The sequence below is a fragment of the Syzygium oleosum genome, unplaced genomic scaffold, assembly GCF_021117445.2.
Source record: "Syzygium oleosum isolate NSW1041296 unplaced genomic scaffold, Sole_v2.1 Sole_v2.61, whole genome shotgun sequence".
Lineage (NCBI taxonomy): Eukaryota > Viridiplantae > Streptophyta > Magnoliopsida > Myrtales > Myrtaceae > Syzygium > Syzygium oleosum.
The window spans coordinates 486,933-613,702 of record NW_026607545.1 but is presented as its reverse complement, the minus strand read 5'-3'; the positions used below and the strand labels follow the sequence as shown (position 1 = coordinate 613,702).

Below are 126,770 nucleotides of genomic sequence, written 5' to 3'. Positions count from 1 at the left end.
TATAGAAGTGCAAATTTCAGGCTTTCTATGACTTTTGGCCAAGTCAAAACGAATGGTTGATGTTTACTGTATCTCCTTAAAAAGGTGCAAAATTTGTAGTCCAAAAAAGCTAAAAGGAGAAAAAGTGAAAACAACCTACTCCATCCAATTGCATGCTTATTTTTACCTACCCCCTTATATGGGGTAGACATTCTTTACTGATCTCTCAGTTTGGTCAATGAATTATCACTATTCCCATTTTGTTTTTACTAGATATCCAACCAACAATCCAAATCATCTAAATGTACATCAAGATATCTCCAACAGATATAAAGCACTTATTGGAAGTCAAGAAAAGGGGATACGCTTACCTTCCCAATTAGGCATTTGATTTGCTGATTACCAGTTATCAATATCGCCTACATACAAACTTATCGAAACGTTAATGTGCGCGATGACCATATTCGTAATCCACCGACCAAAAACTAGTTGGAGGACAGCAAAGCGATATGGTCCGATAAAAAAAAATACGTATCCTTTTCCTTCTTCTTTGCATTGCATAGTGGGTCTAACGAAAGGAAACAAAGACAAAAGGATGGCCTTGTGCATTGTTTCCCGCTCAAGAACTCTCTCGGGAAAGAAGAATCAGAATATTTTAGCACTGAAAGCGCAAGCAAAACCTTATCGCAGAATCATAAAATTCCACTCCCCCACCATTACAGCTTGGGAATCCAATTCCCTCGTGTATGTCTGCACAGCCCCTCGCATATAAAAGGAGATTCCAAGACGAAAACCATATTGTAATGTAATGTAATGTAATGAACATCTGCAAATCTAAAGACCTCTCAGGATAAATCCTTCCGTAACGACACCGCTCGGGACAATTCAGAGGTAATATAAATCACCATCGCATTCACATGAAGACCCGGTCTTTACTCGCTCTCTCGCTGCTGCACCGTGACTTGCCGTTCACGGGGTCGACTACGCTTTTCGAAGTCAGCAGCAGGACCAGCTCATCACCATCATCACCATCTGTCTCTCTCTTTCCCTTTCTCTGCATGTGTGTGGGGGTTGATTATGGTGTTAATGTGGGATTAAATTAAAGAGGGGAGCACGTGCGAGGAGGAGGAGATTAGGGCCCCTTTTTGGACTGGAGATGGGCGATGGCTTTTGTAATTATTGGGGTGATAAAGGCGGTGTTGGTAAAGTGACCTTTAAGCAAATGAGGAGTGAGTGGTGGTGATAAAAGATGATTCCTTTCTTTTGTTCTTCTTGAAAGGCAAAAAGTAAAGATGAGAGGGGAGGGTGGGGAACTTGATGTCCCATTGTTTTGGCTTAGAAAAGAACGATAGTATTGTTTTTGATGTCCAATGTAGTCCTAAGTCTTTTAAAAATGTTCAATATAGTCCATCCGGTCAATTTATATTGGAAATCGTTGAGGGTCGGTCCAGTCATCGCCGGCCATCCTATTTGGCAAGGCCGGCGATTTGACTTGTCTGATTCTGGTCAAAATAATGCCGTTTTGCAATTTTTTTTGAATATTTCCTATTTATCCTTTTCTTTTTTTATTTTTTTCCTTTTCCTTCACTATTCATGTTCCTGGAAAAAGCCAGCGAGGGTCGCAATGCCTCGCTTGTGGCTAGCGAGGGCGTGCAGGCCCTCGCCCTTGCCGACCACCACCAAGGCCTAAGCGGCCCTCACTGACTCTTTCTGGGAAGATGAACAGTGAAGGAAAAGAAAAAATAAAATAAAAGGAAAGGAAAGGAAAAATTCAGAAAAATTGCAAAACAACGTTGTTTCATTTAAGATTCTCCACGTCAGCCGCCTGCCATACCATATAAGACGGCCGAAGATGACTGAACTGCCAAGTTAGCGATTTCCAGCATAAATTAGCCGAATGGACTATATTAGAAAATCTTCAGAAGGTTTAGGACTACATTAGCAAAATTGAAAATTTTAAAACTAAATTGATGGCCGCTAAATAGGTTTAGGACTTTTTAGATAATTTTCCCCAAATATGGTATACAAAAAAATCAATGAAGTTACTTATAATAACCAAATTTTACTATGCAAGAATTTTCATTTTCCTTTCGAAAAATAATTTGCTAAAAATGAGGTCTACTTTACTTGTGATGAATACGAGTTACCACAAGTAAAAGATGAGGTCGTTCGACTATAGAAGCTCCCGCGAAGTAGCTAGTTAACACCCAAAAAAAAAATACGGCGGGTTAAATAGAAACTATGAGATTAATTACAAAAAGAAGTACTTTACCAAACATGAACAGTAAGATTAATTACAAGAACCATGAAATCTAAGGATTGGCGTAATTGGTTTGAGCATTAAGAACATCCAATTCAAGAATTGAAGGCCGTCTATTCAAATCTCGCCGCTATGTGAAAATTGGTTTGGGTCGTGGCCACCTACTCAAATTAAAGAACCTCATTGGTAACAAGAAGTTCAATGAATCTCAAGATAGTTGGGTCTTTGCACTCGTCCATACGAAAACCTGTTTGATAATCTTGTCTTTGGAACTCTCCCTACACAATTCTTTGATGAGTTCCATCGTGGTATCTCTTGGAAGAAACTCCCAGAATTTGCATGGAAGGGATAATTTGTCCGGGCTTAAGCACCAATATCAATCATGCTTCATTCTAAAACTTTACGTAACTCAAGTGGATGATAGGGAAGGGTTCACGAAAGCGACTCCAAGAATTGTCTTTTTGTTGTTCTCAATGATTACGCCTTAAGACCCTTCGAGTATCGCTAATGTATGTTGTCCTCCTTAACTATAATCATAACTATAATATGCCAATCTGCATGGATCTCAAGTTTCTCGATTACTGATTGACCTAAAATCGATCTTGAAATGTCAGTTCCCGGTCTCAACAGCAACCTTTTGTAAGAAACTCCAGCTTCAACTTCAATTATTTAAGAAGATCATTGGCTTCACTTGGCCAATTTGGACCCCTCAATGTTAGATGCATATCTTTAAATACCCACGAAAGTATTGTCCGGATACCCGAAACAAATACTAGTAAGGTGTACGATGCCAAATTCGATTGATTCCTTCATCAACATCTTAAAACCTTCACGATGCTTGTTCTGCTAAATCCAAAACCCACATAACATGCAAAGAATCCTGAAATTCCAATGTGATGTTGTTGTTCTAGGACCACTTCGATTCCCAAATGATGTCGACGTCGAAGGTGGGGGATTCAAGTCGTACCCCATGTCCGTCTGATGAAGAACCCTAGTTTCAATTACGTACCCATCACAGAAATGCATGAACCTAACCATATTTTTCCAAGCCCTATATATAACCTAACAAGTAACTGAAAAACATACATTATTCAAAATCGTCGCATCATCAATTTAAGAGCAGCGACCCTTAGGCTGCCAAGTTCTGGCTGTACTGTTGAGATGTACCCATCCTTCTGATAAACTATTGCAGCAGAAAAAAAATTTCCTCTCTGCAAGTGTTGTTTTATATTTTGTGCTTTGCTCGTCAAAGCGAAAAACAAAGAAGAGTCGCATTCAAGAACAAGGTTCTGACTTTGCGTACCCGAAATGGAGGGTGAACCGATCCATTCACTTGGGAGTGCAATTGAATGACGTAGTTCACTGTCGGTCAGGAATGGGTAAAAATTGAGGACATGATACGTAACGACGATGTTGCTAAAAAATTATTGTCCTGCAAGACAGATTCTGTCGCCTTAGTTACCAGAAATCAGGACACATAGGAATGGGTAAGTCAAATTTTACTTCGTTTTGTCGGAACACCGTATTGTATGACTCTGAGAGAAGTTGCTATTTCAAAGTATCACGTCTCGCTTGTCCACGAGGTCTATATGTCCTCTATATACATATAGTCTTCATTTTCTATGAACTTAAGATTTTGGGTTGATCATTCTAATACGGTGTCAGATCCAGGTTTTACCCCAATTTATTTTATGTGCGCAGCTATCTATTCGTTAAATTCCATGTGTCGTTTTTAATTGACTTACACGTGAATTGGTGCTAAAGTGTCTCACATCGCTTGTTTATGTGATTTATACTCTATTCATATACACGTGGTTTCTCTCAATCAATAAATTTAAACTTTTAGGTTGATATTCTAATATGCTACGATATTAAAAGGGTTAGTGTGAATATTATATATTGCGCGCACACAAATAGATTATACACAGGAGGAAATGTCAACCCCACATAAAAAAAAATGGATTCTAATTTAGCATAGGGAGCTCCTACAAGAAGCATATTAAAGTGACTATAGATATCCAACTAGGCTATTATCTATGGTTGACTCTTCAACCATCTATAATGAAAAGAGCTCAGAGTCACTAAGAGATTTTTTTTAATTTTTATTTTGAGCATAGAGGCAGCTACATTATTTAACCTATTTTGGCGTCCTAGCTCTCCATAGTACATAGATATAACGGACGAGTGAGGTGTGAAGTTGGTTGGAGTTAATCCCAATTATTGAGCTTAATGCAGTGATTAATATGTTTAATAACCTAGTTATGTTTAGTTGCTGGTAATTAGGTATTTCGATCTAACCTAACTTTGATTCCTATATGGATATACCACGGACGAGTGAGGTGTGAAGTTAGTTGAAATTAACCTACTTGGATTGAGTAAGTATTGAATGCAATGATTAATATGTTTAGATCGCTAGGTACATATCATGTTATGAGATATTGTACTTTTTTCATGTTCTCAACAAGTGGTATTCGAGGAAAAGTACCATAAAAGTCATAAACATGTTACATTGGTACCAATTCAGTACCAAAACTATTAATTGGGCCAATTTAATCTTAAACTTTTTAACATTGGTACCAATTCAGTTCATTCGGCCAATTTAGGCCGGAAATCGTTAATGTGGACATCAGTCGTCCTATGTAATATAGTAGGCACTAACGTGGATAATTTTTTATTAATATTTAAAAAATGTATTGAAGTTTTTTTTTCCCTTTTTTTGTTCCCTTTTCTTGTTGCCAATGGCCATCACAGGCCAAGGTTAGCGACGGCTGGCCTAACATGAGTGAGTATCAAAAGGTTTAAAACTGAATTGATTAACGTACAATAGGTTCATGACTTTTTGAATAATGTCCCCTATGATATCTTGTTAAGTCTACACACGGTTGACGCCTGTAACTTGTAAGCAATCATTCAGAGGCATTGTTAGAGAAATTCGTCCAATCTGGATGAAGACAAAACATAGCCAAAGATAATAATTCAAGAGTGTTTGGGTCATAAAGTTCCTCGTGGAGGGTAAAAAGTTAAAGGGCTTAGTAGAAAAACGAATGCTCAAGATTCTTATGGGCGTCGATGTCAAATTGTCAAATGCTCATGTATCGCCATGAAAAACGGCCTGCCTGTGTACTGATTGGCTCGCGAAGGAAGTTGACAAAGAGCTTTCCAAAAGCGACGCCTTTTCCTCTCCTCTCTTCGATTTTGTCTTGGGAAAACATGCCAAGTGCTAGCTTCCACCTCCACCCGCTCCTTTCATCAGCTTTTTCACCCCATAAAAGAAAGAAAAAGCAGAACGCTTTGGATCTATTCCTTTTGGCAATCTTTTTCAACTATCTTTGCATGGAGTAAGAAACCTCATTTTCTAGACCCAGAGAGTAAATCACAAAAGGGACTTTCGTAGCTAAAGAGGGTCATTAAGGCAATCATGCAATTTGCTGATCTTGATTATGCATCTAAAGGTGATGGTCCACCATGCAAAGGAAAAGGCGCAATGCTAAGTATACTAAGAAAGATTTACCAAAACAGTGACGACTTTAGATTGTGATGGATTTTGCTTCTCTTCTTGGGGTCTTGGATTCAAATCTAGTTTGGAGCACTTAGATACGCCATGTTAATACGGAGGAATGCATCTATTAGAATATTTAAATATTAAATCACGTCTTAATCTAACAGTTTAAGATTTTAGAATAGTTGACAGTGGTATCACAAAATTTGATATGGTATCGGAGCAAAAGATCCCGAGTTCAAATATTTCCATGCCCCATTTGCCAAGACCAGACTAAGCGTGAGGAAGAGTATTAGAATAGCTAAATATCAAACCACGTCTTGGGGGCTTACCCGGTGACATTGGTCTTGTACCCCACCACCCCGAAGAATAGTCCATTGCACGTGGGATACCTCGGTTATCAAAAAAAAAACCACGTTTTCATATAACTGATTAAGCTTTTAGAACGATTGACAGTGATCCCACAAAAGTTGGCAACGTGGTTAAAAATCGCTTGAGAAGGTAAACCGGTTAAGTATGTGAAAGTTGGCTTGGACACCACCTTACCACTTAGAACCAACAAAAAAAAAGATCTGCAAACCCGGTGTACAAAGTAATGCGGCAGACTTTTACTGATCTTGAATAGTATCCCCTAGCTTAAGTGTCCACATGCATAAACTTTCACATTGAATAGAAGGTATAGCAATATTGCAGATCAGCCTTTTTTTAATATGGCTAAGATTGGTCCAAACGGGAACAGATTAGTCATTGCAACCATTTATTGGATTACAAATTAGTTTATTTGTAATGTTTGGCCGCTCTTCATATAGAAGCTACTTAACTCGTGCCAGAGTCGTGATTGGTTTGTCTTAATAAGGAAGGTACACGATTCAGTCATGACATGAAGGTTGATGAATCTATGAAAAACAAAAATTTGCCACTTAAAAGAAGATTCACCTATCGTTTGCCTGGATATGAGTCAAATATTATCTTTTCATGTATATGGAGTTTGGTAAAGCAGTCTAGTTTCAGTTTTGTCCTAGCAAATATGAAATTGTTTCTCTTTTTAAGAGATTATTAGGCTCTATTAAAACATCAAGTGACCGTCCACCCAATTAGTCACTGGCACCAAATGTCATTAACTTCTTTATTTTTCCTTAAACTGCTAGTCCGATTAGATGATGCTTCAAAAGTACCTAATAATTATTTACGGCATCCAAAAGGCTGCTAAATTTGGAAAGGACGGAACCGAAAAAAATAGAAAGAAGCACATCCCCTGTATCTATTAAAAGAATGATGGAACCATTGCGATGGTTGGTTGAGGGTTCAGATCCAGAACTTGGTTTGCAAGTCGAAGGTCACAGGTTCAATTCCCGAATCTATCCTCAATCTCTGGGAAACTTTGGTCAGTCTACAAAGATTAGTTTGGGCTTAGGTGTCCGGCCTTGAGCTCCCGGCTAGCATCGTGGTCAGACATGGATGATAAGCTCATGCAGTGAACAGTAGTGTGAGGATTCGGCGCACAATTACAACGAAATAAAGAGTAAAAGCAAGAAAATAAAGGTTTTTTTATCTTGATTCACCCTTAAATTAGGGCTACGTCCAACAAATAATTCCACTATAATTAGCACCTCACACCTCTCTGTTACATCTCTCAATTACAAGAGAAAGATAATATATATATGCAACAATAGTTATTCATGAGCGCAAGCTCAAACTACTAACAAAATACAAACATAAACTATAAAAGCCCTTCGATGGCTCAAGGGCGCTGGCCCCGCGACCCCCCGAACCCTCGTCGCTCACCGGGGAGTGGGACTTCCGTGCCTTCCTGTAGATGGGGAGTATGAATCACACCCCAACAAGTGGCACTCGAGCAAAATGTGCGGCTTTAAAATTTACTTTCTCTCACGACTAATTTATAACTTGTCGACATTGTTCACCCTCTTCTCCCATTAAAGGATTAAGAGGATGGTGCTGATATCTCATCACACCCCCCATGTCTTCTAGGCAGAGAAGTAATCAGTTCTTTATCTACAGCTGTATTGAGATTTCCATAGAAAGGAGAAATTGAGAGCTACGAATGTTTGGTGGTCACTCTCATTTTGGAAGGCCACACCATGTCTATCTACTCTTTAGGCTAAGGACAAGTTGCAGGAGGGTAATAGCGTAGTCAACGAAGGAAATAAAATGAGTTGTTTCTGGCTTAGCATTTATAGACTCTGGGTCCTCAATAAATACAGCCTAAGGGCAAAAGACACTAGTTCTTTGGTGGTTAGTTGAGTTGGTAATGTTTCCCCCCACATAATGCATTTGAGAGTCAAAATAATGCCCTTTAGCATTTATAGCGTGGGTGTTGTTAACGGACTTGTTAAACATGCTTGATGAGAAAAGATTCGGTATTAAATGTATGACCGTGCATATCACGAGTACAATCGATCCAATCAAAGATGCGGTATTTATTCATGCAGTTGCCTAACAAGTACCCCAAAATAGGTTTCAATAAGATCCTCATCATAAATAAGAATTTTTATTGTCAAGACATAAGATTTACCGAAAATACAATATATATATTTATATTTATATTTATATGAGACTTTTGCCCGAGAAATGTATTTAACAAGAGAACCTTTTATTTCCAATGACTTTTGCAATAAAAATAAACGTTTAAGATTATAACTTTTGAAATCTCAATCAAAATATAAGTATCTTTTTTTTATATGTAGTTAAATCGACAAGGCCTACTAGTTATGTGGTGAAAAATTATGTTGGAATATCTAAACCTATGATGATTCATAATGTATACACTGTGAAATCACCTTAGCTATTCATATAGTACCTACTATATTTCTAACAAGTTGAATATATATGCAAGAACAGAACATTAGTTTTTGTTGCTTCTTTTTTTTTTGGTCAAGAGTTTTTGTAGTTAAAGAACGTTTTAGCAATCTTTTCAGGGAAATCCCATCTGAAGTATGGGTAAGAGGACCAATCAAATCTAGTATATTATACTAAAAGTGACTTTGCATATTAAATGCATTATAATTTAACAAAGGAGTCTTTTCTTTTTCAAATAAAATATAAGGAGTTTTTGCCGAGAAAAAGTGAAAGTGCAAAGGAAAATATCTTGATAATGAAAAGTAGAATTAAAATTTTGAAACTGAGAAAATATATTTAAAAAATTAAAATATTTTTCAAATATTTCATCATAGTTATAGGCATTGCATTTATTAGGAATATCAGTGGTAATAAGCAGTAAAATTAACTCTATAAAAATGAAAAACTAATTATGGCTATAATTTCACGAAAAATTGTTGCCACTATGCATGGCGTGTGATTTGGATATATATATCTAGAAAAAAAATTCCTTTGATCTAATTTTAAAGTTATAAGGAAATTTGACTTTGTCGCTTGTAAGATAATGCGTGATAAATAATAAATTTATTTCGTTTCCATCCATATATAGCGACATATAATAGTATAATTGATGTTTCGTAAAGGATAATTATACTTAAAAGAAATGACCAAACAATCTAGTCGAATTGAACAGGAACATCCATGATCAATTGAGTTTAATGGAATAGAAACAGTCCGTGATCAATTCAATTTTCATAAAATATAATGTAAGAGATGTTTGGCCAGTTTAAGCTACTAGCTTTTTATCCAAATGACATACATTGTTTTCAAGCGATATTTTTTTTTCGCTTGTACAATTTCATGATTATTGTCACCGGTGTGACTCTAAAAAATATTTTATTTTCATGTACAGGTTAAATGTGCAATAATAGAGAAGCAGTTTAAATAAGCATAAGTTTTCAAAAAATTCTGAATGCGCATGGGCAAGTATACTAGTTTAACATATATAAATCACTTGATTTGACAATAAAATATTTATTGTAGACTCAGTTAATATTTTTTTGCTTTTACGGTATGCGTACCATTAATTTTCTTTTTTTTGGGGGGGAGCCTTGGTATGCCAATCAGACTGGGGACGTTCTTATCATGAATAGTGTAAACAGATAATTCGTGAGAATGTCGGATGACTCTTTTGACGGATAAAAGGTCGATGCATTCGTCATTTTCATCGCATGCCAAAAAAAAAAAAGAGTAAGTCTTTTCACATTATTATTTAAAGTTAAATATCACGAAAAATCCCAAACTAATACACATATAATAATTTTACCCAAAATTAATTTTTTAACCATGAAAAATCTCAAACTGGTACACATATGATAAATTTACCCCAAACTAATTTTTTGACCACAAAAAATCCCGAACTGGTACATTTGTTACAAATTTACCATCCATTAGTTTCCATTAAATTGAATTAATACCACAAAAAAATCATAAATTGGTACGTCTGTGACAAATGAAGGGTAAAATATAAAATTGGTATATCCGTCAATTGCCGCGTATCATTTAATAAAGTAATTTGATAGTAAAATTTAACGGAAATAAACTGAGGGTAAATTAGTCACAGGTGTACCAATTTAGGATTTTTGATTGTCAAAAAATTAGTTTGAGGTAAAATTATCACAGACGTATCAGTTTAAAGTTTTTCACTGTATTAACCTTATTATTTGTTAGACATAAAATAAAGAAGTACTAAATAATCCTGAAGACGGCCCCCGACTCTTTTATCCTCAGATTTGAAAATCTTGACATGTAAGAAAATTGTCAGTGTACTTCTCTATCATCATGGACCATTCCAAATGCAAAATTTACCTCTCAGGTTTCAGACAGCAATAAATGAATACCATCATTTTTGTAATTAAGGCTCCGTATTTTTTAGTAATTAAGGCTTCATTTATTTTATGAAAAATAAATAATTAAAAAATACTTTTTTAAAAATAATCATGTATATTTCTTACCTCTCAACTTAAGTTTCAGATAGCAATAAATGAATACTATCATTTTTGTAATTAAGACTCCGTTTATTATGCGAAAAATAAATAATTTAAAAAATATTTTTCTAAATATAATCGCTTATATTTCTTACAAAAATGAATAACGAACAATAGTTTCATCAATCACAACAAAATTTAAATATAAATTATTGTTGATAATAAAAATATTTTTCATTAATTAATTATTTCATGCGATACAAGTAATTATTTTCAAGATAATGATTACCAAAATACTTATTTTTCGCGAAAACAAACGAAGCCTAAATAAATAAATATTATAATTTATAATGTATCGACTATTTTCATGACATGCACAACCAATGCTTCCAAAATTGAATATTTTCTCCGTGAAGTCACTCAATAACCGAACAATATGGTTTTGAATTAAATTTGGTTTCGCGGACCCGAACTAAAAAGGGAAAAATTTAGATTTGAAATCCCTTGGAAATTGGGACCCCATTGCAATAATTCTGCCACCAGAGAGAGAACATCCTCATTCATACGGTCACTCAAATTTTCTCGAGCACCTCCTCATTCAACATGACCACCAACATGCCAAAACACTTGCTCGAATGTCTCCGATCCCCTATTTCTCTTTACATACCTCAATTAAGATCAAACGGAATCCAATCTAATCTAATCTAATCAACTCAGATCATTAAATCTTTTTTGTCCCTTAAATTAACTGGCGAGAACGCTTTCCAACTATATGACCAGATCACACCGTGCTTAAAATTAAAATCAAATCCCCCAGATCATGGTACTACAGCACGTATAATTTAATCCAATGCAGGCGCAGCATGTTACTGCAAAAAAACGAACTTGATTCGGTGTTTGTCAAATCTGAGTTAATGGGCAATTTATAAAAGTCGATCTAAACGCGAGGGGGACCTGCCACACTACCTTAACCCTATCTTCATGTCCTTTACCCAAGATGCTATTCCTCTCTCTCTCTCTCTCTCTCTCTCTCTCTCTTCTCTCTCGCCGTGCTTCTTAAATGGGAGCTCGATGCGAAGCCATGACAACAGTGCAGTGTGCAACCATTACAGAGTACAGTCGCACCTGGCGGTGAGTGCATTAATCATGTCCATCGTCCCCGAGCATTTCTTTACTTCATTCCCTTCCTTCACGTAACTATATTTAATTCACAGAGAGAGAGAGAACAGAGAGAGAGAGAAGAGAGTTTGGTTTGGTGAGCTGTGTGGTTTCTGACCCCAGTATTCATTTCCATCTTTTTAAGGCCAAAAGAACCCCCTTCACATGGCTTCTTCTGATGCACCACCATAAGTGTCTCTGCTCGCTCGAGCGATGCGGCATGATTGTGAGGGAACTGGACGACCATCATCATCGTCGTCATCACCATCGTCATGAGGAAGAAGAAGACGAGTTCTTCATGTTGGGCAGCTCTCGCTCTGGGGCTCGCGCTCATCGATGGGCTCCTCGCGCCGCGCGCGCGGGGCCTCAGCATGGACGGGGTGCTCCTGCTCTCCTTCAAGTACTCCATCACCAGCGATCCGCTCGGGGCGCTCGCCGGCTGGAGCTACGGCGACGACACGCCGTGCTCGTGGCCCGGCGTCACGTGCGGCGCCCCCGGTAACGGCACCGTCGCCTTCCGCGTAGTCGGCCTCTCCCTCCGGGGCTCGCGACTCGCCGGCTCGATCCCTTCCGACATGGGCATGCTCAGGTACCTGCGCACCCTCGACCTTTCCAACAACTCCCTCAACGGCACCCTCCCCGACACCATCTTCGGTGCCACCGACCTCCGCGTCCTGGATCTCTCCGATAACCGGATCGAGGGCCCGATCCCCGCGGCCATCGGACTGCTCGGGAACCTCCAGCTCCTCAACCTCTCCTACAACGCCTTGACGGGAAGCCTGCCGGCCAACCTCACTGCGCTCCCGAACCTGACCGTCGTGTCGCTCAAGAACAATTACATCACCGGGTACCTCCCCGGCGGGTTCGACTACGTGGAGATCCTTGATCTGTCATCGAACCTGATCAACGGGTCGCTGCCGGAGGATTTCGGCGGCGAGGGCCTCCAGTACCTGAATGTCTCCCACAACCAGCTCTCCGGGGAGATCCCTAGGGGCTTCGCCGCCAGTATCCCGGGCAACGCCACCCTCGACTTCTCCTACAACGAGCTCGCCGGCGAGATTCCGGAGTCTGTAGTGTTGACGAACCAGGACGAGCGGTCGTTCGGCGGGAACCCGGACCTCTGTGGGATCCCAACAAGGAACCCGTGCCCGATCCCTTCTTCCCCATCGTCTTCGCCGCCGAACGTGTCGGCTCCGACCTCGCCTCCGGCGTTCGCAGCTTTCCCAAAGACGGTCACCCCCGAGACGACGAATGCGACAGCGAGCAAGTCCAAGAGACAAACGGGGCTTCGGCCGGTGACCATAATCGGCATTGTGGTCGGTGACATTGCGGGCATTGCCATAGTGGCTGCGATTTTCGTGTGCGTTTGCCGGATCAAGAAGAGGAAGAGGTGCCTCGACACGGCACCGGTCAAGAAGGAATCCAGTGCGGCAGGGGATGCATGGTCGTCAACCTCCTCGGAGTCGCGTGGGTTCACGCGATGGTCATGCTTGCGGAAGCGAGGCGACAACGACGGAGTGAGCTCGGAGACCACCGCCTCCGACACCGACGACAACGACGACGTGAAGAGCTACGACAACGCTCAGCGGCACGAGAAGCAGGAGCCCTACAAGCAAGGGATGCTCGTGACCATCGATAACAGCGGCGGCGGGGACAAGGTGGCGGCGCTCGAGCTGGAGACGTTGCTGAAGGCGTCGGCGTACATACTAGGGGCGACTGGGTCGAGCATCATGTACAAGGCGGTGCTGGAGGACGGGACGACGCTGGCGGTCCGGCGGATAGGGGAGAGCGGCGTCGAGCGGTTCAAGGACTTCGAGGCCCAGGTCCGAGCCGTGGGCAAGCTGGTCCACCCGAACCTGGTCCGGGTCCGCGGGTTCTACTGGGGCGTCGACGAGAAGCTCATCATCTACGATTTCGTCCCCAACGGCAGCCTCGCCAATGCACGCTACAGTAAGCAATCCGTCATCATCCATCTCTTTCCCTTTCAAATCACAAAAGTCTCACTTACAAAATTAAATTAATTCATCAAATTAAAAATCATCCATAGCCATTGAAGCAAATTGGTCTTCTCACGTCCTCCGCCGGGAGCTCTGTTTTTTTTCGAGAGGTTTGGTTTTCGAAATATTTTTGCATGGCGGTATAGGAAATGGGAACCCGACCACCGGCCCGACCGCCGGCGCACTTTGGCACGGGGGTCGCGGGGACCCGGTATCGTGCGCCGGCGGGAATCCGGCTGTGGAGTAGGTGTAACTGAACCTTTGTTTTTAATGGGATGGGGAAGTCAACCGCCTGCAAGTCTGGTTGCATTTGTTAGCCCGCGAAGACCGAAAGGGACGCGTGAGCGAGTGCGGCTTACTCTCGCGGTCCGCGAGACACGTCATCGCTTACCTTGGGCGAACGACTATTGCATCCTTTCTAGTTTCTACTGGTAGTAGGAGGAAAATAGATTTTTTATATTGAATATTTTTCATATATTTTTGGGCTTTGCGATTGTAGGGAAGGTGGGCTCGTCCCCTTGCCATCTGCCGTGGGAGGCCCGGCTCAGGATCGCGAAAGGAGTGGCCCGCGGGCTCGCGTACCTGCACGAGAAGAGGCACGTCCACGGGAACCTGAAGCCCAGCAACATCCTGCTGGGCGGCGACATGGAGCCCAAGGTAGGCGATTTCGGGCTCGAGCGCCTCGTCACCGGCGACACGAGCTACAAGGCCGGGGGCTCGGCCAGGAACTTCGGGAGCAAGCGGTCGACCGCCTCCCGCGACAGCTTCCAAGACCTCGGCCCAAGCCTGGGGCCGAGCCCCAGCCCCAGCCCGAGCTCGATCGGCGGGTTCTCGCCCTACCACGCGCCCGAGTCGCTGAGGAGCCTCAAGCCCAGCCCGAAGTGGGACGTGTTCTCGTTCGGGGTCATACTGCTGGAGCTGCTGTCGGGGAAGGTGGTGGTGGTGGACGAGCTGGGCCAGGCCAACGGGGTCGTGGTCGACGACCAGGCCCGGGCAATGAGGATGGCCGACGCGGCGATCCGTGGCGACCTGGAGGGCAAGGAGGACGCCCTGCTGGCTTGCTTCAGATTAGGGCTCAGCTGTGCATCTCCCATGCCCCAAAAGAGACCCTCGATGAAGGAGGCCCTACATGTTCTTGAAAAGATCCCATTTTCCTCAACCTCTTTGCACTATTATGGCCACTTGTAATGAATAGGTTCAACTGTTTGTAGAGAGCGATGTATCTAATCTATGATTGACTGACGAATTTGTCAAATTTGTTTGTGGTTGGATCATGAAATAGAGAGTTAGATAGAGATTTTTCTTTCATTATGGGACCCTAATCAAGTCTTGCTTTTCACCAATCAGGGTCTAATCTAATCCATGCCGATTTTTTTTTTTAATCCTTGGAAACTAGGCTCGAATTTTATATATTGGTTTCGCGACTAGTCGTCATCTCCTTGCTTTATTATTGGTTGGGGATTAAACATTGTATTGGTTGGACGATGGGCATATCTGAAAAATTATAAACTGTACTTGACTGAGCAGAACGACGATTGCATTAGGTGGGTTTGGTTTCGTGCTACAGTATGTATGTGGTTAAATATGTAATTTCTGAGGATTTTTGGTTTGGCCCTAGGGTTCATGCCAATTTCTTTTTTGGCCCCACTTTTGATGCTATACTGTAAAGTGTATTTCATTTAGTCACGACTCTATTACAATAATTCTCTTTTTTCCTTATATATTTCATATTATAAGCCTTTTTGTGGAACCTTCTCTTGCTTGATTATGTTGTTCCTTTCGAATAACTATGGTCAAATAAATAATGAAAATGAAGCAGATTGTGTTTAATTATTCTGGTTGGATGTCGTTAAAACTTCATATGTTTAATGGTTTATCAATTTTACATGTCGACCCTTTGATTTCCTTAGAAACTTATATGGCGTGTACATGTTTTGGCATAAAAGAAAATAAGAATACAGTAGTTCATGGGACTGAATCAAACCTCACACCGTGCTTCTTAGTTTACCTATCGGTGCGAAGATGCTTTGCCATAGTTCTCGACTGCGATTGACCGATGGCTAGCTTCATTTAACAGGTAAAATCAATAGTCTATAATACAATTCCATCTTACATGGATTTTATATTTCAATTTGGTTCGAGTAGATTTCATTTTTAAAATGTATGTTTGTGCGATTTGGTTTGATGTAGATGTCAAATCAAATCATATTGCATCATGCTCGATCCTAGAGGTGAGATTTTGATTGACCGTAATTGGTCAAAGAAAGAGTAAGCTAACAATAAATCAAGTGATTTGTCGAGTTTCTGATCAATTCGAAGCATTTACATATATTAATAGTACATGATGTTAATATTTTAAGGTGAATCGGATGATGACACAACACGGTAGCATTTCATGTAACTTACATGCTGTACAAGGGACATAATTAAACAATTTGTGTATCAACGAATATGGGCATTTTGAACATTTTATTGGCGATCCTTTGCTATTTATAGCTTCAAATCAAACAAAATACTAGCCATTTCGTTACTTTTAAATCAAATGGCGTCGTAATTATCCAACTTCCTTTTATTACCGCAACGACAACTGTTCAGCGTTCACCATTTTAAACCAATCTTCGAAAGGATTAACGTGAAAGTTTCACGAAAAATCCTCCGACGGCATCTTTCGCCTTTGGTGGGGCCCGCCACATTTAAAAAAAAAATTTTGTTTTCACTTTTAGGCTCCGTTCGTTTGGCGAAAAATATTCTCATTTTGGAAAATATTTTCTCGGAAGTCATTTTCCTTGAAAATGTTTTTCCGGTGTTCGGCGACCAATATGAAAAAGTTTCGGAAAATATTTTTTGCCGGCGGTGGCGCGGCGGCGCGTGGCCGGCGGCGGCGGGCTACCGGCGCGGCGGCGCGGCGTCCCGCGACCGGCGGCGGCGGCGGCGACCGCGGCGGCGGCGCGCGCGGCACCGGCGGCCGGGCGGCGGGGGCCGGGCGGCTCGGCGGGCGGAGGGGCGGCCGGCGACCGGCGGCGGAGGGGCGGCTCGGCGACCGTTAGCGTGGCGGCGGGCGGCGCACACGGCCAGGCCGGCGGCGGCGGCCGCCGGCGATCGGCGCGGCGGCGGTGGCTGGCCGACGGAGGCGGTGGTGGCGCGACCTTAGTGAAGAAAAAGAAGAAGAAGCTCCGGAAAATGATTTCCACTTTTGAAGAAGCGGAAGTCATTTTCCATAGACTTAGGCTATTTTGTGAAGGGGGGAAGGAAAATATTTTTCCACGGAAAACGTTTTCCGCCCCCCGAACACCGGAAAACCCGGAAAATATTTTCCGGAAGAATATTTTCCGCCAAACGAACGGAGCCTTAGTGGGGGGTTTTTCTCCCCGCCTTTTTTTTTTTTTTCCTACCCAGCGGCGGAATTAAAAAATCGCGTGGTGGGGCCCACCGGTATGATTTTCGTGGGCCTGTAATACGATGGGCCTCCTCTCAATAACCATCGTGTTCATATAATAACCCCTCGATCCGACGCGACGTTTCGGTCGGACCCTGACGCCTCTTTCTCTCTCTCTCTCACCTCATTTTTTGAATTCCTCGGAGTCCCGCTCCTCCCTCTCTCTCTCTCTAGTCTCTGCGCGAACAAGAGGAAGGAAGAAGACGACGGAAGGGAGGGAGAATCCAGCGATGGCGACGAACATCGGGATGATGGACTCGGCTTACTTCGTCGGGAGATCTGAGATCCTCGCCTGGATCAACTCCACCCTCCACCTCAATCTCTCCAAAGTCGAAGAGGTTCTCTTTTCTTCTTCTTTTTTTTTTGTGTGGGTTTCGAAAACCCTAAGGCTTCGAGCTTGGAGGATGATGCTCATCTTCGTTTTCCCCCCTTCCCTCGCAGGCGTGTTCCGGCGCCGTCCAGTGCCAGCTCATGGACGCGGTCCACCCCGGGATGGTGCCGATGCACAAGGTCAATTTCGACGCCAAGAGCGAGTACGAGATGATCCAGAACTACAAGGTTCTTCAGGACGTCTTCAACAAGCTCAAGATCACTAAGGTCGGTCTGTTCGTGCAAGATGGAATGGGTTATTGCGCTGAATGTGTCGGATTGGTTGTTTTTTTTTTTTTTCCTCTGTTCTTTGGATTTTGATTTGGTGTGGTTGGATGGATGTTGTTTAGCATATGGAGGTGAACAAGCTCGTGAAAGGCAGGCCGCTTGATAATCTGGAATTCATGCAGTGGATGAAGCGGTACTGTGATTCTGTCAATGGAGGAGCTATTCACAGGTAAGTTTGAATAAGCTGTCTAACTGCTAGACTTGGTGCTGGTACGGTTCATAGATATAGATTGGTCTTTTGCTCTTCGTGCTCTGGGTAGTTGCGTTGATTTTGATAGGAGTGGATCACTTCCGTTCCTCCTTTTGATTTTAGTCATTATCTTAGCTATCTATTACCAGGTTAAGTGAGAGTTACTGTGATCATTTTTTAAGTAAGAATTTGGATTCTATTGATGGGGATCTTGTAGGTCGTCTGTAATCAGAAAAGACAGCAAGAGGTCAAAAGGTAAATGGGCCTGAAACAATGTCTTGAACCAAGGGCTCGCGATTGTGCTATTTGATCAAATGTCCAATTCTAATGATCATTTAGCTGATCACTTTAGATCGATAAGATAATTGCTACCGAATTTCCAATTTTCACAATTATAAAGGTTCTTATAACTCTTCAGTATGCTAAACAGTAAATATTACATGTTGGGTTTAATCTATTATGACCATGGTTGTCTTACTTAACAACGAGATTATGTTTCTTTTATAATATGCTTCCGCGGTTTTCTTCACGCATAAAAACTTACATTAATACTGTTCATTTTGTAAGATCTTGTGCTTCTGGAAGTCAACTATACGAGGCATTGTTTGATAAGACTTCTGCAAATGCTAGCTTTTGATGTTGTATTTCTAAATCCCTTGTAGCTATAATGCGCTGGAAAGGAGAGAGGCTTCCAAGGGGGGTAAAGAAGCCACCAAGAAAGGCACACAGTCACAACCTTCCAAGGGTTCGGGACCTGCTCCCAGAGTTCAGTCCAACAATAATGCTCGACGTCATGTCGATCCTTCTGCAAGCTTGACTAATCAGTCAGCCAAGACCTCCAGAGCAGTTCCTTTTGCAAGTTCAGCATATGATGAACAGGTACTTTAAGTGAGAAGTTGTTGAGCAAGTTGTTAAAGTTCTGGCAATGATAACGAAAATATGCTGCAGATAACAGAGTTGAAGCTATCAGTGGATAGTCTTGAGAAGGAGAGAGATTTCTACTTTTCAAAACTCAGAGATATTGAGATCTTGTGCCAGTCTCCTGAAATACAAGACCTTCCTGTACTGTTTCTATCGACCGTTTGTTTCAGGCATACTTGTTTTGTTCATTTCCTTTGTTGTCCAAATGCTGATTATTTATTTACTTCTTACTTTGGCAGATTGTGGGAGCAATACAAAAGATACTTTATGCAGCAGATGATGATGCATCGGTTGTTGCAGAAGCTCAAGCCATGTTGTCGCGGCACCAGAAAGAAGCAGAGTTGCTGAGTCCCATTGTTGAGGTTCCTGAAGAAAGAACAAGCTTAGACAGTCAGAAAAGGAAAAGCATAATTAACCCAGAAGTTGATGCTGCTGCTAGTACTTTGTCCTCTCCGAGGCAAAGGATTTTGGACGCTTCCGATGTGCGTTCTAGTGGGTCATCTCTCATGACTTACTGATTGCCCCCTTTTTGGGATGCATTCCTTGTTCCATAAGCCTGAAAACTGCTTTTGTTGTGCTTTCCTTCAATAGATGTTGAGACAACTCTACCTGTGCAAAAGCCCATATAGTTATAAAGGGTTCTAACGATAGTGGACATGGCATTTCATAGCCTATATTCATTCGGAGTTTTTGTTACTCCTTTGAGCTCCAGTTGGCTAATTTGATCATGCAGTTTTTACAGATATCTACAGTGACTTCACATCCTTCACAAACTCCGTGGTGTTATGTAGTACCACATTGATGATGGCATATTTGAACATGTTTCACAGGAAAGACTGGCGTGTTGGTGTCATGGTCCATGTATAGCTTCTGCGTGGTTTGGTTTGTGATAAGGCAATTCGTGCATAATTCTGAAGTGTTTGATCAGGTTCTGTTCTGGTGGGTGCATCTTTATGAGTTCTCCATTGATGGGTTGATTTGTTATTCCGAATGGATCCTTTCAATTTGCTGGTCGAGAGTTCTGAAACTTGGTTTACTTGATTTGAGCTAATTTTTGTGCATATCATTGGTGGGTGTCAATTAGATTTGTGATTGTCTGAAGACACCCTTCTTCTCCATTGACTGGACCTCCTCCGAATTCACATACATCGTCAGAGTGAGGGGCAACCTTAATTATCTTAGCATCATCTTTACGACTTTGAGTTCTTTAGTTTACACTTATTTTTGGCGGCGACATCTACAGGCATACGAAGTAAGCTGGTGAAGTCTAATTGGGTCTTTTCATTATGATTTTTTTTTGGGGCAGTGAAAGTGAAGCCACCCGATTCTGGCATGTCATTTGCTCCTTTTTAGGTAGAGGGACGAGGACATCTATTAGCATGCGCCCACATGCTTATAAGTTGCTCTCGTTCATCCCCGATTGTTTAGCCACTTGAAATATCATTGAAAAATTCCTTCTTAAGTTTATCTTCTTGGTAACTTGCTAAGGCGCATGCCCCTACCTTTGGAAGACTAGAATTAATCGTCAGTTTCGCGGATGTGACTAATGATGTATTTGAACTTGAGCAATAACGTACTTTTATTCTTATGATCAAATTGGACGATAACAAGCTGTGGTCACCGAAGGCAATTAATCCATCGAGAAGGATTCTTGATCACGCTCAGAGACAAATGGCTCACTATTGATTATTGCTCATAAAATGATCCTTAAATCTGCATTACCGAGCTTCCTCTCAAGACCAAAATATATAGTTAATGGGAGTCAAGACCCACGAGTTATTCAAAGTAGAGCATCGACCTACTTGAATTTTATGCTTATAATTAATTATGATGACACAAGATGTGGGTTTGTGAAGACAATCATCAGCAAGAGGCTCTAAGCTCCTTTACAGACAGGACGCTTTTTTTTCCCCAACCAAATGGTCACAAACATCAAACATGCACCGGTACAACCTTATTCAAAGTAGAGCATCGGGTCTTCGTTTGTTTTCTTTTTATGCCTCTTGGCCTCATGCGAGGCAAAACATATTCTGTTGCGGTTAACTTGATCGCAAAACATTATGACTAAGAGTGCATTTGTATCACAAAAAACTCAAGATTTGGAAAATATTTTTCGAAAATTGATGAGTTATATCGCTTAAAAAAATTAGTTAATTGAAACTATTTTCATTGTCAACATCAATTCATACCTAACAATTTTTGTAGATAATGCAAATATTTTTCATTAATTCATTTTTTTGAGCAATATAACCAATCATTTTTTGGAAAATATTTTTTAAATCTGGAATTTTCCGTAAAACAAACTAAAATATTTCCTTTTGTATGTATTGAGCCACTTTCGCTTTTGGAAACCCGACAAACTAAAATATTTCCTTTTGTATGTTAACCGCATACTTTAGGTGCAGTAAGTTTCAAAATACACTCGGACTCAACTAAGTAGAACTTCATTTCAATCTTGAAATATTCACACTTTTGTGTCCATGTCAGTTTAAATGATAATTAATTCTATATCACTATATACACTTGCCATTTGAACATATCAAATGCAAAATTCAACCAAAAATAACAACAAATACTGAAGAAAAACAAAATCCTTCATCAAAAAGTCACGACCAATCACAGTTGATCGATGAAACTGAACTACCGCAATTCTAATGCAAAAGATTTGTGACTTTTCTGACACTTTTCCAGCCAAAAACATATGTTGCCATGCACTCTGAAGCACCAACGCTGGATGAGGACGTACTTTATGAGTTCGTTCCGCTTGTAAGTATGCACGACCGCATTCCACCTCTCTGTCAATGTATATGAAAATTTTTTGCTCATGTAATTCCACTTCTTGAGTTGCAACCCATGAGAAACTTCAAGACACAGCTCAACGAGGGAAACCTTAATGCCCTCCTTCTTGTCTAGATCAAGAACTCTTCTTCACTCACGAAATCTTCCCTTATATGCTTCTTGGGTATGGAGAGCCTACTTTGGCCCCGGCTCATATATGTGGTAGTGTCTTCTCCACCATGAGCGTCCCAAAGCACGACCCTGGCTCCCCAGTCGATGAGCTCGTGTGACTCACGTGCGAATCACGTGCAACTCATGTGCGAATCAAGTGCAACTCACGTGCAGTTTTAGGTAATTTTGACCCAGTTGCTCATGAGTAGCACGTGCAAGATTTAGGGCATCTATTGATATCTACTCTATATAAAGATAAAAAGAAAAACTATGAAAAGATGAACCATGTTAAGGACCTGTGATGGATATGTGAAATTGGATGAGTCAAACCGTCAAATAGAGTTTTCTTGATCGATTTTCATTTTTCCTTAACTGAGTCAAAGCAAAGCTAAAATTAAAGGAGTTGTACATTAACCATTAATCAATCAACCTAGTCATTAGGAGTGGGAGGTAATCGAAATGTATGGAAAGCATAGGCCAATCTGAGGCCAATCCATTGATTGATTTCGATGAACTTTATTGCTTGATTGTTTTGAATGGTGGCACGTGATTGCATGGATGAAATGTGAACGGATGAAAACCGATACCATGGACGATGGCCAAGCGAGGCAATCCCAGGAGGAGATGGTTCAAGCTCTTGAAGACGGTGGCAAAACATCGATGTCCAATCTGATCTCAACCGCTTGTAATAATAAGATTAGCTTAGGCTTTAATAAAAATTGGTTAGTTGAAAGATTACTAAAAAGTCTAAAAAAGAACCAATTGTAGTCTTTAGCATAGTTTAAGTCACACGTCCAATAATGAATAAGGAAAATGTGGACCATTTATTGGCTTTAAGGCTACTCGGTAGTGAATTAACGACGCACTTTATCCAATATTTGGAATTGATAACTCGATTTTGGATAAGTGAAAAGATAGGGCTCCCTTTGGCATTGAGCATGAATAAGACCTATTTCCTTGCGTAGGATAGGTTTAGACTTCAAGGTTCATTTTGAGCTTCACAACAAGTCCTTGAGGATTTTGAAGATGGCGATGATGTCCAATCCGGTCTCATTTTATACCAATTCATGTCACTCGATCATGTCTCGGGTTTTGAATTTATGTTGTAATAAATACCCGACGAATTGCGGGTTTTTTTTCTTCGTGCTTAGATTAGTTCGCCTTTCAATTTCATTGAGCGTTTACTTTACGATTGGTCTTTTTAATATATTGCTTGTTAATTTTCTATTTTCTTAGGATTAATTTAGAATTCTAAAGGAAAAAACACAAAAATAAGATGCATGGACACTTAGTGAATTAAGACTTTGGCATGAAAATGATAAAAACAAATGCATGATCATGTTAGATAACAACCAAACAAGTTAGCGGTACCAAGAATGCATTAGTGGAAACATTAACGTAACCTAGTCGCCGTACCTAGATATCTTTGGTTTCGTAAGAAATCGAAACGAAATTCTCGCGTTTCGATTGGTTATTCTAGTCGATCCCCGACAAAGGCTAGTGTCGACTCCTAAATTGATAAAAAAAATATTAATAAATGATCTCGTGTCGCGCGAGGTATAGATTAAGGGACAATAAGCGTTCATGATTAATGGACCTTATAAATGAACAAAAGAATGACGCTTCTTAAGCTGTCTTTTGGAATATCCCATTTTGAACGTTTCCATGTCAATTACCTCTAAATCTACACCACGAGGGCCGCCTCGGGGGTAGGTTGCGACAACTGGGAACTAGACTAGTGCCCTTAGGAACTGCCCAGAACCGGTCGGTTCAATTTGGTCCGGGCACTTCTCGATCCAAGTGGATTCTTTTGCTTACACCTAATATGCACCGGTTGGGGATGTAAACCCTTCGTGGGATTTCGACCCCAACAAAAAAAAAAACCTTCACGGGACCAGGGGAGCCCATTCCAACATTCAAGCGAGGTTGTGTACATTTTTTCCCTTTCGACCCGCATTAAAGATTTTACAAATAAATTAGCTCAAAAAAATATTGGGAAAATTCAAAATAAGGCCCGAGTAAACTTTATCTCAAATAAGGACCTGAAGTGCACTTATTTTCTTAAATAATGACTTGAAGTGATTATATCAGTCTCAAGGAAGGGTCTGAACTTTCTAGTTGAAGGGCATTTTTGTCCTTTACTTTTTTTTTTCTTTTTTCCTTTTTTGTTTTTTTCCTTTTCTTTTTTCTTCTTCCCTCCACTGTACTTGAGGGCTATCCTCGCCGGCGTCGGGTTAGGGTTGCCCTGGGCTGGGCTCCCTTGTTAGCCCAAGCTAGGGCGTCCCTCCCCCGACGCCGGTAAGGGCAACCCTCGCCCTCATCGGATCTACTGAGGAACACCCTCGCCTGAGTCCGGCTACCTCCGCTGGCCATTGGAGGTGATGGCCGAGGGAGGGAAGAGGAAAAAAGGAAAAAGAAAAGGAAAAGAAAAAAAAGTAAAAAAATATATACTTAATCTTTTTTGACTAAAATACTCTTGCCGGAATAGTTACATGTTAGCCGGTCGGGCAAAAGTCCTTATTTGAGATGATTTGGCCACTTTAAGCCCTTATTTGAAAAAAATGAAGCCATTTTAGGCCATTATATGGAATTTTCTAAAAAAAAAAATTTTGGGTCAAATTGGCTCAAATTGGGTAAGCTGTTTTTGTTGCTGTTCAGCCCAGAGTCCAGGCCAATTTTGGCCCAGATCTGCTCCACCGTTGGGCCCACGTAAGAACAAAGAAAAAGAAAAAAGAAAAAGAAAAAGAAAAAGAAAATTTCGACTATTCCGTCAAATGAAAAAGAAAATCAAAAAGGAAAAAGAAAACACGAAGAACTGCTCCGTTTCTTCAATTTCACCGGCCTTCATTTCCCCTCCTCTCTCTTTAGGATCTCTCTGTCACTTGAGCATTCCTTCGATTGTTCTTCGGATGCTCTTCCGAATCTGACGAACTGATCTTCCAGGTAAATTCCTGCAACTCCTCTTCAATCGAAGTACTCCATTACTGCTAGATCTCTCTCCCTGTGCGCGCAAACGCCTGCTTATGGATCGGAGCCCACGCTTGTCGTAGTTCATATCCTACTTCTTGCGGTATAGCCATCTCCGAGCAGGGGCATCGAGTGATTCGGCTGTGAAATTGAGGTTGATGTCGTGGACGATCATGTCGTGGATGTTACTGCGCATCCGCGTCATCTCTTTTTTTATTTTATTTATTATGATCGACACTTGAGGATGGGAATCGCAATTTCAGGTGGATGGATATGGAGTGGTCGACGGTGCAGCATCTGGATCTGAGGCACATAGGAAGAGGCCTCAAGCCCTTGCAGCCTCACGCCGCGGCGTTCCATCCCCATCAGGCGATTGTGGCCGCGGCGATTGGGACCCATGTAGTCGGTAAACCTCGATTTCGCGATTTTCTTATCTCTGCTTTGACGGCTTGTTTTGCGTTATGTTGTTGGAAGTGCTGAACAGCGCATTGTGAGTTGTGTTGAAGTAGTTTGGGAGTCATTTAATCGCAGTATTAGTCAGCTTTGTTGCGATTGGTTGTGATCAAACTACTCGGTGTGATTGGTTTTGTGAGTCTTTTGTTTGGTTTTCTGACTTAAAATGGCCGAGTCGGACTTCGCATGTGGTGCAGAGTGATTTAGTTGAGTTCTGGTTATTAGTTTATGCCTTCTTTCCTTTTTTTTTCCTTCCCCTTTAATCTCTTTATTCAATTCTGCCTATTGCCATCATCTAAGAGGGGCACGTCCACCTTTCTTTAGTGTGGTTTAACTTTTGTACACTTAAGAACATGGCTACAAATGTCAGCTTAAAATCGTTTTGCAAGTGTGGTGTACCTGAAAAATCGATGGTATATTTGAAAGATGACCTTTATTGAAAACTGTTAGATCGACTAGGTATATCCATCATTAAATGAGGTAAAGGTTAAAGTTGGAGTTGGAGTTGGACTAGGGTCTGAAGCAGAGGAAATGCAATGAAAAGTTCCATACCTACCCACTACCCTTTAGAATTCGCTTAATGAGAGAGGTAAGTTTTCATGTTATCTTGCTAAATAGAAGACTAGGCAGGAGTTACCAATGAGTTTATGAAGTACTTCACTATCTCAACCAGATCGAGGAAGATGAAGTTTCTCAATTTTTCTCGAAGAGTTTCTTGGGTGGATTTCTTATCTAGTGCAATACAAGTTCAGATGTGTACTAGTGATATCCCCGTGCCTTTGGCACGATGAGAATATAGCGACACTTAAAATAATTTTAGCCAGATTTTCTTTAAGATCAAGAGTTATATCATTAATAATATTTTAATATACATCAAGAGGGAGAAAATGATAGATATATAATGAATTCAAATTCTTATGGTTTCTTTTTTTGACCAACAAATTTTTTTTATGGTTTTTCACGCACACATGTTTAGTAATTTGTGAAAACCTATCATAAAAATGTTTGACTTCTTGTCTCTATTAGCGAGATGAGTGGATATACGTCGAGTATATAATCGTTTTCTTTAATCTTTTGAGCGAAAATTTTCTAATATGTGAGACATTGAAAAAGAAGTTCAAAGCACCACTTTTTTAAGATGATAATATACATATGGGAGTAGATAGCTAATGACCTACTTGTCATAGAATTTTTTTTTTTTAAAACGTTATAAGCTTGGAAGCACGTAGATGACTTGAAAGAGCCCGAATGAACATAAGATTAGCATAAATGATTTTGATACCCATACAATCATCGTGGAACAAATTTTGTTTATTACGTGTCAAGAAATTGACACAAATTAAGTGAGAAATATATACCAACTCTAGTAACGTGAATCCAAATTTGTTATTTTTGTGTTGAAATTGAGTTGTAGTTTCATACATCTTGAACTGCAACAGAATGTGGTTGTACTGTATTTTATCATGCCAATTATTGCCAGGTACATCGAAAATAAGTTTTTTAGACAATATAAAAGAGGTTTCTCTTTCCTAAAAAAGCTTGAAAGTGGGAGTAGTTGGAGTTGAGAGTAGCATTCGCCCTCATGTGTGGTCAAGAAAAAGTCAACTTACCAATTTTAATGTATTAAGATGGGCCACAATCTAGATTGATTACCTATTGCTTCCTATTAACATATAGAATGCTGATAGTTTGTATTTTTCAAATAGGTCGATAGCCTAGCTTTATGACTTTGGTAGTTTGTTTGGTACTAGAAATATGCAAGCTTGGCCATGTCCATTTTAACCATTAAATTAAGTTTTTCCACTAAGTTTGTTTTGATGGTGCTGGCTGAGCATGATCTCAACTTTACCTTCTCCTTTTATTGGTTTGGTTGACTAGAACTGTTTCCTTTTTTTGGAAGTTTGAATTTGGTTGAATTATTCTTTGTTCCATCGGGGCTTAAATGAATAGATCTGTTTTCCTTGGATCTTTATACTTTCTTGTGGATCATGGTCCTAGTACTTTTCACAATTTTTGGGTACAATTTTGTAATGGATACCCAATTTTTGGCAATCCTATTGACCCACCTCCTGTTCTTGCAATTAAAAGATATAACATAAGTGTTATGTTGCCAACTTACTGTGGAACAAAATATTGTGCAATGCTTACTTTAATTCAGCTTCTTTGAGTGATAGTTAAATTGGACAAGTGATGATATCACTTTACGTTAGAAAGTTGAATTCAAAAGCTTAAGCAGATAGGTGGGGGATACTACATGTATAAAGGCCCATTGAAACCCTATAAACAAGCGATGTGGGATATTTTAACACTTTAGATGATTATGGTGTAGTCAATGTCTAATGTTGGCTGTAACTTTGAAACCGAGCTACCGAATGATTCCTAGATTACTTTGTGGATGCCCCTGAATGATTTATTAAAACCATGCTGTAATTCGTAGCAAATAATACCACATTCTTGACAAGTTTTGCACATTGGGCTCATTTAAAGAAATTAGTGAGTACAAGTTACAATGTTTCTGAACTCCCTCGATGCTGGAAGAAGTGGCAAAACTTCCATTGACCAGACAAAGACATCAGTTAACTTTATGAGGCCTGCCATGTCACTAATTTTCTACATGCATTTTTCACTTTTTTGACCAAGAAGTTTTTACACTTCATATTACTTTCCCTTTGCCCAGTACAGGAAAATGTATGTATTTTCTAATATCTTTTCTCTGCATGTTGTTTCCCAGTGGTGAATATGATCTTTAAAATGTTTTGTGTCAACCAGAATTTGATGCACTTACTGGAAGTAAGATCTCTTCAATTGACATCGGTTCTCCCGTCGTTCGGATGCAGTATAGTCCTACTAGTGGGCATGCTGTAGTTGCTATCCTTGAGGTCAGTTTCCTGATGGCTTTCTGCATCTAGGATATTTAAGTTGCTAAATGAAGATGATGATATATTCCTGGGATGTTTTGGCATGGCTGTCTTTACATGGTCTATTTGATGTGTGAGACTGGTGGTATGATAACTTGAGCATATAGGTATAGGATCCTTTCTTTTTTGGTCGATACGTATCATTTTACAATTGTACACGTCACATAAACATATGCTTGGATGCAGATGCACACATTTGTAAAGTTCACATGATAAATAGGAGTGCGTGATTGTAGTAGTAAGGAAATTTTTTCAGTAAATCACCAATTTTCCAGCTGGATGGAAGGGAGTGATACTTTTGTGACCTTATTGAGGGACACAATTTGATGACCAGTGCTTTGACTATCATCTCTAGAATCTAGATTTGCTGTGTTCCTTATTATTGAAAACTAAATCCAATAGAATGATCTAAAAGTGCTCATCTGTTTCAGTTTTCATGAAGGAAACAAGTACTTAGCTATTGACATTTACTATATGCCAAATGTATCTGCTTTACTGATTTTTTTCCTTTCCTTTTTACTCATGGATGAGCATGAGTTACTGAGAGGAGACCCTGCCTCTTCACTTTCAGTGCTTATCGAGTTAGTCACTGTAAATTTCTCGTACTCTTAGTTACCTTCCATCTCTAAGTCATGCTGCAGTCTTATTTGTTTGATTATTTTCCTAAGCACTTCACCTTTAAGTGCTGTTTGTAGGAGATACCTATTTGAAGCAGTTTTCCTTTTTTAGTTTCTGGTTTTTGTTTCATTTGTGCTCCTTTTCCTCTCATTGCTTGTATTCATTCATTTCACAGGACTGCACAATTCGATCTTGTGATTTTGACTCCGAACAGACCTGTGTGTTACATTCACCTGAAAAGAGGATGGAGCAGATATCCTCTGACACAGAAGTCCATCTTGCTTTGACCCCTCTGCAACCTGTTGTGTTTTTTGGTTTTCACCGAAGGATGAGTGTGACAGGTTAGTTGATCTCTTTGTTTTCTTTAGTTATTGATCCATTGTGAAATGTTAATTTTTTCATCTTATGCTTTTCCTCCTATGCAGTTGTTCTGTTCTCTCTCTCTCTCTCTCCTTACACACACACACATGTATACTATATAACGCACACACTTATATAGAGTATATTTTTTCATTAGAAGGTCAAGGAGTCATTGTTGAGGAACCAAGGGATGTAAATCCATATACAAAAGAAACTCAGAGCTAGAAAAGGAACTGAGAGTCTATCGTATTTATTTAAGCATTTTAATACAAACAGAACTCAAGGCTTGGAGAAACTCAGAGATCTTACAATATTCCAAGAGCACAAAGTTATCATCCACCTATCTGTTAATGTCTTACAGGGAACTCTTTCCTCTCAAGAGCCATGGCCTAAATTATGAAGAAAGCTACAAGAAAGTCGAACTGTCTTATGAGAGGGGTCTCTTATACCCTGCCACGATCCAATTCATATTGTAGAAGCATAAAAATCTGACCAGATCTTAGCTATAAAACACTAATGAATGTTTACGCTTCAGTTTGTGAGGGATTATGGAAGGCTTTAAGTCTATTGGTAGGTTTTATCCCTGTCATGATGGTTTGATGGGTATAGGTAGCAAGTAGAGAATAAAGAGGCCGGCGTCGAAAGTTGGAAGAGACAAATATTCTGAAAGATAAGCAAGGATGAGCTGAAGAAATAAAAGAAGGACCTTGTTAGGCATGCATTATGCATATCTCCAAAACAGTAAAGTAATGCATCATGCATTATACTTGAGTGGGCCTCTGCCAATAAGCACACTTACACCTCTGTCCTCTCTCATCTGCACTTTACTTATCAAAAAAAGAAAATGTTCTTAGTCCAATGGTATTAAGAGATGGAAGGAACACAGTTGTGGGCATCAAGCCATGAGCTGATGTTGATAGAAAAAAAGACTAAAAATGAGTATATCTGATTAAACTGATAACTAGGAATCTCTACTACATTTAGAATTACTGCAGAAAAATTTGACATTTTGCAATCACTTAGTTAAATTCAATATGGTTGAAAAGCCTACATTACTTGAGTTGAGATGCTACTACTTAGATTGGATGGTTAGTTCAGTAGATGCTGTCTTGTAGCTCTATTGTGTGGGTATTTTATAATGCTCCGATGTGGAAATTTGTTTCCCAGAACTGGAAAACAAATAGTTTTTGGTTGGTTTTTAATGTGGAAGTTCATTTGCTGTATTCTTATCTGGGATATAATGTGCAAGACAAGTGACGGCAGAAGTCCTTAGCAAGATTTCAGCCGTGCTGCATGGATATATTGTTGCATATGTTTTTGAGCTGTTGTATAAGGATCATCTTGGTCTTTTTGTTCTTTAGTAGAAAGGGTTCGAGGGAACAGTTCTGAAGTTGTGATCCTGGAGAAAGGTGTCACCAATTGGGTTCTAATAGCTTTATTTCAACTATTCTGGAAAAAGATTCCAAAAAAAACAACAAAAGAAAGATAAAGCACAAATGCTATTTAAACAGTCATCTGCTGGGTTCACTTCTGAGCTACTTTCTTATTGAGCTTTATAATCTCCAGATTGTAGCTACAGAACTGTCATTCCATGCACAGAGCCTTAGACTTACTCTTTAATAACATGATTCTGACAGAGCGGATAAATCTTTGTGGTGGCCTTACTGATGAATCTAGATAATAAGGTTGTTTTTTTCTGGCACATGCTTGTAGTTGTTGGAACTGTTGAAGGAGGTAGGGCACCAACAAAAATAAAGACAGATTTGAAGAAACCTATTGTCAATCTTGCTTGCCATCCTCGCCTTCCTGTCCTGGTAACATATTGTTTTCCTTTTTTCTCTTTATTTTCACTTAAAAGATCTTTCTGTCCTTTTCCTTCGCGGGTACTGCTGATGCTAAATGCTTACTGTTTTCTTTTCCAACTTCAGTATGTAGCTTATGCAGATGGATTGATTCGAGCTTACAACATCCATACATATGCTGTCCATTACACATTACAACGTGAGTGCCATTTCACTATGCGTCCTTTTGACAATTTAAAGTGTGGCTTTAACTGGCTTTGCTTTCATTGCAGTTGATAATACTATCAAGCTCCTTGGAGCCGGTGCCTTCGCTTTTCATCCGACTTTAGAATGGGTTTTCGTTGGTGATAGACGGGGTACACTATTGGCATGGGATGTCTCCACCGAAAGACCTATTATGGTTGGAATGTAAGTTCTAACTTGTGGTGCATTGGGGTCATTTGCTATGCGTAGGGGGCTTCATCTTTTCAATGGCACGTTTATATTATCATAAATATGTGAAAAGTAGGAGAGACTGAATTTTAGGGGTTTTTAAGAAAAGTTCAGAGGCTTGAAAACATGAACCAACCTGGTCATACCGGCTCGGAAATTTTGGTTGTGTTTTAGACCAGTTTGGTTATTTGGGCTGGTTCATTGGGTAGTCAACTTGTCTACTTGCTCCTTGGTAGTTGGTGTAGCTTCATTGAAGCATGCTGCTACGGAAATAGGACGTTCTGAGTGCATCTCCTTTCTCCATCGCCATCGCCATTGTCATCATCATAGTCAAAGTTGTCTATTGCATCCAAATTAGAGTTGTTTGTGGTTGGGTTAAGTTCAATTCGTTTGGGGGTATATTATATCTCTTTCCTTAATGACATCTCTTCTTTTTACTTGTTGCCCTTTAATGACATATTTGGGTTCAAATATTTCAACCAAACCCAAAGCACAACTAAAATCGCCTAACCAGTTATTCTAGTTTGTTATTTTGATGAATTAATTGCTAAAGTACTAGAAAGTCAGAATCTCTGTTGATTTCCAATAATGGAGGTTAAGTTTCCCGTGAAACTGTGTAGAACGATACGCCCTGCAAGTTAAACAAAGAAACCATGTTGACAAGGACTATGAGTTAACTTGCATCAACAGCATGTAAATACATTATAGGATTATATTGAGGAGGAGAATACCTAGGATAAATAGGTGGTAGTTGGGGTTTCAAATAATGATCAATGAGCTTGGATTGTCCGTTCTGCCCTCCAAAGAGTGGGTTTTCGGGGGGGGGGGGGGAGGGAAGGGGGTTTTTACTACTACATTTTATAGGGACTAATCAAGTGTAGGAAAGTTTGATTTCATACTCCCTATGCATGGGTACCTGTTTCGTTTGGATAATTAATTTGGAAATTCAATGAAGGAGACGCATCCTATGAGTCCATAGAAAAGTAACCAATGGATGAACCCATGCTGTCTATTTAATTTGTGTTGTAGGAGATCAATTTTTTTGAGCACCTCTAGTCTAAATCAAAACAACATTGTTTTCAATCTTGTCAACCACAAAGGTGAATTACTAATGTTATAATCATCCTTGGTCTACCTTTAACTTCTGATTCTTTTCCATTTATTGATTTTTACATCTTTTTACCTCTGTGGCGCATCATTGAGTGAAGCAGGTCTTGATTCCAGTCAATCGAGTGTAATTTCAGGTCTTTGCATATACTGAAGTTGGCATGTCTGAAGCATGATCACATACTTGGAAGCTAAAGCCTATTGCAATGTGTGTGGTGAACATGCATGATCTACATTATGTACAATGACTCATCTTTCGTTTATAATATCTCAAAACTAGCTAAATCTGCATGTTTCAAGCTTTAGAAGTGGGGAAGCAGTAATGGTCTAGTTACTTTAATATACAATCCGAATATTTAATATGTGAGTTATATTTTTGCTCATAGCTATTGGTTTACAGTACAATTTGTTACCATGAAGTTATTAAAGCTCTATCCATTGATATTTTAAAATTCTGTCGTTAGATATGACATCAATGTAGTTCTTTTATATGGGTAAATTGATGAAGCAGGAGATCCACCTATGTACAGAAGATCAATCACAATAGAAGGGAGACATTTCCTTAAATTATAGCTTTCGGAAAGATTGAAGATTTTGATATTTGGAGCATTTAATAGGGGTAAAAATATCCTGGATAATATGCTAAGTGGAATTTTTTGGAATTTGGATGAGAAAGTCATGGTGCATTTAGTGTCTCTAGGCAATTGCTTTATAATGCTTCACGACTTGTTATTATGATCTGGAATATAGAATATATCATTTTTAAATGGTGGGGTCCTCCAGGCTCAAACTAAAAAAAAGATGCTGGGGTCATCCATGATATTATAACAGATTTTCAGTACATTTTTCTAATTTATTCATGTTTGTGTGGTACATTCTGGATTAGTGGTGACACAAATCTTACTGTGATCATAACATTTTGTTAAGAAATTTATCGCCTCAGTAACAATTTCTGACCATGGATGCGTTATTTCAATTACGTGCAACCAGTACGCAGGTGGGTTCTCAACCAATTATTTCAATTGCTTGGCTTTCAATGCCGCGGCTGCTAGTCACACTTTCAAAGGATGGGAACCTTCAAGTCTGGAAAACACGGGTGAACCTTAATCCAAACAGACCACCCATGCAAGCAAATTTTTTTGAACCTGCAGGTATTCCAGATTTATGGGTTCTTCATGCATTTCACATCACCATAGCGGAATATGCTGATTTTTCCTGTCATATTTTTTTTGTGAAACCTTCATTTGATACTCAAGGAAGTGCAAAGTGTTTTGATCTTTAAAGTAAAAAATTGTTAAGTTCTTTCTGGATGCTGTAGTGGCAACTCTGATTTCTCCTTTATTTGAAATTCTTATTTTAGACCAACTTGTTCAAATGCTGGCAATGATTCCGACTTTACATATGAGATTATGCAACAGAACTTAAATATTGAAACCATGTGATGATTTGGGTTGAAAATTCAGTTTGCATTTGTTGCATATCGTGGGAGTCTGGTGGAAGGTGCTTGTTATGTTGTGGATTGAACTTTATGTTTTGTTACTTGGTAGATAAGAATTGCACCGGCTTTTTTGGCAGCTAGCTCCATAAGTATTCTAGGTATTCTTGTTTTCCCTGCATCATGTCGATTAGCTTTTGATATTGAAATTTGTGAAGAGGCTTTTTCTCGTGGATATAATGGGTTCTTGACCCCCTGTTGTTAAAATATGTTCCATTCTGTGGGTGAAGCTGCTTGGTTTTGGATTGTAAGTCTTCCAGCTGTTAACCCAAATACCAAATTCGCATCGATAAGAAGTCAGCTTGAGTGTGTTTTGCTTCTTTATGTGAAAGGAGTGCTTATCTGAAGCATGATAGGACAATTCAGTATCGATCTATAAATTATGCAGTTGGACGAGGAAAGTATAGCAATAATCTCGACCACATACAGTCTAATTTGTAGGAGTCATAGGTAAAAGCTCCATAATCTACGTTTCATTTTTTACAGTTAACAAATATTGTGCCCAAAATATTATTTTTAGTGTTCCAGAGTCCAGACTGCCAATGTACTTTTAAACAGAATCTGTGTTCCAAAGATGTTTTTTGATGTTCTTCATGAGTTCTTGACTTCTGCCACTTTGTTGCTGTTGTCAACTGTTGTAGTGCTGGAGCTGAAATAACTGATGCTCTATCTTCCCCTCTGACTTGCATCTACTTGCATATGTTGATTCTGATCTACATTGGCTCATGGTCTTCTTGATTTTGGCTGCAGCAATTGAATCAATCGATATCCCTAACATTTTATCTCAACAAGGGGGAGAAACGGTGTATCCGTTACCACGGATTAGAGCATTAGAAGTGCACCCCAAATTGAATTTAGCCACTCTTCTCTTTGCAGTTATGTGCAGCCATCAACTTATTTACTACTGGTGTTTTGTGATTGGACTTGTGAAATGAATCTCGTTTTCTCATTGACAGAGTATGGCTAGCGTTGACAACCAGAAAAGTAGGGCTGCATACACTCGGGAGGGAAGGAAGCAACTCTTTGCAGTTCTCCAAAGTGCTAGGGGGTCTTCAGGTGATATATTATTTAACCTTGACATTTGACCTATTTTCTTGTTATTCCATACATTGAGATTCTCTTGCTTATAATTTTCTTGCAACTGCTGAATACGCTCATCTATGTATAAGTTGATTTATCCTTCTCTCAATTTATTGTTGCATCTTCGGATTATTCTATAGTGTTGATGCTTTACAAGCATTGTTAGTCAATTTAGTTGTCAAGAGCTATATTTATTGACAACGTGCTTCCTTGGTGAATGTTTGGTCTAACTTATAGACAGCCTTTGAATGTTTGAATTCCTTATTTGAGGAAACAAGTGTGATTTTACCAAGAAAAGGAGTTGCTTACTTGGCAATTACCGTGGACCTCTAGGCATTAGATTTAGGTTCAAGTTTCATGACCCTTCTTCCACCCTGTGATATGATTGGACGTATCTTCCATCCGTTTGAATTCCGTCTCCCTTTCTTGTTAAGTTTTATTTCCAATTGTTATACAATTTTCCTCTGTGGGATTAGTGAACTTATCTTCAATCCATGCATTCTGAAATATTTAGTTTTGGATGTTTTAGTAAAATTTTAAACCATTGTCAGCAACTTTCCTGAAATCCTTAAAGTGCATCCTGAAAACACATCTGATCATTTATCATCTTTTTACTGCCATCACGTAAAATCTTCATTGGTAATGGCTAACATCTTTTTTCTACCTTTCAATAGATGAACTAATAATTCGTAATTGATGTGCAGCATCTGTATTGAAAGAGAAACTTTCCTCCTTGGGTTCCTCTGGAATCTTGGCCGAGCATCAACTTCAAGCACAATTGCAAGAGCATCACTTGAAAGGGTGAGTCCAGAAATTCTCACACCATGCACTTTTTATTATACCCTGTTACATGAGCTTATCTGTTCATGGAAATCTCTCATTCTTTTCTGTATCTTTGTTGAATGATTAATTTCTTTTTGATCTTTCTTCCAGTCAAAGTCACCTTACAATTTCAGACATTGCAAGGAAGGCATTTCTTTATAGCGTATGTTACTTCTTGGCTTTAATTTGTTGTGGACTGATGTTGATTATTTCTCTGCTCTGTGTGCTTTTCCACACATATATATCTAATGGTTTTTTACCTCAGCTAACTAACTTAGCAGTGTGTGTCTGAATGTTGGAGTCTTCTCCCTTGGCCTTTGTTTTTCTTCTCCAGTCCTTTTTATAATTAATGAAATTTATAGAAAAAATCGTTCACTACATGAGGAATATATAAGAGCATTAGAGCAAAAAGAAGAGCATGCTAAAAAAATACAAGACTGATTCAAAGTTATTGAATATACAATCTCCAAGTTACACAGTATGATAAAAAGAAGTATCGGCCGAGACATGAGTCCTTTTCTGCTTTCCAGATTTTTGAACCATGGTTGGGCTGTATAACATAGTCTTATGTGGTTGTGTAATCACTCTTTACATGTAAGGGTATGAGTTGTGGAGGTTTTAAATATATAAATCTGCTTGCATCCAAAATACACTATGACATTATATATACCATTCTGTATGTAGGAGTGTTGCTCTACATTCTTGTACTTCATGGATAACTAGCCGCCATGGGGCAATTACCCAAATGAAAGTTCAATGACCTCTAGCTCATAGTTTAGTTGGACATCATGGTTGCAAATTACTGGTTTCTCATGTGAATTGGGGGAAGAATATAATTACTAGTAATTGTATCCTTATTTAGGCTCTGCATGCTCCATAGTTCCAGGATGAACACCTGCCAAATGTATAATGTATTTGCAAACTCAGCCAAACCCTGTGTTGGTTATTACCTTCTCCATTAATGGTGTGTCTCAGGTAAGTGGATTCAAAATGCTCGCTTTTGTCACTGTGCTCACTGCCCCTTCCAAGGGTTAAATTTACCTCAACTTCCAAACTTTGAATAACTCTTCTCACGAGTTTTATCCATTCTTCTGATCTATATAGTTGAGCACCAATGTATCTTTACCTTGTAGTGTAAATCCATCCAGTGCCTGGATTAAGACTTGTGCTTTTTTGAGTCTACTGATGACGAGTATTCCAACTTTCAATGTGAAAAAGGGCACCTTGCTTATTTACTGTCTCTGTTCGGAAATGCTTATTGCGGGTGCGATCATGTACCTGACTAATGAAATTCTTTTCTTCCAGTTATTTGTATGTCATGTTATGTCCTTGAAAATGATGGTAAATGCATGTGGTAGTAATTATTGGCTGCTGCTTGTCGTCTCTGTGTTTCCCATTTCGTTATTTGACCACACTCAGAGTTATAGACATAGATCAAAGATCCTACTCTCTCTAAGATTTGCCAAAGCACAAAATCAACTAAGTTGGTTTATCTGAGTGCTGCTTTTTGTGTTATTGCACTTTGAATCGAGATGTAGTGTCTCCTAGCATGAATGAGACTATGTACTTAATTTGTCTTTGATCAATGGAGCATAATTAAATTAGATTTCAGTTCAGAAGTCAGTTGGCTGCATTGTCTGTGATAAATAGCCAAAAACTTGAACCTTATAAGACCTTTCATTCAGTGTAGCCCATGCAAGTATGTTTTCATCTTTGAGTAGGCCTGGATTGGGATTGTTTGAAAGCCCAAAGAAATCTGCTCTAAATCTGTGTTTACTTTTAACATATTGAAATGCTTATCAGGTCTGGGTTGGTTAAAATGCTTTAAACTTGTATTGACAAAACCCTTGAACATCAATTTTCTTTGAATTTTATTGGGAAATGATGACATTTTTACCTTTGCCAATAAGTGGTTCTAACCGTTTTTATTATTTTTCATGCTGGAAAAGATTTCAGATTTGCGGGTGATATTTGATGTTCATATGAAAAGCATGGTGTTTTAGTTTGTCATATCTAATTGTTGTTCACACTACTTATTGGTATGTTGTTGCAGCATTTCATGGAAGGTCATGCAAAATGTGCTCCTATATCTCGATTACCTCTTATTACCGTCTCCAATGCTAAACATCCTCTGAAAGATATTCCTGTTTGCCAGGTAACTTTTGAGTCTATGATACTTCATCTCTATTTATTCATTCTATCTTTGTCTGAAGCCATTTTCATTTGGCAGCCATTCCATTTGGAGATGAATTTCTTTAATAAAGAGAGTCGAGTCCTTCACTATCCTGTCCGAGCTTTTTATGTAGATGACCTAAACCTCATGGCTTACAATCTTTGTTCTGGGACAGATTCTATCTACAAGAAACTTCAAAAATCGGTAAGAAGCAATGCAAACCCCTGGCATCAGGAATAATCTTTTGAATAGTTGATAATCTTAGGCTAATGTCTCCGAGAAACTTGTCATCTTATGATTGATACAATATGTAATTTTAATTGCAGATCCCTGGGAGTGCAGATTACTATCCAACTCGCATAATCTACAGCATAAAGCAGCATCTTTTTCTCATTGTTTATGAGTACAGAGGTGCCGCAAATGAAATTTTCCTTTACTGGGAAAATACTAATATTCAGGCTGCTAACAGTAAGGGTGGCTCGGTCAAAGGTTTGTCTTCCAATTTCCAAAGAAAATTGACTTTTACTTCATGTACATTGATATAAAAGCCATAGACTGACGTAGAAAATTTATTTCTGAATTTTTCAGGTCTAGATGCTGCATTTGTTGGTCCGAATGAGAATCAATTTGCAGTACTTGACGGCGACAAATCTGGACTCTCTTTATTTGTACTACCAGGGGGAACTTTGCTAGAAGCTGATAATCAGAAGAAGGAAGCTTCTAGTGCTGAGCAAAACCAATCTGCAGATACTAATGTTGGTTCTGTTCAAGGCCCTCTTCCATTCATGTTTGAAACTGAGGTTGATAGAATTTTTACGACTCCTATAGGTACCTGACGAGTGGAATTTGCTTTTTTCATTCATATAGCTTGTTAGATGCTTTTACATGATCTGGATTGATGTGCAGAGTCAACTTTGATGTTTGCTTCGCATGGGAACACCATCGGTTTGGCGAAGCTGGTCCAAGGATCCCGCCTTTCAACTACAAATGGCCATTACATATCGACAAAAGCAGAAGGGAAGAAGTCAATTAATCTGAAAGTAAATGAGATTGTTCTCCAGGTAATGTTAACTAGGACTGTTCTAGGCCTTCTGGACTCTTTATCCCATAATTGATGTTGCAAATGGGTTGGTATCCCTTTGTGTCACTCGAATGAAGTAATGTGCCTTATAAGAAAAGGGCTATCTTCTACCTTTTACTAATTTTTGTCCAGGCAACCTGCAGTCCTGACAAATGATATAAGAAAATGTCCATGAGGATTTCTTTTTTTCTGTGTTACACAAGCATAAAGATACCCCTTGTCGAGCAGAGATCTGAGCAATTTTTGTCATTATTGTTAATTTTATCCTTTGTCCTGCTTTTTTGGGTCTGTTAGAATGTCTGTTATAGCATGGGATCTGTAAACTCTTGGTTCCTGCATGAGTTTGTGATTTTTTCGCTTTTTGGACACATGTAGTTTGCAGTGTGATTTAGGAAACCTTTTTCTTAATACTAGTCTTGAGTGAACTTTACCGAATTTGACCAGCTATAGAATTATTATTAACTTTTCATTGAGGGCTAATATAGGCCTTAGATTGTTCAGGAGCATCTGAGAATTGTGTGCACTTGGAAGACAAATCTGGGCTCTGTAGATAGTGGATCTGGATGAACATTGTTGAATTCCATTTGAGGAATATGTGTTGAGGTGCTGCTGATAGGAATAACACTGCATGTGCACGTATTATAGCATGTATATTTAGTAACTTTCGGTAGGAAATGAGAAAATCTCAATGAGAAAATTGATCATTTCCCCGTCTGTGAACTAATTTCCAAAAATGAAGAGATGTAAAAGCTCTATTGTTTCACTTCAGAATCTGCAAGTGCATTGTCAGAGAAATGTGGTTTGTTTTTCTTTTAGTTTCAATTCCAAATGATGCACTCTAGTTTTGTGGAGGATTCATGTCCTCTCGTCTGACTTCTTTTGCCATCTTGGTGCTGGTTTACACAACACAGCTGTCACCTCTCGGTGTGATCCTATCTGCTGTTATGTGATTAATTGAACTCATCTAAATCATACTGGCTTGATGTCCTGATCGCTACGTTTTGTTGTTTAATGTTGATAATCCCATTGACATGTGCTAGCATCCTTTTTCTTTGTAAATTTATGTATGACATTGAATAAATGCGTTTGCCAATTCCAATGTTGATGTCGGTCCAACTTCGGCAGGTGCATTGGCAGGAAACTCTTAGAGGCTTTGTTGCGGGAATACTTACTACCCATAGGGTTCTTATAGCATCTGCAGATCTTGATGTGCTGGCAACCAGTTCTACCAGATTTGACAAAGGAATGCCTGCAATATCCTAATTTAGAGGCTTTTCAATTAGCTGTTTGCCCTTGGCTACATGTGCAGTAGAGTTCATGCTTTTCATGTTTACTGATTATGAAAATTTTGTTATTGATGTGATGAAAACATTGTACGTTCTTAACTTCGCCATACTTTAGATCTATTTTATGGGTTGGGCCTGCACTTCTCTTTTCCACAGCCAGTTCAGTTAGCGTGCTTGGCTGGGATGGGAAAGCAAGGACCATTCTCTCTATCAGTATGCCTTATGCAGGTGCTGAGTTTGTATTTTTAGCATTTTTTAATATTTCCAGTGTTTTTTAAATTTATATTTCAGCTTTTGATTGTTACTCTGTCATTGTACTTCTGACGCCAGGATGATCTTCCTTTCCAGTTTTGGTAGGTGCTTTGAATGATAGGCTGTTGCTGGCTACTGCTACTGAAATAAATCCTAGACAGAAGAAAGGAGTTGAAATTAGGAGCTGTCTTGTTGGACTTCTTGAACCTCTTCTCATTGGATTTGCCACAATGCAACAACACTTTGAGCAAAAAGTCGACCTTTCTGAGATACTATATCAAATAACGTCAAGGTACTCAACCCTGATGGTACAGTGTCTGGAGTGGAAATGCACATGGTGTTGCTAAATGAATTTTTATGAGGATTCTAATGATGCCTGATGTGTAATTTCTTTTTTGGGTACAAAGGTTTGACAGCTTGCGTATAACTCCACGATCACTCGACATCCTCGCAAGAGGTCCTCCTGTTTGTGGGGATTTAGCTGTATCACTCTCCCAATCAGGTCCACAATTCACACAGGTTCGCTAAAGATGGTGTTCGACTTACTTTATCATAACTAATCATCTTAGGAGCTATCCTGTTTATTTACTGTTTTTGCTGTCTAGGTCTTGAGGGGTATATATGCAATTAAAGCTCTCCGATTTTCTACGGCTCTATCAGTCTTGAAGGATGAGTTTTTGCGTTCCAGAGACTATCCCAAATGCCCTCCAACTTCTCATTTGTTCCATCGTTTTCGACAATTGGGATATGCCTGTATCAAGTGAGTAGACATAAGCACCTAGTTGGGAACTTAATTTCTCTCGAAAATGTTCTGTGCGATTACAAGTCATTCCCAATAATTTGTTTCAATTTCTACTACTCTCTTCAAGTCCACCTGTACTGTTTGTTTCCATTTCTGCTTTTAATTATCTTGATCCGACATCAGCTCCTATATACACCAGATCAATAATTATTAATATAGTAATGTATAAGGGATTTCCTGTTGAAATCTACTGTTTTCTTGGTTTATTCTTTGGTCTACACGCTTAGATTTGTAATTACTATCGGTATGAATAAGGTCGTTACTTGAAATGTGTGAAATGTTTGTTTGGGCTGTGACGACAATTTGGTGTTGGAAGAACTGGCTTGTTGAGCTTGACTGCCAATAGTGTGACAAGTGAGACATCGGATGGCTTTTATTCTGGACTGGTTTTGAGTTGGAGAAGTTTTTGCTAATTCCTCTTTAGTTATATTACATATAGCATGGTGATAAACATATCATACATGTGCATCTTATGATACTTATACTGTGGAACAAATAGATGCATGTAATTCAATTTCTACATGATCTTGCTGCTTCTGTTTAACATTCCGAGGTGATACATTTTATTCTTCAAGTATATCTCTGAGAATATATCCGAAACGCTGTTTGAAGCTTTGATGTATTGTGGAAGCCTTATTTATCAACGAACATTTGCCAAGTCTTTTATTAACTTGAATATTGACTTGGGCAACCGTAGATATTGATTATTGTCAAGCTTATAAGTAGTATTGATTGGATCACATGCTTGAATTCCATGGTATATTTATTTAAGTTGGCGATACTAGCCTCTTCCAAGTATCCGTAATCTTGTCCAATTCATTGCTTTAGCATATGGGTCCCATATATAATATTTGCTGACACTTGACCTCAAGTGTATACTGAATGGTGTATTGAAGAGATGATTTTGTACTACGGGTCCATCTATTTGTGCCTACCTTCAGTTGCTAATAGAGAATTGACATGCAGGTATGGTCAATTTGACTATGCAAAAGAGATTTTTGAAGTCATATCTGACTATGAAAGTATGCTGGATCTCTTTATATGCCACTTGAACCCCAGTGCCATGCGACGTCTTGCTCAGAAATTGGAGGAAGATGGTGGCGATTCAGAAATCAGGCGATATTGTGAACGAATTTTGAGAGTCCGGTCTACAGGATGGACACAAGGAATTTTTGCTAATTTTGCTGCTGAGAGCATGGTCCCTAAAGGACCTGAATGGGGAGGTGGAAACTGGGAAATTAAGACCCCTACTAATCTGAAGGACATACCTCAGTGGGAGCTTGCGGCAGAAGTTATGCCGTATATGAAAACAGATGATGGTGCTATTCCATCTATAATTGCAGATCATATTGGTGTGTATTTGGGTTCAATCAAAGGAAGGGGCAATATTGTGGCAGTGAGGGAAGACAGCTTGGTTAAAGTTCTCACTCCTGCTAGAAGTGACAGTAAGCCAAATGGAATACAAACTTCTTTGGTGAAATCAACGTCTAATAAGTCCAAAGGCGTTGCGGAGGGTGACACCAAGGCTGAATCCTTGATGGGTCTGGAAACCCTTACAAAGCAATATAGTGCTACTGCTGCAGACGAACAAGCCAAAGCTGAAGAAGAATTTAAGAAAACAATGTATGGTGCTGCCGATGAGGGTAGCAGCAGTGATGAGGAAGGTGTGTCCAAAACAAAGAGACTGCAAATAAGAATTAGAGATAAGCCTGTTGCCTCTCCCGTGGACATTAACAAGATCAAAGAGGCGACCAGGCAATTCAAGCTAGGTGAGGGTTTAGTTCCATCCATTAGTAGGACGAAGTCGTTGGATATTGGGCAGAGCTTGTCACAACCTTCTGCTCCTTCAACTGGTGGAATGGTTACTGGCCCTACAGGTTTTAGTCCGGTTTCTGCTCCTGCAGATATTTTTGGTACCGATGTGTTATTACAACCTGCACCTGGGGCACAGCCTGGTCCTGCAGTTACAGGAATGGGGGTCACAGCTGGACCCATTCCTGAGGACTTCTTCCAGAATACCGTATCATCCGTGCAGGTTGCAGCTCAATTGCTTCCTCCTGGGACTTATCTCTCGAAAATGGGTGAAGCTGGTCGAGGTGTTGAAACTGGAAAAGCAACAGCTAGTCAGGTCAATACATCTGTATCTGATATAGGGCTTGCTGATGGTGGTGTTCCCCCTCAAGCCTCTCAACAACCTGCTGTCTCACTTGATTCAATTGGACTTCCTGATGGTGGCATTCCACCACAATCTGCTGCTCACACTGTAGTAGTACCGCAGCCCCAGGCTCAGGTCCCCATCTCAACCCGACCTCTTGATCTTAGCGTTCTTGGGGTATCAGCTTCCATGGATTCTGGAAAACCTGTCCATCCTGCTTCTCCACCAGCATCCGTGCGGCCTGGACAGGTGAACATAAATTATCTACATAAATGTACAGCGAATTGCCCAATTGCCCTATGGATTTCTTCTTTTTGAGTATCGAGAAGCTTTTCCACGTATTTGGGTCCCATGAAGAGTCTAGTTTTGGTGCTTCTAAGTCCTAGACTGGTGTAATGGGCTAGTCTTTGCTTCTCTCCTTTTGCTATAGTATGAAAGTTGTGTTAGACTGCACAAATGCTTATGGCTTGATGATACTGCTGCAGTAGCATGAAACAGGGAGCTAGATTCTGGAACTATATTATATGAATTAAAATACTTTAACACCTTGATTAATTGAGTTTTTAAAATTTCGTGAAGAACTTCATTCTATCTCTCCCTCGTTACGAACAACAAAGTGGGGCTGCACCCTGCTCCATTGTTCATATTGCAATGATGTTGCAATCTTATTGTTGTTAAAGTTTTGCTTGATATATGATTAGATTATCGTACATTGACGTTATGCATTAGTTGACTGGTGGCCGCATTGAATATACCCTCCCCTTCTGCTTCTACAACTGATTGTTGGATTCCTCATATGGGATGCATGTTAATTTTATGTTGTTGGTATATACAGGTTCCACGCGGGGCTGCTGCATCAGTATGTTTTAAAACAGGTCTTGCACACCTTGAGCAGAATCAGCTAGCTGATGCATTATCTTGCTTTGATGAAGCCTTCCTGGCACTCGCGAAGGATCAGTCACGTGGGGCTGATATTAAGGCACAAGGCACGATTTGTGCTCAGTACAAAATTGCAGTTACTCTTCTACAGGTGTGTGGGTAATTTTTATATCAGTTGCAGTAAATTAAGGAAATGCTCATCTTGATTTTTAAGCCAAGTCGGTTCAAGTCTGGAAAAGCTCTTTCTGTTCATTTTGTCAGTGTTGTTGAACATGCGAATGTCGTGACTTATTCTTATAGGTGAACTATATGTTCTCTAGAAATCCATGATTTGGCCATATTATTATGCCTAAACTTGCATCATTACATCTTTTATATTAACACAGCAGCTCTGAACACCTTCAGCACATTTTACAAATGAATATATTGTGGAGACACGGTCTAATCTTATACAGTTTTTGACGTATGACCACCACTTTTAAGAATGCTGGCATTCATTTTAGTTGAGTAGCCATGTCCTGCATATCGGAGAATTTGACTTCTGAAAGACCAACTCATGGAACCTCATCCAAGAACTTTATACAGCCAGAGTAAAATTTCATTATGCCATTCTGCAAGCAGTTCGCAGAATGTGATTACTTTATGAAGTTGCACAATGTTCTTTAATGCCCATTTGTCTATAACATTGTCAGTGCCACCACTGTAATACGAAATTTGTGTTGATATAAATAATGCACAACATATGGGAGGATTTGGTGCTAGAATAAAGTAGTCATAATTAATAAGGAGTCCTTTTAATTGTTTTCCCTATTATTTGAGTTTCTTCAGACTACATCTAGCTCTATTGACTTTGATTCCAGGAAATTGGACGCCTGCAAAAAGTCCAAGGTGCCAGTGCGATTAGTGCTAAAGATGAGATGGCCAGACTATCCCGACATTTGGGTTCTTTACCACTACTTGCAAAACACCGAATAAATTGCATTCGAACCGCCATCAAACGAAACATGGATGTTCAAAACTTTGCTTATGCCAAGCAGATGCTCGATCTCCTCTTGTCGAAAGCACCTCCAAGCAAACAGGACGAGCTAAGGAGCCTCATTGACATGTGTGTTCAGAGGGGTTTGTCCAACAAATCGATCGATCCTTTGGAAGATCCCTCTCAGTTCTGTGCTGCCACTCTCAGTCGTCTGTCAACTATTGGGTACGATGTCTGTGATCTCTGTGGAGCGAAGTTCTCAGCTTTATCAGCTCCTGGATGCATCATATGTGGGATGGGAAGCATCAAAAGATCGGATGCTCTTGCAGGTCCTGGTCCCGTACCTTCACCATTCGGTTAAGTCCTGTAAATGGACGATTTCGGTTTCAGACATACTCATTTATGCACAGATATGAAAGTTTTGAGTTCTCGATCTTCTGGGCTTCATGTTGCTTACTCAGTGATTCAAGGCGCTGCTAGATGAAAAACTTCTGTAGGATGTTGAAGCTGCTTATTGGAGAGTTTGAATAGAGCTTGTGCCCTTTAGGTATATACTATATCTCTGTATTCTTTTGTAGGAGCTTGTTGTATGCTTCAAATTTTTCCCCTCGTTTTTTGTTCATTGTATATGTCGAGCCATTTTTGTCGTGGCCACGCATTCATGTCACTGGTGTGTATATGTAACGTACATATTCTACTAGTTGAAGCGGTCCTCATTGATTATTGTCCATCGATCTGTCTCCATTGGATCTATTCCCAGGAGTACCCTAAAAAAAAAAAAGGAACCTTTCCTCTCCCCAGCCATTTCGGGTCAAGAAGATGTGAAAGCGTCTTTCTCTCTGTAATAAGGGTGCGTTCCGAGGTGTGAAGTGGGAGAGAGGGGATTTCAGAATTGGGGTTTTGAATAAAACGACGGTTTCCTTTTTTTTTCTTTTTCAATGTATATGAAAAAGTAGTAATAAGAATGAGAGGTGTTAAGCTTTTGATCATCCTGGCGTTGAGCCATTTTTCAATGTTCTCTCTAGAAATTGCACTTTTGTTCTTGTCAACTGATCATGCAAAGAGCAACACCAGATATATACTAAGATCAGCATAAAAATTCGCATTATGGAGTGATCCAACAAAACTGCAAAGGAAAATACATTAGGAGCTCTAGTGTGCGAAGGATTATTGGCGGCTGATGTAGGCTGCATTTGGTTCGGCTTTGCAAATGGGTTTTGGGGAAATGCATATGCCTTTGGCCTAAAGCCCTATGGGGAAATATAAATTGTGTTTGGTAAAATGTTCTTTGTATAACTACTTTAACCTAAGTTGTGATTAGAAAATATTTTTTGCAAAGGGCTTTTGGGTTTAATTTTTCTTTTTTTAAAAAAAAAATCAAACCCTACGTCGGCTCCAACGAGCCAGATTGGCGACCCGGCTCTCATAGTGTAAGTTAGTTTCCCATATTGGATGTGTCAGTCTAAAGCGTGTATCATCATGTGGAGTGCCGTACTATATATTATCTCTGAGATAGAAATGCGTTCATCCCGACAAATAGGACCATTCGACCTTATGCTACCCTCAAGTGCCGAATATGGTCTGTCTTCAGCGATTACATAGAATCTGCAATCGACTTTTTGCTAAGAATATTGGTGATAAAATCAATATGATTGAATCATATGCTTCTGTTTTTCGTGATGGTTGAAAGCCTGCAAAGAGTTGCCTTCCTCCATGATGACAAGACGATGGAATAATTTACGATCGTCAAACGCCACCTCGCAAGAGGTTTATTTGCGTCCGCTTTGTAATTTGTTAAACTCCCTCGAGTTCACCTCCGGAGGGTCATGACATTTTGTCCAAGAAGATTGTCGGCAACTGACTGGGTCCGATTAGAGCCGCAAGATCTTTCATCTTAGTTTTCCCGGGTTTCTTCCTACCCGTTTCTCGGGTTTCGGTGGAACTGAACGCGTGACTGCCTCTTGCAGTTCTTGACAACCCGTCTTCTTGCTTGTTCGTTTTTACAACAATGGCAACTTGATCAGAATTCAAGTGCTGGGCGTGGAATGTCAGCCCTTGCAGTTGCAGCGATTCGTTCATCCTAAGGGTCCCTCCAACACCAATAGACTCAGAAGTGGTGGTCGCGACCGTCACCTTCTTCTCGCCATCACGAGCTATGGAAGGAGTCAGACTGAGCTTTCCCTCGGAGACCAATGAAGCCGTGTCCGCCGGGAGATGAAGAGACGAGAAATCGACTTCCATCTTTCCGTTCTCCCACTGAAAGACGATTTGCAAAGTGACACCAGACCCCCCCTATCAGCAATTTGGCTGTTAGGGTTTATGTTGATGGCAAATGTGTCAAAGTTAGAGATTGCCCGTGTGTGAGTTGTGATGGAAACTTGCGTGTGAAGAACCAAGTTCTATATAAGATTAAGTTGTAGGCATAAGCAGATCCATCCTAACCAAAATATATTTAATTTTAGAGTATCGGTTGCGTCGTTCCTCTTTTCATTCAATGTGACCAATTGAAAAACATGTGAAATTGGATTCTTCCTCTTACAATAACATTGTCGACCTCGTTCTAACATTTTAGTTTGGTTGGATGTCCAACCTACGTCCCACTCTCTTTCCAAAGTTAGAAACTGAAGGTGGGAAATTAACTATACGACTCGATACAAAATTTACGGAATAAATTACTGAGGAAATCAAATAACAAACGTAAGGACTGAACTGAAAGAATGCGAAATGTTGCTTCCATTCTCTCACGTTCAGCGATTTTGGCCAAAAGTTGTGTACCTCTAAATTCGAAAGAACGCATTTCTAAATCCAAGGAACAATATATAGTAGGGCACTCCACGTGATGATACATGCTTTGGACCGACACATCCAATATGGGAAACTAACTTACACTATGAGAGCCGGAGAATTCGATCCTTGGGGGAGTTCCAAACTCGCATAAACCAGGTCACTCAGCTACCCGAGCTTCAATTGATCGACTTGAAATTGCAAAATATATGTGCAATCTCGAGTTCGATTTATTTGGAAGCTTCGAATTTCCTTTATCTTTTATTCATCCTTCTTTTAATATCTGTAGTAGTTTCCATGCTGTTGCCGTGTGAAGAGAGAATTCTGCATACGTTACGAGGCCAGAGGAGCTAAGCTCCAAAAAGGAAAGTATAAACAAAGGCTTCAATTGGTCAAAGTCGTTCCAGCCGGTCAAACATAACTTTACTACCTGCTCTCTGCTCTGCGGAAGAACAGATGTACGTCAATCTGCTGTAGATAAGGCACGCCGTCCTTTTTTGGTGGTGGAGGAAAGTCTTGGTAAGGCCAAAAGGAATATATAAGATACATTTAGCTGGTCGAAGAAATATAAATGTAACATGACTACCATTCATTTAGAAAAAACTCAAACTGAATGTCATTTCAAAGTGATCTATTAATTTGCTAATAAGTTTTTTAATGATAGTTTCATCTATTACTTTATTGTGAAAGACTAGATTGATTCGTTCCGCCAAGTGGGATTTGACAATAAATTTGGGTCAATGATTGGAAAACTTTCTTTTCTCGATTTTAATTCACATAGAAATTCAGGAACCAGGATCCTTGTTGAACTGAAGCGACCCGAATTCACACTGGTGTCATATAATTACTTAATTTAGATACCGCATTATTAGGTACCAAATGAGCGTAATGTCCAATGACTCACTTGAAGACGTTACGAACCGATACATGTTCACTCGTTTATTACAAAAATGAAAGTCTTTCAAATATTTTGATAACGACAACATTATAAGAAATAAAGAGGACGAAATGTACATTGTAACTCTCGGCTCTTTGGCATCCCAATTGAGACATATGCTAAGCTCTAATGGTGCAAATATTAATTATCCCCCTTACTCCATAGTCATTTGTGCCTCTAGGTTATCGAAAGGTTGAGATCCTGGGGGAGAAGAAAGAAGAGATAACATGCAACGTGGTCCCTGAATTTTTAATTTGTTCGATGTTGTCCCTAAACTTTAACCTAATGTTTAATGTGATCCCTGAACTTTTAATTTGTTCAATATCGTCTTTGAATTTTTAGTACATGTTCAATGTACTCCATGAATTATATGAAAATGTTCAAAGTAGTCTCTGAACTTAAATTAATAGAATGACTACATTGAACATTTTTATATAATTCATGAGTTATATTGAATATGTTTAAAAGGTTCAGGGACGATATTGAACAAATTAAAAGTTCAGAGACCACACTGTACATTAATAAAAGTTCAGGGATCACATTAAATACATCAAAAATTTAGGGATCACATTACTTATTGGATCAAAGTTCATGAATTGTTTGTCATTTTCTCAAGAAAGAATAACGTGGAAAAGAGAGAAGAAGCGAGAAGAAGAAGAAGAAGAGTACACATTTGAAATTCTTGCGTGTTGAAGCGTTTTCTCATGGCTCGACCAAACATGGAAAGGAGCAGAGCTCGGCGCATAGAAACAGAGAGGCAGCAAACAAGACACAGAACAGAGAGCAAAAGGGCGTGCGTAGAGATCAAAAGTTGAAGGGAGGCGGGGGCGTCGGCGGCGGAGGTATCCTGAGGTACTCGGCGGACGGGACAAAACAGAGAGGAGAAGACATTCAACGATGTCCTTCTCGTGCATTGCGGATCCCATTCTTGATCACTTCTCCTCTTCATCCACGTCCACGCCATCCTCAATCTTCACCAACCCACAGACCGCATCTTCATCTTCTTCTTCTTCTTCATCAATCATCATCTGCAAATTTCGATGGATTCGCCAATGTCAGACACCGCCTACCACCACAATGAGGTTCCATTGTCGTCACCGCCGCTTTCCATGCCGTGCGGTAATCCATCCCTCGCGGCGTTCGCTGCCCAGTGCACCTACCACTTGTCTCCAGACCGGCCACCCCGGCCTTGGTGATGGTCACGACCCTGTTGCCGCAGAATCCTGTAGTTCGTTTAGGTTCAAACCCATTAGTGGTCGCCGTCGCATCTACGCTCGTTTGGAGGATTTGGACTATAATCAATAAGCTAAGTCGAGCAGGGCCTTTTCTGTTAGATCATGTGCGATTTCGCTTTGTATTCGATTTTCTGCACAAGTGTTTCTGTTCTTTAATGTTTCTTGTCCAGATTAAGCTCGTCGCTAACCTTCTCAACTGTTGGCCTGGAGTGGCGCCGTAGCCGAGTCGAGTTTAATCGCTGCCCAGACCAGTCCGAAAAAACCACGGTCTGCTGTCCTCGTGTTTGGTCGTCTCTTGCTGTTTCCCTTCAGCAGTGAAAGAAACGAGGACGAGAGTTATCTGTTTCACTGCTTCCACGGAGGCCGCTCGCCGGTGTTGCTCCTTGTCGACATTTCGTTCCGACCCGTGATCAGTCTCCCACACCGAGTGCAAAGGCCATCTCGTGTCTTTTGAATCCGTTCGATTGGAAACAAGAGTCAAGGGTCCAAGAATTGGATGACAAAACAATGGGAGCAGACACTCCAAGATAGGAAGTTGTGCCTTCCGTGCAAGGAATTATCGATTTCTATGCCAGACGGTGGAGTGGATCACAAACACAATCGGGTCTCTGACGAGCCATTGGATGAGTGCTTCTGACCATGTTTTGTTCTCATTGTTTACTCTCCCCTTTGTTATAAGTACTCTGGATCTCTTAACCCAGTTAGATTATTGCTTTATATATTGGTCAAGGCGAGCGCGATTTCTCGATCCAAGTATCTCAAGGCGCGAGGGTTCTCAATCTACCACAACTCCGTGTCCTGAAGCTAAAGGTAATCTCTCTCTCTCTCTCTCTCTCTCTCTCTCTCTCTCTCAGTTTGGATTGCCAGTGAAAGATTCGGCGATTGATAATGGCTCTCTTTCTCTTGAACGTTTTGCGAATTTAGATCTTTTCCTATGATTACTCGACTGATAAGTTCAGCTTATGGATTGGCATTTGTCTATTTGATCGGCAATCATTGTTTAGCTCGTCTTTCTAGGACGATTTCGTCTACGTATACGTTACTTCGAGATTGGACGTGTTTGTATATCGTCTATGGATTGCGAAGTGCCAGCTGCTCTTTTGGCGGTTTCGGATTAGTATTTTACAAGTCCGGTGTTATGTTTTACTTGTAGGAGAGGGGGACTTTCAGTCATTATCTCTCGAATGCCAAAGATCGTTCTAATGTTGCTGATGTTGGATCATGTTACTATTGAGTAGGGCCGGCAACCCATTTTGTGACCCAGATTTAATGAGCCTAATTCGATATGTAACTCTCTTTTTTTTTAAATGGGCTAAAATGGGTTGAGAAAAACTAAAGCCCAAAACCAAAAAACAAGTCAAAAATGGGTCATTTAGGGCCTGTTTGGTAACTTACCAAATAGTAAAAATTTCTGTTCTTTTGTTCTCAGAATCAATTTTGAAGCAGAAATCCATTTGTTAAGTTTTTTGTGCCCGGGCACAATTTTGCAAAAAATTGTTTCCAGAATCAGTTTTGGAACAGAATCAAGAAGCAAAAAAAAGTAGCTTCTTGACTCTAAAACAATTTTTCTACTTCTTATTCTTCTTCATTTTCTTCTTTTTTTTTGGTTTGTTGTTGTTCTTAGGCATGTCGCCCGCCACCTACCGGCGACCGGCCGCAGGCTAGGGCCGGCGAGGGCATCGCGGCCCTCTCGCCCAGGCGGCGAGGGCCGCGACGCCCTTGCCGGTCCTGGCCTATGGCCAATCGCCGGCGCCGGCGACCGCCTTGGCCAAGGAAGAGAAGGGAAAGAAAGAAAAAAAAGAAAGAAATATTAAAAAATTCAAAATATTATTAAAGTATTATTAATAAAATGAAATTTTGTGTAATTACCAAACACATTTATATTCTTTTTCTATTCTAAGAATAGAAATTTTGGGCAGTTACCAAACGCCTTCAAATGTTTAGAAATTATTTCCGGGTACAGAATAAAAAAAAATCATTTCTGAGCAGAATCTGTTTCAGAGCACAGAATGATTGCCACGCGTAGCCTTAGTGACCCATACTTTAATCCATTTTTTCAAAACACACACCTACGACCCACTACACACCCGAAGCCATTGTAGACTTTGCTTCCTTTCGCTTCACTTCGTCTCTGTTTCCTTCTTCTTCACCGAGAGTGACGTACATAGAGAGGAAGAATTGATTATGCCAGCCATGACTTCAATCAGTGACTTCACTTTGTCTCAGTTTCTCTTCGCTGTGACCGAAAGCTTCAACAGCTTGAACTCAATTGAAGATCCGAAGTGCTCAGATCTCTCTTGATCTACTTCTACCAGCTATGACTTCAACTAGCGACTTCATAGAAGCCTCTAGTTACCGGTTGTTGCTTCTTCTTGCTCTATTGACCAGGTAACCTCAGCCCCTTTGTTATACCTTATTTTGAGTTTGATATCCACAAATAAACATATGAGAAAATAACTTGGAATCGTAGCATATGATATAGGCCATTTTTGTTGTTGATGTATAGATTTCAGATGAGAACTTCCATGTCTACCTTGTTCTTGTAGTGCACATAATCTGTTCGACAAAAGGTTTTAAGACGTTTTCTTGGTGAAATAGGCCCTTTTTTTGTTGGATTTGAACATATGTGCTGATAATCTTTAAACGATTTATTTCATGTCGTTAACCATTGGATTAGGTGAGTCGTGGTTATTGAAGTTTGCCTCAGTAAAGTGATCTGCTTGAATGTCCCTATTGTTGTTTCTATTGCCAGTGAAGTGATCCAGTTCATAGATATTAGAACAATTTTCAGATAACACCCAATTCATGGGTGATTGTGATTTACTGAATTTGAGCATGTTGCCGACTAGCAAAATTGGTAAGAAAAGACTATCTTGTGGCTACTTGTTGGAGGTACGCGGTGGGTTTTCGTAATTGTTCTTGCTCTTGCTCTTATTTTGTTTCGTGTCAGATAATTTGGTAGCTCTTTAAACTTATATGACTTGAAAAAGGTTATACATGATTTGTGCTTTTTCACTGAGTTTCGGCAAGTGTTTGATTTAATGTTTGATAGAAATATAGTACGTTATCTTTTCTTTAAGTGTTTACAACTTGTTCTAATTCACGTTTTCTCTAAATAATTAGGGCCTGTTTAGCAACTTGCCAAATAATGATTGATGTTGTTCTTTTGTTCCCAGAATCAGTTTGGGAACAGAAATCTGTTTGTTAAATTTTTTGCCGGCCCAAATTGTGCCTGGAATCGCTTTGGAATAGAATCAAGAATAAAAAAAAAAAAGTAGCTTCTTAATTATGGAACAATTTTTTCAGAACTGATTCTTCTTGGTTTTTTTTCTTTTTTTTGGTTGTTATTGTTCTTCGGCCCCGCCGCCCGCCGGCCATCGCCGCCGACGATCGGCCACAGGCCAGGCCGGCGAGGGCAGCTCATGGCCTCGCCCAGCCAAGGCGAGGCCGACCTCGCCGTCGCCACCCAGGTCCGTCGCCAGGGTGGCGACGGACTTGGGTGGCGACAGTGAGGTCGGCCTCGCTCAGCCAGGGCGAGGCTGACCTCACCGTTGCCACTGGCGAGGGCGGCGGCGCCCTCGCCGGCCATGGCCAAGAAAGGAAGGGGAAAGAAAGAAAGAAAAAGAAATAAATATTAAAAAATTTAAAATATTATTAATAAAAAGAAATTTTGTGTAGTTATCAAACGCATTTCTGTTCTTTTTCTATTCTAAGAACAAAAATTTTGGGCAGTTACCAAACGCCTTCAAATGCTTAGAAATTGTTTCCGGGCACAGAATGGTTGCCATGCGCAGCCTTAGTCGACATGTCAAGATCTAACAAGGATCAAGAAGGATATTCAACTACAAAATGATCCAAGTTATGTAGAGTTGCATCCTTAGATCATGAAGATTAGGAAAATAACTCTATTTGCTCTAAACCATCGAATAGATGTATGGTATAAATTCGAAAAATTCATGAATAAGGATTGCAAGAAAAAGGCCAAGTGTAAGTGGTGTGAACTAACTTACATGGCTAGCCATGGGACAAAAAATTTGTTGTGGCATTCAAGTACTTGTCCGAATTAAGAGGCCAATGTTGATGATTCCATCAAATGATTTGATCAAGCCATGTTTAGAGGTAAGATAGCAAAAGCAATAATCAAACACAATTACACCTACTCTTTTGTAGAGCATGAGGCTACTAGGGAGTTGCTTAGTTACCTCAACCCCGATGTGAAGCACATATTAAGAAATACAGCAAGAAGTAAGGTAAAAGTTTATGAGAAAGATAGAAGGAATTTGAAATGAAACGCAGTGTCACTTTCGAGTAGAATGTTTGACTTCTGATTTGTGGATTTCTATTACAATTGATCATTATATGATTGTCACTACACATTACATTATGAGAATTGGGAATTACATGCAAAGGTTTTGTGATTCTCCTATGTGTCACCTCCATAAAGTGGTGTCATGGCCCCATTCTTGTTGAGAGAGTGGGGCATTGAGGGGAAGATTTTTAGTATTACATTAAATAATGCATCATACAATGATTGATATTTGGAAAATTACACTTTCTATGAGATCCTCTTTGTTATGTGATGGACAGTTTTTATGTGCATTGTGGTGCGCATATTTTGAATTTCATTGTACAAGAAAGTTTAAAGATGATTGATGCATCATTACAAAATATTAGAGAATTTGCCAAATATGTGAGAGTTGCAGAAGGGAAGAGAGTACAATTTGCTGAATGTATATCACAATCATGCTTGAAGACGAGTAAAAAGGTACGTCAAGATGTAGCTACTAGATGGAACTCTATGTACCTAATGCTTGAAGATTCTTTGGTCTTTGAACATGCATTTTCCCATTTGAAGTTAATTGATTGTAACTTTCTTGCATGTCCATCACCCGAGAATTGGGTCAAAGCTAAGAAAAGTGCATTTTTGTTACAACATTTTTATGATATTTCTACTCTCTTCCCTGGAGCTAGATATCTCATGTCGAATTAATATTTCTATGGAGTATGGCAAATCCAATTTCGTTTGATAAAGCCGAGGAATAGTGAGGATGTACCTATTAGTTCTGTGGCTATGGCAATGCTAAAGAAGTTTAAAAAATATTGGAAATGTTATAGTGTTGTCTTATCTTTTGCTGCTATATTAGATTCTCGCTATAAGTTACACTTTTAGAGTTTTGCTATTCGAAATTGGATATGGATGATCATGTGAAATTTGTATGGAGCATTTGAGAAAGGCACTTTTTGATGAATATGTAACCTCTATGTCGAGAGATGATTAATATTACCTCAACTAGTTGAAGATATAAAGTGATCATCTCTCGACATAGTGGCCACAAATTCATCAAAAAGCATATAAAGCCTTTCTTGAATACTATGTACAACATGATCATCATTGTCCATTCGAATAGCAAAACTCTAGTAAGTGTAGCTTAAATCGAGGATCTAATGTAGCAGCAAAAAATAAGATAAACACTATAACACTTCCAATATTTTTAAACTTTCTTTAGCATTGCCATAGCCATAGAATTAATAGCTACATTCTCAATATTCCTCGCCTTTATCAGACGAAACTGGATGTGCCATACTCCATAGAAATATAAATTCGCCGTGGGATATCTAACTCTAGAAAAAAGAGGAGAAATATCATAAACAGGTGGTAACAAGAATGCAATTTTCTTACCTCTACTCCAATCCTCTAGTGATGGATAGATATGTGAGGAAGTTACAATCAATTAACTTCAAATGAGAAAATGCATGCTCAAAGACCAAAGCATCTTCAAGCATTAGGTATGTAGAATTCCATCTAGTAGTCACATCTTTTTACCCGTCTTTAAGCATGATTGTGATATACATTTAGCAAATTTTACTCTTCTCCCTGGTGCAGCTTTCACATATTTGATAGATATTCTAATATTTTGTAATGATCCATCAATCACCTTTAGACCTTCTTGTACAATGAGATTCAATTATGCACACCACAGTGCACATGAAAAAACTGCTTATCACATAACAAAGAGTATCCCATAGAAGGTGTATATTTACAAATATCAACCATAATGTCATTATATGATGTTATCTAATGTAATACTGAAAATCTTCCTCTCAATGCCCACTCTCTTAACAAAATCAGTAATTTTTCCGATAGAATGGTGCCACTATATGGACGTGGCACAAAAGGGCAATGATAGTCATATAATGATCAGTTGTAAAAGAAGTCCACAGATGAGAAGTCAAACATATTATGCTTGAAAGTGAAACTACATTTGATTTCAAATATCTCTTATCTTTCTCATGAACTTTTACCACACTTCTTGCTATATTTCTTGATATGTGCTTCACATTGGGTTGAGGTAACTAAGCAACTCGCTAGTAGCCTCATGCTTTACAAAAGAGTAGGTGTAATTGTGTTTGATTATCGCTTTTGCTAGTTTGCCTCTAAACACGACTTGATCAAATCGTTCCATGGAATCATCAATATTGGCCTCTCGATTGTGATAAGTACTTAAATGATGTGGCAAATTTTTTAGCCCATGGCTAGCCATGTGAGTTATTTCGCACCACTTACACTTGGTCTTTTTTCTTGCCATCCTCATCTGTGAATTTTTTGAATTCAAACCATACAACAGAAGTGTATCTTTTCAATGGTTTAGGGCAAATAGAGTTATTATCCTCGTTCTCATGAACTAAGGATGCAACTCTACATCTCTCAGATCGTTTTGTAGTTGAATATTCTTCTTGATACTCATTATATCTTGACATGTTGACTAATTAGTTAGAGAAAATGTGAATTAGAACAAGTTGTAAACATTGAAAAAGAAGAAGAAGATAAACATGTTATATTTTTATCAAACATTAAATAAAATACTTGCTAAATATTAGTGGACAAGCACAAATTAGTCATATAGGTTTAAAGAGTTGCAAAAATTGTCTGACCAAAATGGAAATAAGAGCAAGAGCAAAGACAATTAGGAAAGCCCACCGTGTACAACAAGATACTCTTTTCTTATCAATTCTACTAGCTGACAATATGCTCAAATTCAGTAAATCTCAATCACCCATGAACTAGGTGTCATCCGAAAATTATTCTAATGCCTATGAACCGGATCACTTCACTGGCGGTAGAAGGTAAGGGACATTCAAGCAGATCACTTCACCGAGGAAAATTTCAGTAACCACGATTCACCTCATCCAATAGATAATGACACGAAATCTAATCGTTTAATGATTATCAGCACATGAATTCAAATCCAAAAAACACAAAAGCTATTTCACCAAGAAAATGTCTTGGAAACCTTTTATCGAACAGATTATGTGCACTACAAGAACAAAGGTAAACACGGAAGTAATGCGATTTTCTCATCCAAAATCTATATATCAACAACAAAAATGGCTTGAATCACCATATATTGGCTACGTTTCCAATTTATTTTCTCATATGCTTATTTGTGGATCTCGAACATAGAACAAGGTATAACAAAGGGGCTGAGGTAGCCTGGTCAATAGAGCAAGACGAAGCAACAATTGGTAATTGGACCAATGACCAAGGCTTTTATGAAGTCGCTGATTGAAGTTACGGCTGGCAGAAGAGAAGGAAACGGATACAAAGTGAAGCGAAAGGAAGCGAAGCCTACGATGGCTTCGGGTGTGTAGTGGGTCGTGGGTGTGGGTTTTGAAAAAATGGGTTAAAAAGTGACCTGTTTTTCTCAACACATTTTAGCCCATTTTAGAAAGAAAAAAAACGAGTTGCCCATACCGAATTGGACTCATTAAATCTGAGTGCCAGCCCTAGTCACAATGTAGAAATTGCATAAGAATTTGTGTCATTTGGTGGAATTCAGTTTGGGTACCACAAATTCTTGAAATTCAATTGGCTTGATCTTGCGCTTTCAAGTAAAGAGAAAATCGACATTCTAGCATTGCGAGACATATCTCTTCATAACAACTGATGCCTTGAGTACCAAACTTCATGGGTCTTAAATGAGTTAGTTATCTAATAAGTTTAATAAGTTTAAGTGAGTCATAGACAGACAAGTCATTTTTTTTAGTTTTTTTAATTTTTCTGATATTTCACAATTTTTAATTTTTTTCTTTCTTTTCTTTTTTTTTCTAGGAAATCCGGCTTGCTGGCCGATCGCCATTCAACCGCCGATCGTCGGCCGGTTGGAGGTCACCGATCACAAGTCACAGCAGGCCTGTGCCGATCATCGGTTGCCGTTGGTCACCGCCGTCATTGGTCATTGATTACCAAACATAGAAGAAAAAAAAGAAAAGAAAGAAAGAAAAAGAAAAAAATCAGAATATTTTTAAAAATTATAAAAATTGTCCACTTTGTTTTAGCAATATTTTTTTAAAAAAAATTTATAATAAATAATTTCTTCTAAATTGGATTTAATATTAAAGTCTTTTAGCAATATGGGTTGAGTCGGACATGGGTCGCTGGAATTGTATTGTATGGAAATTGGTCAAAATAAGTTAAATTGGTCAATATGTGTCGGACTATTTTCTACCTGACCCGATCCACTTATTTAACTGGTCTAGCTAGGGGCGTGATGAATAAATTTCTTACTAAAAAGTGCATCACAGAATATGACAATGTAATAAATCGAATTTAAAATAAATTTAACTACAGCACGTTTCATTACGTGGACAATTCCATTTACTAAAAACATTATTTGATGTTCTAGTTAAATAAATATGAATTTTGAAAATAGAGAAGAGATAAGCACTTGAGTTTGATTACTTTTTTTTTTTTGGGGGGGGGGGGGGGGGTCGGAAAGTTTGATTGCTTTAATACCAGCAATTTGATTCAGCAAATAAAAAAGTTTCACGGAGTAAGAAAACTCAATTAATTAAAGTTGAAGTAATTAAGAATCAAAAAGAACAAAAAGATAATCTATAAATTATACATAAGTTGAGTAGCCATATTTCCTATATTTTCAAATTCGATTAACACAAATAAGCAATGAAATTGAAAAAGTCTGTTCAAAATGTTGAAAAAAAATAGGACTTGCTGGAACAGTATCTTCTTTATATATCGTATTTTTTTATTTCATTCAATTTAAAATAGATGTGTTCCATCAAGCAAATCTATGAGTAAAAAGGCACTGTACATATCCACTTAAATCAAAATTTTCATATAATATAGGGATATATGTGGACACTTCAAATTTTGATCCAGGAAAAAGTCAAAAGTCAACAATCAGTCGACTTTACCTTTATGGGTCGACTCTGGGCTAGATTTATTTTCTCTATTATAAATATTTTAGTTATTTAGTGGCATTATTTCTGGTAATTTTAAGAAAAACTATGCTGTAGGAAACAAAGTTGTAATAAAAGACCTTTCTCATGTTACTTTTAATTTGGCCAGATTGCGGGAGCATGCAGCAGATGATGATGCGCCCGTTGTAGGAGAAGCACGGGCAATCGCGCGCCGTCACTCCAGAAAAGAAGCGGGGCCACCAAGTCCCAGTGCCGAGGTTGCCCAAAAAAGAACAAGATTGGATACTCGGAAAAGGAAAAGCATCATAAACCCGGAAGTTGATGCTGCTGCTAGTAAGTCATGAATCATCTTGTGAGATTTTGCTGCTGCTAGTAAGTCATAAATCGTCTTGTGAGATTTTATAGACCCACTGTCTACTGTTCTAAAAGTTTAAGCTATTAGATGAAGGTAGTTTAATATTTAATTATATAAACGCTCCCCGCACGCTTACTCTGGTCTTTTTGCCTAGTACTAAGCGTGGATATATTTAATTGGGGAGACAAATAGGGTCTGGAAAGATTTGAACTCGGGACCTCCAGCTCTGATACTATGTGAGATTTTGTGAACCCACTGCTTACTATTCTAAAAGCTTAAGCTATTAAATAAAGGCGTGATTTAATATTTAATTATTCTAACACATCTCTCCGGACTTACTGATCTCTATGTTCATAGGGGTGCATAAGTTCTTTGTTCCATAAGCTTGGGAACTGCTTTTGTTTGTACTTCCTTCTCCACAAATATTCGGAAAACTCTACAGTTTGTCCGAAATCTGTAGTTTTGAAGGGTTCTAGCAAATAGTTGGCTGGAATTTGATAGCCTATATGCAGTAGGGGTGATCGGTTCCAGGGTGGGTTGGATCTAGACCTGGAACCTGAAACCAACCCTGTTATAATCGGTTCCCAATTTTTGGAACCTGAAACCGACCCTGTTTTCCCTGGACCCTGTTTTGGAACCGACCCTGTTTTTCTATCCGATTTCAGGGTCTACCCGAGAACCTGTTTTTTTTTTCTTTTTTCTGGTTTCATTTTTTTCTAGCAAAATAATATATGTTCTTGTCTACGATGCGAAACTGATATGTGACGAATTATTCCCTTCCTATTCATAAATTACAAGCAGCAAGCATAAAATGTTAGCGATCTGCATGCTAACAAGCACGAGTTCTTTTCTTTTCTATATTGGATAAAAGGGCGAAATTTCTTTTTAGTGAATTTAAGTTCTTCATCTAAACCAAAAGAATGACAAGAATGAACAATGGGGGACTCCTGATGAACATATCAGGTTAACTCAAGGGGGTTTTCAACTTAAATACGCAAAAATCACTGATCTTTAATGAGCTTGCAACATATAGAGTTTTGAGTTGAGGCCAACCACTAAAATCAGGTATGCAACCAACGCTTATATTCTACCATTAAACAAACTCAGAAGTCCAAGAAGCAAGAGATAAAAGTTTCAAAAAAAAAAAAAACTCGCACAAGCCGGATTCCGCAAGATCGGATGGCGTCTCTTCCCTTAAGTCCTCCACTAATCATCAAAATTCAGAGAATCTTCTACACCAACCCAAGCCCGCGGCGAAAAACCCCTAAAACTTGAACGCAAAACCTCAAACTCGAACTCGAACATTTCCCCAACACGAGAACAGATTTGGAGCTTGAGCTCGAAACCATCTGACCTTGCAACAAAGACGAAGAAGAGAGACTACATTATCTTAAAACCGGTTCTAAAACCGGTCCGGGTCGATTTTTACTTGGAACTAGAAACCGGACTGGTTCTAACCGGTTCCAAAAAATGGAACCGGTTCCCGAACCGGTTCTAACAAGAACCGTACCCGACCTGTTTTTCGAGTGGGCCGGTCCGGTTTCCGGGTAAACCCGGTCCGGTTGCACACCCCTAATATGCAGCCCGAGCTTTTGTAAGCTCTCCCTCCTATTGAGCTCCAGTGAGCTAAACAAATCATGAAAGTTCATGAAGAAATCTGCCATAACTTTATCGCGTAACGTCCGTCTTATCTTATATACCCATCTTTGGCCAACTTTCTTCGTGCGTTGCTGTAGGAAGTGAGCAGAACCATGAAATTTTCATGCACTCTTACGCATTTTAGTTGTCAGTCTCTTTCAAGCCATCCAAAGCCCAGTTAAATCGTTCTCTCGGTCTCGCCTTATGCGTCCACTTAAACTCGATCAAATTCTTCGTTGAGACAAATGGCTCGCTACTGATCATTGCTTATGAGATGAGCTTTGAATATGCATTAATAAGCTTTCTCCCGAAACCAGAATATATAGTTGATGGGAGACAACACCCACAAGTTATTCAGGGTGGAGCATCAACATACTTGAATTTATTCTTATAATTAGTTTTGATGAAAATAAGACGTGGGCTTGTGAAGACAATCATCAGCAAGAGGTAAAACATATTATGTATAAACAGAATGCTTGTTTTTTACACCAAAAAGATGGCCTAATGCGTGGTAGATCATATTACGAATTGTAATAAATTGGGATAACGATACAAACAGTCCATGAAGTTTGGTTTAACATGCAATGTGGTCCCTGAACTTTTAATTTGTTTAATGTAGTTCATGAACTTTTGCCTAATGTTTAATATAATCCCTGAACTATTAATTTGTTCAATGTGGTCCCTGGACTTTTGGTACATGTTCAATGTAGTCCCTGAACTTGAATTAATGGAAGGACTACATTGAACATTTTCATATAGTTTAGAGACTAAATTGAACATGTACTAAAAGTTCAAGGACGATATTAAACAAATTAAAAGTTAAGGGACCACGTGGCACATTGGGTTAAAGTTCATGGATTATATTACATGTTGAGCCAAAATTTAGAGACTGTTTGTGTCATTTTCCCTAAAAAATTATGACTAAATAATTTCTTTTGTGACTCGTGGGCTACTTTCGCTTTTGGAAAACAGACAAATGTGGAAGTTCACTGCACACATTGGGTGTAGGAAGTTCCTAAGTACACTTATGGACTCAATTCATTGGAACTTAGTGTCTATGTACTATATACACTTGTCATCTGGACATATCTAATGCATAATTCAACAAAAAAATAACAAAGAAAAAAACTACAAGAGCGGCAAAATCCTCGGTCAAAAAGTCAAGGAGAACCACAATTGATCCAAGAAATTAAGGGTCTATTTTGTAACGTTTCTGTTCTTAGAAATAATTTCTATTCAGAAATAGTTTTTTCTATTTCTATTCTCTAGATAAATTTCTGAGCAAAAAAACGCGTTTAGTAACTGCACTAAATTTCTATTCCTGGAGTAGAAAAAGAACATAAATGCGTTTAGTCGGACACTAAAAATTTCTACTCCCAATTTTTTCATTTAATTATAAAATTGTTGGTGGAAACGTAACAATTCATGTTTGGATAAAATTGGACTAGAAATAGAATAAGAATATATTTTGATATAGAATCAGATGACTTTAATACAATCATAAAGAAAGTTACTCCTTATAGACAAAACATATACCGGGTGGTGGTCGAGGAAATTGCCGTTTAGGGTGTAGGATTTTAGGATTTGGGGTTAGGGGTCAGGGTTCAAGGATATCGATTTTGAGGTTTAGGGTTTTGGGTTTTGGATTTTAGGATTTAGAGTTTGGGGTTTAGGTTTTAGAGTTTTGAGTTTGGGGTTTAAGGGTTTGGTATTTAGTGGTTTAGAGTTTAGGGTTTTGGTTATTGGGGTTTCGGATTTAGGGTATGGGGTTTATGGTTTAGAATTCGGGTTTTTGCGGTTTAGTGTTTTAGGATTTAGGGTTTGGAATTAAAATTTTAGGGTTTAGGTTTTAGGTTTTAGGGTTTCGGGTTTTAGGTTCGGGATTTGGGGTTTACAAGGTTTAGGGATTTGGGTTTTGGGTTTTGGGGTTTTAGGGTTTAGGGTTTAAGATTTTTTGTTTTAGTGTTATAGGTTTTAGGGTTTGGGTATTGAGGTTTAAGGTTTTGGGGTTTAGGATTTAAGGGTTAAGGTTTTGGGTTTTGGGGTTTAGGGTTTAGTACGAGAATATCTTGTGAAAGAAAGAGAGCTGATCTTGTTTTTCTATTGTTTCTCTTTTTGTTCCAAAAACAGAAAAGTAATTTTTTTTTACTTCTTATTTCTATTCTAAATCTATTCTCTAACCACTTTTCTGTTCCGGATAACAAAAATACTAACTGACGTTACTAAACGGATTTCTGTTCTTTTTCTGTTCCGGAGAACAAAAGAACAAAAAAACAGAGGAACATAAATGTTACTAAACAGACTCTTAGACTTCCACAACTTCCTATCTTCCTCGAGACTCCAACAGCTATCCCTTAATAGTAAAAAATATGAAATTATCTATACACAAATTTTAAAGAATGTAAAAAAAGAAGGCAAAAGGACATCGCAAGTACCATAACATTCATACGACATTCACTTGAGTATTATAACTTTTCAATCAATCACTTTGAGTCCGTGACTTTCAAAAATCGTTCATTTAAGTGCTCTAAACTTTTCCATCGATTACTTGAGTGCGATAACATTTTTAAAAAAAAGTTCATCACAAGTGCTATTTCACGTCAGATTTCTAGCACCTATAGTGAATGTTTTCAAAAAGTCGTGATATTTAAGTAATCGATTAAAAAATTATGACACTTTAGTGAATTATATAAAAGTTATGACATTCAAATGATCGATTAGAAAGTTATGGCATTTCAGTAAGCGTCATGTGAAAGTAATGCCACTTATAGTGTTCGTATCCCACAAAAATAATATGAATTTAACTAGATGTGCAAAGTTACTTTAACTCAAAGAAATTTAATTGAATTCCTTCACAAATAAGAATGACTATCACTCATGAGTAGCTATATTTTCCACTGCCCGGTGTTTTAACCTTCATGAGGCAAAAGCAAAGGTTGCCATCCACTCTAAAGGACCAAAGCTGGATGCGGACATCCTCTATGAGTTCGTTCCGCTCGTATGGATGCGCGACCGCATTCCACCTCTCGGTCAACATATAAGAAAAATTTTTGCTCATGTAATTCCACTTCTTGAGTTGCAACCCGTGAGATATTTCAAGACACGGCTCAATGAGGGAAACCTTAATGCCCTCCTTCCTCTCTAGGTTTCGGATCTCTTCTTCGCTCAAGAATTTTTCCCTTATCTGCGACTTGGGTATAGAGAGCCTACTTTGGCCCCGGCTCATGTCGGTGGCAGTAAGTGTCTTCTCCACCACGAGCGTCACATCCCGACCATACATCTTCCGTATTTTGTCCATGTAGTCCATTGGCAATTCGCTTGGTCCGATTAGAGCCGCGACGCCTATCTTCTTAGTTTTCTTGGGTATCCTACCTGTTTCTTGGGTTTCGGTGGAAGGAGTCAGACTGAGCTTTCCCTCGGACACCAAAGCAGCCGTGTCCGCCAAGAGACAAAGAGATGAGAGATCGAGTTCCATCTTTCTCTCCCCCATCGAAAGACAATTCGTGAACCGAAAACGGACCATCACCGTCGAAATACTTCGATTCCTCGACTCAGTGCTTCTTTCTGCGACTCTCAGCAATTTGGGTGTTAGGGTTTATGATGATCGTGGGTTTTCAGAGAGCGAAAGCGAGGGAAAGAACGAAGCCGTGGGGGATTTCAACATATACGTTGCTATGAGAGTGAGAGAGAGAGAGGAGTGACCCGACGTGGTGATAAACAAAGGATAAACAAGCGGGAAATTCTTGGGATCACTTGCAAATATGCAAAGTTAGAGATTGCCCGGGTGGGAGTTGTCATGGATACTTGTGTGTGAAGACACCAAGTTATATTCGGATCACGCCTGTAGGGATAATAAGCAGATCAATCCTAATTAGGAAACATTAAGTTAATCCTGATAAAACTCGGTGTTACTGTTATTAATCTTGTCATTTGATCCAAGAACGCAGTTACTACAATGACAATTGTGTACATCATGACCGATCTAATTGCTTCTTATATTGGATGATATCTATTTGAAGATTTCTTGGATTTCATTATCCATGACTATGGTTATTTTATCGTTGATAATGAGATAAGGACGTGAATTAGCTTTGCGACCTGCTTGTAGATATAATGTGATCAAAACTTTTTTCTAATAATAAAATCTTTCAATTTATTATTATAGTGCGTTAAGGGAATAGCTTAAAGTATTAATGAGCAGAAGCATATGAAAATCAACTCAAACATTATGTTTCGACCAAAAAAAAAAAACTCAAACATTATGTGATCACACTACATAAAAGTAATTCTTTTGGAACTGTATAACCTCTCTGCATATTAAAACGAAACCCATAATTTATTTTCAAACTTTTTCCATGAGACTTCCCAAAGCGCTTGTGGTGTCAACAATAAGATAGGAGAATTTCAAATTAGGTAATATTTGTGCAACTAGCAAATATGTGCTAAGTGCTTACACCGCCAAACTTAATCTCCAAATTTCTCTCTCTTCCCTCCAAACTTTAATTTTCATGTTTGTCGGATTAAGTTTAATGGTATTCTCTTAAATCCTACCTTATACGTATTGACAATTCTATTGGATTATTTCTCTCTTTTTTGTAATTTTTCAATGGCAATCTATGTTGTTTTCATAAGATTTTCATTATGACAAATACTATTAAACTATTATGAAGCATTATTAATTGACTATTCTAGTTGAAAGTTCTCGGTAAAACATAAATTTTAAAATTTTGTATAATTATAATCAAGAGCCATCAAGAAAAAAAATTTCTCTTGTCCAAATACTTATTTAGGTTCACATGACCCATTCAAGAACAAAATTTACTAAATTTTAAATTGAACTATATTTTTTAAACTTATTAACTACTATACATTAAACAATGTGCAGGTTTGTTCCAGATTACCATGTTAAGATTTTTTTGACTCCGTATTTCGTTAATGATTTTCGCCTCCCTCCCTCCATCACCTTCAGCTCCCGGCTCCATCATTGGTTAAGCTCTAATCATGATCGGAAGTGTTATAATCAATTCAATTTATATTATTAATTGCTATCGTTATACTTTTATCTATACGTACAATTTACCATGCTGCTATAATTAACTCAATTTAATTTCTTGAATACATTTTATTTTTTGTGAATTACTATCTGGTTGTAAAGTATCGTGATTTGATGATTTCTAATATTAATCAATTGTACCAATCGAAAATGGGATTATATAAATTTCATAATAAGGAGAATTATAATTAGTAATACTAGTTCATTGTAAACATAGTTTATTAATAAAATCCGTAGGTCGTTGTTGAAGTATGATATGGAAGATGTTCCCGGTTGCATTAGGAATAGCTATTCCCGTTGACTTAAACCAAGAGTGCTAAAAAAAATTAAATGTTTAACAGCTTGCAATTATCTTACTTGATGTGAGAAGAAGAGAGAAGAGAAGTTAAAATTTTCAAGATGGAAGTAAGAGAATAGGGCCGGGCATATGGGGGAACATAGTTTGATGTTGTTGCCATCCGACCTTACTCAATAGGAGATTCTGGATGTCATTTTTAAACCCTACAGTGTTGGGGATATTTGATTGCTAATGAAAATAGAGCAATAGTTATAAATCCGTGATACTTTGATGCGTGATGACGATCATTGTTCTTGAGGTATTATTTACCCTTACTATTGTTGTTGTCGGGTTTAAAACAAATATACCTCCATAATATACATTAAAACCACAGAGAAACGAGTTGAGCAATTACTCATTTTATCTTTTCGAATTTCACCTTGAATGTGTTGTCAAATTTATGTGTGAAAAGAGAAGAAGAGAGAATGTTGTAAGGAAAAGAGAGTTGTTGTCGTAATGCTCATATTTTTTTAATAATTTTCTCCACATAGTGGCCTTGACTTAAAGCATGACCACCACTGTGTTTGATCACTTTAACACCTAAAATTGTATCAACTACTCCCGTATTTTTATTTTAAACTGAGAAGATAGATACTTTTTAGTTTCATTTGCGCCATGCATATTTGTACCAACAATCAATGTATCATCTTCATATAAGTAGATTTTAACTCCGCACTCTTTGATAAAATTTGAATAAACACACTAATTAGCATTGTTATGTTTAAATCCATATGATAGTACTACCGAATATGTCATTGTTTCGGTGCTTGCTTCAAACCATTTAATGATAAGTTTACTTCTTATTTTATTTGTCTCTACTCATGTTGCCATTCTCAACATATTGCACATTGTTGGCGACTTCTATCACAAAATTAGCCTGACGATTCTAAGAACGTTCCTCAATTTGAATGTGTTTTATCAAATCATCCACGATCAGGTTCTTGGACGTGTGGAGAAGTTTCTTTCAATAATCATTCCAAGTTGAAGGCAATTTTGAAATAATTATAACAACTTGAAGAGGTTCAGAAACTTCAATCATAAGATCTTTGAGTTTGGCAACATATATTTGTTCTCCACTTGCTTAGAGACAGATTTTCCATAAATCATAGTAAATTCAAAATATTTTCCAATAGAAAATCTATATGTACCCTGTTTGTCAGTATTAATTTAGTCTCCAATGCATTTCGAATGCCTCTGGGATTTGTATAAGATTGAAAATTTTCATATAAACGATTTGTTAGGGCATTGAGAATCCTTCTTCAGCTCCTCCTTTCATCGTCAATTGCTTCTTTCAAATTGATGCATCTCTAGATGCAATTGCATCACTGAATGTTCTTGAATCTTCATCCAAGTGAAATAACATGGGTAATTTTCACAACATTTCCCTATCTCCTTCTACCAGTAGAGTTATAAAATCATATTTGAAATCTTTCATTTTCATCCCTTTTTGACTTCTCCTCGGCTCACTTGGAGAATCAAACAATTTTATTTTACTTAATGAAGGATTGCTTGTATCAATTAGTGTTTGTGAATATGTTGAGGTATTACTTGAATCTTTAAGAAATTTGTGTTCAAGAAATTTAACATCGCTTATTCCACAATAATATTAGATTCAAAATCTAATAATCAATAAGCTTTTGAATTTTCAACATATCTAACAAATACGCTTCTTAATGCCCGTAGTTCTAATTTGGTTCGCTTAGGATCAAGAATTCTATAATACACGAACCATCCTCATAACTTAAAATATTGGATATCCGGTACCCTTCCTTTCCATAATCATATGGAGATATCTTAAATTTCTTTGAAGGAATTTTGTTGTAAAAATGACATGCAGCAAGAAGTACTTCTCCCCACAAATTGATTGGCAATTTTGCTTGTAAGATCATGGAATTAACCACATTTAACAAAATCCAATTCTTTCTTTCTACCAATCTATTTTGTTGTGGTGTATAAGGTGCATTTACTTGATCCACAATACCATTTTCTTACAAATAACATAATGCACTAGTACAAGTACTTTAGTGAAACTTTCTACCTTTGAGAATGATTTCTTTGTCATCTTTTATTGTAAACATATTTCACAATTCTTCTTATCCAGACAATCACTTGATATCATTCTCAAAGTGTTGTAGCAACATGAGATAATCTATCATGCCACAAGGAAGACGACTCAAGCATATAAACAGAAATAAAAGTTTTATAAATACTTATCTTTCAAGATTGCGAGCACTTGATACCTCCGCTATCTCCACCTCCGTGATCATAGTAGATTAATATTGTTTTTTTTTTTTTTTTTTTTTTTTTTTTTTTTTTTTATTTTTTTTTTTTGATTGCTGATGAAGATAAAGCAGTAGTTATAGATATTTGATGCTTCAATGCATGATGACGAACACTATCCTTGAGGTATTATTTACCCCCACTAGTGTTGCTCTTGGGTTTGGAACAAATATACCTCCAAGATAGACACCAAAACCATAGAAAAACAAGTTAATCAATTACTTAATTTCTCTCTTGGAATTTCACCTTGAATGTGTTATCAAACTTGTGTGTGAGAAGAGAAGAAGATGGAATGTTGTGAAAAAGAGAGAGTTGTTGTTGTTATGAACAGTTGTGATGACCAATATATGATTTGGTTATATTTACAGACAACCAATAATCAACACATCTCTTGAGAATAGGTACATTATATCAACCATCACTGCTTTTAATGATGAACCATCACTTCTATTCATATCAGTAAATACTTCTTTCATATCCAACAATCACCTCTTTTCATGTCCAACAATCATTTATTTTCATGATAACAAACTGTTTCAAAAATTTCCCTGTTGAAATTTCATCTTGAATGTGTAATCAAGTTTTTGTGTGAAAAGAGAAGAAAAAAAGAATGTTGTGAAAAAGAGAGAGTTTTTGCTATTATGAACAATTGTGATTAAAGTGTATGATTTAGTCTTATTTACAAACAACCAATCAATACATCTATTGGGAGTAGGTACCTTATCCCTACCACCACCACTTTTCTTGATCAATCATCACTTCTCTTCGTGTCAACAGTCACTTCTTTTCATTTCATGTCCAACAATCACTTTTTTTTCATGATAACAAACTATTTCAACACATAGCATTTGAGGCAATCTTGGAAACCCAAAACTCAAATTTGATGAACAATGTTACTACGATTAACATCTTTTTTCTCTTTTAAAGAGTATATGATCGCTTATGTTATTTATATACGGGGGGGGGTGGGGGTGGGGGTTGGGGTTGTTGGAGATGTCGTTGCTAAATATAGATGTGTAGTGGTGCGGCAAAGGTCGCCGACGACAGTAGTGGCATGGAGGTGGTTGGAACGATAGGGCAATTCATCAGAGGGGGGAGAGCGGGGAAAAGGGTTTAGGGTTTGGGTTTGCACGAGGGCTACATTATTTTTTTTTTTTTGGCTTAAGAGTGTTTTGACTGGACATGCAAAGTGTACATTTCAAAAGTTGAAGATGTCAGCCGTTATTGGTGAAAAAGCTAGGGATTAACATCCTATAATTTTCATTTCGATGAAAGATCGGATAAATAAAGGGTTATGTGACAAATGTGGCTGAATCCATTCTCGCCACGCCCCACATGTGGGATAGCGCGATCTCATCTCTACCCTAAAATTCACGGATGATAGATTTTACCTCCGGTGATCGGGCCGTGTCATCTTAACTGGGAGAAGTCCAAATAGTCGTCCCTAAACCTACCAAGCTAAAGGAAAATTGAAAAACAAAACCAAAAAAATCAAATTTCGAACATTGTACCATGCTGTGAAATTAATTGTTGAACCATTTTTCAGAACATGACACTAGTAGGTGAAACCTAATGGCAAATGGGGTCCATAAGAGAGCTCTTCATTGTTCGAGCCGAACACTGCTGCTTGCCTGCTGCAGAACATGATGAGACCTCCCCAATGTACAATTCAGACACTCGCACATGTTAAAAAAGAAGTGCTGCACCAATAGATTCAAAGACACCTGTACTCGTTGTCCCCTTCCAATGTATTTGGCCCATTGACCACATCAGGCTTTTGCCTTTCTTGGTTTTCATATTTTAGCATTTCCCTCTGATTGAGGGAATGCCGGAGATTTCCCAGGAAATTTCACCCACTGGCCATAGCTATACCATTTTTGGTTCGACCCTGTTTCAGATTCAGCAAATGAGAAAGAACGGTTTTGAGTTTTGACATTTTCTCCAGGATGGTATAGGAAACAAGCCTGCCCCAGCTGCTTTCGACCATCTCTTCTACTCCGCTAGTTTCATAAGTTTAGTTTTGTTGGCACATCTGCCTGTTTTACGTCACAGTCACGGCTGTGGAAACGGACGTCGTGATTCTCACGAGGTGTTTGACAATCACCTCACAACCGCAGCACCCTCGAAACTGTAGTAATTTATTACAATTTTCAGGGCATTGTCTCAGTTTTGAGGTTCTACAACTTTGAAGCATGTATTACCAAATATGTAACTTGCAACGCTCACAACACAATCACATGACAGCAATAATTATCTCAAAGTGATACTTGGGTTCGTTGTCGTTGTCGTCATCATCATCATCATACTTGGTTCCAGGACAAAGATAGAAACAGATATAATCATCTCAAGTTAGAGTTGATTGACTCATTCCTTTTAAACATTATGCATGAACTAAAATGGATATGAACCACTCGTGTACTTCCGGGTAAAAGAGTTTTGTTCAAAAATCGAAAATTGATCTTAATCCATTCATGTGCTTTTTCGGATAAAATGGTACTTTCGGAAAAATCTAAATTTGATCGGCTTTTTGAGAGGATCGTCATCTTGCTTTTCATCCAATATCAATCTCTTTTCTGGATTTATTACTAAAGGCGCATGTTTGCCCAAAGAACATGTTTGACGAAAGCCCAAATTAGTAATGTCTCAATCGTACATTAGCACCAAAGTACCACCAATGAGAAAACACTCCTTATGTGTTCACAAATGCGATGTTCATTCGCAATATTGAGAGAACAAGGATACCGTATATGTACGAATTGAGCCACTTATTAGGCCTCATGACACAGCACTCTAAAGTGCCTTAGAAAACTCAATCGATCTAATCACGTTGGGTTCAAAACGGCCGTGCGAGGTAAAAACTCTGTACTGGGAATAACTCAGCTGGTACAAATTAGTTGGTCATTCCATCTCTTCATCGACGACTCTCGAAAGAGTAATGCAAGGTTTGACAATATGAAATTTTGATGCCCTTGACGAGGAAGTTCAATTGAAAAACATCGGTAAGATTACCGTCTTGGACACTATCGCTCTAACCTTTGAAATTCACTAGAACCGAAGTTTGAGGTATCTATTCCCATCCCAAAGGGTAGGACCATTCAACACATTCAACCTTATGCTACACTCAGGTGCCAAATATGATGATCATTAGCGATTCCACAGAGAATCAGCAAGCGGCTTCTTTGATGAGAACATTGGTGATGAAATAGGATCGAATCATATACTTCTGCTTTTCACACTGGATGAAGGCCTGAAAAGAGTTGCCTTTCCTCTGTGGAGGCAAGTCGATGGAACGATTTATCACCATCAAACTTCTTGCCGAGATTTTGTCTACTCCCGCTTTCAAAAGATTGAGAAAGGGAGAAAGGAGCGGCCTTCACCTCGAGCAATGACAGTTCAAAAATTGCTCGCTGTGCCCTCACCATAAACCTTTGCTTATTTCCACATCTCCTCCTACAGAGGAACTATGGTCAATGGCTTCTGATACGATGAAGGTACAGGGCCAGGACTTCTGGAGACCACAAACATTCGATCAGCACCGGCTCCTATCAATTTAACAGGTAATAACATGGCACATTCGGAAGCGTGATAACTCAAAAGCCAATTCAATTACGAATATCCTTACGAACTTGGTGAGATGCGGAGTACCCAATTCATAAGCACCAATGACACATGCTATAGAAGCATAAGCGCTTGCTCAAATAGCAACTAGACATCACCAACTTAGAGCACATTAAATTAGTCATCACCAACACCAACAATCTTCGTTTAGTCAAGAAAGTTGTCCACATGTCTGGAACCAGTAGACGAAAGTCTACCTTGAGAGAGAAACAGAGAGCTTTGTGAATAACTGACTCTCTGCAAGTCCCACAATATATTTATTATATACATATGTACTAAGAACTGGTGGACCTGTCCAAAAAAGACCCACATGACAACTGGTGGGGTGCTAATTTTAGGACTTCCCAGCTGCTCTAACTTAGCTGACTTTGTGTGGAAAATTGGAACCTAAAGCACCTACATTTTCAAACAAGTCACAACTACCGTCTGTCTAGGGAATGAGATGCTTGCTTATAATATTACGCCTCGTTATTTATTCATCTCGATCAATGCACCTCATGGACATGCTCCCTCACCTTGCTTTCAAGGGAAAAGAAGGGTTTTTTTTACGACTTAAATCCCACCTCTTTTCTTCCTGATAAGTGTGAAAGAGAGGATTGAACTAGTGATCCAATCCGCCTTTATCAGATTTCGCTAGGGCGAAGAGAACAATAAACAAAAAAATTTTAAAAAAAAGAGGCAACGACTAAGTGCAACATCCGAGAAAGGCTGAAAAAGAGTTCAGGCAATTTGAGATGTGCATAGTCCAAGAGGACTAAGTTAAAAGAACTAATCACATTTAAGTTAAGCTCTAGAGATGCGGAGAGATGTCCTGAGGACAGGATGAGCTTGTCGGCCAGCGGGAATTCTGTTGTCCCTAGCAAGGACTTAGCCTCGTTTGTTTGACCTTGATGAAAGAGCTCTTCCGCATCAATTACCTAATCTATCTCTAAAATACAACACATAGGTCTAACACGAGTATGAGAACTTCAACACCTCTCTCGCTCTCTCTCTCCAACAGAGATGTATTTAAATGTGAACTATGCAACTGTCATCCATTCGATAAACCCAAGACATTAATCTATTCGTTCAAAGTTAACCTCTAAAGACTCCCTTACCATCCATATCTACCTCTACTCTCCCACAGTAACTAGTCCAGACAGTTGCAGCGACTACTCATACAAAAACTATTGACGCCAATTTTTCAAAATTGACAACCAAATTACTTGAGAAAGATATATTAGGGGAACAGGTGCTATTCTAAACCAAGAACTACCATAACTTCTCACCTATCTTTCAAAAGAGTCTCAATAACCCTGCCTTGAATTAAGGAGGAAATTCCAAGTCCACCCTTTTTTGGCTTATCGTTATGCATTTGCATATCTATAGAAGAAAGTGAGGCACTCAAAATCCAAACAATTAGATGATAGACCACAAGATTAGATGCCTCAAGATATAAGCAAGGGAAAGACTGCTTTATAGCATGTCCAATCAAGGATAATAAGGAAGGACTAAAAAAAACTATTAAGCACACCCATGGATGAAACATTCGCAGATGGCAGGCCCATCTGTTGATCCTGGAATCTGCTCCTCTTGAACCGAGGCGCCGGCGAAGAAGAAACAGATGATGCCACACCCCACGAATCATTTGAACTGTCACAGCTGAAAGAAGCATCGATCACACCACTGGGGCTACTGGGTACTGATAGCTTCTTACGCTTGTGCTTGTAGTTGAGGATCTCAGGATGGTCAATTGATAATTTAAGAATGAGTTCATAGCACTCATTTACTCGGTCCTGTCCAAGAGCAAGCACAACAAAAAAACAAAAATAACAAGCCATCGTCAATGAAACCGCTAGAACCAATTGCAGGAGACGATATTAGAGCATGTGGAAACAGGGAATGACAGTAACTATACACGCAAAACCAGACCTCATTGATCTTGAGCACGCTCAGTAACTGGTCCAGGAATTCACAGCATATACACGATTCTATCTCCTTGTTAACATACAGCATTGTAGCTGTGGCAACGACTGAAGGAAGAAAACTCGCGAGCCTCGCATCTGGAAACAAAATTCAGGGTTAATTGGTAACTCTTACACTAAGTGGGATCATCAGAAAATGATACGTATTGTCTATGAACTCGCAGACTAATGAGACAGAGCTAATTCACGGCTTACCTGCAACCAGAGAGAGAAGTAAACGCTCACACATCCAGAAAAATAGCCTGTGCAAATTAGTCGTCAAGCCAAACCTCCTAAGGATGTAATCAAAGAATGAAATCGGAGTCACCGAGTTCATCCTCCAACCAAGTGTAGACATCAGCAAGAGCTCCATTCTCTGAATCGTCCTCGATTCAAACACGTACTTCGCATCAGCCACCTACAAAACGAGCTCTTTCAACGCAAATGCAACAGGAAGTGTCCTAGAACCTTTCAGCTGGACATTCTACCAAACATTTAAAGCACAATGACACAATGTGCATACTTGCAGGTCAAGTAGAAGAGGCACTTGGGTTTCCTCCACCTTGGCAGCAACAGAGAGACAAGCCACAGCTAAGAGTTGGCTTATCCACGGCCTGTCTCTCTGGTACCTCTGGCTCAAAACGAACCTATCGAAGTAGTTCACGGCCAACACAGCAGTCAATGGACGAAACCCGTAATGCGCATGAGCCCTCAAAATCCACCCAACCGCATCTCTGCGGGCTACCGCCACGGACCCATCAGAGATTAGCTCGTCGCAACGGGGATGGGTCTCGGTCTCTCTCGAAACCAGGGAGGCCAGCTCACCATCCTCCCAAAACAAGTCCTGTTCCAGCAAAGGCAGAGGCAAAGTCGAGTCCTTTACATCGCAGGGGTCATCACCCCTCGCTCCCTCACCGGCATTCTCGCCGGCATTGCCTGCCAGATCTTCATCGAAGGTCTCGTCCTCGCAGTAGAGCCCGTCGAGCGAAAACGAAGCGTCCCGGCGTTGGTGGTGGGTTTCCTCCTCCTGCACTTGCAGGGCCATGGCCATCCTCTTCTGGGAAGAAGAGAGTGAAGGCTTTGCTCATTATAGCTAGAGCAGTGGAGGGCATGAGCTGGCGCCCAGATTCATGCCTGCGCTTGTGATTTGTCTCTCTCAGGAATGTGGGATAGAGAGAGTGAGAGAGAGAGAGAGAGAGAGAGAGAAAGTGTGTGCGCGCGAGAGAGAGAGCTGCTGCAAGTGATTGCGTGAGGAAGGAGATGAAGGGGCCTTTTGTCTTGGAAGATTTCGAGAGAAAAAAAATTTGTTCATATCTACGAAAAAAGTTTAATGTAAGATTTGTGCAGATTTTTCCTCGGAAAGATTTTTTCTTTTTTTTCTTTTTGGGTCAGAGCTTGGAAAGACCAAAGGCCAAGTGCTAGGCATGGCCAGGCTAGACTTTACATAATTGACTTACAAGATAACATGATAAATCATAATCGAGTAATAAAATGTGTCGCGTTAATAGAGAGTCTACCATGTCATTTTATGAACCAAATTCGCAAAATTTTCTTAATATTTTTATATGTATTTAAGATCGAAACCCCTAATCAAAAGTGCATCGATTAAATGTCATCTCTTTTCACATACTACTCAATCACTTGTCTGTTAGAGATGATCGGTGAATTGTGTAGACTAGACTTTGATTTCCCAGCCAATTGGTCAAGTCTGACTTCAGGTTCACGACATGTTGTCTATATATCATTGAGTTAAGTCAGGTTTAATCAGTCAAGTTGGGTGGAAACATCCTTGCATTGACGAGAGACTATTGTAAAGCTCTTGCCGGTGTCAATTAGATTGAAGTGAGATGAGTCGAGCCTGACAGCAGAACTCTTCTGGGTTTTTGTCAAGATGAGCAAGCTCATCAAGTTGGGTAAGTCCCCAAAGAATCTATTAGGTAAAGGACTAGAATCCTTATATAGAAAGTTTTGTAAGGACTTTGCATATGATACTTGCTGAACAAGATCACTCGCCGCTATGCCAGTTAGAAAGTTATTTGTCTTTCATAACCTACCATGTGAGTATCAATAGTGTTTTAAACTTAAAATTTACCATGTAATCTCTTAGACCACCCTCGAAATCAAAATCCAAATTTTCAAGTCTCTAAGATCTCATGTGCTTTCTTTTAATCAAATAAGGAAACTTGCGCATTAGCACGCTCAACATAAAAAAAAAAAAAAAAAAACCCAGTGACTTGTATAATAGATTGCAATTCTATGACAATAGTAAAAAAATTGCACATACAAACAACCTTGAATCACTAAGTGTAAATTTTTTGTGAAGGACACGGAATTACCAAAAAAATGGTGGTATTCTTGTATTTATAATGCACCACCTAACATAGTAGCCCAGTATGGTAAAGGCATTACATTATCCAAAGTCAAAAGATCGAGACTTAGTGTGAGCGAACCTCTGATCAATTTGTGCCTTTGACATATGCTACCTTAAAGGAAAAATGTCTTGACTTCTGGCACATCGATAGCCCCATGATGTCAGGCTTGGACCTTCGTTTTTCGGGCAAACTAAATAGTTATAACTCTAATCGAACATTTTTATAATGAGTGTAAAACTCTTACCCTAAAAGAGCATGTACAAAAAAATGTTTACAAGCACCTTACACAAGGTATAAAGAGGTACGGCCACGTATAAGGAGACTTATCATGTTTTAACCGATTTCCAAATGTTGGGGCCCGAAATTTGTCATTTGATCTCTAATACCCGTCTCGCAACTTACCTAGTCATGTTGGTTTCTCATCTTTATTATTTTCGTGCTCGTCCTAGAAAAATTTCAAGAATGAACCAAGCTGATGTCTATTTGAGTTTTATGGCACAAACAAGATGAAGAGGCTTGAAATTCAAACAATTGTAAGATTGGCATGCCACACCACCAATTGATAAAGCACTATCGAGTACTTGTGCGGTGTACAAGAAGAAATATACCGTATATAAATTCATAAAAAGATATTGTTTATAATGAACCAATTATATATAAATGGTTTCTACCCGCGGTAATGGTTGGCGATATTTTATTTGAGAAAAAAAAATACATCAATAAAAGAATAATGTCATCAACTATCAAGATCGAAAAATAAGAGTTGTTTTTCTATACTTAAATAAAGAAATGAGTATACTTATGCCTCAACAAACTACACTGTTGATAAGATGAATAGTAACAAGATTTTTTGACATGATTAATATTCTCTAATATAGCAATAAAAATATTCATGAGGTTATAACGTACCTAAAAGTTCTTGATCTTATTTCAGAAATTATCTTAGTCCACTTAGTTTTACACCTTCATAACTGATATCATTGATGTATAGCAAAGCAGTATAGATATGGCTGACAAAATTTGTTGGTCATTAGCTAATTGAAAGTTTAAATTAATGGATAGTTGCTTTAAAGAAATTGCAATTGTTATTGAGTTTCCTTCGTTTAGTTTCTTAGATTAACTATCCATCTTTAATCATTGAATCTTTAATTACAAAGCAGTTTAGGTGATTGTTTAATTATATATATCTCAAACTCTTTTCTACTTGTTGTGAAAAATATTTGTAGAAATTAGTAAAAATAGAAAATTTGCTCTTAAACTTTTGATGCAATAAAATATATGATTGCACAAACAATTATTATTTCCTCTTAATTATATATATGTATAAATGTACGTAGCACGTATATATCTTTACATGTGTGAGTTTTTATGTAGCAGTTTTTTTGTTCGAGACTCCGTTTATTTCGCAGAAAAGTAATGATTTAGAAATTATTTCCTAAAAAATTATCACTTGTATCTCTTACAAAAATGAACGAATGAAAAAAAAAATTGATCGTCCACCAAAATCTTTAGACATAAATTGTTATTGATAACGAAAACATTATTCACTGACTATTACTTTCAAGAGATACAAGCGATCATTTAAAAAAATATTTTCAAAAATATTTATTTTACGCAAAACAAACGAAGCCTTAGATGGAAATCATTGTTGCCAATCTCGGATTATATTATAGTTTTTGTAATTAGATAAAATTTAAATCCCAATTTAACGCAAGAATATTGTGAAATAACCAAAGGTCCATTGAAAAACTTCACGTGTTTTCAGTTGAAAATTTTTCAATAGTACCCAACACATGTTTACATTATTTCTCTTTTTTACATAATTTTCTATTTCAACAAGTAAAGTGATGCAAGAAATGAAAGACAAGTGCGGGGTCCACCCGAAAAGCTGTGGTATTTTTAGGGATAATATCACAAATAATCCCTAAACTGTGACTCAATATGCAATACGATCCCTAAACTTTTAATTTGTTCAATGTAGTTCTTGAACTTTAGCCAAAATGTAAAAATCAGGTCACCGAACTTTTTATTTATTCAATGTGGCTCATAGACTTTTGGTACATGTTCAAGTTCAATATTCCTTCCAGTAATTCGGGTTCAGGGATAACATTAGATATTTTCATTTAGCTCAAGAACTAGATTGAACATGTATCAAAAGTCCAGATACCATATTGAACAAATTGAAAGTTCAGGGACAATATTGGGCTAAGGGATCAAATTGCACATTAGGCCAAAGTTCAGAGACTATTTGTGTCATTTTCCCAATTAACCACTTAGTTATTCTTGAATATTACCTTAATTTGACATAACCTATACCAAAGCCAAAAACCATCAATAGAAATCCAATTGTTCTATTTAGGTGTTTATAGAAGTAATTGCAATGTGCTCTTGCAAAGCCCGGGGGAAGTATCTAATTCATTCCTAAACGTTGGCATCATAGGACCTGATTTTTTGGATTTTCACTGACAACACAAAAAATTTACTTTGAAAATGTTTAGTTCGAGCTTCTCAAACGTATATGAATATTAACATTTGATTTTTTTTTTTTTTTTGCCATTTTCACTACCAAAATTTTTTTTAATAATAATATTTTTATTAAAAATATATATTTTATTTTTATGACAACCATGGCATGGCTTTAAAATATTTTTTTATTAAAATATTTTTATTAAAAATATAATTTTTTTTTTTTGGCCATGGCGATTGAAAAATATTTTTTTATTAATAATTTTTTTAAAAATATTTTTATTAAAAATATACATTTTTATTTTTTTAGCTGGTTGTTTTATTAATAATATTTTTATTAAAATTTTTATTAAAAATATATATTTTTTTTTTGCCGACACCCCATGGCGAGATATTTTTTTATTATTTTTTTTTAAAAATATATATTTTCTTTTATGGCTATTGCAGCTATTTTTAATAATATTTTTATTAAAATATTTTATTCTCGTCGAAACTAAATTAAAAACCAAGAAAGGAAGAAGAAAAAAATTGATTCTCAAATTGTTCCAATCATACTTTTTTTTTTGATTCCTCAACGATTTTTTGACAAAATTGTGCCAGAATCAAAAATTAAACACGTTCCACGATTGGACAAAGAAGAATCAATGTTTAAGTTGTAGCGCTAGAGTCATACAAATTAAAAATGATTTTCTCGCTTTTGTGGTAAATTTGAACTAAATTAGGTATTCTGGCACTCCTCAATTTTGTTAAAACGACAATGTCAATACCATATTTAAAAAATTACCAACACACTTTTTATCAAAGTGAAACTTCTCTTATCTAAGGAATTAAAACTGTTGATTACACACAGAAAGGAATTAAACCTGTTGATCAAGAAGCAGAGGTGCTTTTCCGGTCTATTTCTATTATGATACTAATCATAGTTTATAATTTCAAATGCCCACCATCGAAGAAGTTCGTCTCGAGTCTTGTTTTTACGAGATTATTCTAATGAAAATTTTTCAATTACTAAAAGTTATGTCCAGATCAATCACGATTGATCATCTAATGCCCAATTGATCTTTAATTACTCCATGTTCAAGACCCGAATGTCTAAGTACCAATTGCCAAGCAAGATCGATCACAATTGCGATGTTTCATCCTATCTATAAAAGTCAAGTGTGCATCTATTTAAAAACTTAAACTATTAGAGCATGCTGTCAAAAATGCGTTCTATATCTCGACAAAGCCCCCTCACGTTGCTATGAACCCGATAAACGCTGATGAAAAGACCGGAGAAATCCAAGAAATGTAAACAAGGATATATACATGTAAACGAGTAAAAAGGCACGTGAGAAATTGAGCTTGAATTCTCCGGCTTACTCCCGACGCGAAGGACAATACAACGAGAAGAAAACTATGTATCGGACTTACCGGCCTCCGATCTAATTCGAGGATAAGTAACTTTTAGAAGAAACCCACGTGACCAAACCTAAATCTCTCTTTGAATGAACGTGCAATATATGCACGACCCTTTCTCCGCACAGCATCACCATCTACAATCTGCTCGCATTCTCTAGCGACAAGATGTGTCGGTCACAAGAAATTCGTCATAGAAATTTCCTAACTACCTGCTCGAATTGAATTGTCAGCCATTAGTACAGGAAAATTAGACGGTTAATTAAACTTTAGAATCCGTCTGTCCTGTTTCGTATGCGTGGTGGGAAGCTTCTGAAAAGTGGAAAGAAGCCGTGAAGAACGATTTTAAGGAAAGAAAGAAAGGCAGAAAAAAGGGACGAAAAAAACATGAAGCAACTACGCAGAAAGAGCACCAATGACGACAGTGGGGATGTACTGCATTGTCACGAAGTCAAGTCTGTCGAGAGCTCTCCTCCTACTTTTGGAAATAATCATTAATCTTGGAATTATGCTTGGAAAAATGTTCAAGGGGATTAAATTTACGAAAGAGAGGTGACATATGATGGGCTAATTAGCAGTGTCCTAATTATTTTGTTGTGGTATAATCATATTAAAACCTTTGGATTAAACACCAATAAAGAAAAAGCCATTGAATTGAACTATATCCTTGAGGCTAATCTCGGGTTCATTGAGCACCCGAGCACGTTCATCTTCTTCGTTTGAGTCTAAGATGTGAAGGGGTATTTGTGCTTTTTCTTGGGATTGCTCCAAGGAGTTCGAACTCATGTGCTTTTGTTACGGTTACAGCATAAGTGTCGAATGGAAGGGTCACAAATAAATGCACCCGAACGAGTTCAAAGGATTGAGATGTCCTAAAATAAAATGGTAATTTTATCATGTAAAGCTATGCTGACGTCCTATTTATTTGTGAAACTTACTTGAAAATGTCCAGCCAAATCCTTGACTAATAAATTCCCACTCTCTTCCCCACCGTCCGCCTGTCGGCCTCTCCACTGCCATAGCACCACGTTGCTATTGCAACAAGGCGGCCGTCGCTCATAAGTCATCCCTATCGTCACATCGCATTCTGTATCACCCCCATTGTCAACAAAACAAATAGGGGCTTGGGATGGCCATCACGAGAGCGAAGCCTCCTTATGTGACCCCAAGTCTAGGATCGTGTAGGTTCCAAAGTGTTTATTAGAGATTGTGAGATAAGTTTCAAGTTCCAAATTTTCAGGAATGGTGAATACATGGCAAAATTCAGGATTTGGGTTCATACTCATCTTGTTGCTCTCTACCATTCTTATTAATTTTAACTATTTAATTAAGTATTTGCCCATACTTAATTAGCCATGTTTCTTCTTTTTCTTCACAGATCATTGATGTTTAAATTATATGAACATGGGAGGAAGCATATTTATGATTTGAATCTTGCTTTTGGAGTTATAATGCCATATTTTAATGTTTACTATCAGATATGAATATATATACCTTATTATGAATGGACTTGTCAATTCTTGTTGAATGTCTTAATTAGTAGAATTGTGACATATGATTCAAAAATAATTTTTCTAAACAAGAACAAGATAACCTATATTCCACAATATCAATATTATCATGTTTCGAAATGTTCCAAGACCCTACCAAATAGGCTCCAGGTTTCAAAAATTTGGAATCAATGCCTTTAAGCTAGTTTTCAAGATAGGGAAATTATCCTAGCCACCTTGTACCTGCAAACATGTAGTCCCGACATAGATTAAACAAGCAAACAAAAAAAAAAAAGCAGCAAAACTAGAGAGGTATGCTTGAAGGACTTTTCTTCTCTTACTTACGATTTTTAATTATGGTTTCAATAGAACTTGTTTGACACTGAAAAACAATCCAGGAGCAAAAATTGTACACAAAGGCAACATTTAGCGAGTGTAAATCTAAAAAAAGGGATCAATTTGTTCTAAATTTTTCAATAAGATTTGGTTCTGATATAGCAATAAATCTGTTTCTAGATCATTCTATGAATTTATCAGGTAACTGAATTTTCAATTCGGGTGTTCCTATCATTTTACAACTTACTCATTTGTTCACTTATATCAATTATCAGATCAATTAGGATAATATCATAAACAGTCCTTGAACTTTGACCCAATGTGCAATCTGATATTTGAACTTTAGCCAATATTCTATGTGGTTCTTGAACTTTAAATTTGTTCAATGTGGTCCCTGGACCTTTGGTATATGTTCAATTTAGTCTCTGAACTATATGAAAATGTTCAATGTAGTCCTTCAATTAATTCAAGTTCATGGACTAAATTGAACATATACCAAAAGTATAGGGATCATATTGAATAAATTAAAAGTTCAGGGACCACATTGAATATTAGACTAAAGTTTATAGATTATATTAAACAAATTAAAAAATTTAAGAATTAGTTTACATATTTGATCAAAGTTCGAAAGCCGTTTGTGTCATTTTTTCTTCACAATTTTTGTGCACGATAAATGCTTGATAAAAATCTAGGATTGGATGTCACGAGGGGGGAAGAACGCCACGATGACAAAAATGTACCCAAATTAGAGCGGCCCGAAAGGGACTGGTCATCGGGTGTGGGAAGGAGGAGCAGAAGGTACGATCGCATGGGAAAGGTGAAAGCCAAAGCAGAGATGCACCCTAGTGCCTTGTGTACCCCAAAAAATCACCTCTTAATATTTTATTGGGAGATTTTCGCTTGTGCTGAAACATCCAATCGAGAGCATGTTTTCGATATAGACACGGCTGAATCATAACCGTGCTGTAATTTGCTCGTATCGGGAAGTGTATTCGTGCATTTGGTAATGCATATTTGAAAATTGCAGCAGCTAAAAATTGGGATGAGAATGCGTGAGTGAAGGAGCAGGATTACACAGTGGCTTATAAAATAGATATATAATAGGATATGATCAGACGAAAAAAAAAAGGTAATTGATCCCAAAATTATAGTGTCTGCCATCACTTTGAAATTGAACTTATGATCAATCGATTATGGAGCAGTGCTCGTCATATTAAAGTTTCTTCTTGAAAAAACTTCCTAGCTTTCGATATCCAATACCCTTCATCCCATGTAGCCAAACACGCCCGATAGATGGAAAACGGCGGTCTCGTTCCCGTCCGATCGACTGATTCCATTCCTACTGACCAAACGTGGCCTAAAAGGGTTTCGGGGATGAGCCCAGGAGAGGAGAGGGGGGCCACAAGAAAGAGCACAGCTGGGGCGGAGGAGGCGATGGAGAGCAGCTTGTCTTCCTCCTCATCAATTATTTTCCGCCGCCTGTGTCGGGTGAATGGCAGGCCTTGCGCCTCCTTTCGGCCGTCCCCTCCCTGGGCCTCCCGCCCCTCCCTCCGTTTGTCTCGTAGCTCTCTGCAGAGCCGAAGCCAACTCAATCTTTTCGCACCTTTTCTCAACCTCTCACTCTTGTTTGTTTCCTTTTGCATCTCCAGAGAGAGATCCATCTGGAGGGGGAAGCCCACCAACGAAACTGATGATTTTGGCTCACTCTACTGCTGCGCTCCAGTCGCGTGCGGCGTACTCTTTAGCCATCTAAAGAGCTGATGGATCGCTCTCAAATTGGACCCATCACGGATTACCACGGCCGGCAATCATCTGCAGATGCTCACCCCTTGAGCTTTGCAGTGCAATAATTGATTCTCTCGATGCGGCTTGCGATTTCTCTATGAGGATCCAATCCGTTTCGTGGGTCACGTTTTCCAAACCGAGTATATTTAAGATTCAGATATCTTAAACATGTTTAACATGACGCGTTGGGTAACATTTTAAATTAAATGTCGTATCTGGATTTCAAAAACATGGCACAATTAATACCTATGTTATACTCGAGATATATAGAAATTTTGACATGGCACGTTACGACGGGACATCACAAATTGAAAATTCTAGGTATTACTCAATGATGGAAGGAGTTTAGTTTTTGTTCGGTAAAGCTGAAAAAATAAGTGCTGAAACTTAATTACTAAATTTTAAATATTGATAATCTCAAGTATTCGGAAATACAGATAAAAGGCCATTCGCTGATAGAAAATTGATATTCAAACATTATTAATTTCTTGCCGAGGTAGAATGATGAACATTATTGGTAGGCTTAAGCAGTACATTTGGTAAGGTTCTAGTTCGCATCAATTATTTTTCACTGGAATAAATTAAGTAGCCCTTCCCTTACTCGCCACATTAAGTGGATGTATGAGTTATCGGAATCTTTTAAGTCGATGTCAATTAAAGATCAATAAAAAAATAATTTCATTCTGAATTTTCAACTGCACTTCATTTGATTATCAAACAGGCAAATGTAATTTGTATCGGTTGATAATATGTTCATTTCGCCGTGATCCAATACTAAGTTTTGTGAATGCGGCTTAAGTTGGGAAACACAAAGTATCATAAGAATTACACACGTGTTACTCTCTCCATGGACCTCACTCCAAAAGGTAACTAGACTCATCCAATGAATCAATGTACAACCCATGAAGTTGCCAATGTGTTAGGCAAAGGAGGCAATCATGGTAATACATGGAGGATACTAAACTAGTTTGTTTCCATTTGAATCTTTGTGGGCCATTTGGTTCACTTTATTGGACCCCCATAATGCATGGCCCAAATAAAGCACTCACCTCTCCATCAAACCCATTTTTTGGCCCCCGGGGGGCAATTTAGGTAAATTGTCCCAAACCCCCTATACTTTGTGAATTTTATGGAGTTATCCCAGCACTTTTAGTTTGGTGATCATCATCCATGTACTTGTCTTTGAGTATAAAATGGGGCCTAAACCCGGGTACCAATTATATAAATACAAAAGCTCGGCACACAATTACCAAAAGGAAAATGACACGAGTGGTTTTTGAACTTTGACTCGATATGTAATGTGGTTCATAAACTTTTTATACATGTTTAATTTAGTCCCTGGACTATATGAAAATGTTTAATGTTGTCCATAAACTTAAATTAATAGAAGGACATTATTGGATATTTTCATATAGTTCAAAGACTATAATGAAAATGTATCAAAAGTCCAGGGACCACATTGAACAAATTAAAAGTCAAAGAACGATACTGTACATTGAGTTAAAGTTCAAGGAACACACTGCACATTGGACTAAATTTCAGAGACCATTTGTGTCATTATCTCATTACCAAACTTAATCAATGAATGGAATTTTTTTTGTCGAAAATGATAGAATTCAAAAGTGGATTATTAGCTAAAGAAAGTTTTCCCAGTATAAATAGAAGAGGAAAAATTGCCAACCGGACGACACTGGCATTTCCTTCCTAGAAAACATGTTTAACCTTTACATCCCAATTTTGTTGGAGAAGTTGTGCTGCGTAGGGGTGATCAGTTCCGGAATGGGTAGGTTCCAAACCTAAAACCTACCCTATCATAACTGGTTTTCAATTTTTCGAACTTGGAACATATCTTGTTTGCTTTAGAATATGTTTTGGAACCCACCCTGTTTTTTCAATCCGATTCCACGGTCCACCCGAGAACTTGTTTTTCTTTGTTTCTTTTTTTGGTTTCATATTTTCCAGCAAAATAATATGAGTAGAAATGAAATGATTCAAAATAAAATATGAACAATAAAAATCACTATCCGCCAAAAGCAACAATCCCTAAGATGAGTAATAGAAATTACTATCCACCAAAGGCAATAATCCAAAATATAGCAAACGTATAATCTAGATTTTTTTTTTAACACAACCTAAAAACCGATTCCAAAACTGGTCCGATCAATCCAGTTCCCGGGTGGGCCTTCACTTAGGACTGGGAACTGGACCGGTTTCAACCGATTCCCAAAAAATGGAATCGATTCTCAAATCGGTTCAAACAGGAAACGGGTCTCGGACCTATTTTTTGGGTGGTCCGGTCTAGTTCCCATGTAAAACCTGGGTCTGGTTGCACACCCCTAATGCTGTGCCTCTTGTAATAGCATATTTCTAGAGTATGTTCCTTCTTTATATTCTTCATCAAGTTGTTGCGCCAACGCTTGAGAATCTAGCTCAAGATTAATCTTTCGAAATCTCAACTTCCAACCCAACTAAAGGTCGACGATAATTATCGCCCCTTACATTACTTTGTTTGAGATCAAATGACCAACGTCGAAACGAACCAGCTGTTGAGTGTCCTAGATTGCTCTTAGCAGCCTCATCAATATTACGTCTCACCCAAGCTAGTGACCTGTACACGAATAGAATTCGTGTATTGGTGATGATAGCTTGTCTTACACAAATAGTCCATAAATTTTGGTTCAATGTGCAATGTCGCCTCTAAAATTTGAATTTGTTAAATGTGGTTTATGAACTTTTGGTATGTGTTCAGTCTAATCCCTGAACAATATGAAAATGGTCAATTTTATCACTGAACTTGAATTAATAGAATGACAACATTGAACATTTTTATATAGTTTAGGGATTAAATTGAACATCTATCACATGTTCAGAGATCACATTGAATAAATTAAAAGTTCACAGATGACATTGCATATTAAGTTAAAGTTCATGAGCTATGTTGAACAAATTGAAAGTTAGATACGACATTACATATTAGACCAAAGTTCATAAATCATTTGTGTCATTTTACCTAATTTATAAGAATGTGAGTCTTTATCAACCGTCAAATAAAGTTTTTGCTCCCTCGCTTCGCAATGAACGTGGGCCTGATCAAAAGCTTACTGGGCCTGCCTAGGACTACTGGGCTCGAAGTACGATTTGCGTGGGGCTAGCCCATTAAGCCTAATCAACCCACCGAGGCCCAATCATTTTATGGAGAAAATGATATAATTCCTTTTTAAATAACAGAAGGCCCAAATTTCGCCCATTAACAAGGTCTAAATAAGTTGATAAATGTAATTACAATACAAATGTCCCAATAACGAGGAGCAAGTGACAAAAAAAAAAGAGGGTCTTTTCGTGCGTTGGGGGCAATTTATTTTCGATTTTCGGCTTATTAGTAACATTCTCCCGGAATATGAAACTGAAAAATATATTAAGTTTTGAAAAATCCACAAAACAAACATGAAATTTTAAGATCAATATTCGATTATTTCGAAAAGTTATGGATGCTTTGCTTTTCGCAATTAAATAAAATCAATTGTAAGTGTGATGAAATTTGCAAAAAAAATAAAATAAAAAAGTCAAAACAGAAGTCGGCCCAAACAACAATGGGGAAAAGGAAGAAACAGATCTCATAAAAATGTCTGAAGACAAGGTTGATCTGTTCCAAAGCAACTTGGGCCTTTTGCAGTTTGCCGCAACCCCTACTTGAATCTCTTGCTTTGCCACGGTCCTCCCCTTTGGCGCCTCTCTCCCTCTATCTCTCTCGCTCGCTAGCTCGCAGCAATGGAAGACCAACTCGACGTCGCAGAGAAAAAAGTAAGCTTGCTCTTCTTTCTCCATGTTGCTGTGGTTCTGTCTGCATCTGCAGCTCTTTTGTGGCCGTCCCTTGCTGTGAATCCGCGTATATTCATCTGGGCTCTCTTGCTTCGCGCCTCTCTTAGCACGTTAGACTGTAATTTGGAAAAAAGGCTAGGTCTTTCGCGAGTTTTTTTGGGATACCATAATTCACGGTATGAAGCCCAGGTGCTTGCAGTTCCATATAAACTACTTAAACTACTTGACCTAAGAAAAGGGTGTTGAAATTGATAGCGTGACCGAATTCACCAGTTCAAGCTGTGTCTGGCTCTGTGGAAGGCGTGTCTGTACGGGTTGTTTGAAGAATCTCTTCTAAAAGGATGATCTTTGGGATGGTTAATTCAGAGTTACCTAGCTTTCTGTATCCTGGAAGTGTCAAGTTTCTTGTTTTTCTACTGTTGTCAGGTTCTTGTTGAAGTGGTGAAACTGGCCCAGAAACGGGGAATGAGCGGAACTAAAGGAGTGTGGAAGGATTTTTTGAACAGTCATGACAAGCAATTAGGGGCTTCTTTGAGCGATCCCTCGAGGAGGTCCAAGGAGGTATTGGTTGCTTTCTTGAAGACTTTCACTGATGAGAACGATTTGAAGGTAATTAATGTTGGAGAATCGCTTTATTGAGCCTTAATTTAGCTCTCCGCGATATAGTGAACAATTAAGATGACCGCTGACTATAATTTGGTTGTGGCAGCTTTTTGCGAAAGTTATTCAGTGCCATTCGAACCGTGCCCTAACGGAGCTATTCAAAGAGGAATCTCCACAGCATGAGTCCCCGGAGCAGGTATGATTTGGTAATTTTGGAATTTGCTGCTTCTTCTTGTCAGAAGATGAATGCTAAATTTTATGGAAGACTCTATGATCTTAGTCCTAACTAGTAGGTAATGTGCCATTGAGCCACTGCATCTCTTTTGGCTAGAAGTAGAAGTTACACTATTTTGTTTGTTTTTCCTTTTCCCTACAATTGTTGGATTCCCCCTACTGTTAGATTTTCCATCTTGTCTAAGGCTTCAATTGTTTTTCTCTTTATGTACATTTTTTCTTGGATCTTTCTTTCAGGTGATAAAATGATTGCAGCTCCTTTTTGAAAAGATAAAATTATATTCTCAAATTGCACGCAAGAAGTGAATTTTCTTTCTCCCATTATTTCCTGTAACTCTGCTTGATGGTAATCTTCGTTGCTGTGGAATGATGTGCACCTATTGGTTCAGGTTTGGTGGTGTTGCTATACATCTAGATTCTCGATAATGGTTTGATAATTTCCTTTCTTTCAAGTATGCTCACACAAGACTCCATCCATGTCAAATGCAGTAACTCACTTATTCATACTTAGGCAATTCTATTTGTTCCTTTTTCTGTGGCTAATGCATATGGTTATGAATTGCAAATTCTTTTTTTTTTCTTCACTTGTTTTGCTTCCTTGGCTCTACTATTGTATGTGGTAAGCTAAACTCGTAAATTTGTATAATATTATTCTTTCATGCTAATTACCATTGCTCAGTGAAGTATCGTGAATCTTGATATACTCTTTTTCTTATGTCTAGTGCTGATAACTCCTTCTGCTATACATCCTTTAGTCATTCATGTCCTTCATGGCCTCCAGTTAGAAATGTTGTAACACTTGTTAATTGGGATGGTGGCAGTGCAGAGATTAGTTCGTCTCACTTTGGAACATCCACAATACCCGTTGGAATATTCTTTCCCATCATATGAAGAGGTTTGTTATCAGAACTCTCGTTTCTCTTTTTGGTGCTACTTGGCAGCAAATATTCTCAAGTTCACCTTATCATTTGTTGCTGCAATATAATGAATTATGTGCTGTGGTATAGAATATTGACTTGTGAGACATTTGGTGAGGTTCTTCATTGAATTGAGTTTCCTAGTTTAATACTTGAATCTGCAGAAAACCTGTCTTAAAGTGTCAAACATCGGTTTTATATAGGGGGACATATTGTCTGCAGCAACTAGTTCTAGTGTGGTAAAGAAGGCTCCATTGACATCAAGGGCTCAGTTGGCGTAATTAAAATCTAGGCTGATCATTATGGATGGTAGCAGCAGTGGCCTTTTATATTTCAGTTCTCCTTATTCTTTCTTCAGCTCAAGATATGAAAAGGGAAATTAAAAATCCAACTAGTCTTAGATTTGGAAGATCCGCAAAAGATCACTATAAGTTAGCACGTCTGCAGTGTTAATCCCTTTGATATGGGGCTTCCAGTTGAGTGTGGCTTAGAGAATGGGGTTGAGCATGTGTTCACTGTGAATGTCATAACATAGTCACTTTAAGTTGCAGATTAGTTTATTCAGGGCATCTGGTCAAGTGTGTCCCTTGTGGGCCTTTCACTTAGTAAATATAAACTTGAACTATAGGAATATCTGTTTAAAGAAATAGAGTGATGCTGATGTGCGGATGGGTTGGTGGGATCTCCTCCACCCCATGTCAATCGTGCATTTTCTCATTTGTCTGTCCAAATTTAAGAATGAAGTTTGCATCAAATCTGATGCGGAACAACCTTCTTTTGATGCATTTCATGCTATGATTGCATTGAGAATCAAGAATCATTCTATATGATATAATATTGTCTAAAACACAGACATATTTCAAATAGTATAGGGTGATTTTGCAAATTTTGGGGACCAAAATGATGAGATAGCTAACTGCTGTCCCTCAATTTATTAATGTTTTACTGTAGTTGCCTTAGCCAAGGTAATGGAATCGCGGTAATGCAGATTGCCATCCTCATGATCATCCTTGCATCCTTCAAACTGGGCAATGCCCATGAAATTGCTATATTGCGATAGGGTGTTGGGGTCGAGATCCTTTTTAGGCAGAGGTTACTCTGCTGCTCCAAATTCCAATGTATTTGTTTCTGATAGCTATCTATTTTGTTGATGAAGATCTTCCACTTTTAAGCGCAGGACCGCTAGTGATGAGGAAAAGAGTGCCCCTTTTTGGGTTAAGTTATGTCTAGCCTAATTTTCATCACGAGGGATTACTAAGTGTAAGTTATTAGAAATTCACTCTCATGGCACTTATCTGCAACTAAGAGAAAGTTAGCAACTTAACTTTAATGTGAGTTTTAAGAGGAACAACAGATTATTTGTTGTTAGGAAGCCAGAAATTTGTAGTAATAAGCTGTTTTGATCAATTAGTTTGCTTGGCTAAATGTGTGGTTTCATACTGTCAAGTTCGTGCTGGGTGCTGATAAGACCAATGAAGTTATTACTTCGGTTGTTTTTCATTCCCTAGATGATCTGAGTATGCAACTTTGTTGCTGAATGTGCTGCATAATGGATGTGTACATTATGCTTTTCTGCATTGTCTTTTCCTCTAATATGATTAGATGGTGAAGCAGGGATGGGTGGTTACAAAGCTCAAGAAAAAGTCCCGGGTGATGAGATCAACTAATGTGATTGCTGTCGACTGTGAGATGGTGCTATGTGAAGATGGCACTGAAGCTTGTGTGAGAGTATGCGTTGTGGATCGCAGTCTGAAGGTACTTGTTTGTTAATGGCCACATTCGATGATGTAGCATGATGGTCGAAGGGCCTTTGAAGAAGGAAAGAAACATAAAACCATGCTGTATTGCTGTATTTCTCTCCTTTTAGTTTTAACTGGCTGCACTTTTTCTCCCATAAACAGAAGGTTCAATAGCTTCTGCTCCTTTTCAAGATTTGTTGTTGTACATTTTGAGCTTCATTGAGACCTTTTTTGTTGCAGGTCAAACTTAACGAGCTTGTGAATCCTGGTAAAGCAGTTGCAGATTACAGAACTGAGATTACAGGAATTGCTGCAGCAGATTTGGATGGAGTTAAATGCTCATTATCAGATGTACAGGTGCATCCTCTGCTTGCCCTTGCAGACTTCATGCTTAGTCTATCTAGTTTAGTGCTACTTCACTGGGACAAAGTTGGCTTATTTTGCAGAAATCTATGAAGAAGCTATTATCACATGGAACTATTCTAGTTGGCCACAGTTTGAACAGTGACTTGCGAGGTAATTGAGCATTTTGATTTGATACTTTAAAATTTTGATCTCTACCAGTACTAGAACTTTGAGAATTCATTAGTATTGGTAGTTTTCCATCTGGTTGCAATATATCCTTGTTTCTACTCTTCATTATGTATCTTTGGTTTCAGCACTGAAGCTGGATCATGCGAGGGTAATTGATACCTCTTACATCTTCAAGTATTCTGATGCATCTTTTCAAAGAAAGCCATCTTTAAATAATCTGTGTAAGGCAAGTAACTTGAAATTTTGATGTATCTGTCCACCTTCTGTGCCTATTCAGTAGTAATTTCTACATCTACTTTCTGGTGTTTTAAAGCCAAAGCATCTAGTTATTCTGAGGTTTCCACTCAAATGCTTACATCTGAGTTTTTTGCGTTTTGGATGTGGTATACCGCTTACAAGGCATACTTATCCACTCTTATGTTGGACATCCCTTTGACAGAATTATAGTTAGCGGTGGATGCATTCTGTGCATTATTGATGAGTTTAATGTGTCATTTTGGCAGTCTGTTTTGGGCTATGAAGTTAGAGAGAAGGGTGCACCACATAATTGTCTAGATGATGCTTGTGCTGCAATGAAGCTTGTTCTTGCTGTTATTGAGCGTGGATGCGATACAAATATTCTGTGTCTCCATGATAATGTGAGTTTCTATACTTACTACTTGAGTTTCTGTGATGTTGCAATCGCTAACCTTCCTTTCTTGATCTCTTAATTTTCTCCCTTTCTAGGTACCTGATTCCAAAGTGGCAAAGCTGCTGCTTCACAGGATACCTAAAATTGTGCCTGTTGGAGAATTACATAGAGCAATACCTGGGGAATTTACAGTTGAACCAAAGGTTTGAAAATTTGAGACACTGTAATACGTATTGATATGGTTATATCATTTGTGCCATCTAATGTAGTAGTTTAACCCACCTTGTTGGGTATCGGTGATGCTTTCCCTGAGAGTTTTAACTGTGTATGCTTGCTCTTGTTGCTTGTTTTCTGTGGAACAGTTAGAGAAAATAGCGTGGAACTGTTAGAGAAAATAGCATGGCCTATCTTACCCCAAGTAAATATTGAGACATGTTACAAGTTCAACTTGGCGAGCAAAACTGTTCCTATATTGTTATTCTCGGCTAATTCATTTTATTCTCTACAGATGTGGGAAATTAGGGAAATTACTGATGACAGAACAGTGCATGCATGCATGTGTTGATTATTTATCACGACAAACTTGCAACTTGAAAATATTCTCTAAACAATACTGTCACCTAAGGAAAAAAATAAAGTTGGGATTTGCATAAGCAATAGCTTTTCAGTGAAAGGCTGATAAATGGCATTAAATCTATACAGCAAGATTTCGATCTGTATACTTTAATTTTTGCCTTTAATTAACTATCTTTTTAAGCTAGCTACATTTGATGGTTTGCTGAAGTGGTATGGGAGTTAATGAGATGAACTGGTATATTGCCGTGTATCTAGATGTGTGGCTTGATGTGCTATTACGCCACACCTTGTTATAGCATTCATTATGTTTGTTCAGTGGTGGATCATTTCTTCCTGCAGCCGTCTAAGAATGCTCGTGGGGATACATATTCTGCTTTGGCCGTTTTCAGCAGTATGGAAGAGGCACATCGAGTCTATGAAAGTTTAGAGGGCACTTTAGAGAAGGTACATTTTTCTTCTGTTAACCTATAGATGATCCACGAGGGGATTCCTTTTTCTCTATTCTTTTCTAGATGGAGGCTCTTGATATTGGCTTATTTTGCTCTTAATTTCCCAAACTAATTAAAATATTTTGTCGGGTTCTTTAAAGGACTCATCTGGACGGTTTCAGAAAGTAATTACATTTCATCTCAGTACCGGTACTGAGGCTAATTTATGTGTCCGTAAAACAATGCGCGACAACTCGCTCGGCCAGTTGGTAAAGAAGAGAGCAGCCGAGATGTTGGATTCTGGGGAATTGAAAAAACTGAAGGCAAGCAAGATCGGAGAGATTGAGATGGAAGTTGTTAATCAGTGCGACGATAACTTGAAAGAGATCGAGAGATTGAAGGAGGAGCTGAGGCAAAAGGATCTTCAAATAGTAAATCAGCGTGAAGACCACTTGCAAGAGATTGAAAGATTGAAGCATGAGTTATCCCGAAAGGACCTCGAGAACTCTGTTCTCCACAAGATTGTTCAACAACACAAGGAAAAAGAGCTGCGGAGAAAATCAAAGAAGTTCTAAATCAGGATCTGATAAAGGAAAAGTTGTTGGCTTACGCATATGATTAATTGTGCGCCTGCCAATTTGCCAGGCACAAATGACAGATTTTTCCCTTTGCACCAGAATGGTGCAGAAATTCCAATTTTGAGCAATGACGGAACTGTGTGGACCATTTAATTCAAAGATAAGTTAGGTGGTTGTTTTTGGCCTGCTTTTGTTCTTCAGGCTTCGGAAATCATCTAGGTGCTGCTACACTGCTTTGAGGATGGAAATTAGTTGCCTCTCAGAGCTGATTTCCGCGTTTTGGTTTTTCTTTTTTTCATAGAAAACTTCAACTGGACTTTGTATTTCTGAGGTAGTATGTATCAAGAGACATACTTAAAACTGTGTTGTTTCATCACTCCTAATGTAAAGAGCGTATTAAAATATGTGGGCACAGGGCTGATCTTTTCACTCTGTTTGCTGGTTCTTAAGCTCTGTAACATTTAGAAAGTGATGGGCAATCAAGATGGAAGAATCTATACGATTTGCACAGTTTAAAGTCCTAGAAATTTCTTATCGGCTGGTATTCACGGCATTGATCTCCCTTTTGGAAATGGTGAATGCCTAAGACATTAACAAGTTTATCACGCGCTTTGACATATGCATGAAGATTGTATTACAAATTTCAGCAATCAAGGTTGGTATTCTAAACATCACTAAAATGTGCAGCAAGCATTGGACTCTTGGCCTTTTGATTTTGTTATGACCATTGCAGTGAGGTATTTCTCAGCTTTCGGAGGAGATGAAGTTATGGATACATTATAAGAATAGACAAATGAAGGGAAAGCAGGAAGATGAATTCAATGTGACATCTGAAAGTGAACCGTAAACAATTGAGAAGAATTGGAATTGAACCCGACAGGGACGAGAAACGAATGAATGTAACAAATATGCATGGAAGCCTGTTAACCAACTCTTCTCTAGTTTAGATGCTCCTGTACTCTTCCAATCTATTTCTTGAGATTCTTTATAGTGTTCAAGGTCAAACAACAATATACCATAACGTGTCATTCGCTTTCGTAATCTTCTTCATCTCCGAAGGTAAAAACTGAGGCATCAGCTGCTATGGCTTTAAAGTCGCTGACTCCACCAGAGTCCAGCTTAGGCATCCTGTACTCTTCCAATCTATTTCTTGAGATTCTTTATAGTGTTCAAGGTCAAACAACAATATACCATAACGTGTCATTCGCTTTCGTAATCTTCTTCATCTCCGAAGGTAAAAACTGAGGCATCAGCTGCTATGGCTTTAAAGTTGCTGACTCCACCAGAGTCCAGCTTAGGCATCTCCAGGCCAGAAGCAGATTTCTCAGCCCCATCACAACGCACTTCCTTATTGGCATAATTCTGTGAATATTGCTCACTGCTGAGTGACAGCTTATCAGCACTTTGTGTTAAGGTCTCCATTTGCTTCACTGAGGAACTCCTAGCATCAGGAACAAGAGTCGGCTCATCACCACAAAGAGGTCGTACTTGCTTGTTTTTTGAGGGACGGGTCTCCTCTCCTTCACTGTCGGAGAAAACATCATCATCGTTGTCATCTTTTTGAGATGCCTTTGTACTGTTTGATTTTGTTGCTGCTCTGCCATTTGGATCTGAACTTCTTGACATAGTATCGGGTTCCTTGCCGGTGGAGTCGCTATTGGCCTTTGCCGGCATGGTGCCATCATAATCTATCATTACAACTTCCACGTGGAATCCAGGACAAGGAAGATTTCTCTGCGTGGTGATTAACAGTAGTTCTTGAATGAGGAAAGAATAAAATTATAGAGAAACTTAAATATGCTCAAAGCAGCACACGGGTAATAACTACGTCTTTTACCTTGTCAAAGCCATCAAGATCAGATGAGCTTAAAAGTGTTCTGTTTTCCATCATTGTCGTATTTAACCAACTGAAAGTGAACAAAAAATGAGGTAATTTAAATGATGAATATGACCTAAGCCAGCACAAGAAAATATAGAAATTCTGTCCATGATGAATGAATTTACAAAAATCTTTCAAATAGTATCCGATAAACCAGGTATTGCAGACGTGCTCGATTTTAGCAGGTGGTTCATAAGCTTTTTTGGTTATAGACCTCAATTCCCATTGCATCTTCATGGACAGAAAGAAGCACGGAAATGTAAAGCAATCTGTACAACCAAAATACTACTTCGAGGTTTGAGCCTACCCTACTTAGGATAAGCTTGATAGTAGTTGTTGTTTACACAGTATTGCATCGAGTCTTTTTTTTCTTTATTTATTACATCGAGTCATTATAACAATTATGTGGCCTTGGCTACAATATTTAGCCATTGTCATTTCCGATCCAAGTGAACTATTGTCCAATAAAAAAACATGACGAGAAAATAAGGGTAATTAGCAAACCAGTAAAAATCTCCTTGGTACTCATGAAAGTGGATTTTAAAGTCCCCCTTCAACTCCGTCAGGCCAGGCTCTCCTGGTATAGCAAAAACGATCACTCCCTTCTTGGGTGGTTTGATCCAGAAATCTTGTGGCTTCAGACACATAATAGCTCAGGTTAATATAACTCCACAAAGAAGAAATGTCTATGAAGGCTGATGTAGATGAAGTTGCCAAGAAGTTGTCCAAATAGAATTAGAAAAGACTGTTCAAATATAGGCTTTACCATTAGATCTTTAGTCTTGGGGTGCTTTTTGGAGGAGAAGAGAACACCTATCGAATTGAGAGACACCCATCAGTAGTCTTTCAGGTAACATGTGATAATGGTATATGGTTAGAAGCAAACAAGAAATATGAACAGCATCAAGACATAATTCCAGAGGCTGAAGGTTTTCCCATTTCGAGTCTTGTGCAATTGACATAAATGAAGTGCAGGAAATTTGACTTATTCAACTTGACACTGAAGACCTCACTAAACATCAAATGCTTCAAGACCAACATGATGGTACCTGTGGACAGGAAATCTATGCTACCACATACAGATGCAATGAAATGCAATAGTTTTATAGACAGATAGTACAAATGAAATGGTGAAAAGATATGATTCAATCGTCAGACTACTTTTTGAGGAATGAATGAAATAAAAGCACTGGAATGAAGGAAGCCCAACGGAGTCAACTCTTCCTAGGTCACCAAACATTAGAGTCCTCCAAATAAGCATTAACCTGGTCCTAATTTTAGTGACGAGGGTGCAATATATGGGGAATTAGCAAACAAAAAAAATTCGATGGAAACTGAAGAAGATAGACTTCTTGAGGTTTGACATGAACTACTAAATAAGATAATGCTTCAGCTTAAGAGAAAGCCATATTTCTTTCTGACATCATTGTTCATTTAGCATGCAAAATAGAGCTGCGGTAGCCTTCCAAGCAAACTCTTTTATTGACATACTGATGCCATGGACATCTGAACTTACATCAGTAGTCTTTTCTACTACATTTCAGAAGCATCAGAATTTTAAGCGTCAAATGAAAGGCAAACAGCCATGAATAGTCATATCAGATCTCAAGAATCCAGAGAAAGCCACATTGAAAATTCAGAAGTAGCTTAAAATCCAATTTTTTGGGCTGAAGTTCACTTACTTAAATGGGAAACTATCCAGCTCCTGACTTTTCGATTGCCTATTGGGTTTTTCTACAAACAATAATGTTGCAAAATAATCATTTCCAACTTAATTTGACTGTCCTAGTTCTTTCAGTCCAGTTGTCAGTATTTCTGGTTTAAATAAATAGTTTGGATTGCATAGTGCCTAGTTTATTCTTTTGGTTCTCCATTTCTTTCGAGAAAGTAGCAAAGCTTCAAAAACTTGTATAAGCTAAAAAAACTCTCCAAATGGAGAAATGCGTTTACTGAAGATTGCAGAGAAGAAAGCATGTAACATAGGCATAGAAGTCCTAGAGCAGACGACACCTGTTTTGAATACTTTGGGATGGCTACATTACTACATATTTGGCCACTAATTTTCATGGGTGAAAATAACAAAAATATCCTGATATAGTAGAGCTATGTGTTGACACCAGACCAGATTCTGATGTGCGAGGTATGTTATAAAGAGAACCCACAAGCAACATGAGTACACGCTAGAGACGAAAATGTATGTTATGTCTCCAATTCGCAACATAGGGACACAATAGGAAAACCACAATCTGCAAAGAGATGCAAAACATACCATTATGATCAGATATTGTAATTGCTGGCCTTATCCAGGAAGGACATCTGTGAAGCCGAAATCCTCTAAGCATGCATCTGATGAATTTCCAATTTTAGGATGGGGTGCCACTGATCTATGTTATTTTATGACTGATTGAAAGGATCATACCTACGTCCTGCTGGAATTTCTCTACTGAAGCCGGTTAAAACACGCTCAAAGTACTGGACATACCTCTGTTCACAGGATAAAGAAAATTGTCAGAAAGATGAGACAGTGAATGGTGATTGACACCTCGCACTAGAAATTGTTGTGCATGTGATATTGACTGACAATTTGACTTGGAAGAACTAGAGCCTTGCCATCTATACATCTTTTCTGATTGTAGTAAGCAATGGCCTCATCAGCTGTAGGGAAGATCTGCATCATGTGGGCAAATGCAAAACAGAGGAACAAAGGAAGTCAAGTAAATACTAAACATAGACCAGTTCCGTAAATAAATGCGAGTGCCCAGCAGATGAACCGTATGTCTCTGTATCTGATAACCTTCAGGAACAAGAGAAGGCTACAGATCATCAACCCCGTCCTAGCCATGCCAGCTTTACAGTGTACTGCCACTACATTTTCTGTGTCCTCCTTCAACCATGAGGAAGCACTTTGACAAAAGGATAGTATAAGTGGCATAGGTGGGCAATTGTGATCAGCAAATGGAAAAGTCGCAACCTATGATGCATCCAAAAAGTCAAAAGCTCATGCTCGGGAAACTTAGATATATAGCAGAAAGCCATTATGATCAAGCCACTAACAAATAATTAGCTTTGACTTTGAGAGGTCAAAACCTCCCCCACCCACGGAAATTACAGGAGAGAGAGAGAGAGATTATAAATATTACCTTTCCACCAAAAAGTGATGCATCGTATAGCCTTTCTGAACAGAGATTATAGACTTTGTATTTTCCCTGCAGATAAAATGTTTGTATGAAGCAGCAGTTAAGACAATGACAAAGGTAGTAATAGGAAACAATGCAATCAGAATGTCAAACTAATCTTCCCAAACGCCATCTCTTAATGAATGAAAGGTAAGATCAGTTGCTGAACTAGTTCAGTGCAGAAGCAAATCAGACAGTAATTACATTTTTGTAGGAATGAAGCACATAAGCAAACTGATCTCATCTCAAGATTCTCAACAATCTAATCTGCTGACTTAAGTTGCCCAAATAAATGCTATCTCACAGAAAACACTGACCCAGTACATTCATAAAATTAGAAAAGGAATAGACAGTGTCATCTAGCAGGAATTTGAAACAGAGTGGATCTACTATATCCATCATTAAGGCGAAATTACGCAATTTCTCACATCTTGTAAAAATGAAGCAGCCACCCTGACAAGGTCATGGATAAGAAGTTCCAAGAATGGAAAGTGACAACCTATCTGTAGTTTTCCTGTTAGATATTGAAGCTAAAAAAAAGTTGTTTAGTACTAATGGTAAATTTCGGGAAGATCATCTCATTTCTGGACACCATCTCATTTTGTTAGAAAGAAAATGTTTGATGTAACAGAACAAACCTATGTTCACATAAAAGCTTTGTTACACCGTGGCTACTTTTGAATGATTACAACAGAATTATCTGCAAACTCAGCAAACGTTATCGAACTCATCTGACTCCTCAATCACGTCTTACCGTGAAATATGTGCAGATTTTCAGATCCCAGTGTAGATCAACATACGGATTTCTGGAAGCGCGTTACATAGGGGGGAAAAGAGCATGACAAAAAAAATTTAAACAAATAACTCATAGAAATGGCTTGTTTGAAAGATAACATTACCTGGTGGTGTGTTTCAAAAAAATTAATCACCTCTTCCATGTGATTACGATAAAAGCCCTGGAAAATAAGCTTCAGTTACTATATTGTCAGAATGTCTGAGTTTGAACAAAAATATTAAATTCTGGCTGAGCTTTTCACCTCAAAATATCCAAATAGACCTGAGCTTATATCTCCAGCTGGGAATCCCATTGCAATTACATTCTCAGCGATATAAGTCATATCCAAATCGAATCCTCCTTCCTATTAAGTACATGGCATGATTAGCATAGTAGAAAGACTACACATACTACCAAATGAGCATACATAAGAGTTACTAGCGCAGACAAATAGTTGTGTAAAGAGACAAAAAGAATGTCCGTGACCGCACAAAAGTGAAAATAACACGAAGTTACGCTCAATAAAGCAACCACCAATTTATAACAGAGAAATTATATATTCATAAAAGAGAATGATAAGCTCTTCTCCACCAGTTTGGAGAATATGCATATGGAGTATCCGTAGCTCTTCTCCACCAGTTTCATGTGTGACAATTTACACAAGACCTCCATTCAAAATACCTACACCCAGCCTCTTCTGATGGTGATTACTACTTAACTTTCGTGTTTTCAAATGCATATTTCAGTAGAGTCTGCTAGTATTGACTCAACTCATTCCTTTAGATATTAAGATTGAAGATTTAATTTGGATCCATGAAATACAAACATTGCTATATAAACACCTATGATTTGGGCTGTTGCCATGGTCTCTTGGACAGGGTTTTCCTGGAACTAAGTGCAAGGACCCTACTTGTAACTTCCCTCCATGTCATGCTAGTTGTTCATTTCCTACAAGGCTTATATGATTATGAAATGATCCACCAAACATATTAGTGTTACCTGGTATCTCCTCTTATTTTGAGAGACAACATGACGTGCCTTGACCTGCGCAGCCTTCACAGCATTGCGGGATGAGTCAAGCAACCCTTTTGCAACTGATCCAAGGACACCAGATTGAGCATTTTCTGAGGTGCCTTGAACGGCCTCATTTGTTGTAGGAGTTCCTGCGGGTAATCGAAATCCCATGCCATTGGCAAATCTTGTTAGTGTCCCAATCCCTGAATTCGGACTCTGTGAACTGTCCTTTGAAGTTGCTATAGGCTGCGGAAGTTTCAAATTTCTTGTCCAAGATGATATGCTGGAGGCAGATAAGAAAGATGGCAATTCATAGGAAGGGGTCTCTGTCCGGGCAACGCTAGGGACAGTGGGTTTATCTTCAGAAGAAGTGGAAGGAGATTGAGATGATGAGTCCACTGGTTTGGCCTCCATTTTGCCACCCAAATGCAATGATCAAAAGCTGTAACTCATCCAAGTTAGACCAGCAATTTGAAGCATGTATTGTTTGAATCTTACAAGCTACTCATAGGGCACATCACCATCATCCAATCTATACACCTTCTGATATAATTGGCAGAAAAAGATTTACGGAAAAAGACAGTCACCACCATTAGTCAGATGGCTAGTAAATAGTCACTTGGAACAACATATAGAGGTAATTGAAGAGAAGAGAGTTCGAGGAAGCTGGACTTGCTTCACGATCAGCAATTAGCATTACCCCTCAGAGCCGACATAACATCGTGGATGTATCAGTTGGCATTCAAGGTCGGTCATGACAAGTGATGCTCATAAGCAGCTAGGCCACAAGATCGAGCCTAAGTAAAATGTGCAGTGACACTTGCGCGACAAACTTCTGTTGTATGATTAGTGCATCCCATCACAAACAATTCATTGATAAGATTACGTCACCGGAGATCTAGCCTTCCTATTCAGAAATTAGAAACAGCTCTTCCGAACAACAATAAAGAACAAACAATCAATCTTCTTTGAATCGAAACTTCATTTCTGGGTATTCAGATTAACTTAACTTGCGTAGCCCTGATCCTTGAAGCCCCCAAATTTTCAAATAGCATACATCAACACAATTAAAGAGGCCTTCCTCGTTGACTAATAAGCATTGGACAAACAGGGCATGAGAAACAACAAATCTTGGGGATCTCTCGGGCAAATTATCAAGATATAAAGGAATGACGTCTGCATAAACACGTTAAACACCATTTATTTGGTTGAGGCCATGCCCAACCAAGTTGATCTCGTGAAGCATTAAAAAATCTTTGTTCATCGAAGGTCTTCAGAGACGGAAAAAACAGAGAGAAAGAGCGAGATCTGGACAAGAAGGCTAAAGGGTGCAAACATTGATCCATACAGATCAAGAATCGATACGCATTTCGAAAATGCGTGTAGAAGATGGAGAAACAAGAACGATGCTTACGTGCAGATCGCTTAACAAGAATGCTGAGATCCACTGGAACGAAAGAGCGAGCGAGAGAGCGTTGTCCTTCCCCGAGGGAATGCAGGCACGAAGACAATGGCGGACTTCAAAGTCCGGTCACTACCAGTTTAAGCCATTTTTCCCGGGAATTTCGTTTTTTTAGTTGAAGAAAAACAATGACACCAAAAGTTTATACTTAACATAGATCAAAGCCAAGTTTAATTGAAAATAGAAACAAATCACATGCTTCTTTTAGTTGAAATTTGAGAAAGTGCTCGTTCATCTACTTGTGTTAATTTTCGATATAATACCAGCCTATTAGGATTCAATTTGTTTCGCAAAAAACAAATGATTTTAAAAATATTTTCCTAAACGTGATTATTTGTATCGCTCATAAAAATTAAAAAAAAAATTTCATCATTCATAAATGTACATTATCGTCAATAAGGAAAATATTTTTTTATTGACTAATTGACTGTTGAATATTATAATAAATCATATGTCTTAACTATTAGGAATTTCGTTTTTTTAGTTAAAGAAATGCAATGACACCAAAAGTTTATACTTAACATAGATCAAAGCCAAGTTTAATTGAAAATAGAAGCAAAGCACATGCCTCTTTTAGTTGAAATTTGAGAAAGTCCTCGTTTATCTACTTGTGTTATTTTTCGATATAATACCAGCCTACCGGGATTCAATTTGTTTCGCAAAAAAATGAATAATTTTGAAAATATTTTTCTAAAAGTGATTATTTGTATCGCTCATAAAAATTAAAAAAAAAGTTTCATCATTCATAAATGTACATTATCGTCGATAAGGAAAATATTTTTTATTGACTAATTGACTGTTGAATATTATAATAAATCATATGTCTTAACTATTAGGAATTTCGTTTTTTTAGTTAAAGAAATGCAATGACACCAAAAGTTTATACTTAACATAGATCAAAGCCAAGTTTAATTGAAAATAGAAGCAAAGCTCATGCCTCTTTTAGTTGAAATTTGAGAAAGTCCTCGTTTATCTACTTGTGTTATTTTTCGATATAATACCAGCCTACCGGGATTCAATTTGTTTCGCAAAAAAATGAATAATTTTGAAAATATTTTTCTAAAAGTGATTATTTGTATCGCTCATTCATAAATGTACATTATCGTCGATAAGGAAAATATTTTTTATTGACTAATTGACTGTTGAATATTATAATAAATCATATTTCTTAACTATTAATATTTCTTACATATAAATCTTCATATCTTTCGGAAAAAAAATGAGGAAAGGTGGATTCCATTAAGCGAAGGAATCGCCCATTCCTCTTCTTGTGAAGCAACCAAGCTCAATGTATAAGTTCAAGGACTTAATTGTCCAAATCACAATTCTAAGGCTCCGTTTAGTTCATCGACGACACGAAACTTAATCACTCTACTCATTGCTCTTTCTTTTCATCTTTATTTTGTTCTTAATTTGTAGCGTTACATAAAATCAAGGATCGAAAAAGGGTCAGGGGACAATATAATTTTCACTAATTATATATATAATTCCCCTTACAAAAGTTTTTTTCCGCTTAATTTTTAAGCAAGAAAGGGGCGGGGAGCACCCTCAAGATTGGCCGCCGGTCACGTAAGCGTTGTACTTAACATTATCAATAACATTGGATGACGAGAGGATTTGACCGTCTATATTGGGCGTGTCTCAAAATTTCATTGCATAAAAAAATAGGGGATAATGACAGAAATAGCTCATGAATTTTAATTCATTGTGCAACGTGATCTCTGAACTTATCCCTAAACTTTTGATTTATATTCAACTTAGTCCCTAAATTATTGGACAATTTTGAACATTTTCATATAATTTATGGATTAAATTGAATATGTATCGAAATTTGAGGGATCACATTTAACAAATTGAAATTTAAATTCACGTTGCACATTCTACTACAGTTCGTGAATCATATTGAACAAATTAAAAGTTCATGAATCACGTTGCGAATTCGGCTAAACTACACGTACCATATGCGCCATTTTTCCTAAAAAAAAAAATTTAGAGGGAGGACGATATAGGGGAAGGGGTAACCGGGCCGGATCCACGACCCGAACCCGTCGGATAAACAATCGGGCCGCATCGTCCATACCCGCTCGAAACCAGGACACACCATAGAAGGATCCGCGATGCACAGCGACCAGACCCCCCTCCGACATAAAAGAAAACAGAGAGATCCACGAAACGCTCGAAAACGCGCACCCGGAAAGACTAGGCACCGTCGATCGCGTCGACCCACCAGGGGAATAAAACCAAACCATGATGGATCCGGGCACCTCCACCTCCGCCGACGGCCCCTCCTCCTCCGCCGCCCCGTCGCGGTGGGCCGCCGCCGTCTCGCAGCGGTACCAGCACCTCCTGGACAAGTCCGTGCCGCACCTGTCGCGGCGGTGGATCGCGACGCTGGCGGTGGCGTGCGTGTACCTCGTCCGGGTCTACTTCTTGCAGGGCTTCTACATCGTGACGTACGGGCTGGGCATCTACATGCTGAACCTGCTCATCGGCTTCCTCTCCCCTCAGGTCGACCCGGAGCTCGCCGACGGCGGCGGCGGCGGCGGCGGTCCCGGCCCGTCCCTCCCCACGCGCGGCTCCGACGAGTTCAGGCCCTTCGTCCGCCGCCTCCCCGAGTTCAAGTGTTGGTAGGTTCGCGGTTGGGATCGCTTCGCATTATTATTTTCGATTGGTAAATTGCCAATTAGCTATCAATTTTGATTCGGTGGATTTGATCTGCGTCATTTCGGGGGCGAAAGATGGAATTGTGTGTTCCTGGTATTCGGAATTAGAGGTATTTTCGGGGGTGGAAAGACTCGTTGTAGTTGACGATTTGTGCCTTCAAGTTTGGATAACTTGGAGGAAGACGGTATAGATTGAATTTTGTGAGAGATTGGCAAAGTTCGTGTGTTTAACGTTTAGGGAATGTTTTGTGATGCTTTTCTATTTAAGACCAATCCTAGTTTTTCTCAGTGGAAGTTGATTTTGGGGTCACTTTGGTATTGGTTAGTACAATTTGCTATTGATTGGATTTGATGGAATTGATCTGCTTCATTCTGGAGGAGAAAGATGGAATTGTGTGTTCTGGGTATTCTGACTTCAAGTGGAAGGATTCGATTGGTGTGATGATTTTTGCCTTCAATTGGGATCTCTTGGAGGAAATGGAATAGTTTTGAATTTGTGAGAGATCGGTGAAATTGGTGTTTATTAAGTTTTAAGAATGTAATGTTTTTTTCTGGGTTGGGGTGAAAAAGAGGCGCCGGAGGTCTCGTGACTAGATTCAAAATCTGGCAACTGAAGAAGTTGAATGGTGTGGTAGCGTCATGGTGTCTCGGTTTCATGTTTGCATTTTGTTATTACAGAGCGGTTGCTTGTTCTCAGATTGAGACTGGTTTTAAAAATGCTTGCCATGATGTAAAAATGCCTTTTTGAGATGATTTTACTGTTCCAGCATTCTTGATCTGCTCTGTATGCGGTCTTTCTTTCTAATTACATGTGGATGCTTGAGTTTGTTCATGAGGGAAGATTGAAACTGACAATGTAAAGTTAACTCCAGGAGTGAATTGAGAAGCTCAGATTCTCCCTGTGATGATATGTTTCCTTCTTTTATGTCCTTTCAGATGTATAGCCTTTTTTTTTAACAATCTTTGTCTGGCAATATTCTTGACATTTAATTGATTCAAAACCAAACAATGTTTCACTCTAAATCGAGAATTTCATACACTAATTGTTTAACTCATGGGCATTTGTGATTGCTTATTGAACATATTCTTCTTGTCTCTCAATGGAAGGTTACAAATCACATGGGCATTTGTGATTGCTTTCATGATGACGTTCTTCAGCGTGTTCGACGTACCTGTCTTCTGGCCAGTACTCCTTTTCTACTGGGTCATGTTGTTTACGCTTACAATGAGGAGACAGATAATGCTTATGGTCAAATACAAATATGTCCCATTCACTTTTGGCAAACGGGTATGCTGAACCTTATTTTCTCTCTTTTTCTGCCTGTCTGCTTCTGCAACTCTTTGGTATGTATGCTTATTTTGCCTTTTGAATCTACTTCTTTTTCATCAGCGCTATGATGGAAAGAGAGCATCTTCAACTGATAGTGCGAGCCTTCCGAGGGATTAAATATTTCAAGTATGATTTATCTATAGTTCTCAAGTAGGCTTCTCTTATTCCCGGTGTCATGCCAGCAGATGGAGGTTTCTCACAGCAAAAGATTGGATCAAAGACTAATTTGGCATGTTGCCTGATACTCCACCTTTCTGAAAGAGATCTTATAGATAAGCCTACAGAAACCATCATGGAAACTTCTCAAGAGGAGTGAAGTTATTGTACTTTTTCTATCTTAGCTTTAGTAAGGGGTAGTCCCAATTTGTTCTTTAGACATGGCATTTTTTGTACTGCTGTCATTTTAATATAGCTGAAGTTCTCAGTTCCCTTTTTGTTACCTATTATGTGTTTGTCTCCGCTTGTCCTTTATAAACTGTCCCTTGCCCATTTTGGTTGCGTGGCCGATTTACGAGAGGATGTACTGTTGTAAAATGGATTAGCTTTGAAATCCTCATGATTTCTTTATTCAAACACTATTATTGGATTTCTCTTGGTGCTCGAACGAGGATGAATATCAGAGTCGGATGTCTGTACTTGCAGGTTCATTGAGGGAGGATTCCATAGCATGAATTGGTAATGGTGTTGTTTTAGACGACGACCTTCTGTGGAGGCTAAGATTGTTTCTGCTCTCGGGTAGACAATGAAAGTGGCTGCCTTGGCCACCTCAGGGTCCCTCTCTTGTTTGCCTTTCATGAGTTCACATTACGTATACTGCCAGCCATGATTTGTTCTTATTTAAGATAGGAGGGGTTTACCAGAAAGCTGCTTTAAGATGCTCGTGGAGTTGTTAGGAGGCTTGGAGGTCTGTTCTAATGGCACAAGGCTTTTAGGAATTGGTAGAACAAATCTATTTGCATACAAACCGTTTGGACATTCTGACAGGACTCGCATCTCAGCCAAAAACGATACTTGTACAAACTAAATATTTGTTGTTTCCCTTTCTGTATCTTACAATTCTATTTCAATACAAGCACAAAAAATTAAAGAAAAAGCAACAGATTTTGAATGAAATTTTTTGAGTAAAATCTTTCAGGGACATGTTCCCTGGGAGGAAAACCGAGTGAGAACTAATCTGAAAAACTGCAGAGATCAAGAACCCGGCCTGTAGTAGCCATAGACTCCATAGAAGGTCTGTGCCAAAGTAAGCACAAGCAAAACGAAAGCAGCAATGACGGAAATGATTGCCCAGGGACTGCTGAAGTAATTGTGCTTGAGACTGGCTCTCCAGGCATTCCACCTATGGTTGTAGTATCTGTTCACCTCCGCAGACAGTGTAGAGAGATAACTGTCATTGATGTCGAAGACCACCTCCTGGCAAAGCCGGTTGAAGAGGTCAGCGACCTCCGCATCGCTCCCAAGCCAGTGCTCAATGATCCCGCAGTAGTGGAGGTACCCGACGTCCTCGGGGGAGTTGATCAAGTTGTCCAGGAAGATTACGTACGAGGTGATTTCGTTGCTGCAATCGAAGTGAGACTGCTCGAAGGCTATCAAGTTGAGGAAGAGCGACCTCGTCCCATCGTGGATTAGAAGCCGCGGGATCCAGAGGATCCCGTCCTTGAACTGGATGTCCCAGAATCTGTCCGTCTTCCTCTTTCTGAACTTGATCCCGGCTTCCCGGAGCTCCGTCACACAGTGGATGAGCTGCTGCCGCCTCTTGTCGGCGACCCGGTTGGAGTGAGACCATCGCTTGATCCATGCCCTCGGCTCTGGCTTTGGGCCCGAGCGGAGGAGGCTCCGCCGGAACACTTCGAGGCAATGGAGCTCGCCCTGGTCAGATAACGGGTCAAAGGTGGTGGTGTAGCCAAGAGACTCAAGCCTGTTGCGGCTAAGCTTGGTCAAAGGCTCGTCTGTTGGCATCAGAGGGTCGAAGAACCTGAGTGCCAGCTTGGCCACGAGCCCCTTCTGGTTGTGGTCGCCAAGCTGGAGGCCGAGCAGCTGGTCGAGTATGAAAAGAGGGATCTGATTCTCGAGCATGATCATGTCCCGCTGGATCGTGTGCATCGATCCCCGCATCGAGAAGACCGGGTCATTGCGAGAATAGCCGAGTTCCTTGAACCCCTCAGCGACTCCCCGGAATAGCTCAATCACAAAGCACCCGTCAAGAACCATCATCTCCACGAACTCGTTGCTGCCCATGGATATCATCCCCTCATAGCAGGCACGAGTTTTCTCCTCGACCTCCTTGACCGAGTCTAGATAGAGGCTTATCTCATGACCAGTGCGCGAGAGGATGCGGTATAGGCAGCGCCACTTGTGCCGGTCCATCTGGCGGAGGCGCTTCTTACCGTGGTGGTATGGCCCGAGGGAGACGATCTGGGGGATGTAGGCCTTGTCCTCACCATCCTTGAGATAGTGCGGGATCCGATAAATGGAGAGCTTTGCCCATGAGCAGGCCTCGTCGTCCTGGCAAGCTTGCTCGAGCTTCTCTCTGATGGAGATGACCCATTCGGACTGAGGCGGCCTTGGCTCATCTTCGCCCCCGTCATTCTCGACCACGATCTGGAGAGCCTTGGATGGTTCTTGCTGTAGCTTGCGAATCTGGTGGTCCTGAGGCTGTTCTTGCTGGTGGTGCTGATCTGTTAATTCCGTGGATGCATTGGAGGTTGATTTATTGGGTAGTCCAGATTCCACAGTTTCTCTGAGCTTGAGGGTGATTAAGTACCAACTCAAGAGTTCTTTGTTGTAAACAGCAACCATTTCTCGTGCCCTATGTTTCTCTGCCTTTGCCTTTCTTGGGTTTTGATCTTTGAATTGATGCTTTCTAAGCGCGCACACCCACACAAAAAAGAAAAGAAGCAGAAGTGGTATTTCAATGTCCAGGGGCACCGGAACAAAGGAGAGATTTTTCCAACATGGAGATTCAAAAGGAGCTTCATGTATACTTTTTTCTTTATTGATTATCTTAGGTAAATCTCATCAATTGGGCAGAGCAGCTCACATGGACCAGCCCCCACAAAATAAAGAATAATCTGTGCAGAAACTTTTCGGTGCGGTCATTACCTCTTTTCGACATAATTCCCCCAATTGAGATATAAATGACTCATTAACAGATGAACCCAGATAAAGGAATTCAGTTTTTTTGATCGAACCCAATAGTCAAATTCCTCAGCTCTCGTTCTCTGCGTTCGTGAGAGCCACCATCTCCATCATGCGTCGATATGCTTGGGGTGTGTCTGCGCATATGGTGGTTATAATAATGATGATAATTGGTATTATTTGACTGACCACCCAATGCGAAAATTCAACATTTTGCACATGCGATATGTATAGAAAGGAGTTGGAGTGAAGGGTCATCCATGATCAACATGCCCCACCTTACCCACACAAGCTTATCATTATGGGCCGTCGCCAGTTCAATTACGTAAAATGAAAATGATGGGATTATATAACATATTAGGTGGGGAGGGGTCATGAGGGGACTCAGTTTTTTTCTTTTAATTCAATGTTCGGCAAAAACAAAAGAACGCTCGCAACACTGACTTTTTCTGCTAGGTTTTCATATCCATTACATAAAATTATTAGCATAAAATGGAAAAGTCCAGGTCTTCTAATAAGAAAGGTTAAGAAAAATGATTACTCGACTGATCCGTCGCTTTTTGGAGAATAACGGACCATCATTAGCCTCATATTTTATCTTGAGAATCGGATGATTTGTTTATCCAAATCCAAGACAAATTAAAACTTTCTAAGAAGCACATCTATGAAGTGCAACACGGACGTATGTGTAAGAAAGAAAAAATCTTAGGTACCTTACAATGTAGCTGGTTTTAAATATTTGTGTGAACTAAATCAATTCTGTATACAATGAATTTTGTTTGACATTTTGCCTTTTCTTAGACAAAAAAGTCACAATTCGTAATATTTTAAAAAAGAATTGCATCTTTAGTATATGGCATTTTTTTTAGAGTACTAACACCACAAGTATGTAAAATTTTTTGAAACAGAATGTGGAATTTCACTATAGTCTTATATTACTTAAATATGTGATTATAATTTGTTTTATAAGCATGTATTTGGGTGATGTGTGGTTATACTAATAGCTGTAATTTGAGGCGACCGTTGTGATAAATGCTAGCACCACCATTGCTCTAACCACCGTGGTTGCGGTAGCTCGATATGGTCATCCACCCACAATTTCCTCTCCCAAATTTTTTTTAAATTTTTCATGACGTTATTAAGTGATTCTTTTGAATATTTTTTATTTTTATTTTTATAACGATATCGGACATTATATCCGATGTTTTACCAAACAAAAAATAAGTTATAACAATTTCCTACATTTTTTTATCCTTTTTATCGTATCCTAGTCATTATTTTACAACTAAATATAATCTAAAACTTTAACGTCGCTTCTTTGTCTGAATTATTCTCGGAGATTCTTTGCAATCGTCGTTAAATAGAATATTTTTGGCAAGTGAAATTTTGCAAATAATAATAGTGAAAAAATAGTAATAATAGTGAAAAAATAGTAGAAGAAAAAAAGAGAGAGAGAGAATAACAATAAGAAAAAAAAAGGGGGGGGGGGGTCTAATTCGATCAAATTGGAAAGGCCGAACCTGATTTCTCGGGCCTGATAGAAATCGCGCAGCCCACTAGCCCATTCGGCCTCGGACTCCAAGCTTGGTTCATGGGCCCAGGCCCATTATTTGAATTGGAAATTCATCTTGGCCCAGAAGCTCAAAAGGAGAGCAAAAGGAATAACTCTCGCTCGATCCGCGGCATTCTCGAAGTTTCTTGACCATCAGTCGAGGCCGGTGTTCACCGTCCACTATCTCCGGTCATTGATGAATCTCCGTCGCCAGCCCGCCGGCCATCAACCGGGAGCATTTACAGAAACAGAGAGCACAAAAACCAATTGAGGCTGAGTTGATACACTATCCACTCCCCGATTTCTCTCACTTTCGAGCTTTGTTCATTGATTTCATGCTGTTGTAACCACTTCTGGTCGATGGCGTTCGCCGTTCCACCGCCACGTCTATCTTCCTCTGTTCCACTCTGTTTTCCGGCAGGGAAGTTCGCCGGCTCTTATTTCAGTAGTCGACACTTACCGAAGCTCCTTTCACTGATTTTGGTCACCAACCGCGGCTTCAATTGGTTTCGCGGACGATGTAACAGCTCAGGCTCTCTTTCTATAAACAAGAGACCGTGATATACTCATCTCTGTTAAGATCATGAATGGCTTTATTTGAGACTATTTCATTGATTCTGAATCTCCTCAACGGATTTTATGTGCAGTGTTGTCTAGAAACCGAATCCATTGGTGTCTCATCCTGTTCCTCAATCGAATGCACGTTACCTGATATGTCTGACTTAGCTCAGTATGGGTTTGCTTTTATTATTGGTCGACCTGAGTGTAATATCCACGTGATTTGAACGCTCTTAGCTCCTATATTGATCGATTGCCTTATAATCTCTGCTAGCTGAATCTTGAGCTCAACTCGTTGAGGCCTTTTTATAAGAAGGAAAAAAGAAAAGAAAAGAAAAGAAAAGAAAAGAAAAGTTGAGGTTGGTGTAATTACCGTTTTCCTTCTTAATATTGGGTCAGACGTTTGAACCTTTTACCACTTGGTCATCAATCTCATCTGTGACGGAAATTTTTGGTTGAGGCAATACATTTCATTTTTTTTTAGATAAACCCAATTCCACCATTATTGCACTAATGTCGTCTGCTGTTACTTGTTATAAACATTTGGGTCCATTGCACATGTGATAACTATGTTCCTATGCTTTTGACTCCAACCATATGATCCATTACTTTTTTGTTATAAACAGTGGAGAGGATACCATCAACCTGAGATTAGATCTCAAGCTGCAGTGGCCCTGCGCAAAGTCATTCCAAACTCCGAAGGCACAATCTAGGATTTTATTTATTGCGAGAGGGGGAAAATATAGTCCTTTATCCATGATTGACCTTAGGATTGGGATTAGCCAAAAAATAAATAAAAATAAAACTAAAAGAAAATACAAAAGAAATTGCCCCCACATAATTTAATTAAATTAATCCTGTTCGACATTTACGTGTCAGATAATTTCCTCCACTACGTGAGAAATCAAGAGCGCGGCATGTAGTAGCCATAGACTGCATAAAGGGCCTGTAAGAAAGTAAGCACAAGCAAAATGAAAGCAGCAATTAAGGAAATGATTGACCAGGGATTGTCGAAGTACTTGTTCTTGAGAACGGCTACCCAGGCTCTCCACTTGCGAGCGAGCTGATGGGCGAGAAAACGGAAAACGAGCTCGCAAAACATTGCGATCCTAACTCCTCTGCCTCTACCGGCTCTATGGAAAAGAGGGGATCCCCAGTCGCAGTAATATTTCACATCCAAAGACAGTCGAAAGAGATAACTGTCACTGACGTCAAAGGCCACCCCCTGGCAAAGCCGGTTGAAGAGGTCAGCGACCTCGGCGTCGCTCCCAAGGCAGTGGTCGATGATCCCGCGGTTGCGGAGATACTCGACGTCCTCGGGGGAGTCGATCAAGTTGTGCATGAAGATTACGTACGAGGTGACGTCGTTGCTGCAATCGAAGTGAGACCGCTCGAAGGCTATCAAGTTGAGAAAGAGCGACCTCGTCCCTTCGTGGATCCCAAGCCGGGGGATCTGGAGGATCCCGTCCTCGAGGTTGAACTTGATGTCCCCCAAAGTGTTCGTATATCGGTTGCACAACTTGATCCCGGCTTCCCGGAGCACAGTCACGCAGCGCATGAGGTGTTGCCGGTTCTGCCGCCACCCCTGGGTCCTCACTCGGTACAGGCCCGAAGGCAGGAGGCTCCGCCAGAACACATCGAGGCAATGGAGCCCGCACTGGTCGGATGACGAGTCCGACTTCACCATGTCTCCGCTAATCTGGGTCAGGGGGGAGAAGAACTGGAGCGCCAGCTTGACCACGCGCCCCTTTTGGTAGGGGACGCCGAGCTGGAGGCTGAGCAGCCGGTCGAGTATAAAGAGCGGGATCTGATTCTCGAGCAAGATCATGTCGCGCTGGATCTGGATATTGAGCATCGATCCCCACTTTGAGAAGACAGGGTCATTGCAAGGGTAGCCCAGTTTCTCGAACCCCTCGTCGACTCCCCGGAATAGCTCGATCACAAAACACCCATCGAGAACCATCATCTGCACGAAGTCGTCGCTGCTCATGAATATCGTTCCCTCATAGCAGGCGCGAGCTCTCTGCTCGACCTCCTTCACCGAGTCCAGATAGAGGCACTTCTCGTGATGGGAGCGCTCGAGGATCTGGTGCAAGCAGCGCAACTTGTGCTGCTCCATAAGGCGGAGGTGCTCCCCGCCCTGGTGGTACGGCCCGAGGGAGACGATCTGGGGGACATAGGCCTTCTCGTCGCCATCCTGGAGATAGTGCGGGATCCGGCAAATGGAGACCTTTGCCGATGAGGACTCCACGTCGTCCTGGCGAGGTTGCTCGAGCTCCTCTATGGTGGGGTCGACACGCTCGGATGAGGACACGCTCGGCTCATCTTTGGGTACGTTTTCGGCCCCGGTGTTCTCGACCACGATCCGGAGAGCCTCGGATGGTTCTTGCTGTACCTTCGGGATTCCAGATTCCACATCAGCCATTTCCTGTGAAGAATTGGTCATTGTTTCTCTGCCTTTGCCTTTCTTGGGTTTTGATCTATGAATTGATGCTTTCTAAGCCCCCGAAAAAACCAAGAAAGCAGAATTGGTACTTTAATATCTAGGGATATTGGAACAAAGGAGAGATCTTTCGAACATCGCAATTCTAAACGAGCTTTATAATATTCTAGCCCTAATGACGTTACGTGGATTTCGTCATTATATTGATAATGTGAAAGTGTGATAAGCAACATGCCCCACCTTACAATACGAGATACAATTATTGGACTGGCTTTTCAACAATTACTGGACTGGCTTTTCTTCTGTCCAATAGGAATCCGACACCTCTTGCTCCACGTGAAACACACGTACATATGGTCCCCCCGTTTGTATCTACATCACGCAGAATGGTTGGGCTTTTTATTTTGCCCCGCTTATCCTTTTAATTAGATTTTCATAAGTCAGAATACTTTAATTACTTACTGATGGGAGAAATAGATAGTCAAATATTGCATCATTTTGAATGTAGGAATCGGTGATAATGCCTCACTCCCCTTAAGAAACAGCGTTAAAAGGATAGTATCGGATTAGATATCGCTATGCCCATCAAACCTCTCTTTTACAAGCTATCAAGTGAGTTTCAATTTCTTTGGATTCTTTCTCTTTCACTAGGCCCGTCAAATGGGTTGCGAGTCACTAAAGTGATCTTTTTCTCCGATTTTGGCACCAAAGTGATCGAAAAAAGTTATGGCACCAAAGTGATCTCCGGGTAAAAAAATAGTGTCTTGCCGTCAAACCCTCTTTTACAAGCTATCAAGTGAGTTTCAATTTCTTTGGACTCTTTCTCTTTCACTGGCCCGCCAAATGGATGGATCCATTTATGTGAAATACAATTTTTTTGACTTATACCCGACCCGATCGATATTAGTAAAACAAATCTTTACTCATTAACCCAATCCACAATTGTCTTCTTCAACCTTTAGCCATGGGGGAGGATTCGAGCTAGTCTCACCCTCCTCTTCCTCTCTTGTTGATTTTATTGTGTTTTATTGTTCTTTTCTTGTTTTTTCTTCTTTTCCGATTTAGATTTGGAAGCTCTCTTCTCCCAGTTTAGTTCTAAATCTGAGAGTTTGAACTCTCCTGATCTAATTCTAGATCTAGGAGTTATCTTTCGATTTAGATTTGAGAGTTTAATAAATATGCTTTTGGAGATTCAATACCTCTCTGCTCTGTCCGTGTATAGGTTCTCTGCCTCTAGCTTCAATAGTGATTGTATGAGTTTTGGCGTCTCACTAAATCACGAAAATTTATTTTTTCACATGTTAGATCTGTATTTGTTCAACCTATTTTTATTTGTCTCCATACGGCGATGGTGTAGAGGAATCCGAACATAGACGCACACCATCAATTGGCAACGCTGTAATTATTAGAGAAAGAATTTTCGGTGTATGCTCATCACTGACGAAGATACGAGATCCAATGATCGGGTTCTGATTATTTTGATTGACATATGGAACGAGTGTGTACTTAATCTTGTTGGTGTTCCGTTGATCCTCCTTATTTTCTGAATTTGGCTTTATTTTGCAGTATTCTAGGTTTTGTTCTGTTTCAATTTGTTTTGTCATGAAACCTTTGTACTTTTAATGTATCATTTTAGCAATGAATACAACTTTCTTTAGACCACCAAAAAAAAAAAAAACCAACCCCTATTTATGTTTTTTTCGGTCGAAAACCAACTCCTATTAACCAGTTAAGAGGCACTCATCGATTTTGATCTTGATACCCTCGTCATCCTCGAAGGGGCAGGAGGAGCAGCCACCCGCGGAGGACCTCTCCCTTTCTTCTTGTCCTGTGACCTCGCCGACACCACAATCCCCATGATTCCGACAAGGAAAAGGAAATTTTGAAAATTCGTGCAAAATCAATAAGAATAAATAAAGTTTAATATCTTGACAAAACGACCAAGAGCATTTACATTGCCAAATGAGTGATTGGAGCGCTTTCCCTTGGCAGTCTTCTTGTTGCCTCTGCCACAATATACCGAAAGAGAGTTGATATGTCGAATATCTAAATTCGATCCTATCAACGATGCAAGAAAGTAATGGAAATTCGCACAACTCAAGAATTTACGTGGTTCAGCAGGGGAGATATTCCGCCTACCTACGTCCACGGGGAGATGAGATCCGTTTCACTAATAACGTAGAAAAGTGTACAACCTCTTTTTCTCACAGCCCTTTCTATCTTTAGAGACCTGTTTCGCCCTAAATATATATAGCGAAACCCTACATGGCACAAATTACAAAGTTGCTCACATAGCCTAAAATATTTAATTTTCCCATATAAATCCTTCTATGACTGAACATAAAACGCCTCTGGCAGCCCGAGGGCGCTGCACCCGCGACCCCCGCTGGGGCGGCTCCCCGGACCCCCGCCCGCTCACTTGTGGAGGCAGCACCACTTGTGCCGCTCCATATGGCGGAGGTGCTCCTCACCGTGGTGGTACAGCCCGAGGGAGACGATCCGGGGGACCCAGTCTTTGTCATTGCAAGCCTTAAGATAGTGCGGAAACTGGTAAATGGAGAGCTTTGCCCACGAACCTGGCAAGTTTTCCTGGCGACCTTGGTCGAGCTTCTCATCAATGGAGACAACCCACTCGGACTCGGGAGGCCTCGGCTCATTGTCGGGGACGTTGTTGCCCCCATAGGTTGATTCCTTGGGGAGTCGAGATTCCATAGTTTCTCGGAGCTTGAGAGTGATTAAGTACCAACCCAAGAGCTCCTTGTTGTAAACACCAGCCATTCCTTGTGAAGAAATTGGTTTGTCTGTGTTTCTCTGCCTTTGCCTTGGACGGGTTCTCATTCTTTAAATTGATGCTTTTTAAAGAAAAAAAAGAAAAGAAAAGAAAGCAGAATTGCTTCTCCAATGGCTACGGGTTTTGAAACAAGGCGAACGACGAGTGGAGAGCTGGGTACTAACCAATTTTTTCTTTGAAAAATATTCTCCATGAGCTATTTTGTAAAAATTCTATCAATGGTTAAATATATTGATTAATAAATTTATCTCAACTCTACCGTATTTCAATTTTAAATTTTGGATTTTTTTGTCTCATAAATGACCTAACAAAAATATTGAGATACTTTTTTCTTTCTATACATATGTGTGCAACTATTTCAATCTGTTAAAAAGTACGTTCTATCAACTAATAATTCTAATATTTCGTGCAAAGATGATTTTGTAAAATCTTTTAAATGTCAATTTTTGAGACACACCTTGTGTGTGTACACTTTTGCTAGTAATAATAGTAACAAAAGATATTCACCTCTTAATTGTCCTTAAATCTCAGATAAAGTTTTCGACATATATATGAAGTGGCTCAAGAAATAGTTTGTCCTCGTGGTGGTTCACGTGAGCTTAGTAACGCGAACAGAAAGTCGTTCTAGATCAACGGTCAAAACTTGAAATCTTGGAATAAACAAAGACTATAATTGTTTTTTTTAGATCGGTCAATATGATCGTTCACAAAAGCCCAATAACGGGACCACTGTCAGAATTTAATATCTTGATATATAAACAAAGACCAGAAAGTCTTTTTCTAGGACAATTCATGTTTCTTTTCACAAAGAATTCCAATTAATCAATCCTTGGAACCTTGAAATAAACAAAGACCAGAAAGTATTTTTTAGATCAATTCATACTCTGGTCATAAAGAATAACCAAACAATCAATCTCATTTATATTTTTCTTTTTTCTTGATGCTAATTGACAAATTGCTTAGCTGTTCGTTATTTATTGTTCATCCGTCATACAAACTAGCAACCTTTGATTTATTTAACATGCGGGCACTCTATTAGGCGTAGTAGCAGCCGAGTGTGGAAATTAATCACAAACGAATAATAAATTAAGAGTTCTAAAAATTTGAACATTACAAGATCTAACGACTTAAAATGTTAGAACAAACCGTTAGCCTCTTAATCTCCCGTTGCCCATATCATTTCTCTTAAGATAAACATGTTTGGCAAAAGAAATTAGTTAAAAATGTGAGAAGTTTTAATCTTTTTATACTTCAACTCTATTATTATGCCTCCGAAAATTCAATTATAGTATTTAGCTTAATTTGCCGCTAAGAGTTGGTTGAAACAAATTATCTTCGGATCTCACACAGAAAATTTCAACATTTGTTTACAGTGGCTCAACAAATAGTTTATCCTCGTGGTGGTTCACGTAAGCTTAGTAACATGACCAGAAAGCTTTTCTAGATCAACAGTCAGGACTTGGAATCTTGAATAAACAACGACAAGAAAGTTTTTTTCTAGATTAGTTCACGCGGTGGTTCACGAAAGCCTAAAAACGGGACCATTGTCAGAACTTGAAATCTTGAAATAAAAAATGACCAGCAAGTCTTTTTCTAGATCAATTCATATTCTTTTCATAAAGAATTCCAATTAATCAATCCTAGGAACCTTGAATTAAACAAAGACCAGAAAGTATTTTTTTAGATTAATTCACACTCTATCCATAAAATATAACCTGTTATTCAATCTCATTTATATTTTTCGTTTTTCTTGATGCTAAAAGACAAATTGCTTAGCTGTTCGTTATTAATTGTTCATCCATCATACAAACTAGCAACCTTAGATTTATTTAATATGCGGGCACTCTTTTAGGCGTAATAGCAGCCAAGTGTGGAAATTAGTCATAAATGAAAAATAAATAAAGAATTCATAGAAATTTGAACATTACAAGATCTAATGGCTTAAAATGTTAGAACAAACCGTTACCCTCTTTAATTTCCTCTCCCCGATATAATCTCTCTTAAGATAAACATGTTTGGCAAAAGAAATTACCTGAAAATGTGACAAGTCTTAACCTTTTTATCCTCGTGGTGGTTCACGTAAGCTTAGTAACGCGACCAGAAAGCTTTTCTAGATCAACGGTCAGGACTTGGGATCTTGAATAAACAACGACAAGAAAGTCTTTTTCTAGATTAGTTCACACGGTGGTTCACGAAAGCCTAAAAACGGGACCATTGTCAGAACTTGAAATCTTGAAATAAAAAATGACCAGCAAGTCTTTTTCTAGATCAATTCATATTCTTTTCATAAAGAATTCCAATTAATCAATCCTAGGAACCTTGAATTAAACAAAGACCAGAAAGTATTTTTTTAGATTAATTCACACTCTATCCATAAAATATAACCTGTTATTCAATCTCATTTATGTTTTTCGTTTTTCTTGATGCTAAACGACAGATTGCTTAGCTGTTCGTTATTAATTGTTCATCCATCATACAAACTAGCAACCTTAGATTTATTTAATATGCGGGCACTCTTTTAGGCGTAATAGCAGCCAAGTGTGGAAATTAGTCATAAATGAAAAATAAATAAAGAATTCATAGAAATTCGAACATTACAAGATCTAATGGCTTAAAATGTTAGAACAAACCGTTACCCTCTTTAATTTCCTCTCCCCGATATAATCTCTCTTAAGATAAACATGTTTGGCAAAAGAAATTACCTGAAAATGTGACAAGTCTTAACCTTTTTATATTTCAACTCTATTTTAACTCGTCCGAAAATTCAATTAGAGTATTTACCTCAATTTGCCCCTGAGAGTTGGTTGAGATTAATTGTCTTCAGATCTCACACAGAATCAAAAGAGTGCAAGCACCGCAAGAACACATCAATGGTGAAGGAAGATGCTGATATGGTTAAAGAGAATTTCGTGGCCATGATTCCAAACTTGGTTATTTCTGAAAAAATTAATGATTTTGTGGCCATGATTTCTGAAATCAATATCAATCATGTCAAATCTGGTTGGTGGTTAGATTATGGTGCAATAGGCCATGTATGAAAAAAAAACCCATCAAAAGAGGAGAGAGATTCAAGACGAAGCGGGAAGGCGAGACGTGGGAGCGGCTAGACTGTTGCGTTTGGAGGAGGTGAAGAAACATTAACATTCTCTCTGTTGTTTGGAAATGTGAAAAACGATTTGTGAAATTACATTTTCGACCTTTTAGTTTCAATCCTGGTAAAGCGATCGTCGTCGGTAGTCACCAATTCGTGCCCAAAATAGTCATTTAATAGATGAAACTTCGAACGAGTTAATGATTATTTCTCAGACGCTTTTTTCCAAGATCATGTCGAAATACGAACGGAAAATCTTTTTGTGACGTTCGGACAAAACAGTAATATTTGGGCTTGTCGGGGTGGCCATCGTCTCCTCTTTTGTCTTCGCACGCCCCTGATGATCGAAAATGGTGTGCCCCGTAGAAGTCTTTTCTTCCTGTTGAGATTCTCTCTTTCCTTACTATGTTAGAGATTCCATATTTTACAACTAGAAAAATCCAAAATCAGTCAACCGTGCTGCGAAAGAGGACGATGTTTTGCGGTTATCGAACTCAAAGTCGGAATCCACGACGGAGCAGCCGGTATGATGGCCGCAGTGGAGGAGCGACGGCAGTAGGAGGTGGGCCCTGCAGAGATGCCACGAAACAAACGACAACAACCCCGGTGGACGGACTTAATGAAACCATCGATTGATGTGCTTCAGAGGTGGAGTGTGGTAGGGATGTGCAAAAGAATCGAGAATTGCTCGGAATCAGACTAGATCGGACCGGCCCGGAACCGGCGGATCTTGTGATGACTGGTCTGGTTCCCGATTCTAATTTACTAGAACCGGTAAGTACTGGTCCAGTTCCCAGTTCTAGGGGTGGAATCGCCCACCTGCCCACCCATCCATCCGGACCAGACCGGTAATATATATATATAATTTTTTAGAAAAATTTCAGCCAAAAAAAGAAAAGAAAACATTTTTAGAAAAATGAAAACCATAAAATCCCTAATTTAAAGCTCGATTCTCAACTCCCATAAACTCACGACCGCGCTTTTAGCCGTTTATCGCCTCCCTCTCTTACTCTCAGTTACCTCCATTTGCATGAAACTTGGTGGGATCGATTCCATAGATCCACCCGAGAATCGATCTGGTCTGGTTCCCGAGTGGGTCCATGGTGTTGAGGAAAACTCCTATTGATTTTGAAGTTGACAAAACCTTCTATATTTTTGTAAATCTGATACTTGTTCTGAACAATTTTATTCCAGGTCTGTATATTCTGGAAGCTCATAAGAAAGTTAGTCAGACTTTACAAACTGTCAAGTATGTTTTTGAAGACCCACATAATCTAAGTTCTGAGATTCAGACGCAGAAGTTATTCAGATGCAGAAGTAGAAGTTTTTCAGATGCAAATGCAGACGAAGAAATTATTCGAGGCGAAATTCTTGAGGCCTGAGACACGAAATTCTTGAGGCAGACACGAAATTCTTGAGCCTTGAGGCCTTGAAATTTCTTCGACGCTTGAGTGAATATATCACAACAGCTAGTAATCGGCATGGATTTCACGAAGGAATGTTCGATTGTCTCAATCCGAATCGAGTTGATCGACAAATCAAACATCACGACAAGAATGCATTACAACGGACAAAGCTCTACTTATGGAAACCAAGATTCGATTGTATGGGCGAGCGAGAATCGGCGGGATTCGGGAATCGTCAACCAACGGCTACTCAATCCTTATACAAATCTGTCCAAGGTGAAGATTGGAAGATGATCCTCCGAAAGGCTGTCCAACGGCTAGTTTGGAAGTAGAGGAGTATTTAAGGAGATCAACGAGCAGCAGAAGGGAGTACAGAATCAAGAATCAACAAGTCCAAAGTCTGAGCATACTCCAATCATTTCTCTTGTCGTTCTGAGCAAAACATTAAGATCTTGAGGGATACGTTGTAAGAGTGATTGTGTGAGATAGAGAGTCCTATCATACACAAGAATATTGACTCTCAGAAGTTGTAATTCCTCTTGATTACATAGTGAAATCCAGCCAGTAGGCTGTAAGCGTGGGAGAGTGGACGTAGGCTTGCTATAAGCCGAACCACTATAAACTTGTGTGCAGTTTTTCTATCCCTTAACTCTTACTTTACATACTGCACATCAAGAGCACCGTCTATATAATCTGTCTTGAATCTGAATTTTATTCAGACTCTTCTGTGATTTACTTTGTTTCCGCCTAAATTTTCTAAAATTGTTTTAGATCACCTATTCACCCCCCTCTAGGTGATCCTTGCTAGCTACATCAATTGGTATCAGAGCAAGGTTGCTCATTTATTGAAGTGTTTTACTTCTGAGCTAACGATCTATATGGCTAGCTATGGTGCTCCAGGGCTCATTGAAGGACAGAGCAACAACAGACCACCATATTTCGATGGCAAGGAATATAGTGTCTGGAAGAATAAGATGAAGGCATTCATAAAGTCAATTGATCACATGCAATGGGATGTCATCATCAGAGGAGTCAATCGAAGATCTTCTGGTTCAAAAGAAAAGGCAGAAGCAAGCATAACAACAGATCCTCCATTATCTCAAACTGAGATATCCAAAAGAGAAACTTTAGATTCCAAAGCAATTTATTCTCTCTATTGTGCTTTATCTCCTATTGAATATAAAAAAATTGCTGCTTGTGAATCAGCTAAGGAAATCTGGGATACTCTCCTTGTCACTTATGAAGGAACAGATCGAGCCAAGGAAACTCAAATCAATCTTTTGCTTAGTCAATATGAATCATTCAAAATGAAGCCTGGAGAATCAATTGCTGATTTGTATGACAGGTTTACTGATATAGTAAACGGTCTTGCTTATCAAGGACAACCAGTTCCGGATGCAATGAAAGTCAACAAACTCCTGAGAGGACTGACAAATCAGTGGGATACCATCAAAACATCTCTTCGAGAAACACAAAGGATCAAGCCTCTATCAGTGAATGAGTTAATTGGAACTCTTCAATCATATGAGACTGAGAAGCGAAATGAGGAGATTGAATCCAGAGGTAATAAGTCAATTGCCTTAAAGACTAATATTGATTCTGATGCAGATTCTGAAAATGAAGATGTTGATGATGAAGAGTTAGCTCTCTTTATAAAGAAGTATAAGAAAATGAAGATCAAAGGAAGAAACCTCAGAGGTAAGAAGCCTTTTGAGATGAAGAAGTCCCTCGATGAAACAGAGAGATCAAAGGATGTCATATGCTTTCACTGTAAGAAACGTGGACATATTAAGCCAAATTGTCCACTTCTGAAAAAGAAGACCAAGTTTGAGAAAGCAAAGAAGGCCCTAAAAGCATAAACTTGGAGTGACACAGAGTGTGAAGACAGTGATGAAGATATCTCAAATTTCTGTCTAATGGCTAAGTCAGATTCAAACCTAGACTCAGATTCAGATTCTGATCCCAAAGTGGAAATTGAGGTTACCACAAAGAGAAAAAGGAAGTGGTACCTAGACAGTGGATGTTCTAGACATATGACAGGAGATCCAAGCATATTTGCTGATCTACACAGTCTGAATGGTGGAAAAGTTTCTTTTGGAGGAAATACCAAAGGAAAAATTGTTGGCAAAGGAACAGTAGAAATTGGAGGACTTACTATCAATGATGTCTCCTTGGTGAAAGGACTCAACTACAACTTGATAAGCATAAGCCAACTATGTGATACAGGTTTCAGAATCAACTTTCAAGAAGATACATGCTCAGGGACAAGCAAAGATTCTTCTCAAACATTTACAGGAAGAAGACATGGCAATATCTATCTTCTAGATGTCAATCCAATCTCCACTCATTGCTTGATCTCAATCAAAGAGGATGAAGATTTATGGCATAGAAGATTGGGGCATATCAGTATGAAACAAATCTCAAAGATCTCAAACAAGAAACTGGTTCGAGGTCTACCAGATTTGAAATACAAGAAAACAGAGTTATGAAATGCCTGTACTCTAGGAAAACAAGTAAGAAGTTCTTTCAAGTCTATACATCATGTTTCTACTAATCGTGCTTTGCAGCTTCTTCATATGGATCTATTTGGACCAACCAGAACACAGAGTATTGGTGGTAAGAAATATTGTTTAGTCATTGTTGATGACTTCACAAGATTTACTTGGGTGTTCTTCCTTGCTCATAAAAATGAAGCACTTTCATATTTTTCAAAATTTGCAAAAAGAGTTCAGAATGAAAAGGGCTATTCCATTTCCAGCATTAAAACTGATCATGGGGGAGAATTTGAAAATCAAAGTTTTTCAAACTTTTGTGAGGAAAATGGCTTTCAACACAATTTTTCTACTCCTTATACATCAGAACAAAACGGTGTTGTGGAGAGGAAAAATCGTTCTTTGCAAGAAATGGCAAGAACTCTGTTGATTGAAAGCAAAATTCCTTTTCATTTCTGGGCAGATGCAGTTTTTACAGCATGTTATATCATTAACAGAGCTTTTCTCAGACCTATTCTTGAGAAAACCCCCTATGAGCTTTTCAAAGGTAGAAAGCCCAACATTTCATATTTTCGTGTGTTTGGTTGTAAATGCTATATTCTGAAAAATCCAAATGACCGCACTGGTAAGTTTGATGAGAAAGCAGATGAAGGATTTTTCCTTGGATATTCTACTTCAAGTAAAGCATACAGAGTCTTCAATAAGAATTCTCAGACTGTTGAAGAATCAATGAATGTAAAGTTTGAAGAAAACATTCAGACTCACAGAGATGAATCTGAACCATCTCCCAACATTCAAGATCTATCAGAAGATCATCAACAATCAGTCTCAGAAGGACAAGAAGATATAATACAGACTCAACCAGAAAGTTCAGAGTCTGCAGATTTTCAGAAGGAAAGATTTGACAAAAACTGGAAACATAAATCCAGTCATCCGAAGAACCTCATCATTGGAGAAATAGAAGATGGCATCAAGACAAGATCCAAACACAAAGAGAACATCATCAACTTGGCATTAATATCAGAAATAGAACCAAAAGAAGTTGGTGAAGCCTTATCAGATGAAAGCTGGATCGATGCTATGCAGGAGGAACTTCAGCAGTTCAGAATCAATAAAGTTTGGGAGCTTGTGCCAAGACCCAAAAATTATCCGATCATTGGAACAAAATGGGTATTCGAAACAAACTGGATGACAAAGGGAAAGTTACAAGAAACAAAGCAAGACTGGTTGCAAAAGGCTATTCTCAAGAAGAAGGCATAGATTATGATGAAACTTATGCACCAGTTGCAAGATTAGAAGCCATTCGGTTACTATTAGCTTATGCTTGTTTCCATAACTTTAAATTGTTTCAGATGGACATGAAAAGTGCTTTTCTGAATGGATATATCAAAGAAGAAGTATATGTGGAACAACCACCAGGTTTCGAAGAACCTAGAAAGACTGATTATGTCTACAGACTCAAGAAAGCTCTTTACGGTCTGAAACAAGCACCCAGAGCTTGGTACGAAAGGTTAAGTAATTTCCTTCTGCAAAATGGTTTTACCAAAGGTAAGGTTGATACAACTTTATTCGTTAAGAAAAAGGGTAAGGATTTCCTACTTGTTCAAATTTATGTTGGTGATATAATTTTTGGATCCTCTAACGAACTGCTATGCAAAGAATTTTCAAAAAATATGCAGAATGAGTTCGAGATGAGTATGATGGGAGAATTATCATTCTTTCTTGGCCTTCAAGTGAAACAAACCAAAGATGGTACATTCATTTGCCAAGAGAAGTATGCAAAGGAGATTATCAAGAAGTTTGGATTACAGAATTGCAAGAAAACAGACATCCCCATGTCGCATTCATCCAAACTGGACAAAGATGAAAATGGTAAAAAGGTTGATCAGAAGGTATATAGAAGCATGATAGGTTCTTTATTATATCTAACTGCATCTCGACCTGACATTCTTTTTAGTGTCTGTATGTGTGCGAGATTCCAATCAGACCCAAGGGAATCTCATTTTTCTGCAGTAAAAAGAATAATCAAATACGTTGGAACATATCCAATGTTAGGTCTTTGGTATTCCAAAGATTCAGATTTTACCCTTACTGGATATTCTGATGCTGATTTAGCTGGATGTAAAGTGGACAGGAAAAGTACTTCAGGTACATGTCAACTACTTGGA

At 38.9% G+C, this 126,770-nt stretch overlaps 10 protein-coding genes across 15 annotated transcripts; 5 read left to right on the top strand and 5 right to left on the bottom strand.

The window, feature by feature from the left end:
• Positions 1–11,621: 11,621 nt before the first annotated feature.
• Positions 11,622–15,024, top strand: LOC115676896 (probable LRR receptor-like serine/threonine-protein kinase At4g37250). The gene is made up of 2 exons (XM_030599925.2): positions 11,622–13,669; positions 14,216–15,024. The coding sequence occupies exons 1-2, from the start codon at positions 11,992–11,994 to the stop codon at positions 14,902–14,904; spliced, it is 2,367 nt and encodes a 788-aa protein (XP_030455785.1). The 5' UTR covers positions 11,622–11,991; the 3' UTR covers positions 14,905–15,024.
• A 2,249-nt stretch (positions 15,025–17,273) lies between these two features.
• LOC115676897 (microtubule-associated protein RP/EB family member 1C) lies at positions 17,274–19,663 on the top strand. The gene is made up of 6 exons (XM_030599926.2): positions 17,274–17,490; positions 17,594–17,749; positions 17,872–17,978; positions 18,662–18,878; positions 18,948–19,061; positions 19,160–19,663. The coding sequence occupies exons 1-6, from the start codon at positions 17,383–17,385 to the stop codon at positions 19,436–19,438; spliced, it is 981 nt and encodes a 326-aa protein (XP_030455786.1). The 5' UTR covers positions 17,274–17,382; the 3' UTR covers positions 19,439–19,663.
• Positions 19,664–24,663: 5,000 nt separating this feature from the next.
• Positions 24,664–46,257, top strand: LOC115676948 (uncharacterized). Of its 2 annotated transcripts, none has more exons than XM_030599986.2 (25): positions 24,664–24,812; positions 25,100–25,242; positions 28,059–28,168; positions 29,001–29,166; positions 30,899–30,999; positions 31,114–31,186; positions 31,260–31,395; positions 33,517–33,677; positions 34,772–34,896; positions 34,978–35,077; positions 35,806–35,902; positions 36,035–36,086; positions 37,977–38,078; positions 38,154–38,300; positions 38,423–38,585; positions 38,685–38,924; positions 39,003–39,157; positions 40,303–40,431; positions 40,574–40,691; positions 40,812–41,007; positions 41,123–41,234; positions 41,321–41,475; positions 42,484–43,921; positions 44,508–44,702; positions 45,412–46,257. In XM_030599986.2, exons 2-25 carry the CDS (start codon positions 25,104–25,106, stop codon positions 45,886–45,888), a joined length of 4,887 nt encoding a protein of 1,628 aa, XP_030455846.2. In that variant the 5' UTR covers positions 24,664–24,812; positions 25,100–25,103; the 3' UTR covers positions 45,889–46,257. The 2 variants fall into 2 exon arrangements, with proteins under 2 accessions (XP_030455846.2, XP_030455847.2); XM_030599987.2 differs by having other exon boundaries at positions 24,703–24,990.
• Positions 46,258–64,570: 18,313 nt separating this feature from the next.
• LOC130137117 (B3 domain-containing protein At2g32645-like) lies at positions 64,571–65,185 on the bottom strand. Its single transcript, XM_056307866.1, has one exon. The coding sequence runs from the start codon at positions 65,183–65,185 to the stop codon at positions 64,571–64,573; it is 615 nt and encodes a 204-aa protein (XP_056163841.1).
• Positions 65,186–74,391: 9,206 nt separating this feature from the next.
• LOC115676970 (cyclin-D3-2) lies at positions 74,392–76,165 on the bottom strand. Its single transcript, XM_030600018.2, has 4 exons — positions 75,450–76,165; positions 75,143–75,344; positions 74,895–75,025; positions 74,392–74,758 (listed from the first exon to the last, which is right to left on the bottom strand). Exons 1-4 carry the CDS (start codon positions 75,975–75,977, stop codon positions 74,474–74,476), a joined length of 1,146 nt encoding a protein of 381 aa, XP_030455878.2. The 5' UTR covers positions 75,978–76,165; the 3' UTR covers positions 74,392–74,473.
• Positions 76,166–88,425: 12,260 nt separating this feature from the next.
• LOC115676783 (small RNA degrading nuclease 1) lies at positions 88,426–95,342 on the top strand. Its single transcript, XM_030599775.2, has 12 exons — positions 88,426–88,574; positions 89,019–89,201; positions 89,302–89,391; positions 90,256–90,324; positions 91,961–92,101; positions 92,326–92,442; positions 92,532–92,601; positions 92,745–92,845; positions 93,123–93,257; positions 93,346–93,453; positions 94,166–94,270; positions 94,416–95,342. Exons 1-12 carry the CDS (start codon positions 88,542–88,544, stop codon positions 94,827–94,829), a joined length of 1,566 nt encoding a protein of 521 aa, XP_030455635.1. The 5' UTR covers positions 88,426–88,541; the 3' UTR covers positions 94,830–95,342.
• A 621-nt stretch (positions 95,343–95,963) lies between these two features.
• On the bottom strand, positions 95,964–103,228 carry LOC115676843 (phosphatidylinositol 3,4,5-trisphosphate 3-phosphatase and protein-tyrosine-phosphatase PTEN2A-like). Of its 5 annotated transcripts, none has more exons than XM_030599852.2 (13): positions 103,091–103,228; positions 101,662–102,118; positions 100,925–101,026; positions 100,787–100,843; positions 99,852–99,917; positions 99,506–99,682; positions 99,293–99,379; positions 99,131–99,195; positions 98,981–99,057; positions 97,478–97,524; positions 97,216–97,346; positions 96,670–96,739; positions 95,964–96,566 (listed from the first exon to the last, which is right to left on the bottom strand). In XM_030599852.2, exons 2-13 carry the CDS (start codon positions 102,088–102,090, stop codon positions 96,033–96,035), a joined length of 1,842 nt encoding a protein of 613 aa, XP_030455712.2. In that variant the 5' UTR covers positions 102,091–102,118; positions 103,091–103,228; the 3' UTR covers positions 95,964–96,032. The 5 variants fall into 5 exon arrangements, with proteins under 5 accessions (XP_030455712.2, XP_056163851.1, XP_056163852.1 ...); XM_056307876.1 differs by having other exon boundaries at positions 101,662–102,219; positions 103,091–103,213; XM_056307877.1 differs by having other exon boundaries at positions 101,662–102,216; positions 103,091–103,179.
• A 2,032-nt stretch (positions 103,229–105,260) lies between these two features.
• Positions 105,261–107,572, top strand: LOC115676785 (protein RER1A-like). The gene is made up of 3 exons (XM_030599778.2): positions 105,261–105,765; positions 106,909–107,089; positions 107,192–107,572. The coding sequence occupies exons 1-3, from the start codon at positions 105,386–105,388 to the stop codon at positions 107,246–107,248; spliced, it is 618 nt and encodes a 205-aa protein (XP_030455638.2). The 5' UTR covers positions 105,261–105,385; the 3' UTR covers positions 107,249–107,572.
• Positions 107,573–108,057: 485 nt separating this feature from the next.
• LOC115676784 (UPF0481 protein At3g47200) lies at positions 108,058–110,255 on the bottom strand. The gene has a single exon (XM_030599777.2). The coding sequence runs from the start codon at positions 109,928–109,930 to the stop codon at positions 108,323–108,325; it is 1,608 nt and encodes a 535-aa protein (XP_030455637.2). The 5' UTR covers positions 109,931–110,255; the 3' UTR covers positions 108,058–108,322.
• A 2,825-nt stretch (positions 110,256–113,080) lies between these two features.
• Positions 113,081–114,982, bottom strand: LOC115669495 (UPF0481 protein At3g47200-like). The gene has a single exon (XM_030590694.2). The coding sequence runs from the start codon at positions 114,823–114,825 to the stop codon at positions 113,284–113,286; it is 1,542 nt and encodes a 513-aa protein (XP_030446554.2). The 5' UTR covers positions 114,826–114,982; the 3' UTR covers positions 113,081–113,283.
• Positions 114,983–126,770: the final 11,788 nt, after the last annotated feature.

What these genes read in the sequence shown, in the direction of transcription:
- LOC130137117 (XM_056307866.1), bottom strand. Translation starts at nt 65,185, where the DNA reads ATGGGGGAGAGAAAGATGGAACTCGATCTCTCATCTCTTTGTCTCTTG.
- LOC115669495 (XM_030590694.2), bottom strand. Translation starts at nt 114,825, where the DNA reads ATGACCAATTCTTCACAGGAAATGGCTGATGTGGAATCTGGAATCCCG.
- LOC115676783 (XM_030599775.2), top strand. Translation starts at nt 88,542, where the DNA reads ATGGAAGACCAACTCGACGTCGCAGAGAAAAAA. An exon ending in TCGACGTCGCAGAGAAAAAA is followed by an intron (nt 88,575 to 89,018) that starts GTAAGCTTGCTC and finishes TACTGTTGTCAG; the next exon opens with GTTCTTGTTGAAGTGGTGAA. An exon ending in CTGATGAGAACGATTTGAAG is followed by an intron (nt 89,202 to 89,301) that starts GTAATTAATGTT and finishes TGGTTGTGGCAG; the next exon opens with CTTTTTGCGAAAGTTATTCA.
- LOC115676896 (XM_030599925.2), top strand. Translation starts at nt 11,992, where the DNA reads ATGAGGAAGAAGAAGACGAGTTCTTCATGTTGGGCAGCTCTCGCTCTG. An exon ending in CCTCGCCAATGCACGCTACA is followed by an intron (nt 13,670 to 14,215) that starts GTAAGCAATCCG and finishes TTGCGATTGTAG; the next exon opens with GGAAGGTGGGCTCGTCCCCT.
- LOC115676970 (XM_030600018.2), bottom strand. Translation starts at nt 75,977, where the DNA reads ATGGCCATGGCCCTGCAAGTGCAGGAGGAGGAAACCCACCACCAACGC. An exon ending in CTCTTCTACTTGACCTGCAA is followed by an intron (nt 75,345 to 75,449) that starts GTATGCACATTG and finishes CTCGTTTTGTAG; the next exon opens with GTGGCTGATGCGAAGTACGT. An exon ending in ACTTCTCTCTCTGGTTGCAG is followed by an intron (nt 75,026 to 75,142) that starts GTAAGCCGTGAA and finishes TTTTGTTTCCAG; the next exon opens with ATGCGAGGCTCGCGAGTTTT.
- LOC115676784 (XM_030599777.2), bottom strand. Translation starts at nt 109,930, where the DNA reads ATGGTTGCTGTTTACAACAAAGAACTCTTGAGTTGGTACTTAATCACC.
- LOC115676785 (XM_030599778.2), top strand. Translation starts at nt 105,386, where the DNA reads ATGATGGATCCGGGCACCTCCACCTCCGCCGACGGCCCCTCCTCCTCC. An exon ending in CTCCCCGAGTTCAAGTGTTG is followed by an intron (nt 105,766 to 106,908) that starts GTAGGTTCGCGG and finishes TCTCAATGGAAG; the next exon opens with GTTACAAATCACATGGGCAT. An exon ending in CATTCACTTTTGGCAAACGG is followed by an intron (nt 107,090 to 107,191) that starts GTATGCTGAACC and finishes CTTTTTCATCAG; the next exon opens with CGCTATGATGGAAAGAGAGC.
- LOC115676897 (XM_030599926.2), top strand. Translation starts at nt 17,383, where the DNA reads ATGGCGACGAACATCGGGATGATGGACTCGGCTTACTTCGTCGGGAGA. An exon ending in ACAAGCTCAAGATCACTAAG is followed by an intron (nt 17,750 to 17,871) that starts GTCGGTCTGTTC and finishes GATGTTGTTTAG; the next exon opens with CATATGGAGGTGAACAAGCT. An exon ending in AATGGAGGAGCTATTCACAG is followed by an intron (nt 17,979 to 18,661) that starts GTAAGTTTGAAT and finishes AATCCCTTGTAG; the next exon opens with CTATAATGCGCTGGAAAGGA.
- LOC115676948 (XM_030599986.2), top strand. Translation starts at nt 25,104, where the DNA reads ATGGATATGGAGTGGTCGACGGTGCAGCATCTGGATCTGAGGCACATA. An exon ending in CAAGAGCATCACTTGAAAGG is followed by an intron (nt 35,903 to 36,034) that starts GTGAGTCCAGAA and finishes TCTTTCTTCCAG; the next exon opens with TCAAAGTCACCTTACAATTT. An exon ending in AATTTTTACGACTCCTATAG is followed by an intron (nt 38,925 to 39,002) that starts GTACCTGACGAG and finishes ATTGATGTGCAG; the next exon opens with AGTCAACTTTGATGTTTGCT.
- LOC115676843 (XM_030599852.2), bottom strand. Translation starts at nt 102,090, where the DNA reads ATGGAGGCCAAACCAGTGGACTCATCATCTCAATCTCCTTCCACTTCT. An exon ending in TTTTTGAAACACACCACCAG is followed by an intron (nt 99,918 to 100,786) that starts GTAATGTTATCT and finishes TTTTATCTGCAG; the next exon opens with GGAAAATACAAAGTCTATAA. An exon ending in TACAATATCTGATCATAATG is followed by an intron (nt 97,525 to 98,980) that starts GTATGTTTTGCA and finishes TCAATTCGATAG; the next exon opens with GTGTTCTCTTCTCCTCCAAA.